Below are 144,179 nucleotides of genomic sequence, written 5' to 3'. Positions count from 1 at the left end.
CAATTTGAACTCTCTCCCCTGGAGATAATACCTCAATGTTTCCAGTGCCCATTTTACTGATAAACATTCACGTTCAACAATAGCGTAATTCTTCTCCGCAGGAGATAGTTTCCGGCTTAGATACAGTAACAGGATGTTCTTCCCCATTTATGGACTGGGACAACACTGCACCCAACCCTACACTAGAAGCATCCATCCGCACAATGAACTCTTTCAAGACGTCGGCCGTTATCAATACTGGCTGTTGGCAAAGGGCGGATTTTAAATTTTGAAAGGCCTGCTCGGCCTGGGCTGTCCATGCCACCATTACTGACTTGCCCCCTTTCGTCAAGTCCGTAAGTGGTGCTGCAATGGAGGCAAAGTTAGGCACAAACCTACGATAGTACCCAGTCATTCCTAAAAAAGCTCTGACCTGTTTTTTTGTTAAAGGTCTAGGCCATGCTTGTATGGCCTCTACCCTGTTGGCCTGGGGTTTAATGATGCCATGGCCAATAACATAGCCAAGGTACTTAGCTTCCTCCAGGGCTAGTGCACATTTTCCAGGCATCCTTTTATGGCATCCATGACCGCCTGTACCTTCCCAAGATGACTCTTCCAATCAGTACTATAGACTACGACATTATCTAGGTACGCGGCAGTATAGTTACGGTGAGACCTCAAAATCCGATCCATTAAACTTTGAAAGGTAGCAGGCGCGCCATGTAGTCCAAACGGCATGTCTTTGTACCGAAACAAGCCCTCTGGGGTTGAGAAGACCGTTTTCTCTTGGGTCTTGTCAGTCAGAGGTATTTGCCAGTACCCTTTAGTAAGGTCAAGTGTGGTGATATATCTGCCATTACCTAGTCTCTCAATTAATTCATAAACCCTGGGCATGGGATATGCATCAAATTTGGAGATTTCGTTTAACTCCCTGAAATCATTGCAAAACCTCCAAGTACCGTCTGGTTTGGGAACTAACACAATGGGGCTTGACTACTCGCTTTTTGATTCCTCTATCACTCCTAATTCCAGCATGCGCTTAACCTCGGCAGAGACTGCTTCCCTACGGGCTTCTGGAATCCTATACGGTTTTAAGTTTACCTTCATCCCAGGTTCAGTTATGATGTTGTGTGTTATGACTTGTGTACAACCGGGCCGGTCACAGAATTTGTCTGTTTCTTTGCAGGAACTCTTTGGCCTCCTGCCGTTGGCACATCGAGAGGGCCTCACCTACTCTAACATCGGGCAGGGAGGGCTGCGGCCCACCCCTCCTGATGCTTGAGGTAGCCAAAGCTTCTCTATCCTTCCAATGTTTTTTTAAATTAACATGGTACACCTGATACGGCTTCCTTTTCCCCGGCTGGTGCACTCTATAATTTACGTCGCCAACCTTCTTAATGATTTCGTAGGGACCCTGCCATCTAGTGAGAAATTTACTCTCTACAGTGGGTACCAAGATGAGAACTTGGTCACCAGGAATAAAAGTTCTCACCCTGGCAGAACGATTGTACACTCTGCTTTGGGCCTCCTGTGCCCTCTACAAGTGTTCCCTGACAATGGGCATTACAGTATTAATGCGGTCCTGCATCTGAGCCATGTGCTCTATGACGCTCCTATAGGGAGTAGACTCAGTCTCCCAGGTTTCTCTGGCTACATCCAACAACCCTCTGGGGTGCCGACCATATAGCAACTCAGATAGTGAGAAGCCCGTGGTACTTCCCCGCAGGAGAACATGAGATAAGGTAACAGACGGTCCCAGTCCCGACCATTTTTCTCTACTACCCACTTTAGCATTTGCTTCAGGGTCGTATTGAACCTCTCCACCAACCCGTCCGTCTGAGGGTGGTATACCGAGATTCATAGGTGATCAATTTTAAAGAGGAGACACAATTCTTTTGTTACTTTGGACATGAAGGGGATCCCTTGGTCCGTGAGGATTTCCTTGGGAAGACCTATTCTGGAGATCATAAGGGATAACTCTCGTGCAATGTTTTTAGCAGTAGGGCTTTTTAAAGGGGTTGCCTCAGGGTACCGAGTGGCATAATCTAACACGACCAAAATGTATTGATGTCCTCTAGCTGACTTGACTAGGGGACCCACTAAATCCATCCCAATTCTTTCAAAGGGAACCTCTATAATCGGGAGAGGCACTAAGGGACTGTGAAGTGCAACACATGAGCGGTGCTCTGACAGGTGGGGCACGATTCACAGTACTCCTTTATGTCCTTGTACACCCCTGGCCAGAAGAACCTTTGAAGAATTCTATCCTGTGTTTTATCAGTTCCTACATGTCCCCCTAATACATGATTATGTGCTGAGTCTAGCACCTTATGCCTATACGGCTTCGGCACGACCAACTGTTCCACCACTTTCCCGCTTGTTTTTGTTTCTCTCTACAACAAGTTATTATTCATGGCAAAATGGGGGAACAGTTGGTCAGAACCTGGTGCCTGTAACACACCATTTATCACTACCACATTTTCTTTTGCATTGATAAGCGTGGGGTCCCTTAACTGGGCTGTCCCAAAGTTCCCAGGCGCACCCTCCAGATTGGACACATCCTGAACCGAGGGGTAGGCTTCCTCTTCAGCATTATCCCCAGCCAAGACCTGTAAAGGAAAAGTTACATCCTCTGGTTCAGCGTCCACATTTACCCCGCTATCCTGCGGAGGGGTAAGGTCAGCTGGGTCTGCGTTAGTCTCTTTAGAAGGGATTATCATCTTTCCCCACAAGTCCCAGAATACAGGGAAACCACGTCCCAATATCACGCTGTGCATTAACCCTTTGACAACACCTGCATCGTAGGTCACAGTTCCGACATGAATTTCAAAGTTACACTGTGCCATAGGATACACCCTTGTATCATGTATACACACCACACTTATGTGCGCACCCGGTATGAAGCCTTCTGCTATCAGGCTGGCATGCACTAAGGTGACCAGGCTCCCCGAGTCCAGTAGAGCCTCCACAGAATGGTGGTTTATACTTATGCGATACAATTGTGGCTCAGTCTCTAATCTCTGTAAGGCATTGCAAATAGGCCGTGCGAACCAGGACTGGTGCAAAGCACCGTCACACTCCATAGGCTCATTGGTCATAGGGCACTGAGCCAACACATGCCCGAGCTCCTGGCATCTCCAGCACCTCAAAGGCCCTGGTTTCTTTGGCTTAGGAAACTGGTTGGGGCTATCAGAGCTTTTCAACGCCAATGGTGCCCTTTCTGGTGGCCCGACCTCCTTCCCGCCATGCCACAGCTTTCCTCCGGCATCTAGTGGTCTCTTACCCCGTGTAGGTCTGGAACTTGTTTCGGGGGTCTGGATGGAATGGACGTCCCAGAGGTAGTTCTCAGTTATAGTGTAGCGGTCAACCAAATCTACCAGCTTGTTAGCATCCTTGGGTCCTGCATGGCCGACCCAGCGTTGCAGATCAGCCAGCAGGGCACAGATATAACGATCCACCACGACCTTATAGACAATCTGGGCGGGTGTGCAAACGTACGGTTCCAGCCATTTCTTTACCAGATGGTACAGGTCAAACATTTGTGACCTGGCTGATTGGTCGGAACTGCCGCCGTAACACCCAGACGAGCCAGGATCTCTGCTTTTAACCCTTTCCAATCTACTGTCTGACGACATTATGATTTAAGGCTGTACAGCTCCAATGTTGGAAGACGTCCGTCGGGGGTTCTCTTACTGTTTATTGCCAGCCTCTCTGCTGTCATCTCATGCAATACTGGCTTTAGACAGCATATAGGGTTGTTGTAAGCCTCCTAGGAAAACCAAGATACAAATTGGATTGGAAACGGTTAACCTGGCGTAGTTGGTTGCCTTGTGAGCACGGAGGTCGTGGTACGCCTTCTGTGGTTCCGCCGTGAGGAACGGTGCTAGAAACTCGACCCACTCAGCCTTGGGGAGTTTCTCCCGTTCGGCGGTTTTCTCAAACACCGTCATAGGCCTCAATATCGTCAGAGATCATTTTTTGTAGAAATTTTTGCCCAGCCTCTCAGGGCCTGGCTGTGGTCGGAGCCCCTTCCTTCTGTAAGGCGGGATGCTTTAGGAGGACCAACTGTAACAATGTTCACCGGGGGGGGCACCAACGCGCTGGACGGGTACACGTCTAAAACTGCCGTCTGTTTTATGTCAGGCAAAGTAACAGAAGCAAAGTCCATTCAACTTCACATGAAAAGATGCCCCACGCAGGGTGCTCAGGGGGTCTTCACAGGTCCGCGCTGCAAGGTGGTATCTCCTCCTCAGCTGATCAGACACTGACTCCCTGGAGCTGCAGTATTTATATCCCAGTAACGGGATCAGTGCCTACAGCTGAGGTTCCTGAGAACCAGGGTGAAGTTGTAGACTGGAGCGCCACCCTGTCCAGACTAAGGCCTCATGTCCACGGGGAAAAAATCAGGCCCGCTACGGATTCTCCATGGAGAATCCGTAGCGGGTCCCTCCTGCCCCGCGGACATGAGGCATAAAAATAAGAATTAACTCACCTCTCACCCGCTCCGGATCTTCCCTTCGCCGCGGCTGGATCTTCTTTCTACGGCCCGGCGGATGCGCAGGGCACGTCGGTTGCGTGCCCCGCGCATGCGCCGGCCTGAAGAAAAAAGATCCGTCCGCGACGGAGAGAAGATGAAGCCGCGCCGAAGGGAAGATCCGGAGCAGGTGAGTAAATTCCGATTTTGGTCTCACGTGGATCCGGACGGCTTCCATAGGCTTCAATAAAAGCCCGCGGGAGCCGTCCCCGCGGGAGACCCGCACGAAAATGGAGCATGGTCCAGATTTTTTCATGCTCCGTTTTTTTAAAAATCGCTTTTATTGACCATCCGCGGGTATTTATCAACCCGCGGGTGGTCAATGCATCCCTATGGGGTGCGGATCCGCATGCGGGAGAAGAGGTAAAATCTGCTGCGGATTTTAATTCTTCTTTTGCCCATGGACATGAGGCCTAAGAGCCGGGGAGGGAGATTTACTCCATCCACAACTTCCCTCTATACTGCCTACAATATATATGTTCCTCAAATGTAGAGGTTGTCTATAACATAGGAACTGTGCTACACACGACACACTCGGCTCCGCTATACACACACAGGTCCGCTACACACACACACGACACACTCGGCTCCGCTATACACACACAGGTCCGCTACACACACATGACACACTCGCTCCGCTATACACACACGACACACTCGGCTCCGCTATACACACACAGGTCCGCTACACACACATGACACACTCGGCTCCGCTATACACACACAGGTCCGCTACACACACATGACACACTCGCTCCGCTATACACACACGACACACTCGGCTCCGCTATACACACACAGGTCCGCTACACACACACACGACACACTCGGCTCCGCTATACACACACAGGTCCGCTACACACACATGACACACTCGCTCCGCTATACACACACAGGTCCGCTACACACACACGACACACTCGGCTCCGCTATACACACACAGGTCCGCTACACACACACGACACACTCGGCTCCGCTATACACACAGGTCCGCTACACACACATGACACACTCGCTCCGCTATACACACACGACACACTCGGCTCCGCTATACACACACAGGTCCGCTACACACACACACGACACACTCGGCTCCGCTATACACACACAGGTCCGCTACACACACATGACACACTCGCTCCGCTATACACACACAGGTCCGCTACACACACACGACACACTCGGCTCCGCTATACACACACAGGTCCGCTACACACACACACGACACACTCGGCTCCGCTATACACACACAGGTCCGCTACACACACATGACACACTCGGCTCCGCTATACACACACGACACACTCGGCTCCGCTATACACACACAGGTCCGCTACACACACACACGACACACTCGGCTCCGCTATACACACACAGGTCCGCTACACACACACACGACACACTCGGCTCCGCTATACACACACAGGTCCGCTACACACACATGACACACTCGGCTCCGCTATACACACACAGGTCCGCTACACACACGACACACTCGGCTCCGCTATACACACAGGTCCGCTACACACACACACGACACACTCGGCTCCGCTATACACACACGACACACTCGGCTCCGCTATACACACACAGGTCCGCTACACACACATGACACACTCGGCTCCGCTATACACACACAGGTCCGCTACACACACACACACGACACACTCGGCTCCGCTATACACACAGGTCCGCTACACACACACACGACACACTCGGCTCCGCTATACACACACAGGTCCGCTACACACACATGGCACACTCGGCTCCGCTATACACACTCAGGTCCGCTACACTCACACGACACACTCGGCTCCGCTATACACACACAGGTCCGCTACACACACATGACACACTCGGCTCCGCTATACACACACAGGTCCGCTACACACACGACACACTCGGCTCCGCTATACACACAGGTCCGCTACACACACACGACACACTCGGCTCCGCTATACACACACGACACACTCGGCTCCGCTATACACACACAGGTCCGCTACACACACACACGACACACTCGGCTCCGCTATACACACAGGTCCGCTACACACACACACGACACACTCGGCTCCGCTATACACACACAGGTCCGCTACACACACATGGCACACTCGGCTCCGCTATACACACTCAGGTCCGCTACACACACGACACACTCGGCTCCGCTATACACACTCAGGTCCGCTACACACACGACACACTCGGCTCCTCTATACACACACAGGTCCGCTACACACACATGACACACTCGCCTCCGCTATACACACAGGTCCGCTACACACACATGACACACTCGGCTCCGCTATACACACAGGTCCGCTACACACACACGACACACTCGGCTCCGCTATACACACACAGGTCCGCTACACACACATGACACACTCGGCTCCGCTATACACACACGACACACTCGGCTCCGCTATACACACACAGGTCCGCTACACACACACACGACACACTCGGCTCAGCTATACACACACAGGTCCGCTACACACACACACGACACACTCGGCTCAGCTATACACACACAGGTCCGCTACACATACACATGACACACTCGGCTCCGCTATACACACACAGGTCCGCTACACACACATGACACACTCGGCTCCGCTATACACAGAGGTCCGCTACACACACACGACACACTCGGCTCCGCTATACACACAGGTCCGCTACACACACACGACACACTCGGCTCCGCTATACACACAGGTCCACTACACACACGACACACTTGGCTCCGCTATACACACTCAGGTCCACTACACACACACGACACACTCGGCTCCGCTATACACACAGGTCCGCTACACACACACGACACACTCGGCTCCGCTATACACACAGGTCCACTACACACACGACACACTCGGCTCAGCTATACACACACAGGTCCGCTACACATACACATGACATACTCGGCTCCGCTATACACACACAGGTCCGCTACACACACATGAGACACTCGGCTCCGCTATACACACACGACACACTCGGCTCCGCTATACACACACAGGTCCGCTACACACACACGACACACTCGGCTCCGCTATACACACACACAGGTTCGCTACACACACACACGACACACTCGGCTCCGCTATACACACAGGTCCGCTACACACACATGACACACTCGGCTCCGCTATACACACACAGGTCCGCTATACACACACGACACACTCGGCTCCGCTATACACACACAGGTCCGCTACACACACACGACACACTCGGCTCCGCTATACACACACAGGTCCGCTACACACACACGACACACTCGACTCAGCTATACACACACAGGACACACTCGGCTCCGCTATACACACACAGGTCTGCTACACACATACACACGACACACTCGGCTCCGCTACACACACACAGGTCCGCTACACATACATGACACACTCGGCTCCGCTACACACACGACACACTCGGCTCCGCTATACACACAGGTCCACTACACACACATGACACACTCAGCTCCGCTATACACACAGGTCCGCTACACACACACGACACACTCGGCTCCGCTATACACACAGGTCCGCTACACACACACACGACACACTCGGCTCCGCTATACACACACAGGTCCGCTACACACACATGACACACTCGGCTCCGCTATACACACACAGGTCCGCTACACACACATGACACACTCGGCTCCGCTATACACACACAGGTCCGCTACACACACATGACACACTCGGCTCCGCTATACACACACAGGTCCGCTACACACACATGACACACTCGGCTCCGCTATACACACACAGGTCCGCTACACACACACACACGACACACTGGGCTCCGCTACACACACACACACGACACACTCGGCTCCGCTACACACACACACACTCGGCTCCGCTACACACACACACGACACACTCGGCTCCGCTACACACACACAGGTCCGCTACACACACACGACACACTCGGCTCAGCTATACACACTCAGGTCCACTACACACACATGACATACTCGGCTCCGCTATACACACTCAGGTCCACTACACACATGACATACTCGGCTCCGCTATACACACTCAGGTCCGCTACACACACATGAGACACTCGGCTCCGCTATACACACAGGACACACTCGGCTCCGCTATACACACACAGGTCCGCTACACACACACGACACACTCGGCTCCGCTATACACACACACAGGTTCGCTACACACACACGACACACTCGGCTCCGCTATACACACAGGTCCGCTACACACACATGACACACTCGGCTCCGCTATACACACACAGGTCCGCTATACACACACAGGTCAGCTACACACACACACGACACACTCGGCTCCGCTATACACACACACGACATACTCGGCTCCGCTATACACACACAGGTCCGCTACACACACACGACACACTCGGCTCAGCTATACACACACAGGTCCGCTACACACACATGACACACTCGGCTCCGCTATACACACAGGTCCGCTACACACATACACACGACACACTCGGCTCCGCTACACACACACAGGTCCGCTACACATACATGACACACTCGGCTCCGCTACACACACGACACACTCGGCTCCGCTATACACACAGGTCCGCTACACACACATGATACACTCGGCTCCGCTATACACACAGGTCCGCTACACACACACGACACACTCGGCTCCGCTATACACACACAGGTCCGCTACACACACACACGACACACTCGGCTCCGCTATACACACACAGGTCCGCTACACACACACACGACACACTCGGCTCCGCTATACACACACAGGTCCGCTACACACACATGACACACTCGGCTCCGCTATACACACACAGGTCCGCTACACACACATGACACACTCGGCTCCGCTATACACACACAGGTCCGCTACACACACATGACACACTCGGCTCCGCTATACACACACAGGTCCGCTACACACACACACACGACACACTGGGCTCCGCTACACACACACACGACACACTCGGCTCCGCTACACACACACACGACACACTCGGCTCCGCTACACACACACAGGTCCGCTACACACACACGACACACTCGGCTCAGCTATACACACACAGGTCCGCTACACACACATGACACACTCGGCTCCGCTATACACACAGGTCCGCTACACACACACACACGACACACTGGGCTCCGCTACACACACACACACGACACACTGGGCTCCGCTACACACACACACGACACACTCGGCTCCGCTACACACACACACGACACACTCGGCTCCGCTATACACACAGGTCCGCTACACACACACGACACACTCGGCTCCGCTATACACACATGACACACTCGGCTCCGCTATACACACACAGGTCCGCTACACACACACACACACGACACACTCGGTTCCGCTACACACACACCCGTCCGCTACACATACATGACACACTCGGCTCCGCTACACACACGACACACTCGGCTCCTCTGTACACATACACAGCTCCTTTATACATACGGCTCCGCTGTACGCACACAGCTCCTTTATACACGCGCACGGCACCTCTATGCGCGCACGCCTCTGCTATATACACAGCTCCTCTATACACGCACAGCTCTGCTATACACACAGCTCCTCTATACGCACACAGCTCTTCTATACACACAGCTCCTCTATACGCACACAGCTCTGCTATACACACAGCTCCGCTATACACACAGCTCCTCTATACGCACAGCTCCTCTATACGCACAGCTCCTCTATACGCACAGCTCCTCTATACGCACAGCTCCTCTATACGCACAGCTCCTCTATACGCACAGCTCCTCTATACGCACAGCTCCTCTATACGCACACAGCTCCTCTATACGCACACAGCTCCGCTATACGCACAGCTCCGCTATACGCACAGCTCCGCTATACGCACAGCTCCTCTATACACACACAGCTCCTCAATACACACACAGCTCCTCTATACACACAGCTCCTCTATACACACAGCTCCTCTATACACACAGCTCCTCTATACACACACAGCTCCTCTATACGCACACAGCTCCTCTATACGCACACAGCTCCTCTATATACACACACAGCTCCTCTATACACACACAGCTCCTCTATACGCACACGGCTCCTCTATACACACACGGCTCCTCTATACACACACGGCTCCTCTATACGCACACGGCTCCTCTATACACACACGGCTCCTCTATACACACACGGCTCCTCTATACACACACGGCTCCTCTATACACACAGCTCCTCTATACACACACAGCTCCTCTATACACACAGCTCCTCTATACACACAGCTCCTCTATACGCACACAGCTCCTCTATACGCACACAGCTCCTCTATACGCACACAGCTCCTCTATACGCACACAGCTCCTCTATACGCACACAGCTCCTCTATACGCACACAGCTCCTCTATACGCACACAGCTCCTCTATACGCACACAGCTCCTCTATACGCACACAGCTCCTCTATACGCACACAGCTCCTCTATACGCACACAGCTCCTCTATACGCACACAGCTCCTCTATACGCACACAGCTCCTCTATACACACAGCTCCTCTATATACACACAGCTCCTCTATATACACACAGCTCCTCTATACACACAGCTCCTCTATATACACACAGCTCCTCTATACACACAGCTCCTCTATACACACAGCTCCTCTATACACACAGCTCCTCTATACACACACAGCTCCTCTATATACACACAGCTCCTCTATACACACACACAGCTCCTCTATATACACACACAGCTCCTCTATATACACACACAGCTCCTCTATACACACAGCTCCTCTATATACACACAGCTCCTCTATATACACACAGCTCCTCTATACACACACAGCTCCTCTATACACACACGGCTCCTCTATACACACACGGCTCCTCTATACACACACAGCTCCTCTATACACACAGCTCCTCTATACACACACAGCTCCGCTATACACACACAGCTCCGCTATACACACACAGCTCCTCTATACACACACAGCTCCTCTATACACACACAGCTCCTCTATACACAGCTCCTCTATATACACAGCTCCTCTATACACGCACAGCTCCTCTATACACACAGCTCCTCTATATACACACAGCTCCTCTATACACACACAGCTCCTCTATACACACAGCTCCTCTATACACACACAGCTCCTCTATACACACACAGCTCCTCTATACACACACAGCTCCTCTATACACACACAGCTCCTCTATATACACACAGCTCCTCTATATACACACAGCTCCTCTATATACACACAGCTCCTCTATATACACACAGCTCCTCTATATACACACAGCTCCTCTATATACACACAGCTCCTCTATACACACACAGCTCCTCTATACACACACAGCTCCTCTATACACACAGCTCCTCTATACGCACACAGCTCCTCTATACGCACACAGCTCCTCTATACGCACACAGCTCCTCTATACGCACACAGCTCCTCTATACGCACACAGCTCCTCTATACGCACACAGCTCCTCTATACGCACACAGCTCCTCTATACGCACACAGCTCCTCTATACGCACAGCTCCTCTATACGCACAGCTCCTCTATACGCACAGCTCCTCTATACGCACAGCTCCTCTATACGCACAGCTCCTCTATACGCACAGCTCCTCTATACACACACAGCTCCTCTATACACACAGCTCCTCTATACACACAGCTCCTCTACACGCACAGCTCCTCTACACACACAGCTCCTCTACACACACAGCTCCTCTACACACACAGCTCCTCTATACACACACAGCTCCTCTATATACACACACAGCTCCTCTATACACACACAGCTCCTCTATATACACACACAGCTCCTCTATACACACACAGCTCCTCTATACACACACAGCTCCTCTATACACAGCTCCTCTATACACAGCTCCTCTATACACAGCTCCTCTATACACAGCTCCTCTATACACAGCTCCTCTATACGCACACAGCTCCTCTATACGCACACAGCTCCTCTATACACAGCTCCTCTATACGCACACAGCTCCTCTATACGCACACAGCTCCTCTATACGCACACAGCTCCTCTATACGCACACAGCTCCTCTATACGCACACAGCTCCTCTATACGCACACAGCTCCTCTATACGCACACAGCTCCTCTATACGCACACAGCTCCTCTATACGCACACACAGCTCCGCTATACACACACAGCTCCTCTATACACACACAGCTCCTCTATACACAGCTCCTCTATATACACAGCTCCTCTATACACGCACAGCTCCTCTATACACACAGCTCCTCTATATACACACAGCTCCTCTATACACACAGCTCCTCTATACACACACAGCTCCTCTATACACACACAGCTCCTCTATACACACACAGCTCCTCTATACACACAGCTCCTCTATACGCACACAGCTCCTCTATACACGCACAGCTCCTCTATACACGCACAGCTCCTCTATACACACACAGCTCCTCTATACACACACAGCTCCTCTATACACACACAGCTCCTCTATACACACACAGCTCCTCTATACACACACAGCTCCTCTATACACACACAGCTCCTCTATACACACACAGCTCCTCTATATACACACAGCTCCTCTATAAACACACAGCTCCTCTATACACACACAGCTCCTCTATACACACACAGCTCCTCTATACACACACAGCTCCTCTATACACACACAGCTCCTCTATACACACAGCTCCTCTATACACACAGCTCCTCTATACGCACACAGCTCCTCTATACGCACACAGCTCCTCTATACGCACACAGCTCCTCTATACGCACACAGCTCCTCTATACGCACACAGCTCCTCTATACGCACACAGCTCCTCTATACGCACACAGCTCCTCTATACGCACACAGCTCCTCTATACGCACACAGCTCCTCTATACGCACACAGCTCCTCTATACGCACACAGCTCCTCTATACGCACACAGCTCCTCTATACGCACACAGCTCCTCTATAACGCACACAGCTCCTCTATATACACACACGGCTCCTCTATACACACACGGCTCCTCTATACGCGCACGGCTCCTCTATACGCGCACGGCTCCTCTATACGCGCACGGCTCCTCTATACGCGCACGGCTCCTCTATACGCGCACGGCTCCTCTATACGCGCACGGCTCCTCTATACGCGCACGGCTCCTCTATACGCGCACGGCTCCTCTATACGCGCACGGCTCCTCTATACGCGCACGGCTCCTCTATACGCGCACGGCTCCTCTATACGCGCACGGCTCCTCTATACGCGCACGGCTCCTCTATACGCGCACGGCTCCTCTATACGCGCACGGCTCCTCTATACGCGCACGGCTCCTCTATACGCGCACGGCTCTGCTATACACACAGCTCCTCTATACACACAGCTCCTCTATACGCGCACGGCTCCTCTATACGCGCACGGCTCTGCTATACACACAGCTCCTCTATACGCGCACGGCTCCTCTATACGCGCACGGCTCCTCTATACGCGCACGGCTCCTCTATACGCGCACGGCTCCTCTATACGCGCACGGCTCCTCTATACGCGCACGGCTCCTCTATACGCGCACGGCTCCTCTATACGCGCACGGCTCCTCTATACGCGCACGGCTCCTCTATACGCGCACGGCTCCTCTATACGCGCACGGCTCCTCTATACGCGCACGGCTCCTCTATACGCGCACGGCTCCTCTATACGCGCACGGCTCCTCTATACACACACAGCTCCTCTATACACACAGCTCCTCTATACACACAGCTCCTCTATACACACAGCTCCTCTATACACACAGCTCCTCTATACGCACACGGCTCCTCTATACGCACACGGCTCCTCTATAACGCACACGGCTCCTCTATACGCACACGGCTCCTCTATACGCACACGGCTCCTCTATACGCACACGGCTCCTCTATACGCACACGGCTCCTCTATACGCACACGGCTCCTCTATACGCACACGGCTCCTCTATACGCACACGGCTCCTCTATACGCACACGGCTCCTCTATACGCACACGGCTCCTCTATACGCACACGGCTCCTCTATACGCACACGGCTCCTCTATACGCACACGGCTCCTCTATACACACACGGCTCCTCTATACACACACGGCTCCTCTATACACACACGGCTCCTCTATACACACACGGCTCCTCTATACACACACGGCTCCTCTATACACACACGGCTCCTCTCTAATACACACACGGCTCCTCTATACACACACGGCTCCTCTATACACACATTGCTCCTCTATATACACACGGCTCCTCTATACACACACAGGTCCGCTACACACACATGACACACTCGGCTCCGCTATACACACAGCTCCTCTATACACACACAGCTCCTCTATATACACACACAGCTCCTCTATATACACACACAGCTCCTCTATACGCGCACAGCTCCTCTATACGCGCACAGCTCCTCTACGCGCACAGCTCCTCTATACGCGCACAGCTCCTCTATACGCGCACAGCTCCTCTATACGCGCACAGCTCCTCTATACGCGCACAGCTCCTCTATACGCGCACAGCTCCTCTATACGCGCACAGCTCCTCTATACGCGCACAGCTCCTCTATACGCGCACAGCTCCTCTATACGCGCACAGCTCCTCTATACGCGCACAGCTCCTCTATACGCGCACAGCTCCTCTATACGCGCACAGCTCCTCTATACGCGCACAGCTCCTCTATACGCGCACAGCTCCTCTATACACCACGGCTCCTCTATACGCGCACAGCTCCTCTATACGCGCACAGGCTCCTCTATACGCGCACAGCTCCTCTATACGCGCACAGCTCCTCTATACGCGCACAGCTCCTCTATACGCGCACAGCTCCTCTATACGCGCACAGCTCCTCTATACGCGCACAGCTCCTCTATACGCGCACAGCTCCTCTATACGCGCACAGCTCCTCTATACGCGCACAGCTCCTCTATACGCGCACAGCTCCTCTATACGCGCACAGCTCCTCTATACGCGCACAGCTCCTCTATACGCGCACAGCTCCTCTATACGCGCACAGCTCCTCTATACGCGCACAGCTCCTCTATACGCGCACAGCTCCTCTATACGCGCACAGCTCTCCTCTATACGCGCACAGCTCCTCTATACACACACAGCTCCTCTATACACACAGCTCCTCTATACACACACAGCTCCTCTATACACACAGCTCCTCTATACACACACGGCTCCTCTATACACACAGCTCCTCTATACACACACACAGCTCCTCTATACACACAGCTCCTCTATACACACAGCTCCTCTATACACACAGCTCCTCTATACACACAGCTCCTCTATACACACAGCTCCTCTATACACACAGCTCCTCTATACACACAGCTCCTCTATACACACAGCTCCTCTATACACACAGCTCCTCTATACACACACAGCTCCTCTATACACACACAGCTCCTCTATACACACAGCTCCTCTATACACAACAGCTCCTCTATACACACACGGCTCCTCTATACACACACGGCTCCTCTATACACACACGGCTCCTCTATACACACACGAGCTCCTCTATACACACACGGCTCCTCTATACACACACGGCTCCTCTATACACACACGGCTCCTCTATACACACACGGCTCCTCTATACACACACGGCTCCTCTATACACACAGCTCTGCTATACACACAGCACCTCTATACACACACAGCACCTCTATACACACACAGCTCCTCTATACACACACAGCTCCTCTATACACACACAGCTCCTCTATACACACACAGCTCCTCTATACACACACAGCTCCTCTATACACACACAGCTCCTCTATACACACACAGCTCCTCTATACACACAGCTCCTCTATACACACAGCTCCTCTATACACACAGCTCCTCTATACACACACAGCTCCTCTATACACACAGCTCCTCTATACACACAGCTCCTCTATACACACAGCTCCTCTATACACACAGCTCCTCTATACACACACACAGCTCCTCTATACACACAGCTCCTCTATACACACAGCTCCTCTATACACACAGCTCCTCTATACACACAGCTCCTCTATACACACAGCTCCTCTATACACACAGCTCCTCTATACACACAGCTCCTCTATACACACACAGCTCCTCTATACACACACAGCTCCTCTATACACACAGCTCCTCTATACACACACAGCTCCTCTATACACACAGCTCCTCTATACGCACACAGCTCCTCTATACACACAGCTCCTCTATACACACAGCTCCTCTATACACACAGCTCCTCTATACACACAGCTCCTCTATACGCACACGGCTCCTCTATACACACACAGCTCCTCTATACACACACAGCTCCTCTATACACACAGCTCCTCTATACACACAGCTCCTCTATACACACACAGCTCCTCTATACACACACGGCTCCTCTATACACACACGGCTCCTCTATACACACACGGCTCCTCTATACACACACGGCTCCTCTATACACACACGGCTCCTCTATACACACACGGCTCCTCTATACACACAGCTCTGCTATACACACAGCACCTCTATACACACACAGCACCTCTATACACACACAGCTCCTCTATACACCACACAGCTCCTCTATACACACACAGCTCCTCTATACACACACAGCTCCTCTATACACACACAGCTCCTCTATACACACAGCTCCTCTATACACTATACACACAGCTCCTCTATACACACACAGCTCCTCTATACACACACAGCTCCTCTATACACACAGCTCCTCTATACACACAGCTCCTCTATACACACAGCTCCTCTATACACACACAGCTCCTCTATATACACACAGCTCCTCTATACACACAGCTCCTCTATACACACAGCTCCTCTATACACACAGCTCCTCTATACACACACAGCTCCTCTATACACACACGGCTCCTCTATACACACACGGCTCCTCTATACACACACGGCTCCTCTATACACACACGGCTCCTCTATACACACACGGCTCCTCTATACACACACGGCTCCTCTATACACACACGGCTCCTCTATACACACACGGCTCCTCTATACACACAGCACCTCTATACACACACAGCACCTCTATACACACACAGCTCCTCTATACACACACAGCTCCTCTATACACACACAGCTCCTCTATACACACACAGCTCCTCTATACACACACAGCTCCTCTATACACACAGCTCCTCTATACACACACAGCTCCTCTATACACACAGCTCCTCTATACACACAGCTCCTCTATACACACAGCTCCTCTATACACACACAGCTCCTCTATACACACACAGCTCCTCTATACACACACAGCTCCTCTATACACACACAGCTCCTCTATACACACAGCTCCTCTATACACACAGCTCCTCTATACACACACAGCTCCTCTATACACACAGCTCCTCTATACACACACAGCTCCTCTATACACACAGCTCCTCTATACACAGAGCTCCTCTATACACACACAGCTCCTCTATACACACACAGCTCCTCTATACACACACAGCTCCTCTATACACACAGCTCCTCTATATACACACAGCTCCTCTATACACACACAGCTCCTCTATACACACAGCTCCTCTATACACACAGCTCCTCTATACACACAGCTCCTCTATACACACAGCTCCTCTATACACACAGCTCCTCTATACACACAGCTCCTCTATACACACACAGCTCCTCTATACACACACAGCTCCTCTATACACACACAGCTCCTCTATACACACGGCTCCTCTATACACACGGCTCCTCTATACGCGCACAGCTCCTCTATACGCGCACAGCTCCTCTATACGCGCACAGCTCCTCTATACGCGCACAGCTCCTCTATACGCGCACAGCTCCTCTATACGCGCACAGCTCCTCTATACGCGCACAGCTCCTCTATACGCGCACAGCTCCTCTATACGCGCACAGCTCCTCTATACGCGCACAGCTCCTCTATACGCGCACAGCTCCTCTATACGCGCACAGCTCCTCTATACGCGCACAGCTCCTCTATACGCGCACAGCTCCTCTATACGCGCACAGCTCCTCTATACGCGCACAGCTCCTCTATACGCGCACAGCTCCTCTATACGCGCACAGCTCCTCTATACGCACACAGCTCCTCTATACGCACACAGCTCCTCTATATACACACACGGCTCCTCTATACGCACACGGCTCCTCTATACGCGCACGGCTCCTCTATACGCGCACGGCTCCTCTATACGCGCACGGCTCCTCTATACGCGCACGGCTCCTCTATACGCGCACGGCTCCTCTATACGCGCACGGCTCCTCTATACGCGCACGGCTCCTCTATACGCGCACGGCTCCTCTATACGCGCACGGCTCCTCTATACGCGCACGGCTCCTCTATACGCGCACGGCTCCTCTATACGCGCACGGCTCTGCTATACACACAGCTCCTCTATACACACAGCTCCTCTATACGCGCACGGCTCCTCTATACGCGCACGGCTCTGCTATACACACAGCTCCTCTATACGCGCACAGCTCCTCTATACGCGCACGGCTCCTCTATACGCGCACGGCTCCTCTATACGCGCACGGCTCCTCTATACGCGCACGGCTCCTCTATACGCGCACGGCTCCTCTATACGCGCACGGCTCCTCTATACGCGCACGGCTCCTCTATACGCGCACGGCTCCTCTATACGCGCACGGCTCCTCTATACGCGCACGGCTCCTCTATACGCGCACGGCTCCTCTATACGCGCACGGCTCCTCTATACGCGCACGGCTCCTCTATACGCGCACGGCTCCTCTATACGCGCACGGCTCCTCTATACGCGCACGGCTCCTCTATACGCGCACGGCTCCTCTATACGCGCACGGCTCCTCTATACGCGCACGGCTCCTCTATACGCGCACGGCTCCTCTATACGCGCACGGCTCCTCTATACGCGCACGGCTCCTCTATACGCGCACGGCTCCTCTATACACACACGGCTCCTCTATACACACACGGCTCCTCTATACACACACGGCTCCTCTATACACACACGGCTCCTCTATACACACAGCTCCTCTATACACACAGCTCCTCTATACACACAGCTCCTCTATACACACAGCTCTCTATACACACAGCTCTCTATACACACACAGCTCCTCTATACACACACAGCTCCTCTATACACACAGCTCCTCTATACACACACAGCTCCTCTATACACACACAGCTCCTCTATACACACACAGCTCCTCTATACACACACAGCTCCTCTATACACACAGCTCCTAAATACACACAGCTCCTCTATACACACAGCTCCTCTATACACACAGCTCCTCTATACACACAGCTCCTCTATACACACAGCTCCTCTATACGCACACAGCTCCTCTATACGCACACAGCTCCTCTATACGCACACAGCTCCTCTATACGCACACAGCTCCTCTATACGCACACAGCTCCTCTATACGCACACAGCTCCTCTATACGCACACAGCTCTGCTATACACACAGCTCCTCTATACACACACAGGTCCGCTATACACACACAGCTCCTCTATACACACACAGCTCCTCTATACACACAGCTCCTCTATACGCGCACAGCTCCTCTATACGCGCACAGCTCCTCTATACGCGCACAGCTCCTCTATACGCGCACAGCTCCTCTATACGCGCACAGCTCCTCTATACGCGCACAGCTCCTCTATACGCGCACAGCTCCTCTATACGCGCACAGCTCCTCTATACGCGCACAGCTCCTCTATACGCGCACAGCTCCTCTATACGCGCACAGCTCCTCTATACGCGCACAGCTCCTCTATACGCGCACAGCTCCTCTATACACACAGCTCCTCTATACACACAGCTCCTCTATACGCACACGGCTCCTCTATACGCACACGGCTCCTCTATACGCACACGGCTCCTCTATACGCACACGGCTCCTCTATACGCACACGGCTCCTCTATACGCACACGGCTCCTCTATACGCACACGGCTCCTCTATACACACAGCTCCTCTATACGCACACGGCTCCTCTATACGCACACGGCTCCTCTATACGCACACGGCTCCTCTATACGCACACGGCTCCTCTATACGCACACGGCTCCTCTATACGCACACGGCTCCTCTATACGCACACGGCTCCTCTATACGCACACGGCTCCTCTATACGCACACGGCTCCTCTATACGCACACGGCTCCTCTATACGCACACGGCTCCTCTATACACACAGCTCCTCTATACACACACGGCTCCTCTATACACACACGGCTCCTCTATACACACACGGCTCCTCTATACACACACGGCTCCTCTATACACACACGGCTCCTCTATACACACACGGCTCCTCTATACACACACGGCTCCTCTATACACACACGGCTCCTCTATACACACATTGCTCCTCTATATACACACGGCTCCTCTATACACACACAGGTCCGCTACACACACATGACACACTCGGCTCCGCTATACACACAGCTCCTCTATACACACACAGCTCCTCTATATACACACACAGCTCCTCTATATACACACACAGCTCCTCTATACGCACACAGCTCCTCTATACGCGCACAGCTCCTCTATACGCGCACAGCTCCTCTATACGCGCACAGCTCCTCTATACGCGCACAGCTCCTCTATACGCGCACAGCTCCTCTATACGCGCACAGCTCCTCTATACGCGCACAGCTCCTCTATACGCGCACAGCTCCTCTATACGCGCACGGCTCCTCTATACGCGCACGGCTCCTCTATACGCGCACGGCTCCTCTATACGCGCACGGCTCCTCTATACGCGCACGGCTCCTCTATACGCGCACGGCTCCTCTATACGCGCACGGCTCCTCTATACGCGCACGGCTCCTCTATACGCGCACGGCTCCTCTATACGCGCACGGCTCCTCTATACGCGCACAGCTCCTCTATACGCGCACAGCTCCTCTATACGCGCACAGCTCCTCTATACGCGCACAGCTCCTCTATACGCGCACAGCTCCTCTATACGCGCACAGCTCCTCTATACGCGCACAGCTCCTCTATACGCGCACAGCTCCTCTATACGCGCACAGCTCCTCTATACGCGCACAGCTCCTCTATACGCGCACAGCTCCTCTATACGCGCACAGCTCCTCTATACGCGCACAGCTCCTCTATACGCGCACAGCTCCTCTATACGCGCACAGCTCCTCTATACGCGCACAGCTCCTCTATACACGCACAGCTCCTCTATACACACAGCTCCTCTATACACACAGCTCCTCTATACACACACAGCTCCTCTATACACACAGCTCCTCTATACACACACGGCTCCTCTATACACACAGCTCCTCTATACACACACACAGCTCCTCTATACACACAGCTCCTCTATACACACAGCTCCTCTATACACACAGCTCCTCTATACACACAGCTCCTCTATACACACAGCTCCTCTATACACACAGCTCCTCTATACACACAGCTCCTCTATACACACAGCTCCTCTATACACACAGCTCCTCTATACACACAGCTCCTCTATACACACAGCTCCTCTATACACACACAGCTCCTCTATACACACACAGCTCCTCTATACACACACAGCTCCTCTATACACACAGCTCCTCTATACACACAGCTCCTCTATACACACACAGCTCCTCTATACACACACGGCTCCTCTATACACACACGGCTCCTCTATACACACACGGCTCCTCTATACACACACGGCTCCTCTATACACACACGGCTCCTCTATACACACACGGCTCCTCTATACACACACGGCTCCTCTATACACACACGGCTCCTCTATACACACAGCTCTGCTATACACACAGCACCTCTATACACACACAGCACCTCTATACACACACAGCTCCTCTATACACACACAGCTCCTCTATACACACACAGCTCCTCTATACACACACAGCTCCTCTATACACACACAGCTCCTCTATACACACACAGCTCCTCTATACACACACAGCTCCTCTATACACACACAGCTCCTCTATACACACACAGCTCCTCTATACACACAGCTCCTCTATACACACAGCTCCTCTATACACACACAGCTCCTCTATACACACAGCTCCTCTATACACACACGGCTCCTCTATACACACAGCTCCTCTATACACACACACAGCTCCTCTATACACACAGCTCCTCTATACACACAGCTCCTCTATACACACAGCTCCTCTATACACACAGCTCCTCTATACACACACACAGCTCCTCTATACACACAGCTCCTCTATACACACAGCTCCTCTATACACACAGCTCCTCTATACACACAGCTCCTCTATACACACAGCTCCTCTATACACACAGCTCCTCTATACACACAGCTCCTCTATACACACAGCTCCTCTATACACACAGCTCCTCTATACACACACAGCTCCTCTATACACACACAGCTCCTCTATACACACACAGCTCCTCTATACACACACAGCTCCTCTATACACACAGCTCCTATATACACACAGCTCCTCTATACACACACAGCTCCTCTATACACACACGGCTCCTCTATACACACACGGCTCCTCTATACACACACGGCTCCTCTATACACACACAGCTCCTCTATACACACACAGCTCCTCTATACACACAGCTCCTCTATACACACAGCTCCTCTATACACACAGCTCCTCTATACACACAGCTCCTCTATATACACACACAGCTCCTCTATACACACAGCTCCTCTATACACACACGGCTCCTCTATACACACACAGCACCTCTATACACACACAGCACCTCTATACACACACAGCTCCTCTATACACACACAGCTCCTCTATACACACACAGCTCCTCTATACACACACAGCTCCTCTATACACACACAGCTCCTCTATACACACAGCTCCTCTATACACACAGCTCCTCTATACACACACAGCTCCTCTATACACACAGCTCCTCTATACACACAGCTCCTCTATACACACAGCTCCTCTATACACACACAGCTCCTCTATATACACACAGCTCCTCTATACACACAGCTCCTCTATACACACAGCTCCTCTATACACACACAGCTCCTCTATACACACAGCTCCTCTATACACACACGGCTCCTCTATACACACACGGCTCCTCTATACACACACGGCTCCTCTATACACACACGGCTCCTCTATACACACACGGCTCCTCTATACACACACGGCTCCTCTATACACACACGGCTCCTCTATACACACACGGCTCCTCTATACACACACGGCTCCTCTATACACACACAGCTCCTCTATACACACACAGCTCCTCTATACACACACAGCTCCTCTATACACACACAGCTCCTCTATACACACACAGCTCCTCTATACACACACAGCTCCTCTATACACACAGCTCCTCTATACACACAGCTCCTCTATACACACACAGCTCCTCTATACACACAGCTCCTCTATACACACAGCTCCTCTATACACACAGCTCCTCTATACACACAGCTCCTCTATACACACACAGCTCCTCTATACACACACAGCTCCTCTATACACACACAGCTCCTCTATACACACACAGCTCCTCTATACACACACAGCTCCTCTATACACACAGCTCCTCTATACACACAGCTCCTCTATACACACACAGCTCCTCTATACACACAGCTCCTCTATACACACACAGCTCCTCTATACACACAGCTCCTCTATACACACACAGCTCCTCTATACACACAGCTCCTCTATACACACAGCTCCTCTATACACAGAGCTCCTCTATACACACACAGCTCCTCTATACACACACAGCTCCTCTATACACACACAGCTCCTCTATACACACAGAGCTCCTCTATACACACAGCTCCTCTATACACACAGCTCCTCTATACACACAGCTCCTCTATACACACAGCTCCTCTATACACACACAGCTCCTCTATACACACACAGCTCCTCTATACACACACAGCTCCTCTATACACACGGCTCCTCTATACACACGGCTCCTCTATACGCGCACAGCTCCTCTATACGCGCACAGCTCCTCTATACGCGCACAGCTCCTCTATACGCGCACAGCTCCTCTATACGCGCACAGCTCCTCTATACGCGCACAGCTCCTCTATACGCGCACAGCTCCTCTATACGCGCACAGCTCCTCTATACGCGCACAGCTCCTCTATACGCGCACAGCTCCTCTATACGCGCACAGCTCCTCTATACGCGCACAGCTCCTCTATACGCGCACAGCTCCTCTATACGCGCACAGCTCCTCTATACGCGCACAGCTCCTCTATACGCGCACAGCTCCTCTATACGCGCACAGCTCCTCTATACGCGCACAGCTCCTCTATACGCGCACAGCTCCTCTATACGCGCACAGCTCCTCTATACGCGCACAGCTCCTCTATACGCGCACAGCTCCTCTATACGCGCACAGCTCCTCTATACGCGCACAGCTCCTCTATACGCGCACAGCTCCTCTATACGCGCACAGCTCCTCTATACGCGCACAGCTCCTCTATACGCGCACAGCTCCTCTATACGCGCACAGCTCCTCTATACGCACAGCTCCTCTATACGCACAGCTCCTCTATACACACAGCTCCTCTATACGCACACAGCTCCTCTATACGCACACAGCTCCTCTATACGCACACAGTTCCTCTATACGCACAGCTCCTCTATACGCACAGCTCCTCTATACGCACAGCTCCTCTATACACACACGGCTCCTCTATACACACACGGCTCCTCTATACACACACGGCTCCTCTATACACACACGGCTCCTCTATACACACACGGCTCCTCTATACACACACGGCTCCTCTATACACACACACGGCTCCTCTATACACATACGGCTCCTCTATACACACACACGGCTCCTCTATACACACACGGCTCCTCTATACACACACGGCTCCTCTATACACACACGGCTCCTCTATACACACACGGCTCCTCTATACACACACGGCTCCTCTATACACACACGGCTCCTCTATACACACACGGCTCCTCTATATACACACACGGCTCCTCTATATACACACACGGCTCCTCTATATACACACACGGCTCCTCTATATACACACACGGCTCCTCTATATACACACACGGCTCCTCTATATACACACACGGCTCCTCTATATACACACACGGCTCCTCTATACACACACAGGTCCGCTACACACACATGACACACTCGGCTCCGCTATACACACAGCTCCTCTATACACATAGCTCCTCTATACGCACACAGCTCCTCTATACGCACACAGCTCCTCTATACGCACACAGCTCCTCTATACGCACACAGCTCCTCTATACGCACACAGCTCCTCTATACGCACACAGCTCCTCTATACGCACACAGCTCCTCTATACGCACACAGCTCCTCTATACGCACACAGCTCCTCTATACGCACACAGCTCCTCTATACGCACACAGCTCCTCTATACGCACACGGCTCCTCTATACGCACACGGCTCCTCTATACGCACACGGCTCCTCTATACGCACACGGCTCCTCTATACGCACACGGCTCCTCTATACGCACACGGCTCCTCTATACGCACACGGCTCCTCTATACGCACACGGCTCCTCTATACGCACACGGCTCCTCTATACGCACACGGCTCCTCTATACGCACACGGCTCCTCTATACGCACACGGCTCCTCTATACGCACACGGCTCCTCTATACACACACGGCTCCTCTATACACACACGGCTCCTCTATACACACAGCTCCTCTATACACACACGGCTCCTCTATACACACACGGCTCCTCTATACACACACACGGCTCCTCTATACACACACGGCTCCTCTATACACACACGGCTCCTCTATACACACACGGCTCCTCTATACACACACGGCTCCTCTATATACACACACGGCTCCTCTATATACACACACGGCTCCTCTATATACACACACGGCTCCTCTATATACACACACGGCTCCTCTATATACACACACGGCTCCTCTATATACACACACGGCTCCTCTATATACACACACGGCTCCTCTATACACACACAGGTCCGCTACACACACATGACACACTCGGCTCCGCTATACACACAGCTCCTCTATACACACAGCTCCTCTATACACACAGCTCCTCTATACACACAGCTCCTCTATACACACAGCTCCTCTATACACACAGCTCCTCTATACACACAGCTCCTCTATACACACAGCTCCTCTATACACACAGCTCCTCTATACGCACACAGCTCCTCTATACGCACACAGCTCCTCTATACGCACACAGCTCCTCTATACGCACACAGCTCCTCTATACGCACACAGCTCCTCTATACGCACACAGCTCCTCTATACGCACACAGCTCCTCTATACGCACACAGCTCCTCTATACGCACACAGCTCCTCTATACGCACACAGCTCCTCTATACGCACACAGCTCCTCTATACGCACACACGGCTCCTCTATACGCACACACGGCTCCTCTATACACACACGGCTCCTCTATACACACACGGCTCCTCTATACACACACGGCTCCTCTATACACACACGGCTCCTCTATACACACACGGCTCCTCTATACACACACGGCTCCTCTATACACACACGGCTCCTCTATACACACACGGCTCCTCTATACACACACGGCTCCTCTATACACACAGCTCCTCTATACACACACGGCTCCTCTATACACACACGGCTCCTCTATACACACACGGCTCCTCTATACACACAGCTCCTCTATACACACACGGCTCCTCTATACACACACGGCTCCTCTATACACACAGCTCCTCTATACACACACAGCTCCTCTATACACACACAGATCCTCTATACACACAGCTCCTCTATATACACACACAGCTCCTCTATACACACAGCTCCTCTATACGCACACAGCTCCTCTATACGCACACAGCTCCTCTATACGCACACAGCTCCTCTATACGCACACAGCTCCTCTATACGCACACAGCTCCTCTATACGCACACAGCTCCTCTACACGCACACAGCTCCTCTACACGCACACAGCTCCTCTATACGCACAGCTCCTCTATACGCACACAGCTCCTCTATACGCACACAGCTCCTCTATACGCACACAGCTCCTCTATACACACAGCTCCTCTATACGCACACAGCTCCTCTATACGCACACAGCTCCTCTATACGCACACAGCTCCTCTATACACACAGCTCCTCTATACGCACACAGCTCCTCTATACGCACACAGCTCCTCTATACGCACACAGCTCCTCTATACGCACACAGCTCCTCTATACGCGCACAGCTCCTCTATACGCGCACAGCTCCTCTATACGCGCACAGCTCCTCTATACGCGCACAGCTCCTCTATACGCGCACAGCTCCTCTATACGCGCACAGCTCCTCTATACGCGCACAGCTCCTCTATACGCGCACAGCTCCTCTATACGCGCACAGCTCCTCTATACGCGCACAGCTCCTCTATACGCGCACAGTTCCTCTATACGCGCACAGCTCCTCTATACGCGCACAGCTCCTCTATACGCGCACAGCTCCTCTATACGCGCACAGCTCCTCTATACGCGCACGGCTCCTCTATACGCGCACGGCTCCTCTATACGCGCACGGCTCCTCTATACGCGCACGGCTCCTCTATACGCGCACGGCTCCTCTATACGCACACGGCTCCTCTATACGCACACGGCTCCTCTATACGCACACGGCTCCTCTATACGCACACGGCTCCTCTATACGCACACGGCTCCTCTATACGCACACGGCTCCTCTATACGCACACGGCTCCTCTATACGCACACGGCTCCTCTATACGCACACGGCTCCTCTATACGCACACGGCTCCTCTATACGCACACGGCTCCTCTATACGCACACGGCTCCTCTATACGCACACGGCTCCTCTATACGCACACGGCTCCTCTATACGCACACGGCTCCTCTATACGCACACGGCTCCTCTATACGCACACGGCTCCTCTATACGCACACGGCTCCTCTATACGCACACGGCTCCTCTATACGCACACGGCTCCTCTATACGCACACGGCTCCTCTATACGCACACGGCTCCTCTATACGCACACGGCTCCTCTATACGCACACGGCTCCTCTATACGCACACGGCTCCTCTATACGCACACGGCTCCTCTATACGCACACGGCTCCTCTATACGCACACGGCTCCTCTATACGCACACGGCTCCTCTATACGCACACGGCTCCTCTATACGCACACGGCTCCTCTATACGCACACGGCTCCTCTATACGCACACGGCTCCTCTATACGCACACGGCTCCTCTATACGCACACGGCTCCTCTATACGCACACGGCTCCTCTATACGCACACGGCTCCTCTATACGCACACGGCTCCTCTATACACACACAGGTCCGCTACACACACATGACACACTCGGCTCCGCTATACACACAGCTCCTCTATACACACACAGCTCCTCTATATACACACACAGCTCCTCTATACGCGCACAGCTCCTCTATACGCGCACAGCTCCTCTATACGCGCACAGCTCCTCTATACGCGCACAGCTCCTCTATACGCGCACAGCTCCTCTATACGCGCACAGCTCCTCTATACGCGCACAGCTCCTCTATACGCGCACAGCTCCTCTATACGCGCACAGCTCCTCTATACGCGCACAGCTCCTCTATACGCGCACAGCTCCTCTATACGCGCACAGCTCCTCTATACGCGCACAGCTCCTCTATACGCGCACAGCTCCTCTATACGCGCACAGCTCCTCTATACGCGCACAGCTCCTCTATACGCGCACAGCTCCTCTATACGCGCACAGCTCCTCTATACGCGCACAGCTCCTCTATACGCGCACAGCTCCTCTATACGCGCACAGCTCCTCTATACGCGCACAGCTCCTCTATACGCGCACAGCTCCTCTATACACACGGCTCCTCTATACGCGCACAGCTCCTCTATACGCGCACAGCTCCTCTATACGCGCACAGCTCCTCTATACGCGCACAGCTCCTCTATACGCGCACAGCTCCTCTATACGCGCACAGCTCCTCTATACGCGCACAGCTCCTCTATACGCGCACAGCTCCTCTATACGCGCACAGCTCCTCTATACGCGCACAGCTCCTCTATACGCGCACAGCTCCTCTATACGCGCACAGCTCCTCTATACGCGCACAGCTCCTCTATACGCGCACAGCTCCTCTATACGCGCACAGCTCCTCTATACGCGCACAGCTCCTCTATACGCACACAGCTCCTCTATACGCACACAGCTCCTCTATACGCACACAGCTCCTCTATACACACAGCTCCTCTATACACACACAGCTCCTCTATACACACAGCTCCTCTATACACACACGGCTCCTCTATACACACAGCTCCTCTATACACACACACAGCTCCTCTATACACACAGCTCCTCTATACACACAGCTCCTCTATACACACAGCTCCTCTATACACACAGCTCCTCTATACACACAGCTCCTCTATACACACAGCTCCTCTATACACACACAGCTCCTCTATACACACAGCTCCTCTATATACACACACAGCTCCTCTATACACACAGCTCCTCTATACGCACACAGCTCCTCTATACACACAGCTCCTCTATACACACAGCTCCTCTATACACACAGCTCCTCTATACACACAGCTCCTCTATACACACACAGCTCCTCTATACACACACAGCTCCTCTATACGCACAGCTCCTCTATACACACAGCTCCTCTATACGCACACAGCTCCTCTATACACACAGCTCCTCTATACACACACAGCTCCTCTATACACACACAGCTCCTCTATACACACACAGCTCCTCTATACACACAGCTCCTCTATACACACAGCTCCTCTATACACACACGGCTCCTCTATACACACACGGCTCCTCTATACACACACGGCTCCTCTATACACACACGGCTCCTCTATACACACACGGCTCCTCTATACACACACGGCTCCTCTATACACACACGGCTCCTCTATACACACAGCTCTGCTATACACACAGCACCTCTATACACACACAGCACCTCTATACACACACAGCTCCTCTATACACACACAGCTCCTCTATACACACACAGCTCCTCTATACACACACAGCTCCTCTATACACACACAGCTCCTCTATACACACACAGCTCCTCTATACACACACAGCTCCTCTATACACACAGCTCCTCTATACACACAGCTCCTCTATACACACAGCTCCTCTATACACACACAGCTCCTCTATACACACACAGCTCCTCTATATACACACAGCTCCTCTATACACACAGCTCCTCTATACACACAGCTCCTCTATACACACACAGCTCCTCTATACACACAGCTCCTCTATACACACACGGCTCCTCTATACACACACGGCTCCTCTATACACACACGGCTCCTCTATACACACACGGCTCCTCTATACACACACGGCTCCTCTATACACACAGCTCTGCTATACACACAGCACCTCTATACACACACAGCACCTCTATACACACACAGCACCTCTATACACACACAGCTCCTCTATACACACACAGCTCCTCTATACACACACAGCTCCTCTATACACACACAGCTCCTCTATACACACACAGCTCCTCTATACACACACAGCTCCTCTATACACACAGCTCCTCTATACACACAGCTCCTCTATACACACACAGCTCCTCTATACACACAGCTCCTCTATACACACAGCTCCTCTATACACACAGCTCCTCTATACACACAGCTCCTCTATACACACAGCTCCTCTATACACACACAGCTCCTCTATATACACACAGCTCCTCTATACACACACAGCTCCTCTATACACACAGCTCCTCTATACACACAGCTCCTCTATACACACACAGCTCCTCTATACACACAGCTCCTCTATACACACAGCTCCTCTATACACACACAGCTCCTCTATACACACACAGCTCCTCTATACACACAGCTCCTCTATACACACAGCTCCTCTATACACACAGCTCCTCTATACACACAGCTCCTCTATACGCACACGGCTCCTCTATACGCACACGGCTCCTCTATACGCACACGGCTCCTCTATACGCACACGGCTCCTCTATACGCACACGGCTCCTCTATACGCACACGGCTCCTCTATACGCACACGGCTCCTCTATACGCACACGGCTCCTCTATACGCACACGGCTCCTCTATACGCACACGGCTCCTCTATACGCACACGGCTCCTCTATACGCACACGGCTCCTCTATACGCACACGGCTCCTCTATACGCACACGGCTCCTCTATACGCACACGGCTCCTCTATACGCACACGGCTCCTCTATACGCACACGGCTCCTCTATACGCACACGGCTCCTCTATACGCACACGGCTCCTCTATACGCACACGGCTCCTCTATACGCACACGGCTCCTCTATACACACACGGCTCCTCTATACACACACGGCTCCTCTATACACACACGGCTCCTCTATACACACACACGGCTCCTCTATACACACACGGCTCCTCTATACACACACGGCTCCTCTATACACACACGGCTCCTCTATACACACACGGCTCCTCTATACACACACGGCTCCTCTATATACACACACGGCTCCTCTATATACACACACGGCTCCTCTATATACACACACGGCTCCTCTATATACACACACGGCTCCTCTATATACACACACGGCTCCTCTATATACACACACGGCTCCTCTATATACACACACGGCTCCTCTATACACACACAGGTCCGCTACACACACATGACACACTCGGCTCCGCTATACACACAGCTCCTCTATACACACAGCTCCTCTATACACACAGCTCCTCTATACACACAGCTCCTCTATACACACAGCTCCTCTATACGCACACAGCTCCTCTATACGCACACAGCTCCTCTATACGCACACAGCTCCTCTATACGCACACAGCTCCTCTATACGCACACAGCTCCTCTATACGCACACAGCTCCTCTATACGCACACAGCTCCTCTATACGCACACAGCTCCTCTATACGCACACAGCTCCTCTATACGCACACAGCTCCTCTATACGCACACAGCTCCTCTATACGCACACAGCTCCTCTATACGCACACACGGCTCCTCTATACACACACGGCTCCTCTATACACACACGGCTCCTCTATACACACACGGCTCCTCTATACACACACGGCTCCTCTATACACACACGGCTCCTCTATACACACACGGCTCCTCTATACACACACGGCTCCTCTATACACACACGGCTCCTCTATACACACACGGCTCCTCTATACACACACGGCTCCTCTATACACACACGGCTCCTCTATACACACACGGCTCCTCTATACACACACGGCTCCTCTATACACACACGGCTCCTCTATACACACAGCTCCTCTATACACACAGCTCCTCTATACACACACGGCTCCTCTATACACACACGGCTCCTCTATACACACACGGCTCCTCTATACACACAGCTCCTCTATACACACACGGCTCCTCTATACACACACGGCTCCTCTATACACACACGGCTCCTCTATACACACAGCTCCTCTATACACACACGGCTCCTCTATACACACACGGCTCCTCTATACACACACGGCTCCTCTATACACACACGGCTCCTCTATACACACACAGCTCCTCTATACACACACAGCTCCTCTATACACACACAGATCCTCTATACACACAGCTCCTCTATATACACACACAGCTCCTCTATACACACAGCTCCTCTATACACACACAGCTCCTCTATACGCACACAGCTCCTCTATACGCACACAGCTCCTCTATACGCACACAGCTCCTCTATACGCACACAGCTCCTCTATACGCACACAGCTCCTCTACACACACACAGCTCCTCTACACACACACAGCTCCTCTACACACACACAGCTCCTCTATAAACACAGCTCCTCTATACGCACACAGCTCCTCTATACGCACACAGCTCCTCTATACACACAGCTCCTCTATACGCACACAGCTCCTCTATACGCACACAGCTCCTCTATACGCACACAGCTCCTCTATACGCACACAGCTCCTCTATACGCACACAGCTCCTCTATACGCACACAGCTCCTCTATACGCACACAGCTCCTCTATACGCACACAGCTCCTCTATACGCACACAGCTCCTCTATACGCACACAGCTCCTCTATACGCACACAGCTCCTCTATACGCACACAGCTCCTCTATACGCACACAGCTCCTCTATACGCACACAGCTCCTCTATACGCACACAGCTCCTCTATACGCACACAGCTCCTCTATACGCACACAGCTCCTCTATACGCACACAGCTCCTCTATACGCACACAGCTCCTCTATACGCACACAGCTCCTCTATACGCACACAGCTCCTCTATACGCACACAGCTCCTCTATACGCACACAGCTCCTCTATACGCACACAGCTCCTCTACACTCACACAGCTCCTCTACACACACACAGCTCCTCTATACACACACAGCTCCTCTATACACACACACAGCTCCTCTATACACACACACAGCTCCTCTATACACACACAGCTCCTCTATACACACAGCTCCTCTATACACACACAGCTCCTCTATACACACACAGCTCCTCTATACACACACAGCTCCTCTATACACACAGCTCCTCTATACACACAGCTCCTCTATACACACAGCTCCTCTATACACACACAGCTCCTCTATACACACACAGCTCCTCTATACACACACAGCTCCTCTATACACACACAGCTCCTCTATACACACACAGCTCCTCTATACACACACAGCTCCTCTATACACACAGCTCCTCTATACACACAGCTCCTCTATACACACAGCTCCTCTATACACACACAGCTCCTCTATACGCACAGCTCCTCTATACGCACAGCTCCTCTATACGCACAGCTCCTCTATACACACACAGCTCCTCTATACACACACAGCTCCTCTATACACACACGGCTCCTCTATACACACACGGCTCCTCTATACGCACAGCTCCTCTATACACACACAGCTCCTCTATACGCACACAGCTCCTCTATACGCACACAGCTCCTCTATACGCACACAGCTCCTCTATACGCACACAGCTCCTCTATACGCACACGGCTCCTCTACACACACAGCTCCTCTATACACACACAGCTCCTCTATACACACAGCTCCTCTATACACACACAGCTCCTCTATACACACAGCTCCTCTATACACACACGGCTCCTCTATACACACACGGCTCCTCTATACACACACGGCTCCTCTATACACACACGGCTCCTCTATACACACACGGCTCCTCTATACACACAGCTCCTCTATACACACAGCTCCTCTATACACACACAGCTCCTCTATACACACAGCTCCTCTATACACACACAGCTCCTCTATACGCACAGCTCCTCTATACGCACAGCTCCTCTATACACACACAGCTCCTCTATACACACACAGCTCCTCTATACACACACAGCTCCTCTATACACACACAGCTCCTCTATACACACACAGCTCCTCTATACGCACAGCTCCTCTATACACACACAGCTCCTCTATACGCACACAGCTCCTCTATACGCACACGGCTCCTCTACACACACAGCTCCTCTATACACACACAGCTCCTCTATACGCACACAGCTCCTCTATACGCACACAGCTCCTCTATACGCACACAGCTCCTCTATACGCACACAGCTCCTCTATACGCACACAGCTCCTCTATACGCACACAGCTCCTCTATACGCACACAGCTCCTCTATACGCACACAGCTCCTCTATACGCACACAGCTCCTCTATACGCACACAGCTCCTCTATACGCACACAGCTCCTCTATACGCACACAGCTCCTCTATACGCACACAGCTCCTCTATACGCACACAGCTCCTCTATACGCACACAGCTCCTCTATACGCACACAGCTCCTCTATACGCACACAGCTCCTCTATACGCACACAGCTCCTCTATACGCACACAGCTCCTCTATACGCACACAGCTCCTCTATACGCACACAGCTCCTCTATACGCACACAGCTCCTCTATACGCACACAGCTCCTCTATACGCACACAGCTCCTCTATACGCACACAGCTCCTCTATACGCACACAGCTCCTCTATACGCACACAGCTCCTCTATACGCACACAGCTCCTCTATACGCACACAGCTCCTCTATACGCACACAGCTCCTCTATACGCACACAGCTCCTCTATACGCACACAGCTCCTCTATACGCACACAGCTCCTCTATACGCACACAGCTCCTCTATACGCACACAGCTCCTCTATACGCACACAGCTCCTCTATACGCACACAGCTCCTCTATACGCACACAGCTCCTCTACACTCACACAGCTCCTCTACACACACACAGCTCCTCTATACACACACAGCTCCTCTATACACACACACAGCTCCTCTATACACACACAGCTCCTCTATACACACACAGCTCCTCTATACACACAGCTCCTCTATACACACAGCTCCTCTATACACACACAGCTCCTCTATACACACACAGCTCCTCTATACACACACAGCTTCTCTATACACACACAGCTCCTCTATACACACAGCTCCTCTATACACACACAGCTCCTCTATACGCACAGCTCCTCTATACGCACAGCTCCTCTATACGCACAGCTCCTCTATACGCACAGCTCCTCTATACACACACAGCTCCTCTATACACACACGGCTCCTCTATACACACACGGCTCCTCTATACACACACAGCTCCTCTATACGCACAGCTCCTCTATACACACACAGCTCCTCTATACGCACACAGCTCCTCTATACGCACACAGCTCCTCTATACGCACACGGCTCCTCTACACACACAGCTCCTCTATACACAGCTCCTCTATACACACAGCTCCTCTATACACACAGCTCCTCTATACACACACAGCTCCTCTATACACACAGCTCCTCTATACACACACAGCTCCTCTATACACACACAGCTCCTCTATACACACAGCTCCTCTATACACACAGCTCCTCTATACGCACACAGCTCCTCTATACACACACACGGCTCCTCTATACACACACACAGCTCCTCTATACACACACGGCTCCTCTATACACACACGGCTCCTCTATACACACACAGCTCCTCTATACGCACACGGCTCCTCTATACGCACACGGCTCCTCTATACGCACACGGCTCCTCTATACGCACACGGCTCCTCTATACACACACGGCTCCTCTATACACACACGGCTCCTCTATACACACACGGCTCCTCTATACACACACGCCTCCTCTATACACACACGGCTCCTCTATACACACACGGCTCCTCTATACACACACGGCTCCTCTATACACACACGGCTCCTCTATACACACACGGCTCCTCTATACACACACGGCTCCTCTATACACACACGGCTCCTCTATACACACACGGCTCCTCTATACGCACACGGCTCCTCTATACGCGCACGGCTCCTCTATACACGCACAGCTCCTCTATACACACAGCTCCTCTATATACACACACAGCTCCTCTATACACACACAGCTCCTCTATACACACAGCTCCTCTATACACACACAGCTCCTCTATACACACAGCTCCTCTATACACACAGCTCCTCTATACACACACACGGCTCCTCTATACACACACACGGCTCCTCTATACACACACACAGCTCCTCTATACACACACAGCTCCTCTATACACACACAGCTCCTCTATACACACACGGCTCCTCTATACACACACGGCTCCTCTATACGCACACGGCTCCTCTATACGCGCACAGCTCCTCTATACGCGCACAGCTCCTCTATACACACACAGCTCCTCTATACACACAGCTCCTCTATACACACAGCTCCTCTATACACACACACGGCTCCTCTATACACACACACGGCTCCTCTATACACACACACAGCTCCTCTATACACACACAGCTCCTCTATACACACACAGCTCCTCTATACACACACAGCTCCTCTATACACACAGCTCCTCTATACACACACAGCTCCTCTATACACACAGCTCCTCTATACACACACAGCTCCTCTATACACACAGCTCCTCTATACACACAGCTCCTCTATACACACAGCTCCTCTATACACACAGCTCCTCTATACACACAGCTCCTCTATACACACACAGCTCCTCTATACACACAGCTCCTCTATACGCACACAGCTCCTCTATACACACACACGGCTCCTCTATACACACACACGGCTCCTCTATACACACACACGGCTCCTCTATACACACACGGCTCCTCTATACACACACGGCTCCTCTATACACACACGGCTCCTCTATACGCACACGGCTCCTCTATACGCACACGGCTCCTCTATACGCACACGGCTCCTCTATACGCACACGGCTCCTCTATACGCACACGGCTCCTCTATACGCACACGGCTCCTCTATACGCACACGGCTCCTCTATACGCACACGGCTCCTCTATACGCACACGGCTCCTCTATACGCACACGGCTCCTCTATACGCACACGGCTCCTCTATACGCACACGGCTCCTCTATACGCACACGGCTCCTCTATACACACACGGCTCCTCTATATACACACACGGCTCCTCTATACACACAGCTCCTCTATACACACACGGCTCCTCTATACGCGCACAGCTCCTCTATACACACACAGCTCCTCTATATACACACACAGCTCCTCTATATACACACACAGCTCCTCTATACACACACAGCTCCTCTATACACGCACAGCTCCTCTATACGCACAGCTCCTCTATACACACAGCTCCTCTATACACACAGCTCCTCTATACACACAGCTCCTCTATACACACACGGCTCCTCTATACGCGCACAGCTCCTCTATACGCGCACAGCTCCTCTATACACACACAGCTCCTCTATATACACACACAGCTCCTCTATATACACACACAGCTCCTCTATACACACACAGCTCCTCTATATACACACACAGCTCCTCTATATACACACACAGCTCCTCTATACACGCACAGCTCCTCTATACACGCACAGCTCCTCTATACACGCACAGCTCCTCTATACACACACAGCTCCTCTATATACACACACGGCTCCTCTATATACACACACAGCTCCTCTATACACTCAGGTCCGCTACACACGACATACTCCGCTCTGCTGCACACATGATGCCACTGACGACTTACCAAGAATGCGGCACCTAACACTGGCCCCTCCCACCCACGTGACCTGTCACATGATCATGACATCATCACAGGTCCTTGCGCGCACTAGGATGTAGCGTCCGCCGTGATGATCGTCCGGCTGCAGCTTGCGGGGATTGTGAGGCGGCTGCTCGGCCCCCGGCGGCCCAACTGAGCGTCTGGCGGCAGCAGCTCCACGCCAGCCCGACTCTTCAGGCTGCTCTGCACGGCCGGGACCTCCAGCCTAAGCCCGCTGTCCGCCGCGAGCCTCCCGTGAGGGTCAGCCTTGTGCCCCCCAGAATGGACGAGGAGGAGTCTGCGGACGGCGGCGGCTTCTTGCCCGACCTGTCGGTGGGGATGGACACCTTCATCCACCGCATAGACTCCACCGAGGTGATCTACCAGCCGCGCCGGAAGCGGGCCAAGTTGGTGGGGAAGTACCTGATGGGGGACCTGCTGGGCGAGGGCTCCTACGGGAAGGTGAAGGAGATGCTGGACTCGGAGACGCTGTGCCGCCGCGCTGTCAAGATCCTCAAGAAGAAGAAGCTGCGCAGAATCCCCAACGGGGAGGCCAACGTCAAGAAGTGAGTGGGGCGGCCCGGGCCCGGGGGTTGGGAGAGCCCAAGTGTGTGGGGGCCCGGGGGTTGGGAGAGCCCAAGTATGTGTGGGGGCCCGGGGGTTGGGAGAGCCCAAGTGTGTGTGGGGGCCCAGGGGGTGGGGGAGCCCAAGTGTGTGTGGGGGCCCAGGGGGTGGGGGAGCCCAAGTGTGTGTGGGGGGCCCAGGGGGTGGGGGAGCCCAAGTGTGTGTGGGGGGCCCAGGGGGTGGGGGAGCCCAAGTGTGTGTGGGGGGCCCAGGGGGTGGGGGAGCCCAAGTGTGTGTGGGGGGCCCAGGGGGTGGGGGAGCCCAAGTGTGTGTGGGGGGCCCAGGGGGTGGGGGAGCCCAAGTGTGTGTGGGGGGCCCAGGGGGTGGGAGAGCCCAAGTGTGTGTGGGGGCCCAGGGGGTGGGGGAGCCCAAGTGTGTGTGGGGGGGCCCAGGGGGTGGGGGAGCCCAAGTGTGTGTGGGGGGCCCAGGGGGTGGGAGAGCCCAAGTGTGTGGGAACCCAAGGGGTGGGGGAGCCCAAGTGTGTGTGGGGGGCCCAGGGGGTGGGGGAGCCCAAGTGTGTGTGGGGGGCCCAGGGGGTGGGGGAGCCCAAGTGTGTGTGGGGGGCCCAGGGGGTGGGGGAGCCCAAGTGTGTGTGGGGGGGCCCAGGGGGTGGGGGAGCCCAAGTGTGTGTGGGGGGCCCAGGGGGTGGGAGAGCCCAAGTGTGTGGGAACCCAAGGGGTGGGGGAGCCCAAGTGTGTGTGGGGGGCCCAGGGGGTGGGAGAGCCCAAGTGTGTGGGAACCCAAGGGGTGGGGGAGCCCAAGTGTGTGTGGGGGGCCCAGGGGGTGGGGGAGCCCAAGTGTGTGTGGGGGGCCCAGGGGGTGGGGGAGCCCAAGTGTGTGTGGGGGGGCCCAGGGGGTGGGGGAGCCCAAGTGTGTGTGGGGGGGCCCAGGGGGTGGGGGAGCCCAAGTGTGTGTGGGGGGCCCAGGGGGTGGGGGAGCCCAAGTGTGTGGGAACCCAAGGGGTGGGGGAGCCCAAGTGTGTGTGGGGGGCCCAGGGGGTGGGGGAGCCCAAGTGTGTGTGGGGGGGGCCAGGGGGTGGGGGAGCCCAAGTGTGTGTGGGGGAGCCCAAGTGTGTGTGGGGGGGCCCAAGTGTGTGTGGGGGGGCCCAAGTGTGTGTGGGGGGGCCCAAGTGTGTGTGGGGGGGCCCAAGTGTGTGTGGGGGGGCCCAAGTGTGTGTGGGGGGGCCCAAGTGTGTGTGGGGGGGCCCAAGTGTGTGCGGGGGGGCCCAAGTGTGTGCGGGGGGGCCCAAGTGTGTGCGGGGGGGCCCAAGTGTGTGCGGGGGGGCCCAAGTGTGTGCGGGGGGGCCCAGGGGGTGGGGGAGCCCAAGTGTGTGCGGGGGGGCCCAGGGGGTGGGGGAGCCCAAGTGTGTGTGGGGGGCCCAGGGGGTGGGAGAGCCCAAGTGTGTGTGGGGGCCCGGGGGTTGGGAGAGCCCAAGTATGTGTGGGGGCCCGGGGGTTGGGAGAGCCCAAGTATGTGTGGGGGCCCAGGCAGGGGGTGGGGGAGCCCAAGTGTGTGTGTGTGGGGGCCCAGGCAGGGGGTGGGGGAGCCCAAGTGTGTGTGTGTGGGGGGCCCAGGCAGGGGGTGGGGGAGCCCAAGTGTGTGTGTGTGGGGGGCCCAGGCAGGGGGTGGGGGAGCCCAAGTGTGTGTGTGTGGGGGGCCCAGGCAGGGGGTGGGGGAGCCCAAGTGTGTGTGTGTGGGGGGCCCAGGCAGGGGGTGGGGGAGCCCAAGTGTGTGTGTGTGGGGGGCCCAGGCAGGGGGTGGGGAGCCCAAGTGTGTGCGTGTGTGTGGGGGGCCCAGGCAGGGGGTGGGGGAGCCCAAGTGTGTGCGTGTGTGTGGGGGGCCCAGGCAGGGGGTGGGGGAGCCCAAGTGTGTGCGTGTGTGTGGGGGGCCCAGGCAGGGGGTGGGGGAGCCCAAGTGTGTGTGTGTGTGGGGGGCCCAGGCAGGGGGTGGGGGAGCCCAAGTGTGTGTGTGTGTGGGGGGCCCAGGCAGGGGGTGGGGGAGCCCAAGTGTGTGTGTGTGTGTGGGGGGCCCAGGCAGGGGGTGGGGGAGCCCAAGTGTGTGTGTGTGTGGGGGGCCCAGGCAGGGGGTGGGGGAGCCCAAGTGTGTGTGTGTGTGGGGGGCCCAGGCAGGGGGTGGGGGAGCCCAAGTGTGTGTGTGTGTGGGGGGCCCAGGCAGGGGGTGGGGGAGCCCAAGTATGGGTGGGGGAGCCCAAGTATGTGTGGGGGGGGAGGCAGGGGGTGGGGGAGCCCAAGTATATGGGGGAGTGGTAGAGCCCAAGTATATGGGGGTGCCTGGGGGTGGTGTGGGGGGTGGGGGAGCCCAAGTATATAAGGGGGTGGGAGAGCCCAAGTATATGGGGGCGCCCGGGGGGGGGGGGGGAGAGCCCAAGTATATGGGGGCGCCCGGGGGGGGGGGGGGAGAGCCCAAGTATATGGGGGCGCCCGGGGGGGGGGGGGAGAGCCCAAGTATATGGGGGCGCCCGGGGGGGGGAGAGCCCAAGTATATGGGGGCGCCCGAGGGGGGGGGGGGGAGAGCCCAAGTATATGGGGGCGCCCGGGGGGGGGGGAGAGCCCAAGTATATGGGGGCGCCCGAGGGGGGGGGGAGAGCCCAAGTATATGGGGGCGCCCGAGGGGGGGGGGAGAGCCCAAGTATATGGGGGCGCCCGGGGGGGGGGGGGGAGAGCCCAAGTATATGGGGGCGCCCGGGGGGGGGGGAGAGCTAAGTATATGGGGGCGCCCGGGGGGGGGGGCGCAGAGCCCAAGTATATGGGGGCGCCCGGGGGGGTGGGGGTGGGAGAGCCCAAGTATATGGGGGCGCCCGTGGGGGGGGAGCCCAAGTATATGGGGGGGGGGAGAGCCCAAGTATATGGGGGTGCCCGGGGGGTGGGGGGGTGGGAGAGCCCAAGTATATGGGGGCGCCCGGGGGGGGGGGGGAGAGCCCAAGTATATGGGGGCGCCCGGGTGGGGTGGGGTGGGAGAGCCCAAGTATATGGGGGCGCCCGGGGGGGGGGGCGGGGTGGGAGAGCCCAAGTATATGGGGGCGCCCGGGGGGGGCGGGGTGGGAGAGCCCAAGTATATGGGGGCGCCCGGGGGGGGGGGGTGGGAGAGCCCAAGTATATGGGGGCGCCCGGGGGGGGTGCGGTGGGAGAGTCCAAGTATATGGGGGTGCCCGGGGGGTGGGGGGTGGGAGAGCCCAAGTATATGGGGGTGCCCGGGTGGGGTGGGAGAGCCCAAGTATATGGGGGCGCCCGGGGGGGGGGGGGGCAGGGTGGGAGAGCCGAAGTATATGGGGGCGCCCGGGGGGGGGGGGCTTGGAAGAGCTCAAGTATAAGTATATGGGGGTTAAATTCTTCTCACGCCAACAAGAGCAAAACGGAAATGATAGACGGCCGACGCCATAGAAACACGTGGGAAACCCAAACAAGGATCTTGGCACCGTGGTTCTAACCAAGTGTATCTGTAGCGGTACAATAGTGTCGGCCGTCCTGGGATGAACGCGCCCACGCTGCCCGTCTGCTGCCCTTCTGCTGCCCGCCTGCTTTATATTATATAGTTGCTGCAGAGCTTGATAACCCCGGCCATCTGCAGAAATGCAACAGAAACTGCGCAGCTTATACGTGTCGGCAGCCATAGTGTGGTTTAGATACGGATCCACTGCAGACTTCACACCTTCAATGGATTGGGTGAAATAGTCTGCAGAACTGCATCAAACCCACTGTGTGACGTCTGCGGGAGCCGTAGCGGCCGCCATATTGGTTGTGTCCAGGTTTCCTAGAAAGAGAAGTCACTGAAAAGGCTTAACAGGTGAAGGCGACCACTTGGGGTTCATCTTCGGTCTCCTTTCTCGTTACTTCTGAAGCGCTGCAGCAGAGTTGTCTTGTCTTCCTCCGTTTTGTAGTGGAAATGGTTGTGAGGTTACCGATCTCTCTGTAGATCATCAGCGTCGGTTCCGTAAGTTGTGACGGCCTCGGACTGTCCGGGTCATACAGTCTTCACCCCAAACCCCATTTAATAGAGAATAACCCTGGTCTGTAATAACAATACTGTGACTATAACACACAGCTGTAAGCCGGGGTTCACACGGGGCGGATGTGATGCGGTTCTGCTGCGTTTGCAGTGCAAATGTGTTTACGCAAAAAGCTGTTCTCACAGGACAGATTTTTTTCTGCAGTGCCGCAGTGTGGAAATGCAGCTGCGGTGCGTTTTTTCAAGACGCAGCATGTCATTTCTTTTGACTTTTCCGCAGCGCTTTTTTGTTCATAGACCTCTATGGACGCAGCAAAATCCGCTGCAAAAGTAAAAAAGCGCTGCGGAAAACGCAAGAAAATACACAAGACAAAAATAACCTTTGAAGCGGATTTGCTGCACAAGCAGTTCTTTTGTGGCAAAACCGCGACAAATCTGCCCTGTGTCAATCCCGCCTAAAGAATAAATTTACATTTAACAGGTTTTTGGACATTTAGCATACAGTAGTACTGTACATTATTATAGCAGTAGGTATAACTATTATCTGTGGTTTGACATAGGACTGCAGGGACATCATTATAGCAGTACGTATCACTGTGTTATCTGTGCTATGACATAGGACTGCAGGGACATCATTATAGCAGTACGTATCACTGTGTTAACTGTAGTTTGACATAGGACTGCAGGGACATCATTATAGCAGTACGTATCACTGTGTTATCTGTGCTATGACATAGGACTGCAGGGACATCATTATAGCAGTACGTATCACTGTGTTAACTGTGGTTTGACATAGGACTGCAGGGACATCATTATAGCAGTACGTATCACTGTGTTAACTGTGGGTTGACATAGGACTGCAGGGACATCATTATAGCAGTACGTATCACTGTTATCTGTCCTTTGACATAGGACTGCAGGGACATCATTATAGCAGTACGTATCACTGTGTTATCTGTGCTATGACATAGGACTGCAGGGACATCATTATAGCAGTACGTATCACTGTGTTATCTGTGCCATGACATAGGACTGCAGGGACATCATTATAGCAGTACGTATCACTGTGTTATCTGTGCCATGACATAGGACTGCAGGGACATCATTATAGCAGTACGTATCACTGTGTTATCTGTGCCATGACATAGGACTGCAGGGACATCATTATAGCAGTACGTATCACTGTGTTATCTGTGCCATGACATAGGACTGCAGGGACATCATTATAGCAGTACGTATCACTGTGTTATCTGTGCCATGACATAGGACTGCATTTGCTAACGGTTTTTACTGTTCTGCACTCATCTGTACAGTACTTACATTTTGCAGTATAGTGGGGATTCAGGAGGCAGGCAGCGTTCAGCCGGCACTTTGGGGATTCAGCTGCTGTTCTGTCAGAAGGCAGGCAGACACAGCAACGTTCAGCCGGCACTGTGGGGAGGGGCGGAGTAGGCGCACGCTGATGCAGGAGAAGCAGGAAGTGACCGGCATCAGCTGTGCCCCAGCTCACTGAGCGGTGCCCGGGGTCCCGGAGCGGTCGGCGCCTTTAACTGCAGAATGCAATTTTTTTTTTTTTGAGGGACCGCCACTGCCCTGACACATCGACTGTAGTTGAAAACAGCTTTACTTAAAGGGGTTGTCCCGCGCCGAAACGCTTACCTTAATCCCCGCGCTCCGGTGACTTCAATACTTACCGCTGAAGATGGCCGCCGGGATCCTCTGTCTCCGTGGACCGCAGCTCTTCTGTGCGGTCCATTGCCGATTCCAGCCTCCTGATTGGCTGGAATCGGCACGTGACGGGGCGGAGCTACACGGAGCCTGCATTCTGCACGAGCGGCTCCATAGAAGACAGGAGAAGACCCGGACTGCGCAAGCGCGGCTAATTTGGCCATCGGAGGGCGAAAATTAGTCGGCTCCATGGAAACGAGGACGCCAGCAACGGAGCAGGTAAGTAAAAAACTTTTGATAACTTCTGTATGGCTCATAATTAATGCACAATGTACATTACAAAGTGCATTAATATGGCCATACAGAAGTGTATAGACCCACTTGCTGCCGCGGGACAACCCCTTTAAGGATTTACTGTATAGCAAAAGGGGGGGGGGGGGGGGTAAACTTTTATTACACTTTTTTATTTATTTATTTTAAATAGTAAAACTTGATTCTTATTGTTTACTTTTTTTTTAGCCCCCCCCCCCCCCCCGGGGGAACACAACTTGCGATGCTTTGATCGCTCCTGCAGTATGATGTAATACCATAGCATTACATCATACTGCAATCTGACAGGCAGTGTATCAGGCCACCCCACGGGGATGCTTGATACGCATACTGTCAAGACAGCCCTGGGGTCTTTTAGAAGGCCCCCAGATGCCATGCGACCTGCGATCTCATCGGTTGGGGGATTTAAATGCCACTGTCAGAATTGACAGCGGCATTTAAAGGGTTAGCAGCCCTGATCAACCACTGATGCCTGTGATGTATGGAGGGAGATTTCGGCACAATCTTCCTCCATGCACATCCTGCAACGGCAAGACGTAAAAACACTATAGGGTGGTCACTAAGGGGTTGGCCCACTCCTAGCTGTTGGTTGACAGCTCTGTACATTGCACAGTGGTCTAGATTGGTATTGCTGTCTGAGTCCCGTACTCTTTAATAGGATTTAGCCTGCAGTACCAACCTCTGCCACTGTGCAATGTACGGTGCTGTCTGCTAATCACCAGAAGTGGGACAACTCCTCAAAGCAAGAAACTGTGATGTTTGTTGGATGAACACAGTTAAGGTTCTCAGATCGGTGGTCTGTGTCAGCTGCAGGAGACGGAGCCTCGCGGTGCTTCCACTTGTTTCTGGTGATATGTTAGTCAGACTACTGATCTCAGCAGTCCCAGGAAGCTACCATCCATAACAATGACTTCCTACAGCGGGGCAGGAGACGTTCCCGCTCAGCGGTGATGGGTAGTGCTACAAGAACTGATCATCACTCATCAGATGGACCAATTAGATTACAATAAGCAGCTTGCATTTCCGTCCAGATGATTGTAACGAGTAGTTCTGCTACACCGGGCCGCCGGTGTCTTGGAGGGCCGCCGGTGTCTTGGAGGGCCGCCGGTGTCTTGGAGGGCCGCCGGTGTCTTGGAGGGCCGCCGGTGTCTTGGAGGGCCGCCTTGTGTTTGGCAAGAAGTCTGCAAATAAATCAGAGTCCCAGAGCGGCTGCCATGGGGGGAAGCCACACGTTTAGAGGGGGGTCCCATCAAGGATACTGTTTGTAGTTGGAGCGGCGCTCCGGTTTCTGGATGCACTTCCGTCCCGGCAGCAGAGTATCGCCTCTTCTCTGCCAATGTCCTCTGATCTGCGGGGGTCCAAGATGGCAGCTGGTATTTTCCAGCTATCTAATGCGCACACTGCACTGCGCTCTGATTGGCCAGTACTAATCACCTGAGTAGTTCTGCCCAATCAGAGAGCAGGCGCAGCGCATTGGTAATCTAACACAATGTACTGCGGTGAGTAGGTCGTCTGAAGACTGCATCCGCCATCTTGGATGGCTGAAAATGGATCCCAGACCCAGCGGGGCCCAGTCTTGTCCTGAGCCCGGAGGATCGCCATAAATCAGCTCACAATTTAGAAATCGATTTTGTATTTACACTTAGTGAAAAAAAAGCCAATCAGAGAATCGGAACGTGACACTGCTGCCTCTGATTGGCTGCATCGGTCACCTGACTAACAGTGACATTGGCTGTCATTACAAACGCTGGGACCACCCTCATACCGGCCGTCCTATTGAAGAGATGCTGTCCGGTAGCTGGACGCCCCCTTTTAACCAATTAAGGACCAGGCATGGTAAATATACGGCGCCTGGTGCTGGGCTTAAAGCCCCGCTGATAGTAAAATTACAGTGAGGACTTAAGCCCCCCGCCTCTGCAATCAATCAGAGAGGCAGGACTGATTGTCAGCTGTTAGTGACAGCTGATAACCCAGAGGAGAAGGCAGGAAGGGTTATAGCTGTGATGCAAGCTGAGCCCCAGTTCCTGATCCTATGATTGCTCATGCAGTACACTGCAATAACTGTGTATTACAATGCATTCTCTAGTCTTACATTTGCAGCTATGGCAGGCCTGAAAACCATTCTTGGGTCTCCAGTTGCCATGGCAAGCCATTGGCCCTCCCATGGTCGTGTTGTGGGTAGCACAGAAAGAGACTGCTGACCCTAGTATATCTAAAGGGTTAAACTGCTGACTGACTGAAGGGGGTCTGGCAGTGGATGCATGTTTTCCCGGTCTCGGCTTACTGGTGGTTTGCTGCCGTTGCTCTTCTCCTTGTTTCTCGCCTTCCTTCTGATTAATTTTTGCCCTTTTATTTCCTCTTCCTTCTGATTAGAGAGATCCAGCTGCTGCGGCGCCTCCGGCATCGGAACGTCATCCAGCTGGTGGATGTCCTGTACAACGAGGAGAAGCAGAAGATATATCCTTTCAGAGGAGAGCGGCGCAACGTGTGCTAACTGCGTTCAGATCTGGAATAAAGCCGGCGACTACTTCAGGTAACCCCTCTGTGAAGGCAGCACCCCAAGATAATTGGATGCCCCCCCAAGGAGTTCGTGAGTTACCTATTAATTTTAAAAATGGTTCTAGCGAATTAAGCAAAAAATCTACAAATGTATCTCGGGGTGCGAACTTCAAAAAATGATATCACTAATTCAGCGAGAGTTTTGTAAATATGGGTTCTAGAGCTTCGAGCAACAAGAGTTATCGTCAGAACTGTTATAAAATCGCCGGATTTCCCCAAAAATTATTTACACACAACTTTTTGGGGAAATCCTGTGATTTTATGAGTTCTGGGTAGCACCTCAAGATACATTTGTTATTTTTTTTTTTTTTGCTTAATTGGCTAGAACCATTTTTAAAATGAAGAGGGAACGCACGAACTCTTTGGGGGGCATCCAGAACTTTTGAAGAAAGATTAACTTCTTTGAAAGATGGGGTGCTGACTTCACAGAGGTCGATTTACGCCAGTTGCTGATTGGTTGCTGTGGTTTTAGTTCAGATGTCAGTATGTGCTCTCCATCGTCAAATGGCGCAAGCTACTGGAGGCGCCACACATCCTAAACCTCATATGACCAGCCGCACTGCACATTGTGACGGCGGCTGCTGGCATATTTGTGTCTAAAGGGACCTTTTCCCGGGTCGATGGCTGCCTAAATGATCGATCAAACTGGCGGCTGTCAGCCGTGGGGACACGGCCCCTGATGGCGCCGAGCGAGAAGTCACCCAGTGGTCGCTAGTTGTTCGATTCCCTCACTGAGACGGTACAACTGCTGAGCGGCTTCTCGCTCGGTGTGAAGAGGAGCCGCCTGGTCTTTGGTAGACTCCTGGTCACCATGAGGTGGCCAGATGCCCTCAGCAGCCGATCCTTGACACACAGGACTATTTTTATATATTTTTTTTTTTTACACACCCATGATCCCGATGACATCCTATAAGACCTGCATCCATAGGAGCCCCAGTTAGAGGGAGAACATCCCCTGTAGTGATATCAGTCACTAATAGAGCTGATCGGGGTCTGCTGGGACCCTGCAGCTCTGCTGTGCCAGAGGATCCCGGCAGTCACATGATCACTAGGCCAAATAGTGGATGTAATACTTCTCACTGAGCGCTATATCCCCATGAAAGGAGAAGGCAGAAAGGGTTAAAAACCATGTCTCCCTTCCCCTCTGGGTTCTTGCCTGTGACTAACAGCCAAGGACCCGACCTGCTCCTGCTTGATTGCAGGTACAGAGGCTTTAATCCCACGTTGTATTTCTATCGGCTGGAATTAAGGCGCAGGACCAAGAGCTGTAAATTTTCTGTGCTTGGTCCTTAAGGGGTTAATATTTACCTAAAATGTTTTTGGGCTGAAAAATCCCTTTCAAAATGCTGATCCGCAGCGGTCTCCCTGCTGATTGGCCGTCGACCCTTAAGTAACGCCTGTCTCTAGTAATGGAGATGGAACGCAGGGAGGACTCGTGCTTCCCGTAGAAGTGTATGGAGAGGAGGGAGAAGCTCCCACCTGCTGCTGGAGCTAACGGTGAGTGACTTACTGCCCCTCTAGTGATAACTTCAGGATACAAGGCCTAGATTGGCCACAGACGGTGTGATTCCTCGCACATGCCGCAGCTTATTCTGTGAAGCTAGACGTGCTTTCACTGCAGACTTCACTACGCGGAAAACAAGAGTGCGGACCCGGCAAAAATCGGTATACGCCATCTTGCCCACTTCAAGGGCTCATTCACACGGGCGTGTATACGCTGCGTATTGTACACACATAATCCCCACCCATTTGAATGGGGTGTTCAGACCTGCGGTTTCCACAGACGTGAAGAAAATGGCAGCGTGTCCTGTTTTGGCCCGTATTACATGCGGTAATGAAAGTCAATGGCAGCGTGTAAAGACACATGATGAAGCGTGTGCGCTGGTACTTGTGTATGAAATCAATGGGCCGCTTGTGGCGTGTCTTCTAGGTCTTTGTCTGAGACCTCGCACATGTTGTAGACCGTACAGACCTGAACAGGCGCACTTTTTGACTAGATCCATAGGGAAAGCATTTGCTGTTGAAGTCATCGTGCCCAAGTTATGTGCCAACTGCAATGAGTGGCATCATCCGGTGTTGGCTTCAACGCCTGTTACCTGCGGGCACACTATCTAAACAGACCCACTTGCTGGCAGGGTTGGCAAGCTCCAGCTCTCTGCCAAGGCTTCGGGTTGGCTGCCCGGGTGACATCCTGGACACTCGGGATGATGGACTCTATATGTGTTTCATGACTAAGTGCAGTAGCTATGAAGCAGTTGGTCCTGAGCGGTGGAGCTGGTGGGACGTGTGCAGAGGGGGCACCAACAAGCCGTTCCGTCATGACCGCGGCATTTACCTTACAAATCCCCATCACTCAGCCGATTAAATGGGTGATTCTCAATCGCATTCCGATTCTGGATCCGTCATTCCTCTTACTGCCTGTCGATGAGCTGGACCCTCTTACCGAGATACTCCCCCGGACCCTCCTGGCCATCAGTCCAGAAGTTTAACGCGTTGGACAGCACGTTCTTCTAGGATTTCTTCCCCTGCTTCCTCCTTAAATACAAGTAACGACTGTCCATCGTTTGTCGTTGGCTCATCAGACAACGTTGGTTTCCAGTCTTCAGAATTCCGTTTCTTAAACTGCTTCGCCAAAAGTAAGGAGTTTAACCGTCACTTATGGGGTCAAAAGCTGCATCCGGGGTGGTAAGCCTAATAACTCGCATCGCAGCCTCCTCGCGGCTCCTGCAGCTTCACTTGACACCACTTTTTTCCATTAGCGTGACTTCCAACTCTTCTCTTTCCACGGCGCAGTTTTAACAGTAATTGCTCGTTCTTGGGGTGCTTTGACATCGGCGCCGAACGGCTCAGTCTCTGGATGACCCGGGTAGCGTCAGGCAGACCCCATTGCCTATAGGTAGGTCCGCGCAGGTGAAGCATTGCATGCAGCACTCTTTCAGCCGGATCTGTGGTGGAACCTTCTCTGTGAAACCAGCTTGATTGCTGGTGATTCGTTTCCTTCCACAGCGCTGATTGCTATTCGGCGACAAGTACTAACCCAAAACCAGTCCCGTTTTATCCGAGACCCCACTGATCGACACGCAAGGATTTTCTTATTCCAAATTGGATCATTGACGAATTCTGAAGCGGCACTTTCTTCAATGTACCCCTCTTATGAGGTGAAGTCCTAACTTCTGCCCAAGCCTCACTGTCGCCAGCAATGTTGTTCAGTGATCACCAGACGAGCCACGAAGGCGCGGATCCTGTGCCAGCGGTCTTACCACCAAGATGCAGTAACCGTGCTGGCCGTCGCACCCGTACAATTCCCACCAATAACATGTTAGCATCTGCGCCAAGATCCTGGCACAATCTACCAACATTGTGCGGGTATCTTATACTCTTGTTCTCTCTGCAGATCTCCAAGTTGTCTTCATGGAGAAGCCCCGGTTTACACTATGGAATGACGATGGGGCTGATCACCTGCCGATCTGCTGGCACAACATGGCCGACCTCGGCGTTTCAATATTGAATCTCTGCTGTGGATTCTTTGAAACAATTCCTAGGATTTGCCGTAGTCCGTACCTGAACGCGGCCGTAGTGGTAGTTGGGTAAAACTTGGTGGAAAGTTGTGGGGATTTGCTTGGCAGGGTCCTCCTTCCGTGCGGCGGGTGGCTGTGGAGTACTGCAGCATTTATAATGAAGGGGGTATATCGCGCACAAATATCGCTTACCATCAGCAGCAGTTCTGACCCTCCAATGTAGGCCGGTACTAATGGGGGATGTATATAAATGCACCCGACAAGCCCATTACTGTCCTGAAGACGTGCGAAGACCTTAGATCATCGCTGATGACCAGAATGAAGGGGCTCTACGGAGTCGGGAAAATCGTGACGCTTGTTTATTAGAACGTGTTGAACAGGTTTGTGGGGGTCGCGCCTCTGGGCTTTACAATAGCGGAGACTGTTGTAGTGACTTGGTGACACTACCGGCTAACGACCAGTGCGGTCATAGCTGCGGTAACCCAGTATGTTGCCTTACCGGGGTCAGTAGGGTGTAGAGAAGATGCAGGAGAACTGGTCCATGACTTCCTCTTGGAGGTTACAGGCGGGATTGTTCTGCAGCCCCAGCTGTGGACTGAAATGCTGTAACAAAGTTCAGAACGAAGTGACAGAGCAAACTCCACCCACAACAGAATAGATCCACAGCCATTGTCCTGCCTCTTCTCTGCACCCTACTGACCCCGCATGGCAACTGTCCATTTTAAAATCGGTAATGGAAAAGTGACATTTATTTTCATTGTGCTTTAAATTCTTTGCAACGCAACTAATAATATTGGCCAGAGGGGTGCAGCTTACATGCAGGTACGTTCCTCCGCACTCGCCCTTATTCAGGATAAGCAGAACATGGGAGCCTGGTGACAGATTAGAGCCCATGTCACATCTCTCTGGTGTTGCTGCTCAATGCATGGGGCTAAGCTGTAGTACCACACACAACCTGTGGACAGCTGTGGTGCTGTTTCTGAAAGTAATGTAATCCTGGATAATCCCTTTAAGTGGCGTGCTTGTAGACGTCCGGCTCAGTCCGTGTTCCATGCCCTCCTGTATTGCAGTTTGTCACATGGCTCAGATGTAATGAATAAAACGCCCGCTCACATTCACTTTTGTATTCTCTTGTGTCCTTTTTTGGTGTGATCTTCCTTAACCGGCCGTGTACGTATATGGTGATGGAGTACTGCGTCTGCGGGATGCAGGAGATGCTGGACAGCGTACCCGAGAAACGATTTCCTATCTTTCAGGCACATGGGTAGGTACAGGACCTCATATGTAGGTGTCAGCACCCTGGTGGGGTCTGGCTTCTCCATCTAAGGCCATCCTCACATCTGTGTTGGGGTATGTAGGTGTCAGCACCCTGGTGGGGTCTGGCTTCTCCATCTAAGGCCATGTTCACATCTGTGTTGGGGTATGTAGGTGTCAGCACCCTGGTGGGGTCTGGCTTCTCCATCTAAGGCCATGTTCACATCTGTGTTGGGGTATGTAGGTGTTCGCACCCTGGTGGGGTCTGGCTTCTCCATCTAAGGCCATGTTCACATCTGTGTTGGGGTATGTAGGTGTTCGCACCCTGGTGGGGTCTGGCTTCTCCATCTAAGGCCATGTTCACATCTGCGTTGCGGTATGTAGGTGTTCACACCCTGGTGGGGTCGGTCCCCTCCATCTAAGGCCATGTTAACATCTGCGTTGGGGTATGTAGGTGTCAGTACCCTGGTGGGGTCTGGCTTCTCCATGTAAGGCCATGTTCACATCTGCATTGCGGTATGTAGGTGTTCGCACCCTGGTGGGGTCTGGCTTCTCCATCTAAGGCCATGTTCACATCTGCGTTGCGGTATGTAGGTGTTCGCACCCTGGTGGGGTCTGGCTTCTCCATCTAAAGCCATGTTCACGTCTGCGTTGGGGTATGTAGGTGTTCGCGCCCTGGTGGTGTCGGCCTTCTCCATCTAAGGCCATGTTAACATCTGCTTTGGGGTATGTAGGTGTCGGCACCCTGGTGGGGTCTGGCTTCTCCATCTAAGGCCATGTTCACATCTGCGTTGGGGTATGTAGGTGTTCGCACCCTGGTGGGGTCTGGCTTCTCCATCTAAGGCCATCTTCACATCTGCTTTGGGGTATGTAGGTGTTCGCACCCTGGTGGGGTCTGGCTTCTCCATCTAAAGCGATGTTCACATCTGCTTTGGGGTATGTAGGTGTTCGCGCCCTGGTGGTGTCGGCCTTCTCCATCTAAGGCCATGTTAACATCTGCTTTGGGGTATGTAGGTGTCGGCACCCTGGTGGGGTCTGGCTTCTCCATCTAAGGCCATGTTCACATCTGCTTTGGGGTATGTAGGTATTCGCACCCTGGTGGGGTCTGGCTTCTCCATCTAAGGCCATCTTCACATCTGCTTTGGGGTATGTAGGTGTTCGCACCCTGGTGGGGTCTGGCTTCTCCATCTAAGGCCATCTTCACATCTGCGTTGGGGTATGTAGGTGTTCGCACCCTGGTGGGGTCTGGCTTCTCCATCTAAGGCCATGTTCACATCTGTGTTGGGGTATGTAGGTGTTCGCACCCTGGTGGGGTCTGGCTTCTCCATCTAAGGCCATGTTCACATCTGCTTTGGGGTATGTAGGTGTTCACACCCTGGTGGGGTCTGGCTTCTCCATCTAAGGCCATCTTCACATCTGCTTTGGGGTATGTAGGTGTTCGCACCCTGGTGGGGTCTGGCTTCTCCATCTAAGGCCATGTTCACGTCTGCGTTGGGGTATGTAGGTGTTCGCACCCTGGTGGGGTCTGGCTTCTCCATCTAAGGCCATCTTCACATCTGCTTTGGGGTATGTAGGTGTTCGCACCCTGGTGGGGTCTGGCTTCTCCATCTAAGGCCATGTTCACATCTGCTTTGGGGTATGTAGGTGTTCGCACCCTGGTGGGGTCTGGCTTCTCCATCTAAGGCCATCTTCACATCTGCTTTGGGGTATGTAGGTGTTCGCACCCTGGTGGGGTCTGGCTTCTCCATCTAAGGCCATCTTCACGTCTGCTTTGGGGTATGTAGGTGTTCGCACCCTGGTGGGGTCTGGCTTCTCCATCTAAGGCCATGTTCACATCTGCTTTGGGGTATGTAGGTGTTCGCACCCTGGTGGGGTCTGGCTTCTCCATCTAAGGCCATCTTCACATCTGCTTTGGGGTATGTAGGTGTTCGCACCCTGGTGGGGTCTGGCTTCTCCATCTAAGGCCATCTTCACATCTGCTTTGGGGTATTCCTTCTTCTGCTCCTTCATGGCAACAAATTTTAAAACATCTGCAGTAAATGGATCTGTTGCGCGACCGGCCCGCACGGATCCTGGCGACTACAATGCCCAGCGCCTGCTATGCTGCTGCTGTATTTCCAGGTGAGATGGGGCAGCATTGTGCTTTGATCTGATGTTTTTGGATACGTCTCCCCGGAGCCTCTGATGCAGATGTGAGCGGAGCCTTAAACTTGCATGGACTTCCATGATTTGTGTGGGACTTTAACCCTTATTTTTCCATCTCTGTCCATAAGGTATTTTTGCCAGCTTGTAGATGGTCTCGAGTATCTCCACAGTCAGGGCATTGTACATAAAGACATCAAACCTGGTAACTTGCTGCTCACAACGGACGGGACGCTCAAAATCTCAGATCTGGGTGTTGCGGAGGTAAGTTTCAGGGGTATAGGGTGTCGCTTGTACTTGGGCAGTTGGACAGTATGGAGTAACGCGCTCTCTCCCTACAGGCCTTACATCCATTTGCAGAGGGTGATACTTGCAGGACCAGTCAGGGGTCCCCAGCCTTTCAGCCTCCAGAAATTGCAAATGGCCTCGACACCTTCTCAGGGTTCAAAGTGGACATCTGGTCGGCAGGAGTTACCTTGTAAGTTTATGCTTTACCCTTAAACACTACGCACTCTTATGGCCCCCCTTTCACCAAAAGAGGACCTCACCATTCTTGTTTGCCTGCGCGACCGAGCATGTGACATCATCGCCAGCTCATTCGCGCTCGTGCAGCCTGTTTAGCCAGGCAAATCATCGTTGGGAATCGGGAGCATCTCGTTGGGTGTGCCACATTCCCACTGGCTGTCGACTCGTTGGAGAGCCGCGCCTGAACACCGCTATTGTTTCTCCACACTCCTATGTGACACGGGGATTAAATGCAACTGAGGCGCGCAATTCTCGGTTGTCGTTGAATCACGTTTACACTGAACAATAACGCTGTGCAACAAGTTTAAAAAAAAAACTAATATGTTTATGGAAAATTAAAACCTGCTGATCCCACTGGTAATGTTGAATACTACCCTGTTTCCCTGAAAATAAGACCTACCTTGACTTTTGGTGAGGCTTGAAATAGAAGCCCTACCCAGAAAACAAACCCTAGCTTTACTACGTGTTAAAATACATTGCCTAGCAGAGCTCTAGCGCACTTGCTGCAGTCCTCGGTCGCCCACAGGAGATTGCTTCCTGCTTACGGAATTCATAAATCCCGCCTCCAGGAAGTGATGGTTGTGATTGGTTCTCGAGCGCTGCTAGGGAAGTATAATCAGACCAGCTTAGCAGTGCTCAAGACCAACGGGAGGGCCCAGACCGAGCCTGCAAGGTAAGTAGAAGACATCCCACAAAAAGAAGACCTAGTGCCTTATTTGGGGCAAAAATTAATATAAGACAGAGGCTTATTTTCAGGGAGACACGGTAGCAGCACCTTGTCTCACTTTCAAGTTACAAACCATCCTTGACTTAAAATGATCAGTTTGGACGAGCTGTAATGTTACTGCTCAACTGTTCTTGGTGGAAGATGAGTATTGGATCCGGACTTCCTCGCCCATCATATTCGGATTGCACTTCCCTCTAACGGTCTTCAGTGACTGAGATGTCTTCTGTGCGGAACATGCAGTGAATAGAACTCGAATTGATTTCAGTGGGTTGTTCACATTAGTGTGTTTTGTCGCACAATGTACAATCGTGTGTTACACACTGCAGTAAGACATACATACATACATACGCATGCACACACATACACACATACACACATACACACATACACACACATACACACACATACACACACACACATACACACACACACATACACACACACACACGCATGATGAGGTATTGCAGCAGGTATATCTGGATACAGAATGGTATCTTCCGGTTTCTTGCAGAAGCCTTTGGTATTTCAGTATGGTGGTCTCTTGGTTCTCGCCATACCATGGGAATGGCGCTCTTGCCTTGCAGCCTCCGTGTGAGATGGGTGTTACATGACACACAGTTGTTGTGCAGTGCCACTTCTTATCTTGGTCACCAAGCTGTATTCCGAGATGCTTGTGATAGGCCCACGTTACCAAGGCTGTCCCCCGCTGTGTCCTTGTTGGGAACTGTCCGCAGACATAGCAGTGATTATCTGGGTTATTCACACATCTGCGCCGCTCAGCCATATTGTTGCTAAATTTTGCAAAATGGTCTGATGTTCGCTGGTTAAGCCCAGTTCATTAATGACCACTTACTGGTGGATGATCCGCCCCTGTATGTGACCTACAGTGCTCAGTCAGCGCGGTGTAGCAGTGATCGCCGTCACTTTGTTTTTATTCACCAAGGCTAATAACGAGCCGACTGGATTAATTATAGATTTCCAACAGCGGCGATTGGATGACCTTATTCCCCATAATTGGTAAACCTCACGTGGCAGAAAAAAGCGGCCCTCATATCTGCGTTCAGCGCTGCAGTCACCGAGCCGCCGGCTGCTTATCCCTTACAGATATCGTGCTGCGCAGTGTAATCGTTCAGCACTGCAGTCACTGCGCCGCCGGCTGCTTATCCCTTACAGCTATCGTGCTGCGCAGTGTAATCGTTCAGTTTGGCTCGTTTGAACCGTTTTTTAATGATGGTCCTCTTTAGTGTTTCTGTTATTATAACATGTGCTGACTCGTCTCTCTGCAGGTATAATATCACTACTGGGCTGTACCCCTTCGAGGGGGATAATATATACAAACTGTTTGAGAACATTGGAAAGGGAGACTACTCGATTCCAGAAGAATGTGGGCCGCTGCTATCTGACCTGCTGAGGGGTAAGTACACGGGTGCTGCGCATGAGAAGGGGGGTCCCGAGCGCCTCATTGGACTATAACCGCAGTCCTACTGTCCAGCCTGTGCCGCGCTCCAGGTCCGGCCGCCGCCTCATGGCCATCACAGCTGATGACCCATAAACTTGAATGTGATTGCTTAACGAATGGCCTTGAATGTGTATGATAAACGTCCAGAGCTGAATCCAGTCCCTCGGGGGCCACTCACACGGGACGATTACCGCACAAAAATGCACGATCGTTGTTACGTCCGAATGCGAAGCCGCCATTTACTTCGTTTGTCGCTCACTTTCAGCCAGCGTAAAAATCCTTGCTGGTCCGCTGACCCCTCGCTGCGTCTAAACGCTCCCCGCGTCATCTAGAGTGTGAAGAGCTGAGCGAGAAGTGAGCGATGCTTCGTCCGTGATCGGCTGGTCTACGTGTCTTGCGCGAACAACTATCAGTGAGGTCGCTCGCTCGTTTACCGGACAGTCGGGTAAAGGAAGCATTAGGCTCCTTTAGCGTGGGGCGAGAAATCCATTTTTCGGGCAAACAAAGCGTTTACTGCAGAAGTTATTCAGTTTCGTTCAGAATTGCGCCTGCGAATATTCTGTCCTTCGCGTTTGCTGTATAAAATGTTCAAATTTACACCATCCCATTTTTTTCTCAAACTATGATGGTTCCGTGTAGGATGGCGCTATCTGAACATTGTGAGAACTAGCGAGGGCGCAAATCCGCTTTATTTACTAACATTACTTTGTTTTTGTGCTGAAAGCTGCACTAAAGTGCCGGGCGCTGCGAGTCTAACTTCTGATTCGCTGGCCAATACCTGTTGTTTGCAGTGCCCATCTAGTGACAGATGGGGTGTGTGTCTGTGTGTGTCTGTGTCTGTGTGTGTCTTGCTTTTGGCTTGCTGTAGTCTCATAGTAAAGCCATGCTGCCCATAGAAGTCTATGGTGGAGGGAGAAGGATGGAGACAGACGTGGCTCCAGCTTCTGGTATGTATGCTTCCCTCGGCCCCAGTAGGACTACTCTGTACTGCTGCAGAATGTCCTCCGTACTCCCATGTGACGCTGATCTCTCGCAGACTTTTATATGCATTTATGTTCAAGCCTTGCTCATTTGGTATTTGCATAGGAGAGAATGGGCTGATCTAGTCTAACCACCCGTGGCAAGCGGTCTGCAAGCTGATGACCATGAGAGTTCCTGTCGCGTTCGGATATAGTAAACGTGTGATAAAGGGACCTGCCTGGAGGACTTGTCCTTCCTAAAGGTTCATTTAGACACGATTATTACTCTAAAGCCGTCTGAGCAATAATCGTTGTGTAGCTGCGCTGACATCCTGCAGTTTTCGTTATCCGTCGCTCATCGTTGTCTGTCAGCGTGCTAACGTGGAGCCTCATCAGGGATATACAGCGGATACTATTGTCTCATCCCGCACCCTGATAACAGGCGGGGTATGAAGGACAGAGCGGTCCAGTTGTGTTCTTCATCCCCCGGTCAGAGCAGTCGGCTGTATAACACCCGGGCGCTCCGAACAGAGAACGGCTGGATGCAGAAGACAAGGGCGGACACCCTGCTTGTCTTCTGCCTCCTCTGCTCCGAGCGCTTGGCTGTATGACAACCGGGCGCTCCTAGCGGGGAACAGCTGGATGCAGAGAACAAGCGCCCCCCCCCCCCCCCTCCTGTTCTCTGCATCCTGTGGGGCGCAAGGTGATCACAACATTTGAGCGATCATCTTGCGCTGTAAATGATACAATGATTATTGCTCTAAAGCCGTCTTTTGAGCGATAATCGTTGTCTAAATGGGGCTTAAATGTATAATTAGTGTTCCTGCTGTTCCATGTGACTCTTCAGCGTACGCTGCGGCCTCGATGAGGAATAACACTATTTCTGACCTCACATAACTTGTTTCCTGTATTTTTCACCAGTTTTCCCCTCTGCCCTCCATAACTTCCCTCTCACCCAGATGGGGAAAGGGAAGTCCATTTCCTAGTTACGGCTTCCTGTCCATGGGACAGGTTGGGAAGAGTCCTCCAGATCCATACGGTAGGGGATTTCCAGGCCCCTCTCCCCCAAACTCTATGGGCACAGAGGTTACCACTGGGTAAGCCTGGCATAATCTGCTCTCTGTCTTGGGGGTCCAGAAGAGAAATTCTGTCCTGGTGGGATCCCACCTGCAGACATGTGAGCGCCCCTTAGTGGTGCAGTGCCCTCTGGGTTACTGAACCTGAGCAGTATGTCACCTCCTGTTTATCTAGTGGTGCTTCCATTAGCAGATGGACTTTCAGGTGTGTTGTAAGATAGGTGCTGCCCAGTATAACCGCTGATTAAAGTTAGGGGAAGAAATGGGTGCCGCCTTGTATCTGCGGCCAGTCCTGTGTGCGATCACCTGGGATGACCTGTTAGATTCCAACCTTGCTTTAACCCTGCGAGAATGCAAAACTAAGGCTGCCTGTTCACAAGAGTTGCGGTATCCTGCGACGGGATACCACCGCCCGGGAGCAGGAGCCGGCTGACAGGCTGACCGGGGAGAATCGCAGCATGCTGTGACCAGAGAAGCACTGATAGCAACGCTATAGAGAACGTTCACTGTGTTCCCCGCAGCCAGATTATGGCCGCGGGAAACCCAATTCAAACCCGCCCGTGGACAGGCAGCGTAATGGTGATTGCTCTTTCCAAACCCAGGAGCTGATGACCACACTCTGGTCCGGAGGGGTGAAGAGGGCTTTTTTTTTTTTCTCTGCCCCAATTCACTCCTGAGCTTGGGCACTATAGCTTCTGGGCTTTGGCGTGTGGCCCACCAACTCTTCCCTCCATGGAGCTACAGGGGCTGATTTGTTGCTACTGATTGCGAGTTGCCAGCCCCAAAGTAGGACAAGCGGGAGCAGAGTCTAAACTCCTGGCTTGGAGTTATGAGATGGGCGGTGAAGACGGGGAGAGCCCAGTCATGTGTAGCTGTAATATGGGCCATCCACGTGGGTCGGTGGGCTTGGTTTATATTCTTTGGTTCTACAACTTCCAGTCTTCAGTGGAGAAGTCAGTAGATGGACTAAAGCCTGTGCCCTCATTATATGCCTTCAGTAAGGGGTCTCCACTATCAAATACCTTCTGGAAGTCGGAGATAAAACTGTTCTGATGACATAAGAACAAGGTGAGGAGAACCTGAGCTTCAAGTTTAGGAGTATAATGTTCACCTGGTCTTATCCAAGGTAGCCTTCAACCTCCTGTTTGTAAGTTTGTATAAGACGCTTTCTCCCTGAAGTGACATCCTTATGTAGAGTAGTAGTTCTGGGATGCCTTTACACACTTGGCTGTCTAGTCAGACAATATCATTTTGAGTTGCTTTGGTTAGGATGTGTCCCTCTGTTCTTGTCATGCAATAAGCGTTGACTATCATATGCCACGCTTGTAGTATGTGTAAGATTGATTCTTTAATCCCCTTAACGCTCCCTGATGTACAGTTGCGTCACGGAGGTTTGGTGTTTGAATGGATCTGGGGTTGATCCTGACGCCCTTGCTCATGGCTGTTGAAGAAAATAAAAATAAATCTTATTCGTATAGCGCCAACTTATTCCGCAGCGCTTTCCAGTAATAAAATAAGATTGGACTTCTCTGGTCGCAGCGAAGCAATATTTATCCCTCATGATGAACCCGGCCGAAAAAAATACACAGCAGAATTGTGTTGTTTTTTTTTTGGGTGCTCAATGTACAAGAAAAGGAATTTAAGGGATCAAAAAGTCACACGTCCACCAAAACGGGACCAATAGGAACTACGAGATGTCCTGCCGAACCAGCCCTCAACTAATAGTCATGGCGGCAGAAGATAATTTACATTAATATCCCCCCCCTCTAAGATGGCGGTAGCATGTGGTGGTGGGGGGTCCCCCTGTTTTCACACCTCTTAGGCCTCCCTCACACGGGGCGTTTTATATGCCTTTTCAGCCCAGCGCTAAACGCTGTACAACATTCCCATTCATTTCAATGGGGCTGCTCACACAGGGCTGAAAACACAGCGCCTCCCAACGCTGCGCTTTGACAGCGATACATGTTCTATTTTGGGGCGTTTTCAGCCCTGCGTCGCCCATTGAAATAAATGGGCAGCGGTTTTAGCTCTGCTTAAAACGCGGCAACACTTGGTGCCGCGCTTTTGGCAGCGTTAACCACTCGCCGATTTTCGGGGGGAGGGCTTGCAATAGAAGCCCTACCCCGAAAATAAGTCCCAGCTAGGTAGAGAAAAAAAAGAAAATCACTCATTTAGCCGCTGCAGTCCAGGTCGCGGCCGCTGGTCTCTGCCGCTGATCCGGGCTTCCCTTGCATTCACAAGTCTATTGCTGGAGGCCAGGTTTGAGAACCCCGCCTCCGGCAATAGAGTGCTGTGATTGGTTGTCGGCACGCTCTATGCCCAATCACAGCCCTTCATTGACTGTCTCAGCCAATCAGCGCCGGCAAGCTCTGATTGGCTGAGACAGTCAATGAAGGGCTGTGATTGGTTGTTGGTGCTTGCTCGATGCCAAATCACAGCACTCTATTGCCGGAGGCGGGGTTCTCAAACCTGGCCTCCGGCAATAGACTTGGGAGTGCCGAGGAAGCCCGGATCAGCAGCAGAGACCAGCGGCCGCGACCCGGACTGCAGCGGCTAGGTGAGTATTGCTTTTTTTTTTTTTCTTCTTTTCAGCATTCTTGGCTGCGTTTTCAGCCGAGCTGCTGAAACGGGGCGGAATCTGCAGTAACGCAGCGTTGACAAACGCTGCGTCTCTGCAAACGCCGTGTGAGGGAGGCCTTACGTTTTTTTTTTAAAGCTTTCTTTAGTACATTAAATGGTACCATTTGAAAATACAAGTTGTCCTGCATGACTCGGTGGGCGGGGACGCATATTCACGCAACACTTGCGCTGTGCTGACTGCGGAAGTATAGCATGACGGCTGGCTTCCATTGACTCCAACGGTGTGAACATTGAGCTATTAGGTTCAATAGAACCTAATTGCTGCAGCATAACGAGGCGTAAGGGAGGACTGTTTGTACCTTAAGGACCAGACGCTTTTTAGGGATTTTAACAATGTGGTCGTTTTCCTATGGCAGCGTTTGGTTGGCGCCTGCTTTCGGTTATTTTCTTCTTTTTTTTATGTATATATTTTTATTTTATTCTGTAATGTGTTACATTTATTTCTTTTTTACTCTCTGATCCCCGTGTCTCGTAACACCTCTGGGGGTCATTCACATGGGATTTTTTATCTGACACTTTCCCGCTGTAGCTGGGGCATCCATAGGAGACCCAATTACAGAGAAAACATCCCCTGTAGTGACAATGGTTACTGGCAGAGCTGATCGGGGTCTCCTAGGACCCTGCAGCTCTGCTGTGCTAGGGGCACCCAGCGGTCACACGATTGCCGGCTCACGTAGTGGAAGAAACACTTACATTTCTTAGTACATAGCATTCATTGAGTGCTGTGTACCCGGGAAAGGAAGGCAGAAGGGGTTAAAACCTGTTCTCCCTTCTCCTCTGGGTTCTCAGCTGTGACGAACAGCCCAGAACTCGACTTGCTTCTGCTTGATTGCAGGTACAGTGGCTTTAATCCCACACCATATTTCTGTTATCAGGCGGGATTAAAGCCCAGGACCAAGCGCTGTAAATTTACAGCGCTTCGCTCTTAAGGGGTTACGGCTCAGTCCAGTTTTTCTGAGCAAAGTCGTGTTTTTGTTTTTGTTTCCTCTAGAATCCTGATCATTAAGGTCCATTTTTGTTACTGACTTCCGTCCGTTGTTGATCTAAACGAATCGTCCTAATTGTACTCTTGGAGCTCCTGGCTTGTCCCGCGGATCCTGCCACATACAACGTCTTGGCATTATGTCGTGTCTCTTAATTGATCTTATAATTTTTGGAGGAAGATTCTGCATAAGTGTCTCCTGTTGAAGTTGCTTCCTCTACCTCCCTGCCCCCTGCTCCCATAGACTTCTATTGGAAGTATCAGACAACACTGTTGCTATCCATATTATCTCTATTAGAGCTGGGTAGTACTTGCAAGAAGTGGGTATATAAATAGAAGGGAGCCCCCTAGTGGCCGGCATGTTAGACTGCACAAGTGTCACTGTCGGTAAAGTGATTTGCCCATCCTATTAATACAAGTTGGCCCAAAGTGCGCTGACTTCTTAAACAGATGTGCGCTATATATATTTTTCTGTTGTTCAGCCCTTTATTATAAGAAGGGCAGTTGCCTAGCAACCGTCACCACCCCAGTGGCACAATGCCAGCTCGGCAGCGGCCCCGACTCGTGGTCATGCTGTAGGGAGTCGCCTGCTTCTGTGGGCTGACTGGTTTCTTGGTTCACAAATGTCCTAGACCTTTGTCAGACAAAACTCCACCGCGTAGGCATTGTCTGCAAGCTTGGCTTTGGAGAAGATGGAGCCCTGGCAGAGATTCCAGGCGGCAGCCAATGCCATCTATCTGTACATGGCTTGCCCCATGGTCAGCCGTCCTGTCTGTGGTGGTGGATACATTATTGCAAAATGTAACGCGGTGGCTCCGATCTGTATGGGACGTGTTACTAGTAATGGGAGATACTGTAGAAGAAAGACCAGTACCTGGCGATGGAGAACATAGTAACATAGTTCGTACGGCTGAATGAAGACAATGTCCATCTAGTCCAGCCTGTCTAGCCTACTTGGTTGTTGATCCAGAGGAAGGCAAAAAAACCCCAAGGCCAGAAGTCAATTAGCCCTTTTGGGGAAAAGATTCCTTCCCGACTCCCTAATGGCAATCAGACTGTTCCCTGGATCAACCTCTAATAGTTCCTACCTGCCTGTATACCCGGATTAACAATTAACCTAATATTTATATCCTGTAATATCCTTCTCCAGAAAGACATCAAGTCCCTCTTAAACTCCTCTATGGATTTTGCCATCACCACATCCTCAGGCAGAGAGTTCCACAGTCTAACTGCTCTTACAGTAAAGAACCCCTCTACTGTGTTGGTGATGAAACCTGCTTTCCTGTAGACGTAGCGGATGTCCTCTTGTTACCGTCGCGGTCCTGGGTGTAAACAGATCCTGGGAGAGATCCTTGTATTGTCCCCTCATGTACTTATACATGGTTATTTGGTCGCCCCTTAGCCGTCTTTTTTCCAGGGTGAATAATCCCAGTTTTGGGGCCTCTCTGGGTATTCCAGTCCCTCATTCCATGTATTAGTTTAGTTGCCCTTCTTTGAACCCCCTCCAGCACTGTGACCTCTTTCCTGAGCCCCGGTGACCAGAACTGTGCGCAGTATTCCATGTGAGGCCTGACTAGTGCCTTATATAGTGGGAGGATAATGTTCTCGTCCCTCGCCCCTATACATCTTTTAATGCATCCCAAAACTTTATTTGCTTTTGCAGCAGCTGACTGGCATTGGTTACTCCAGTTTAGTCTATAATCCACTAGTACCCCCAGGTCTTTTTCCATATCACTTTTCCCTAGCAGTACCCCAATTAGTGTATATTGGTGACATCCGTTTCTCCTGCCCATGTGCAGAACCTTACATTTATCCACATTGACCTCCATTCACCATCCCCCCCCCCCCCCCCCCCCCCCCGGCTTATCTTGGTCCGTTTGTAGCCGCACATTGTCCTCCGCTGCATTGATTATATTGTATAATTTTGTATCATCTGCAAATATTGATATTTTGCTGTGCAGCCCCTCTATCAGGTCGTTGATAAATATATTGAACAGAATGGGGCCTAATACTGAGCCCTGTGGCCCCCACTAGTGACGGGGGCCCAATCAGAGTACAAACCATTTATGTGGGCTAGTGTGGAGGAAGCCGCCTGCTCCAGGTCTTGGCATTACCTCTGCCGGCCCACTTAGTAGCCACACCAAACTTGCTGTCATCGGACATGACTCTCTTCTCGAAGACCTTCTCCGTTGAGGAGCCATTCTCTTATACATTGGCGCTCATTCAGAAGTCTCATTGCAGATCCAGGCCCGCCGAATAGTGCCGCCGCAACGTGCCGTAAATACTGACGCTTGGATTGTAGCCCCGACGGTTCCACTTTTTAAGGATTTATTTTCCCACTTTTCAAACAAACCAGAGATCCACGGATACGGTCGGCTGGATCATGTGATACCCCGCCAGGACCTTCCCCCCCGGTGGGCCGGAGCAGTTGGGTGTGTTGTGTAGGGAGACGGGAATACGGCTCCTCTTAGACGGCACCCTTTAGTTTGATGACGTCACCCGCTGGTTCGCTCAAGCAATCAGTGTTTCACGTTCGCTCAGCGGTTCAGACATGAGGACAAGCGAACGCACCGACGATCCGTTATATGCCTGCAGAAACTGAATGACGAAGGAGCTGCGAATGATTCCCATTCAGTTCAAACGCAAACCAACATCCGAGCGGCGGCGGAGCCGGTCACTGCTGTTTGCTTAAACAATCCTTCCGTATAGAAGCGCCCTACACCGTCGCCGGAGAAAAGTGTAAATGAGTGTTTTTTGTTTTCTTGGTGTCTAACGGGTGTCTTCCACGCCCACTAAAAGCTACGCTGAGCCTCCATTTATCTCACTGGGGCCTCTCAGACAAGTGTGTTGGCGCAGCGGTTTGAGCACGCACGTTCTATTTCCAGCGCTGCCGTGCGTTTTTCACGTTCTACGCTCCCCATTGAATGCGTTAGTGTTGTGCGCGGGGTTTTACATGCTGCTTACGCCCCCGGGAGGGGACAGAATGGTGACGTCATCGGCTGACGATAACGCGGCGTTTTCCGAACACTTCTGGGAGTGGCCCTGGGGACCATTTAGAGCCAGTTGATCGCTTGAGCGACCGCCGTCTGTCCTCCTGCAGACTGTTTATACCGGCAGATAAATCGTTCGCTCGTTCTGACACGAAATCCTTCACATTCGCCATATAAGGGAGAAGGACTGAACGAGCGCCATGTAAGGGGGGAGAAGGACTGAACGAGCGCCATGTAAGGGGGGAGAAGGACTGAACGAGCGCCATGTAAGGGGGGAGAAGGACTGAACGAGCGCCATGTAAGGGGGGAGAAGGACTGAACGAGCGCCATGTAAGGGGGGAGAAGGACTGAACGAGCGCCATGTAAGGGGGGAGAAGGACTGAACGAGCGCCATGTAAGGGGGGAGAAGGACTGAACGAGCGCCATGTAAGGGGGGAGAAGGACTGAACGAGCGCCATGTAAGGGGGGAGAAGGACTGAACGAGCGCCATGTAAGGGGGGGAGAAGGACTGAACGAGCGCCATGTAAGGGGGGGAGAAGGACTGAACGAGCGCCATGTAAGGGGGGGAGAAGGACTGAACGAGCGCCATGTAAGGGGGGGAGAAGGACTGAACGAGCGCCATGTAAGGGGGGGAGAAGGACTGAACGAGCGCCATGTAAGGGGGGGAGAAGGACTGAACGAGCGCCATGTAAGGGGGGGAGAAGGACTGAACGAGCGCCATGTAAGGGGGGGAGAAGGACTGAACGAGCGCCATGTAAGGGGGGGAGAAGGACTGAACGAGCGCCATGTAAGGGGGGGAGAAGGACTGAACGAGCGCCATGTAAGGGGGGGAGAAGGACTGAACGAGCGCCATGTAAGGGGGGGAGAAGGACTGAACAAGCGCCATGTAAGGGGGGGAGAAGGACTGAACGAGCGCCATGTAAGGGGGGGAGAAGGACTGAACGAGCGCCGTGTAAGGGGGGGAGAAGGACTGAACGAGCGCCGTGTAAGGGGGGGAGAAGGACTGAACGAGCGCCGTGTAAGGGGGGGAGAAGGACTGAACGAGCGCCGTGTAAGGGGGGGAGAAGGACTGAACGAGCGCCGTGTAAGGGGGGGAGAAGGACTGAACGAGCGCCGTGTAAGGGGGGGAGAAGGACTGAACGAGCGCCGTGTAAGGGGGGGAGAAGGACTGAACGAGCGCCGTGTAAGGGGGGAGAAGGACTGAACGAGCGCCGTGTAAGGGGGGGGAGAAGGACTGAACGAGCGCCGTGTAAGGGGGGGAGAAGGACTGAACGAGCGCCATGTAAGGGAGAAGGACTGAACGAGCGCCATGTAAGCGGAGTGACAAGTGAAGGAGCCAACTTTATGCCAGCTGAAAACATGCCGAGCGAGAAGTGACCAATTCCCGTTTGTCGCCCAGCCACTGGCCGGTTCACACAGAACGTTAGCCTTCATTTTTGTTCTTTTTTACCGATAATTGGTCTAATTTGTGTATTTTCCGTAGCGCGGGGGCGGCGGAGTAGAACTGCCTTGGAATGGTGTAAGTGATAAAATGGTGGGGATAGTGGGGGGTCTGTGGCGGGGGCATATGGGAGGTGCAGAATAACTTGGGGCCAAACTGCTTCTGCAGCTCTGTTCTAAGAAGAAGTGACTCTCCTTAAGAGCCGAGTGGTTGAGTCTGGAGGCGACACGAGGGCTCGTGGTGAATGGTGGTCCCTAAACTGGTCCTAGTATGAGCCCTCCATAACTGCCGTTACAAGGACTTGTCTGCCTGGACAACAGGGACCGCAGAGCATCGCTTCATGGCTGGATAGAGCAGTGATGCCGCGGAGACTCCGCATTACCGTTGCTGTGCAGTAAGGGGCGCTGCTGCACCAGAGCAGCCTTCACCTGCAGGCTAATCTGTGATCTGGCCCCCTCCACCGGCGCTCCAGAAGCGGCTCTGACGTATTTTCATTCATGGCAAACTCCGGCGAGGTTATTAATGTAAAGCTCTCATTCAGTGGTGCAGAGCTGCGTGTCTGTGTGGGCGGCGGGATGGCAGCGGCTGCAGAGAAGCCCTCACGCCGGCGGAATCCAAATAGCTTTCCTGAATAATCTCCTAAGATAAAAGCTGCATCCTCTCACTGCTGGGAATAAGACGGCTACAAATAGCCCCCTCTGAGGCCTACGATTGGTCGGCCCGCCGCTCCCCGTCATCCTGCGCTCTTGGAGCGGCTATTATTTACCAAGCAGCTCGTTGTCAAAGGAAACTAATTTTTCCAGTTAATCTAAAAGACTTTGTAGTGTCGGGCCGTCGGCGCCTCCATGTAGTAGTTGGTACAAATACACTGGTCTACAGGAAGTAGTCGGACCCACCGACAGTGCAGGACCTGCAGGCACACTCCCTGCAGGTCCTCCACCCTATCGGACTCCGTAGAGTATAGAAGCCGGGTAACAGAGCGGACCTCCCCGCGCGGCGCGGCGCCTGGTGGAGAACGAGTGTTCAGCGTTGTACGCAGACACTATATAGGGGTACAATGTGGACCCTATACATGGAGCCTAAGGACTCCATCACATGACCGTGTTGATACAGCATATTCCACATATGGGTTTTGAATACGCTGTACCAATCTGCCATAGATGCCCGTGCTGCCAATCACATTTCGTGAAATATGCGCACAATAAAGATCGCAGCAAGCTCTGTTTTGGCACGTATTAGATGCACATACATGCTAAGATGGTGCATGGCAAATATGTAATGTCATTGTGTACGTGAGGCGTGCGACCGGACATGCAGGCGGCACGCAGTGAATCATGTCTGTGTGCAGCATCCCTCCTACCGTCAGAGGATGGGACGCAACCAGCGGCGACGTAGCGGCGGTAGATCCTTCGCTTGTCTGCATCTACACGCAATGTAATTCAATATTTTTGGTGGTTCGTTGGATCACAACTGCCTCTGGTCAGCCTTCCACCGCTGCTGTGATGCCGGTTTATACTAAAGGGTTTGCAGTGGGTGAGCGATGACCTTTAGGTCCACCTGAAAATGGTCAGCAATAATCTGCAGCTTTCTCACTGATCGCTCGCTGCGCTGCACACTGGATCTGATGATGGTTCACACAATTGTGCCGTGTAAAAGGGCCCAGTGATGTGGAGCCTCATCTGTGCCTTTAAGGCTGGAGGCGACATACTTGAAGTTCTCTGCCCTCCATGTCCGGATCCTGAGTGTCACGACTAGCGATGGCAAAACCCGTGTAGGGAAGGAACGCCAACAATCCCTGCGGCAAGAACGCTGCGTGCGGTGGTTGGGGCACAGCTTTATGGAGCTCATTTTAGGTATATACAGCAGATACCAGAATTGGTGAGCTTGCAGCTAGGATCTTGTCCTACAAGCACACCAGCGTCCGGTAATGATGCCGCACTATCAAGGTTATTGATGTGGAAGAAGTCTGCATCCCGACAAAGTTGTTCTGGTGAACAGAAGTATGAAGCCGGTGCATGCAACCTGTGGGCTAGGGGGCAACATGCGTCCCGCGATGCCATCCTGTGTGGTGCCAACCATCTAGATGCAGAAATGTCTGTGTGGCTGCTCACATGCAGTTTCCAGGCTAGACTGTAGTGGTACACTGCTCAGGGGCACAGATGGGTAAGTACTAGAGATGAGCGAGTATATTCGCTAAGGCACATTACTCCATCGAGTAGTGCCTTAGCAAAGTATCTTCCCGCTCGTCTCTAAAGATTCGGGGGCCGGCGGGGGATAGCATGGAGGAACGGAGGGGAGATCTCCCTCTCCCGCTCCCCGCCGCAACTCGCCTGTCACCCGCGGCGGCCCCGAATCTTTAGAGACGAGCGGGGAGATACTCGGCTAAGGCTCTACTCGCTCAAGTAATGTGCCTTAGCGAGTATACTCGCTTATCTCTAGTAAGCACTAATGGTGCAATATGTAGCCACCTCTGGGTCCCTAAAGTGGAACTACACTTTCAGCTAACATTTGACATATGAAAAGTATTGATCAATGGGGTCCTCCTGCTAAGACCCCCACTGATCACTAGAATGAGGGGCTGCAGTGCTCACCTGACCTTTGGCTGTCTTTGCTGCTCTTCCGGCCCCTTCCGGCAGCTGAAGACGGCCCGCATAGAGGTGCACAGCACTTTATATAGACCTTCATGAGGGCCGTCTGCAGCTGCCGGAAGGGGCCACAAAGCAGCAAATTTGGTGGAGGGAAGGGGGGTGTGGGGCACAGTGCTCAGGTGAAAGCTGCAGCCCCCTCATTCTAGCAGTCAGTGGTGATCTCGGCAGTGGGATCGCCACCGATCGATACTTTTTATATTTCTATGACGTCAAAATTTAGGTGAAAGTATAGTAAATGTACCTTTCTTTTCTGGGAATCTACAACGGTGAGGGCGGCACATGTACAGACTCCCCCTCTGGAGGGCTGGTTGCATCTACCAGACAATATGCCATAAATGTCTCAGGCGGTGATACCTCCAAGCTCATGTATATATTGTGGCCCTTGGACTTTCACAGTGAAACAGACAGTTTACAAAATAACAAAAACATCTTGAGCTCCTTGTGAGGTCTCCTTAGTCATTGTGCCGGTACACCATGTATCACCAAACGGAAGACAAAACCCCGACACAAGGGTAACCCATCAAAGATCTGTAGCCAAGAGGCTGCCATAAGAATAATACTGACAAACTGATGTTTAAGAGCTATTACCAAGAAGAAGAGATACGAAGCTCTTGCGCACACTCGGAAACCGGGAAAGGTAAGTATGTTGCCCTTTATTTCATGGGGCAAACGAGAATACCGTCCTGGAAACCTGTTTCTTCATCAGGCCGTCCCGAAGGAGCGAAACGTGTTGCCTGAATTGTGTTGCAGATGTTTTCTTTGCATCCATTCCTGACGCGGGTTGGAGCTGCGGCCGCCAGTCTTCAGAGCCGCCTCACAGCTGGGTGGTACACTGGGGTCCTTGTGAGGGTTTCCGCTCGTTTCTATACAGTTTCTGTGTCCGGGGTTACTCGGGGGACTCTTCTGAAAACCAATGCAAAAACTATCAAACAAGTCCACCTCTACTGGAATGGTTGGCACTGATGGACCTTCTGTGTGTCGGCCCTCGACCGGCCATCGATCTTAATGGTAAATTACTGGTTTTCTAGAACAAATAAGCCACCGCTGTAGCTGTCTGACGGACGCTTATTCCCTCTCCGGACTGAAATAAACTTGCATGTTCAGATGACGTTGGGAGACCAAGTGAAGCTCGAGTTGGAGGACTGGAGAAATGTACCTATGACATCTGGAAGATGCTGCTGCTGCTGATGCCCCTTCAGATGCCTTAGGCCGCCTGCAGACGGCCAAGTCGGATCCGGCTGCGAGAATTCTCGCAGCGGGACCCGACCCAAGCGTCTGCAGAGAACAGCCCGGGCACTCGCCTCTCCCGCGCCCCCCAGCTCTTTCATGTGCCGGGCAGCCGGCGCATGTGCAGAGTGCAGCCAACCAGTAGGCAGTCTTCCATCTCCTGAGCTGAAATTGGCAAATCAAAACTGGGACCAGTAGGTCTTGATGTTGGGCCACCAGGCTGTTTAAGCCGACTAGTAGATTGTAGTCTACCGTTCGGCCGCCGCTGCCTGCGGGCCCTTTAACACAGAACAATTTTAAGTGTAAACATGGCCAATGAATGAACGGCAAACAGTTCGCTTATCGCTGGTTCATTTTATGCAGGCATGACAGTCCTCGTCCCCATTCACTGGTGCGGTCCCTGAACGACCGACGATCGAGCACATGATGACAAATATGAAATATTACCTGCTTGTGTAAGCGACTGCATGTTAAGGCAAACGACTTCTCACAGAAGTATACATTTTTAGAGTTGTTTATGAAGAAATCCAAGAGCCTCGTGTGGTGCAGGGTGTTAAGGCAGCAGAATGCGGTCCTAAGCTCTCGCTCACCACCTGAAGGTTGCAGGTTCAATCCCCGCTTGGTTCAGGTAGCCGACTCAAGGTGGACTCTTCCTACCATCCTTCCGAGGTTGGTAAAAGGAGTACCCAACTGGCTTGGGGGTAAAGATGACTAAAGAAGGCAATAGCAAAAACAGTCTGCCAAGAAATGTCACAATGTGACCTCTAGCAGTCAGTCACGACTCACTAGGACTTCACCCCACCGTTAAGAAATCCAGAGAACTCAAAGTTTCCCAAACATTTTCTTGACTTATACACTTCAAATAAATGCTACAAAGTAAGGGCTGTATTTCTACTATTTTGGTTTGAGGCTGCTGGACCTCGTTAATTCGTAGTACTTGCACTCGTGGTTCCTGCAGAGTATTCATCCATCTGTTGATCATTGGAGACCTTTTGAGATCTCCTGGTCTGTTTGATAACTAAGCCGCATTGCTGCTATAGCTCCGTTATAAAGGGAGGCCATGATGTTAGTGTGAACCCCACGTCAAGGAATGATTGTCTGTCGCCCGTGTATCCGGTCACCAAGTGTTAAACTACATAGATGCAGTTTAAAAGTAAACCATGTCCACCAAATTGGCCGGCCCCCCCCTGCACCCGGCTGGCTCTCAGGAAGCTCCCCTGTACACTTGCAAACAATTTTTCTTCATGGGGGGAAACAAAATTCTTTCGATGTCCCTCAGCAGTTTGGTAACTTCTCTAGATTCATTATTTATTAAAGGGCCACGCCTGTGAAAATATTTTTCCATCCCTGCACTCTTCACTTCATTGCATGTTGCACCCTGGAAGGGTTTGTGTATTGCAGCCACTTCCATGCAGTGCAGCCCCGTGTCTAGTACTGTCGGGCTCAACCATGATGTGAAACTGAAAGTAAAAAATCTCAGCCTCAAAATGGTGTCTGATGAGCATCAGACAGGAGGCTGCACTGCATGGAAGTGGCTGCAATACACAGAAGAAACCTCCAGAGTGCAGCAGGATGGAAAAATGTGTTTTTGAGGAAGCCCTTTAAACTCCACCCCTATCCCCCAGCAGGCACTGATGGTTTAGACTCTAGCTAATGCATCATGGGATTGATTTTTAAGGTGAAAGTAAAATTCTCATCTATCCCATGATGCATAAGCGGAGGCTATACCCTTTTTGCCCTGTCGGGGGGGGAACAATCTCAAAGGAGGAGTTGCTCCTGTGTAAACTCCCATTTCCCAATGCGATAACGTAGGCTTATACCCCCCACCCCACCCCCCACCCCACGCTCCCTCGGTCTCCTTCTGACGTCACATTTACGGGCTGCCCCAGCCTGTTTGCAGGCGCTGCAGCCAAGAATGGCGCTCAGCAATCGTTCCCTGAGCTCTGTTGGCGACAGCGCCTGTGTCATCCCATTAACCAGGTGGGACTGCAGACTGTAAACAAGGAGTGGAGGGCCGAGCAGTGCAGGACACAATGGGGAGAGGTGGGTATATGTCTGTTACTGCATGGGGAATGGGTTTTATACAGGGGCTGCAGCTCTGACAACCCCTCTTACTATTGGCTCCTATAGTTTTTTTAAGTGAGCTGCAGAACTTAAATGTACAGTCAGCAGGATGAATTGTGATCTCCTCTATTATACTTGTGTGACATGAGTTCTGCGATCCTAATCAGTTGTGATCCTCTAATGCGTGTGAACCGTATACATGAAGATCACAATTTCACATAAGTGATGTGAGATGTTTTTGAATTAAACTCTTTGCATCTGTGTGAAAAACCAATGTGGGCTATCGGGCGGACTTTCTTGGCACTCAACCTTGTGAATATAGCCTGTGATGGGAGGGTCGGTGCCCCCTCTAGGCTCATGTAACAGCTTCACACAAACCGAGCATTTGACTAAAAACTGAGCACATCAACCCAAGTAGATCTGCGTGGGTCAAAATTGAAATCACATGCCTATCTGAGGAGGAAGAGGCCGGGAGTTTCAGATAGAGAGGAATAACTAACGACAGTAACACGAGCGCACTTGTATATACTGGTGAGATTAAACCCCGGACTCCAGTGCTAACCCCTGAGCCATCATGTTGCCTGATGTTCAATTTCATTCAAGCAGAACGGACACTGCATTATCCCAGTGCCGGGGTGGAGGGTCGTCCTCTGTAAAGCCCTGCATCCTACACAAAGCGTAATGGGGTACCAGTTTTGCCTGGAGCGTCCCGTCTGAAAGGAGTTATCCAGGTTGTAGAACCTGATGACTTATCCTCGAAATAGGCCATCAATACCTGATCACCCGGGGGCCGACTCTCTGCTCTCGTGTGTGACGGGGCCGCAGCTCTGTGGGGTCTCCCAATATTCTACATCCGTTTGTACTGGAACGCCGTGTTCTTGTAGCCGCCGTGTCCCCTTCACCGCGGTGACACAACGTTGCAATATGGTGTTTGGAGTAGGAAGTAAAATGAGCTCATAGGAGCGGCACGATGCAGATCTAAGACCAGCCTTCAGCGTTACTTCAGGGGGCTTTGTCAGGTGAGCGGACGGCGTGCAAAGAGTGGGGAACCTTCTTGTTCTACGCCACCTCCAGGTCTTCACATCTGAAATCCTTCCTTTTCCTTCTAGGAATGCTGGAATATGACCCAACCAAGAGGTTTTCAATACAGCAGATTCGTCGACACAAGTAAGTCGTTTCCTTCTGTTTCATGTTCGTTATGTCAGACCTGTTTAATAGTAGTTGGTTGGACAGACGTTGGACGCTGCTGTCAGATGAGATGTGTAACAAGTGGTTTCAGCAGAGGATTACAGGAGTTCAGGCAGTACAGCTGGGATGTATAGACCCTGCAGCACCAGTATCTTTATCGGACCCCTCCACCGGAGAAGAATGTAGCCTGCGGGTGGTGACCACTAGCCCATCACGGGCCGGCCGGCAGGAGTCTGACACTTCGGTATTGTTAAACATAACGTGAAATCCCTGCAATGGTCCGTGTGACTCAAGTCGTCCCTAAAGGGGGGCTCATCAGACTCTGGTGGTAGATCCGTGGGGTATGCCATGAAGCCCACATGGATGTAGGCCCAACCATGAGACTAAACTGCACAGGAGGACCAGCTGTCCTAACCAAGAGCTCTATAGTGTCAGGTCGGCTTTATAATCAGTCAGTCGCTGGACATCGGCTTTGTAGTTTGGCACGTACTCCGCCTCAAAGAGTCTCCATCATTTAGTAGTTTATTAAGTGCACGGGTCTCAAACGCTTCATCATGACTCGCTGTCTGTGTGCAGCCGGGCCCCCAAACCAGCCGGCTTTTTATCCCTATCCCCTGGTGTATCTGTGCAGTGATTTTGGAGAAACTTACATTTTACTAGTGGCAGCACATGCATAGAGGACTACTTTTAAAGTAGTCCTGGATATTCATGCAGGATAGTTACACCCCCCTGCCCTTCAGCCATTGACTGCTGTCTGTAGATTACTGTGTGTACAGAGAGCTGCCACTCATTGGCTGGAGGGTGGGGTGGGTGTGGCTAGCCTGCAGCTCATGAATATGCAGGTCTGTCTGTGTCTGGGAGCTACTAATGAAATGTAAGTTTCTCCCAAACTACTGCACAGATTCACATGGCAGACCTATCACTGTGATTGGTGTGACAAGCTCTACCTGATGGTGCTCAGGGGCTGCCAAAATATGGTCAGCGTCCCTTTAACTAGAGAACTTTAACCCCTTAGTGACCGCCAATATGCTTTTTTACAATGGTCACTTAGAGGAAATATTCGGATATGCCGTACAACATGCATATGAATCAGCATAAGGTGGGCACACACCAGGCGAGGACTCCGGGCTCCAACAGCTGGGAAAGGAAAAACCCAGAGAAAAATGTCAACGCGTTATTTATTCTGCGTGCTGAATGGCATCCAAACAAATGTAATAAATTGTTATACTTGCATTAAGTGTATCCCAAAATGATGTATCCCAAAAGTTGCTGTGTGAGTCGCGGGGGGCGGGGGCATACGGCCTTGTAGATGGGAAAATTAAGGCGTTTTGGCTCTAGAATAGAGATGGACCGAACTGAAAAATTGGTCATTGGGGCCTATGTGGGCCCACGGTTAATGGTTGAAGCCCCCCTACATTAGGCCTTTGCCTTGTCTTAGGTCTCTGTGGACAACACACGTCCCCATGTATGGCTCACTAGTGAATTCTTCCGGCCGCTCTCCTCCACACTTTCTCTATACTTGCAGCACGTTTCCTATTGCGTTCCTCCAGTTTCGTCCGCCCTCCCTCCTCTCCTCCGTATATCCTACATTTACTTCTGCCTTGCTTTACCTCCCTCTATCTGCGTCATAGTTATTCCTATGGGGACTGTGCCGAGCAGCAGCGTGCCTGAGAGCAGATCTTCTATGCATGTATATCTGAGAGCGGCGCGCCACGAGGGGGTTAGCAGTAGCGGCTGGAGGGTTTTCTGATTTAACCACTTTACCTCTCCGTCCTCCAACCTGCATTTATCAATGGGCTGAAGATTCCGTGAAGGAAATGACTGAAGTTTCAGAACACAAAGTGCTCCGTTGAACACGTCCGTGGAACTTTGTAAATGCATTAGTTCCCAAATCTTTGTAATAGTAAGACCTTGTGTTGTCGGGCCCGTGACGCTGCCCCTCTCCGCCTGCAGTTCATGACCACTTTCTTCCGCACACAGAGGTCACTTAGATTCTCCTCTGCATATAAATTCTTTCCCTAGGCTCTGTAGTTTCAGAGTAGAGCTCTCTCTCGTATCGCAGATTTTTTCACGCTTTGTTTTGAATATTTAAGTTGTGCCCCTTTACTTTTCCTATTTAAGACCTAAAGAATGCTCCTGCCAAATTTCATGTTTGTACAACACTGGGGAGTTGGAGAATTAGATTAGGTTCCTCATTGCAAAAGTATTGGCACCCCTGTGTAATGTACCTGAAGAATAGTTGCGTACCTAGAATTGAATAATCGAGTTGTGACCCCTTTACTTTTCCTATTTAGGTTCTAAGGAATGGTGGTGCCAAACTTCAAGCTTGTACAACATTGGGAAGTTAGAGAGTTAGTGGTCCGTGACGCCTCTCACCTTGTATATAGTGTAGATGGATGGCCGCCCGTTGCGTTGCGTGGGATGTTGGCTTTATGCTCTTTGGGCCCCTTTTATGCTCCGCTGACTTGCTGCTTTCATTAAAAGGAGCTGTCGTGGGGAGGTCGCTCCACTTTTCCTTCTCAGTAGTCCCCACCGCATTTTCGAAAAGCGCAGCGTGCAGAGACGCTGCGGCTGGTCCGTCTTAGTTCCTTAAGGTTACATTAACGCACGTTCTTGGGTACACAGACTGGTTTTATTAAGACTGAAGCGCCTGCTCTCTGGTATCATGTTGGGAAATGGGGCATGCCAAACACAAACATTAGAGGACTGGATGCAGATAAATGTAAATAATGGGACCGTTTTCTGTGTTACACTGGTTGTTCAAGGGTTAATATATGGTCCTCCTTTTCTGGGGCAGCGTAGTCTATGCAGAATTTAGGAAGCCCTTCACAGTATAGACAAAGTGGTAAAATCGATTCTTTAATTAATTTTCTTAAAACGCAGGGCACAAAAGAAATCGTGCAGCTCGACTCCTATAGGGGGGAAGCTGGCATCAAACGTAGAGCTTCACCAAAAGCAGTCTAGCACCTGTAAGAGATGAGCGAGCGTATAGCTGATGTATGTACAGGCGCTCAAATTGGTTCCTCTCTAATGGGTTTTAATCGATAGTTCACTTGTTCATAAGTTATTAGTCTTATAGCCCAAAGCTCATGGAAGCCACATGTCCTTGATGCTCGGGCGGGGGGGGGGGGGGGGGGGGGCGCTTCTTACGGAACATATTTAGTTATAGATTTGTGCTGCGGGGGGCTGTCCATGGGAGGTGTGCCGCGGGGGGCTGTCCATGGGAGGTGTGCCGCGGGGGGGCTGTCCATGGGAGGTGTGCCGCGGGGGGGGCTGTCCATGGGAGGTGTGCCGCGGGGGGGGCTGTCCATGGGAGGTGTGCCGCGGGGGGGGCTGTCCATGGGAGGTGTGCCGCGGGGGGGGCTGTCCATGGGAGGTGTGCCGCGGGGGGGGCTGTCCATGGGAGGTGTGCCGCGGGGGGGGCTGTCCATGGGAGGTGTGCCGCGGGGGGGGCTGTCCATGGGAGGTGTGCCGCGGGGGGGGCTGTCCATGGGAGGTGTGCCGCGGGGGGGGCTGTCCATGGGAGGTGTGCCGCGGGGGGGGCTGTCCATGGGAGGTGTGCCGCGGGGGGGCTGTCCATGGGAGGTGTGCCGCGGGGGGGGGGGGGGGGCTGTCCATGGGAGGTGTGCCGCGGGGGGGGGGGGGGCTGTCCATGGGAGGTGTGCCGCGGGGGGGGGGGGGCTGTCCATGGGAGGTGTGCCGCGCGGGGGGGGGGGGGCTGTCCATGGGAGGTGTGCCGCGGGGGGGGGGGCTGTCCATGGGAGGTGTGCCGCGGGGGGGGGGGCTGTCCATGGGAGGTGTGCCGGGGGGGGGGCTGTCCATGGGAGGTGTGCCGCGGGGGGGGCTGTCCATGGGAGGTGTGCCGCGGGGGGGCTGTCCATGGGAGGTGTGCCGCGGGGGGGGCTGTCCATGGGAGGTGTGCCGCGGGGGGGGGCTGTCCATGGGAGGTGTGCCGCGGGGGGGGCTGTCCATGGGAGGTGTGCCGCGGGGGGGGGGGGGGCTGTCCATGGGAGGTGTGCCGCGGGGGGGGGGGCTGTCCATGGGAGGTGTGCCGCGGGGGGGGGGGCTGTCCATGGGAGGTGTGCCGGGGGGGGGGGCTGTCCATGGGAGGTGTGCCGCGGGGGGGGCTGTCCATGGGAGGTGTGCCGCGGGGGGGCTGTCCATGGGAGGTGTGCCGCGGGGGGGGCTGTCCATGGGAGGTGTGCCGCGGGGGGGGGCTGTCCATGGGAGGTGTGCCGCGGGGGGGGCTGTCCATGGGAGGTGTGCCGCGGGGGGGGCTGTCCCCAAGGATTGGTCTAGAATAGATTTCTTCTACTTTTTTGTAATAAAACTCTTGTGAGCTCCTTCCTTCAGAAGGCCTTTGGAACAAGTCCCAATGGCTCTATGTTGTTCTTCTCCAGTGCACCAGGCAGATCATTGGGCAGACCGGGTTGATGAAAATCCTTGAGTGTCTAAATTAAGGGATTATTCCAAGAAGATAAAAGAAATGTTAAGTGTTTTGGCCTTCTAGAAGTATGGCTCTTGTAAAGTCTTGGGTAGTGTGTACATCTTGGTACAGGGAACTCTTCCCATCTGTGGGGGTCAGTGTGAACTTCTCCTATCCTGAATAAATTCGAGAGAAGATGGGACAAACCCCTTCTCTTAACGAACGTGATTATGGCGAAGAACTAAGTGACAGCAATAATGAAGATTTTGAAGTTAAGGATGACTTAGTTTGTAAGGGATTTGGTCAGCATGAGCTGAATGACTTGGCATGAGATGTGGGACTATCAAAATAAGACTTCAGAAGTCAAGACTGCGTGAGAACACTCGCTTGAAAAAGGAGCGAAGGTCCTACTTTCCATCCAGAGAAGTTGTATTCTGCAACACTTTAGAAGTGACAGGGGTTTGTGTTTTGCCAGAACATAGATGGTTTAATGGAGGAATTGGCAGCTGTTCATCGATGGCTCAAAGCTCTGTCCTCCTCCACAATGGCACGGTGTCGGAACTCCAAGAATGCTTGGTTATCCTTCAGACATTTGTCAAGGACTTTCTTGGAAATAAGCGAGCAGAGTATTTCTTGGCCCAATATGGCGCTCGGCATTGAGCGTTGTAACCGTGAATGCGAGGGGCTCTTCAGGCAGAACCACCTCCCATCGCGTCTGTGAAATGACCATCCACTCGGCCGATAGAGGATCGGAAGGGTTTCCCATCGATTTCTTTGCATCGCGAGAGCCTTGTCTGTATTTAAGGACCCGTTGAAATTATTTGGCAATGCGTTCCAAGGAATGTGGGGAAAAAAACATGCATTGCTACGAGGGGCAACGTCGGTCATGTGCGACTCCCTCCATCCAAAAGAATGGCGTTCATATCCGTGCATCTAGCAACATACAAAACCCGAGCGACCTTCTCGCTGATGTGAACCGGCCAAAGATTGAACAATTATGAGAAAAGCCAATGCTGATGGTTCAGTGTAAACGCGAGCCAACAACGGGCGAGAATTGTTGGCTGGTCGTTTTAGGCGTCATTGGCTCGTTCGGTCGCGCTCCGCCACTTATACAGTGAATGTGAAGGACTGAAGCAGCCAACGATGTATAAACAGGCGGCCCGCGTGAACCATCTACCCGTGACGTCACTCGCTCGTTTAACAAGGACCCGGATTGGCCCCTCGTTAAAGCTTCGTTTTCCAGCACCGATAACCTATAGATACGCCCTGTAGAATGTAGAATCTCGTCTCTGGTCATTAGATCGTTTGTGGATTGTCATACGCAGCTGATTGCCCAGTGGTGAAAAATCCTCCATCTTTTGTTTCCTCTTCCTTTTGCGTCTAAGCTGGGATGATGGCGACCGAGGGCTGTGCGCCCGTATTCTGGCACAAGGAGTGTCGCGGGCACTGTTGGTCAGCAGTCCTATTCACGGAGGTTGGGCTGTGGTACGGATCAGTGATGCTTATTAGTTTCTAGCTAACGCTCTGCCCGGCTGTCTCCTCGGCACGTTCCCCGTCCGCTGCCGCCTCTCTCACCACATCCCTCCCCGGCTCCTCTCCACCTTTCCGTCGAGCCCTCACCCTCACCCTCCCACTATCTCTGGTTTTCTCCCCCCTCGGTGACAGAGTGTGACTCATCCACGGAGTGCGGAGAGATGTGCAGAGTAACCGCGCGCCCCCCTCATCCTCAGCTGGTTGCCACGGCAACTGGGTCACCTCGCTGTATGTGCTGCACTCCATCAGAGATGAGCAGCAGCAAGAAATGGGAATTTCTAGAGCGGCTCTCCGGCGCAGGATATTCCACACCTACTGGTTTTGTTAACATCCATTTTGTACTACGCTGCTTAGATATAAATGACCATGTGAATGAGGTCAGGGACCGCGGCGTTAGAACTGTGCCGAGCATACGTATTAACCGGGGCTGCTGATTGCTGAAGGCAGGGTGTGAGACGTAGAAGGGGTTAAAGTGGAGAACAAAGGATGGAAGGTTAAAAGAAAATAAGGGTCACAAACATGGAAAAACGAGAGGAAACCGTACTGTAAAACGGGCGCCCGTATTCCAGGGGTGTCACTGATTGACCCGGGACCTCCATGGCCACCGGCTCTGATGGCACATATTTGTCATCAGGGTAGACGGCTTGGAGGTCCTGCCAAGACACCTTTCTGTGGTTTGAAAAGTTGGAGAAGGAGCGTATTCGAACTGGTATTGTGAAGTGATGGGATTGTTCTTCTCACTTATAAAATCCCTGGTTTTTACCATTTTTCATCTTTCTGCAGCTGGTTTCGTAAGAAGCACCCACAGATGGACCCTCTTATACCCATTCCCCCGAGCTCAGAAACCAAGGACCGCTGGAGAAGCTTGACAGTTGTGCCTTACCTGGAGGATCTACACGGGTATAGTGAGGATGAAGATCTCTGTGACTTGGAGGACGAAATAATCTATACTCAAGACTTTACAGTTCCAGGTAAAGCGCGTCGTCTCGCTCTGCCGGATTAGCGGAGGAGCTCTGCAGGCTGCCATGCAAGCTTGTGCTTCCACTAGGACAGTAGTTTTACAACTATGTGAAGACCACCCATTTATCATGTTACTATAACGTAGTTGGAGAGGGTGTGCAGGTAACTCCGTAGGGCCCCCCAAACCTTAAAGGGGTTGTCCCGCGAAGCAAAGTGGGGGTATACACTTCTGTATGGCCATATTAATGCACTTTGTAATGTACATTGTGCATTAATTATGAGCCATACAGAAGTTATTCACTTACCTGTTCCGTTGCTAGCGTCCTCGTCTCCATGGTGCCGTCTAATTTCAGCGTCTAATCGCCCGATTAGACGCGCTTGCGCAGTCCGCTCTTCTCCCTTCTGAATGGGGCCGCTCTTGCCAGAGAGCGGCTCCTCGTAGCTCCGCCCCGTCTCGTGTGCCGATTCCAGCCAATCAGGAGGCTGGAATCGGCAATGGACCACACAGAAGACCTGCGGTCCACCGAGGGTGAAGATCCCGGCGGCCATCTTCGCAAGGTAAGTAAGAAGTCACCGGAGCGTGGGAATTCAGGTAAGTACTATCCGTTTTTTGTTTTTTTTTAAACGCCTGCATCGGGTTTGTCTCGCGCCGAACGGGACGGGCTATTGAAAAAAAAAAACCCCGTTTCGGCGGGGGACAACCCCTTTAACCGTAGGCTAGGTGTCCCGGTGTGACCACAAGTCTCCAGAGCCAAACGCAGAGCGTCATGGGTTACAATGTTGTACTTTGGATCAGGATACCCGCTGTTGGGACGGAAACCCCTCTATGTTCCAGATGCATAAATCCGCTGGTCTCTTACTGGTGAGCTTCTAGTAGAGCCTCCATCAGCCACGTGTTAGTATTTTCCAGAAGAACTGGATTCAAGGAGTAGAAGGTCCATCACTATAAGGAACCGAGCCCTGAACAAGCCTGCGAGGATCCCGGCTGTTCAGCTGCTCACCTGTGACGTCTGCATGCAGGTTTATGTTGTTACATTGTTGCAAGTGATATCAGTTCTGTGATGCGTCTTTATTGCTGTTCGGGCGTCCAGGCTTTATATTGTGCTCTGCCCTATAGATCCCACTATTTGGCAAACGTCCTTTATCGGACGAGGAGAGCATAAATGGGCAAGTAGCTCTGAAGCCAGCGTTAGTAATCCTCATGCAGCAAGCGGGAAAAGCAATGCAAAGAAAGTCGACATTCTTAAAGTGAAGCGGATCTGAAAAAGCTCCTATGCAGAATTACCTGGCATATGGAAGGAGCCGCTATTGTCTAATACTCCGGTGCTGGAGGTAGAACACCTTTAGAGTGAATAGAAGAGGAAAGACCTTTTTTTTTTTTTCTCATTTATGTAATTAGTCGCTCAATAAAAATATACAGATATGAGATAGATCTCCATTTTCTATACGTCTATCAGCTAGTATTGCCTTGTTTAGTCAATCTCTGAATTCTTAGTTCTTCTCTTCAGGTAGGTGGGTCATGTGATCTCAGCACTGGAATATTGTCTATTTCAGTCACCAGGGCTTCTCGTATAATGAAGCTACACAGACTGTACCAAGCAGGCTTTTCACAGGGGAAACCAACTCCAATAGTATTGCTTATGATTAGTGGCTCCTGTCAGTTATAAACACATGACAGCTCATCCTTCTTACTGTATAACTTTGGGCTGTAGCTTGTTTAGGAGAATCTAGAAGATATTGATATTGACACTGCCCTCCCAGCAGGCAGAGATGGTACTGTTGCTGTTCTGATGCATCACAGAGTAGCTAGCACAGCATAGAGGAAGAGAAGGCCTTAAAATCTAACAATCAAGATGATGTCTATGTATCAGGGTGCAGTATACACCGGAGATATTCAGAGTGTGACAGACAATCCTTAATGGGACGTGGGGATGAAAAATGTGTGTTTTTGGCATGGCCCTTTTTATCTGGAATGGGGTAAAAGAATGATGGCTTCACTTTGCCAGCCTCTTCCTCATGCCGTGTTTTCCTTCTGCATTAGGGCAGGTACCTGAAGAGGACATGTTTGCACAGATGCAGGGCACTGGACCTACCAAACAGCTATGTATGAACGGCACAGAGAACCAAGTCAAGTCAGAAAGGAGGGTGAGCTCCGCATCTCAGCGCAAGACTAGCACGTCGGGGGGCAAAGTACGGAAGCTGTCAGCCTGCAAGCAGCAGTGACGAGGGGTCCGCTCTGCAAGGTATGGTATGAATGCCTTACTGGGGTCAGTACTGCTTGGGTGGGCAATGAGAACAGGAAAAGATGTTGTTGCAGAAAATCTATTAGTTCCTGTAGCGGCGTGTTCGGACGGTTACTTTGTATCCCCTTGCTGATCGCCCCCCTTATATAACCCCTCTACACGCTGCTGGTTAATGTGCACTTGGTGTCATTGTGCTGTTCTGATTCACGGTGTGGGGGAGGGTCGGATTGTGTGCCCCTACAGGAGACGGCGAGGGGGCGGCGGGAGGACTGAGGCATTGGCAGAGATAATGAAGGCTGAATAAAGAGGTGTCTTCATTCATGTCCTGCAGTGAATGAGTCATAGGCTTTGCCAATGACAGCAGGTCTCCTCTGACGTTGTTCCTTCGCCATCCTCTCCCGTTTTGCACCCAGCGCCGCTTCATGCGATGCCGCTTTCCATCCTCCGTCTGATGTATCTCGCTAGATGCGATCTGACGTCTGCAGTCTCTTATCTGCAGTCTGTCCGTCTCTGACTTGACTTTGCGTTACGCAAGCTGCACTTCAGCTAAATTCTGCGGTTGCTCGTCTGTCTGGCTGCGGTTTAGGGCAGGTCAATATATATTCTGCACTACTCGCACCGCGCCAATTCTCATGTTTTGTTTCAACCTTTTCCTGTGTTGCTCCATCGGAAAACAAATGTCGTTCTATGGGCTGTTGTATTCCTTAAAGGAGAGCTTTACCCGGGGGTGCAGCGCTAGTATGTACCCGCGATGCCCGCTGTCTGATGAGCCGACTGCAACCACTAATGGAACGAACAAAAAACATTCTACAAATATCCAGCACTCCTATTACTTCTCTCCATCCATTGTGTGAATCATGTAAGGACATCTGAGTCCCGGGCCAGGCCTCGTCTCTCCTCCTCTCAATCCTGTGCCTCGCTTTAGGACAACTGCCCGGAGTAGGATCCCCTCCCCTCTGCAGTAGGACACATTAAGCCCCACCCCTTGTGTAAGCCCCACCCCTTAAGCTAAATAGGGGTCAGAGATTAACCCCGGTTCTATGTGGGATATCTACAGGATTGATTTTAGGAATATTCAGAAAACCCTGTAGGCTGACGAACAGTGTGGGCGAGAGTATCTCCTGTTTATCATTCATTACTAGGTTTGGTGTCCCTTTTTAGTGGGTGGTGCCAACTTCACAATTACTTTGGGACTGCTTTGCTCTTTAGGACTATAACTCGATGGAAAATTAGTAATTTATTTCCCACCCCCCAAAAAAAACAAGAAAAGATGAAGATTTAAAAATAAAAAAAGTAATATAACCAATAAAGATAAAGCAATTCCTTTCTATGTAAGCGCCAGGACCGGCTGCTGGAAGCCAGGGGGGGGAGGACAGAGGCTTCTACAGGGCCCTATAAGGACTATGCCCACCTGATGGCCAAAGGCTCAGTTCTTCCTGGCACTCAGAGGCATTACTAGAAGACCAATCAGAACACGTATCACAGCATCCGCCGATCAGCTCTACCCGTCCCCAATGTGACGCTCTGATGCTAAAGTATCTTCACACGCAGAACTGAGGCCACGTATGTTAGGATGGACCAGGGATGGCCACGGTCTGCTCAAAATATTGTAACCAGAGGGCAATGTAATTTTGATTCCCTGTATGGTAGATGTTGACCATTCCTTAAGTTGTAGAAGGTCCCAAGCGCCCAACAGCTGCCCCAGTGATAATCACACAGTCTAGTCTATAGCGAGCACTTATTGAAGCACGAGAAGACCGTTGTATACGCTGTATGCACTGCTGCTCCAACCATTCTTGGCCCACGTTCACACGAGCGGTTTTTCAACTGATAGTTTTTTTTTTTCGAAATTGAAAAACTGAAGTGAAATGGAAGCATCTGTAAAGCTTTCTGGTTCAAACCGTTTAAAAGGTTGTGTTGCCTCTTCAATGAAGGTTGGAGTCCTGGGTTCAAATCTCATCAAGGGCAACATCAGCCTATCAGCTTTGAAAAGCTACATCTAGCTATCCTGCACTGCGAGGCAACAGTGCTAACCACTGAGCCACCATGATGCTGCCTGCTTTGTAGAGGAATAGAAAACCAAGAAGAATAAACACAAAGAAAACCTAAAAAGCCCACATAGCCATCACCCTTGGTCAGGAGTGAATCTACAATTCCAGCAAGGCAGCAGCGCTAATACCTACAATGAGAACATACAACCTCAATGCAGCGGTCTATAGTCAGTGTTACAAGGTGTGGTGGCTTGGTCATTAGGGTCTGACCAAGGGTGATGGCTGTACTGTATTCTTCTATATTTCTGGCTCGGTTGTTGGCATTGCTTTCTTGCAGAGTTTTTCAAAGTTGATGTTGCCCTTGATGAGATTTGAACCTCTGACCCTAGCACTGCAGGGCAACTGTGCTAACTACTGAGCCACCACCACACAGAAAACAGGAAATGAAACATTATTGCGGACCGTGCTCCATCTGTGTTCAGCTTCCACAAGTGTCGCCGTCTGCTCCTTGGTCCAGTGTAAAAACGGCAATGGAGATGGAAAATCCAGAGCGGGCTGAAGCCACAGCCCTTCCGCCTCCGCGCATTTCTATGGGCTTGAAAACCGAATCATTTCCTTTCCGTTCTGCTGTTCTCAACAAAAAGTAAAACGCCAGCGTGCCGAGGTGCCTACGTTCTGCCACCTCTGTGTCCAGGTAGATTAATATACCTACAGATTACATATTAAAGCGGTTTTATCAATGCCATCTAGCTGACCGTCTGTATAACCCCCCCCACCCCCTGGCCCGTCCTACCAGAGGCATAACTACGCGCTGTTGGGCCCCAGTGTGAAATCTGGCACAGGGGCCCCAACCATGATCCGTTTATACTACTGGACTCCTAAATGAGGAAGACTGAAAGCTCCTCGGCCCGGGTTCAGCCGCACCCCCTGTATGATGGTTCCACCCGTGGCTATACGGACCGCTGCTGGGTGTCTCTCCATTTTCTGCCCAGCTTCTGGGTTTTGGGATGGAAGAAAGTGCTGCATGCAGTGGTTTTTTCTTCCGGTATTTGCAGCTGCTTCTGTGCTGGAACCTCCGGCAGTCCCGATGCAGATGTGAGACCACCCTAATAAGGCCCAATGCCCGCACCTCTAGCCGCCCATAGGGATGCATTAGCATCCTCGAGGCAATTTAAAGCATGCAGTAGATGATAAGCAGACTGATGACTGTGAAGGCAGCGGTGTCCTACAGACATTCCATGTAAGAGGTGGCGGTCTGTTTAGTAAGTATCTGCTCCAGCATGTGCGGGCGAGCCGGGCGGAACGCGCATGTGCCTGCTTTAAAAATGTCGAAATGACGGTAAGACCAACAAAAAGAACAATTGCATCTTTTGGGGTTGTTTTCCTTCTTGTCATTTTATTTAACAATTGTCATTACCTTTTATTAAAACAGTGCAAATAATTGGCTAATTATAAATATATCGCTCACGCTTACCACTTTTCTCTTTCTTAATACAGTGATTGGTTCCTGCAGACTCCTCCAAACTTCACTGAGAGATTGTACCCAACAGACGCTACAGTAAAGGGAAATGCCCTTTCATTGTTCTCCTCTCCCCTCTCCCTTCTGGACCTCTAGGACTTGCACAGTGTCCAGCATCTGCTGCACTTTATGACTTGAACTTACTTCTCGCTCCACTTTGTTTGTCTGGCTGCATACCATATGTATTATACATAGAGGAGGTGGAGATCCATCATCAGCCCTATCTGAGCCCTCATACACAATGAAATGCAAAAGTGGGGAAGGAAAGGGAGCACCATACTCCTTTAGCCAAACCCGCCGGTTGTGCGCGCGTTTGGAGGAAAGGAGCCGTGTGTGAACTACCGCAGGTTGTTTATTTTCTCCTTAGTGATTAAACGTTTATTTGGTTTCCACTAGTTTCTGGTTCCTGAGCGTGGGTTTGGACCATACATGACGACTGGTGGCACGTGCGCTGGTCGTTCGGTAACAACACTCCTAGATGTTGCTTGCTTCAACTTTAAACTTTGCAAAGGTCTAACAGGATCAGCGTGACAGATCACAAGAGACTGCGACTCGCAGGAACTCCGAAGGGTCCTTAATGCTGGGTGCAGCCCCTCTAGAATACACACGGTGTACACTCAGTCATTGTCAGTGAGGATGTGCCGTCTCATTATAATAAGGGGGAAGAGCATGAGAAATTCCTGCACCCTAGTGCTACATTGACATACAAAGGCAAGATTGCACCATCTCCCCGGAACAAAGCAGCTTTAGGAAAGAAATAAATTAATGAATAAATAAATCTAGAACGTTCCACGCACGCGTTTCATAGACAGACCCTCCATCAACCTCATTCTTTGTGCCTGTAGGTTCAGTTTTTGGGTGGGGAGTAATGGATCTGCAGCAACCGCACTGAAAGCCACTGGATCCATCCTGTGCCCCCTTCCCTAACGCAGGGTCCCTGAGGGCTTTCAGGAAGAAACTTCATATTGCTTGGAAGATAACTGTACATGTTACTGTGAATAATGTGGAGTGTATGCCCATGCTGTTGGTGACGTATGTTCTACATGTGCTGCCTGTATTTACAGTCATGCTTGTGTTGTATGGCACAAAATGGAGCAGTGGATAAATGAGTGACGGGGTTGGTATCATTTGGCACTGCGCTATACAGGAAGTGTTCTGCTTTTCAGCTCAGTCACTTAATCCCATTTTTCTGATCCATGTCCCATCTGAAGACAGACATTGCTCCTTCTACACGGGACTGTGATCAGGTGAGATTTGTGCCACTGTGCAAAGCCTCTCAGGACTACATGCTGTCCTCTGCACTATTGGGTACAATCGTTCCTCCAGTCCTGCCCCAATCTTGTCTAGCAGCTCTGTTGTTTGAGGGCCATAACCGTAATCTTGATCAGGGTCTTCTGCCGGAGGTCGAGGTTCCTCAGGGGCGGGCCCATGCTCGTATGGCTCCTCCTCAATAGCCTGTATTTTGTCTTCAGGCGTAAGTGAGGCTGGGCTCAATGGGCAGCCATCCGGTCCTTCCTCATCTGTAGTACTTGCAATGCGTGGCAGCGTACTGTGGTATCGTGTGTCGGGAAGGTAGCTAGTGCTGTCTCCTCGACGTAAGGGGGAAGCTCTGTGTCTCTCCAAGGCTGGAGGGAATCTGATACCTGGATCACTGTACTGCTTTGTCCTCTGCCATTGTTTGCGCAGATGAGCACGAGAGCGATGTTTGAGGCGCAGGGGAGAGTCGTCGTACTGCGGATCATGCCGGAGGAACTCGTTAAACAAGGCATCAGTTTTTTCATCTATGCTAAAATCTCGTCTAGAAAGTGTCTCGCGTGGACTGAGAGCTGGAGGCTGGTGGGGAAACAATTTGTCTTCCTCGCCACCGGAGGCACCCTGTTCATATAAACGCCCTTCTAGACTCTCAAATACCGTCCCTTTCCGTCCAGCGTGCGTGAAAAAAAGTCGTTTTTCTGATGCAGTCTTGTCTCGATGGGGGCTGCCTGACTCCTCCGGTGGTCGACAAGGAGCTTCAATCGAGGCGTAGCCACTGTCCATCTGTAAAAGCTTTCGAGATCCAGTCTCTGGCTCTTGCCCCTTTCCTGACCTAACATCAGGCAGATCTTGGGAAGGAAGGCTAGGGAGTCCACTCAGGGAGCTAACGCTTTCGGCATCACTGCGAACAGAATCACGATCATTGTTGCTACTACTTTGATCAGAGGCACAAAGTTCCAGTGATGCACGTAGGCTCCAGATGTCACACTGAGGAGGAAGCTGACCCTGTTCTGTGCTTCCTACATCAGCCAGTGACCCATCGTCCCCCTGGTCTAGCCTGGTAAAACAAAAAGATGGTAAGGAGCACTGCAATGAAAGGGGAGATATTTTCCTAAACGTCTGAGGCAAGACGGAATCTGCAAAGGATTGAAAAGTTTTATTTGTTGAGTTATATGGATGCGGGGATACCTATTTAGTGGAGAGGGTAATAGAAGAATACCTGCCGAGAGAATGGGGTGGAGTGCCGTGCTGTGGGATGAACGCTCCTTGGTTGGAGGTGAAGGCGGTCTCTTGGGTGTGGGCTATGTATTGTATGATGTCATCGCGTTCTGCACTTTCACTTGCTGCTCTCTGTCGCTGGAACTGATGCCGCTTTGGAGAACCTGTAAAGTAAATAAACTATCAGTACTCGCACAGATTTCTGAACAGCCAGTCTTGCTCTTTCTGCTGTTTGATTAAAAAGGGCTGCCCACTCTTTCTCTAGAAGACATCTCGTTTTCTTTATACTGCCCACTCACTCCTCGTAGTACTACATCATTTACATCTGCTACAGCAACACTTTATTAGCCTTTTTTTTTTTATCTTTGTGTAACTGCATTTTGCCCCCCTGCCTGATGTCCCCCTTCCTGTAGTCGCCCTAGGCTGCTTGTATGCCCGACCATCTCCCTCACCTCTTGTGTCTAAGCTGCTCGCTCTCTGAACGCTTCCCAGTTTCCAGGTCTTGATTTTTAGATAGGGACTTGCGCCTTCTAAGCTTGCATGACGCCGAAGACGGCTGAAGAAGTGAAGCACCGCACCGTGACTTCTTGTGGCACTGCCCTCTGCCCCCGCGCCACCCTGAGGAAGGTGACTGCTGAGGTCAAACTGGGAAAGGGAAAGAATGCGTAAAACGGCAGGTCCAATTACACCTCGTTATCTTCTGCTTCCGTTCTGCCGCTGCTTGTGGTTAAACTTACCCTGGTTTTGGTAGGACTTTGCCTAGGGGATGATGGACGATGGGTCGGCGTCTCCATAAAACTTGTATCTGCAACAGAGTTGTACACATCTCCAGGAAGAGCGGATGTTAAACTGAGTGACAGTCTAGTAAGCGGTGCGGCTGGACTCCGAGGAGGCTAATAACGAGTTAAAGGGAAAGGAAAGTGAAACTTTCAACAGTGCAACAACGTGCGGGTGAAGCTGGATGGGGATTGGCGCCCACTAACCTGGTATATGGAAATATTGGATTTGCTTGGCGAGGCGGGATGTGTGTCCGAGGCTGCGCCACTGCTACTGCTTTCACCACCTTCACTTTCATGTATGGTTAGGATGTGGAGAGCAGTTGGCGGTAGTGAAGGAAGAGGGGGCAGGGTCAGCCGGGCGTTCTTCAGGTAGTGGAAGTCTCCCTCTGTCAAAGTGTACCTGGAAGAAAGGTATTGCACAATCGCTGTCACTCACGTCGCTGATGGCATTAGCCATAGTCCTTTGGTCACAGTGTAGGTAGGCGTTCCTGTTTAGGCTGGTTTTTACCTCCTTCCTCTTTCGTGCTCCCTCTTTTCTTGCCCACATAAGGCTCCCTCATTAAACGAGACCCGTCTCCCGCTGGAGGCCGTGCCCAGGAATCTCTCTGACTCCACATCCCTGGTCCCAGAAGCTGAAAGGGATTCTGCATCCTCGATCCTGATGGTGATATCTTTAGAAGAAAGAGAAGTTGTCTGAAGGGCTAGTTGATACCCCAGGAGCCGTTCTACCCATTCAGCATCCAAGAATATGGAAAGTGAAAAAAACAAAAAGAACACTCAACTGTCACAAGACTATTTCCCTCCTCCTATGGTAACTAGTCTGAGGGCTGAGACTCTGCACCGCTGAACCACCTCATGCTGCATGGTCTGCGGTGGGAATTTTGGAAATGGGTGGACTGGCTCTGGAAGCATGCTTGATCACAAATGTTCCTACCATGTGTGGGTTGGGATTCGTCCACATAGGAAGTGTTTGTTTTTTCTGCTTCATCACTGGGTCTGTAACGGAATCGTATAATAAACATGAACTGCCACAGCAAACGCCGACAGAAACTTACCTCCAAATACAAATTGCCTACCTGGATAGTCTCAGACGGGAGTCATAACAGCGCCTGCAAAGGATCAAGACCCCAATAATGAGGAGGAGTGTTCCTCCAATGAAGATGGACAACAGAACCAGGAGCAAGACGTACCCATCCTGAGTAGGCGCCCCTGGTGCAGCCTGCGGGGATACAGGAAAGCGGCACTCTTGAAAGTCACTTTAGCATTTCTAGCTCAGTGGTAGTTGGCCTTTCTACAAGATAACAGGCGGCTCGGCTCTGACCAATTAGAACAAACCTCTAATAACTCATCTTTCTTAGTTATTTAGTAGATTACTTTACAATCAGGTATCCTGGGACACAGCTGGCCGGAGAGGGGACAGGGATCTGATGGTTCTCCACTACATTGTGAGACTCTTCATTCGCTATGTCACACTTCACAAAGACCATGAAATCCTCTTAAGGTGGATTCACATCTGCATCAAAGCCGCCGGACGGAGGTTGTGTCCAGCTACGGCTGCAAATACCCGAACACAAAGCATTGCATGCAGCTAGGCGGCTGAGCAGAAACCAAACCGGACTCCATTATAGTCAATGTGGTCCGTTCCATCATAAGAAGGAGATGGTTGGCCATTGGAATTCTGCTTTTCTGCTCCCTGAATGGAATCCCCGGGTGCAGGTGTGAAACCACACGCCGAAGCGCTGCACCAGAAATGTGTGAAAATGTGCTACTTATTATCAACATCGATATAACCGTCATTGGGAAACGCTCGAATGTCTCACGAAAACAACCGGCAGATTCGTAATGCAGGAGTTATTTGGGGGATGGAGGGGGTTGGGTTCACTGTGCTGTAGGGGCCCCTCAAAACTAGATCATGGGCGTTTGCCTTCTTGTAGAACACTAGTCTCACTTCTTGTCACTTCCTTCCTCTCAACACCTTCAGACCATTAAAGGGAATCTGTTGGCTACTGTGAGCCATATAAGCTAAGCTTATGGACCCAAAGTAGCTGACCCACTGCCTGTGGGATCAAGGTTTTAGACTTACCTTTCCCCTGTTGTCAGCACTCAAGTGCATTGAGGTACACAAGAAGTAGTCCTCCCATTTTACAGCTAGAATGAGAGGACTACTTGGCACGCACCTAAATGCTTTCAGAGGCAAGTTTGAGCGCTGATAACGAAGCAATGGCAGCGAGTATAAAGATGGCCCTGGGCTCAGGGGGGCAGCTACTTTGAGCAAATGAGACAGGGGTGCCATACTCCAGTCCACAAGGACCCCAAGTCATGTTTTCAGGATTTCTCCTGTATCACACAGGTGATATTATTGTCAGTGCCGCAGACATTGCCACAGGGGTTCTTACTATAGAATATCCTGAAAACATGACCTGTTGGGGGGTCCCTGAGGACCGCAGCTGGGGACCATTGCAATAAATGATCATATACAGCTCAAAGCAGATGACAGAGTATTTTAAAGGGGTTTTAGCAGAATAAGTTCTCCTCTCTCCAGGATATCCCAGAATAGGGAATAACTTGCTGATCGGTGGGGGTCTCACTGCTGAGACCCCTCTCCTGGATCTCAAGAATGGGGGTCCCGTGCCCTGGTCTTCTGTTAGTGCAGGGGTTGTCACTCTGACTGGAGGGCGGGCGAGCTGCGTGCTCAGTGACCCCTTCACTATCAGTGGGACTGGTGAAATACCTGAGTAGCACCCACTCTGGGATTTCCGTCACTCCCATTGCAATGATGGAATGGGGGTCCTGTTCTTGAGATCAGCGAGGGTCTCAACGGTGAGATTCCCACCGATCAGCTTGTTCTCGCCAATGCTGGGGATAGGGGATATCTTGTTAGGTCGCTCTCACACCAGCGCTTGTTTCAGCGTTTAGCACGGCACGAGGCTTCTCAGACGAGGAGCGTTCAAATGCTGCCTGTTCTATTTAAGTGCGTTTCAGCAATTTTTACACCCTTTGCAATGATGGGGTGCGTTTGGGGTGCCTGTGTGATAGCAACCTTATTCTGGTAAAACCCCTCAAAGATTATCTGCCATCAGATCAGAACCCCTTAACTTGGGACAGCGGCCAGATGCACTAGAGAAAAAACTAGCGGGCAGGGGGTACCTGCACCTACGGCGTGCGCCCTGAATGTCCTGCGCAGAGCAGACTACACTCCAGTTGATGAGGCCACGTAGGATGCGCAGTGAGGTGCTCTGAGGACCCCAAGTGGAAGGTGTACGGACCGATGACTAGAGTCCCTTTAAAGTGCACCGGATCTCCACATGCAGCTACTTCTCCCTCAGTCACTGGCCCCCAGAATACAGCTAAGGCCCCTGCTCATTGGGGTCTCCACTTGGTGACAGCACTGCGGTAAGACTGCAGGGTCTAGGACCGTATCACTAATGACCAGAGCTCCAATATTAGCTAAGAGATCCGATAGTGGCCGTGCACGGATCACGCCGGGGGCCCTCGTTTCAGCACTTAGAGGGAGTTTTATCTCAGAAACCCAAACCAAGGAAACCTCCTGAAAGCTGTTCTACAAACTGTTGGGCGGTTTACAAGCGGGAAGCTTGGACTTTAAAATCTTTGTGCTGTTATACATTTACAGTTGCAACCACTTTTTAATAAGCCTCATGGACCATGGATTTAGGATGAGTAAAGTGGACCTAAGTTTTCAGCTAACTTCTGCTCATCTAACAGCCTGTGTGTCCCATCAATCTCACTTTCATTATTTTGCCCCTACCAATCTAGGATGAAGTGCAGCCCTCTTTCTGCAATCCACTGCTTGTCGTTAGGCATTCAGCTTCCCTAGCAGCGGGGAGGTTAGGAGGTTTTCTTAGCTGTGGGGAAGGCTCAGCGCTCAGATCTGCAGTCCGTGTGTACAATCTCTGCCTCTCGGGGTGGTCTATCTAACCTGCTATGTGCACTTATCTTTATGTTGTAGGCAAAGCAGCATCAGTAAGGTTGCACATCTGTGGTGAAGCCTCCGGTCAGAGGTTGTGTCGCAGATCCAGCTCAAAATATTGTAAGAAAATAGCTACATGCAGCACTTTTCCTTCAATCCAAAAGCTGAAGGGAAACCGAATGGACCCCATTAAAGTCAATGAGGTTCATTCAGCGCTGTTTGGTTCCATTCCCGTTTGGCTGCGGGGATTCCTCTTTCCTGCTCCCCGAACTGAGCAAGAAACAGGAACCCCCGATCCAAGGGGGAAACCATCCTAATTCTTCTGCTTTGCCCACAGCAAACTGGAGAGACATAGATTGCCTAAATGAGGCATTAGCCCATAAATGCACAAAATCAGTGAAAACCAGAACTGCAATAGTGATTTCTAGCATAAACACCCCATAACTAGAAGGGCATCGCCCAATGCCCAGACGGCGCTGGCTGATAGTAAAGCAACAGTTCTTTACATCTAATGCTTGGAAATGACAAGTCCACTTTATTACAGGTCCAACACAAGTAAGAGTTGAGTGCGGCTGCGTTCACATCTGTGAGGGGGGGATTCCATTTTCCTGCTCTGTTATGGGAGCAGAAAAGGGGAATCCCCTGACCGAATGCATCCGTCTTCTGACGTAGCCGAACAGACCCGGTTGACTACAATGGGGGCTGCTTGCTTTCTGCTCAGCTTTTCGGCATTTTACTGGATGACAAACTCCTGCCTGCTGCACCATTTCATGCCGGATCTGCGAGGAAACCTCTGAGGTTCCAGATGTGAAAGCAGCCAAAATGTATCCATTCTAAACTATGTAGCCATCATTAACATCATCCTCAATCTAAACATTACATCATAAAGTAGCCTGCGGGTCAACGAGCGGACGGTTACATAACGCCAAGACCTATGCAATGGATGACGTGCGAGCGTTCGGCGGCACGGCTCATTCCTGCGCTAAATCAAGAGTACGACGCTAGAAGGTGCAGCAGGCTCACCGTGGAACTGTCAGTTATATTCTCCCATGCAGGTGACTCATTGCTCATGGTCTGACACCTGCAGAAAGAAAGAACAGGGAGGGTTGGAGAGTGGAGGAAACAGGGACACTGTGCCATCCCTACCAGCGCCGGGCACTGCCCCCACTGCTGGGCACGAGCCCTCCTCTCTACTAGGCTTCCCATAACAACATGTCACAAAACTGCAAGTACCTGGCAGAGGAGGGGATGGAGCTGCAGGCCGGCATCCAACTTGGTGTCTGGATGGCACCTGGGCAGTGCCCAGTGAGACAACCCCCCAATGCATACACCCCACAAGTGGCAGAATAATACCGCCCCACCTACCTCCTGACACACATGTATGACCCAGCACATGTATGACACACAGACGGATGGCCTTGGCTCACTGTGGCACCCGATCATGGAGGGTCCCAGCAAGTCGCCCCCCACCAGGCAGCTGCACATCACATTATGGCCCCGACTGCATCAGCTGGAGCGATGGCAACCTACAGCCGGTACCCACAAGATGCCCAGGGAGTGCCCAGATGATGCTGAGCAACCAGGCTGCAAACTGATGCAAAACGACTGATGCTCCGGCAGGCGGCCGCTGCCACCTCCCGGCACTGCCAGCGGGCGCCGCTCCCTCACTTGGCCCGGTTCTCACCTCCGGCTCCGGCTTCCAGCTACAGCTCCGTCACCGGCCTCAGGATTTATGAATGAAGCCCGAAGAAGAAGCTCCGCCCACCCGCGACACACGTGACGAGCTGGGGCGGGGACGCTCCGTGTGTGCTAATGTGGAAGGGGGCGTGTGCATGACTACAGTGAGGTCAGTGCAGCCGTGCCAGGAGCAGAGGAGGGCAGAGTGAGGGGTCTGCGGAGAGGAGGGGGAGCTGCTCCCCCTACAGCCATCTGCACTGATATCTCTGTTTGCACTATCCACCTGTAAGGTTACGATGGGTGGTCCTCTGACCGCTGAGACCCCCACCAATCCCGAGGATGCCACATGTATCCCAGTGGGACCCTGGAGGCGCTGTCATCCCAGCACTCACCGCCACTCCATTCAGGCAGAGACCCCTCTTCTCGGGATCGGTGTGGATACTAGGGATTGGATCCTTGCCAGTCTGAGAGTTGCCCCTAAGCTATGGCCAGGGGGTTGCTTTACAGGAAGCCTGCCATCAATGCCATGCTGCTTGAACCGCAGACGGTGTGACCCCCGGACCGGGATAGCCTGCGCTTGTAGATTTGGTATTATGAAATGCTGCAGCGTTGGAAGGGTTCTACGAGTCCCAGGGGCGGCGCAGCGGCCCCACCGGCATCATCTAGAAAATACATGTCCAACTTACAGCCCAGGGGCCGAGTCCAGCCCACCACTTCATGTTATGGGGCCATGCAGCAACCTAACAGTCATTCCACTCACCCCGCTGCGGCTCTGGTCCGGTGGCACATAACAGTCTCTAATCCACGACCTCTCCCCAGCATCTACATGCGCTGTCCTATACACAGGCCAGATGCCCAGGGGAGAGGTCAGTGGTCAGAGACTCTGATCTGCCAACGCCACTGGACCAGAGCTGCAGACAAGGTGAGTGGAATGCCTGTAGGGATACTGCCTGGCCAGAGGCCAATACGGGGGTGGGGAGGGGCTCGGTCACTATTAGGACTGAATATTATGGGGTTCACATATTACTAGTACTACAGAGGTCGCTTGTATTACCAGAGTCACTATGGGGGGGGGGCAGTATTACTGCTGGAGCCAATATAGGGGACGTCAATGCCTGGGTGTTCTTAAGGACAGAAAAGTCCAAGAAGGTTGGGAAATATTGTGGAATGAGATTCTCAAAGCACAATTGTTACCAATCGCTAAAAGAAGGAAGAATGGGAAGCATTTAAAGAGACCCGGATGGATGAACACAGAACTTGTACACATGTTAAAGAGGAAGAAAAATATGTTTATCAAATGGGAAGAGGGGGGAATATCTAAAGAAGAATATAATGGGGTCTGCAGAAACTGTAGGGCAAGTTTCAGAAAAGATAAAGCTAATAATGAATTGAGGCAACAGAGGACAAAAGCAATAGAAAAGGGATTTGGGGTCAAAAGCAAAAGAAAAGTGAAAGATGCTATTGGATGCTTACAGGATGAAAATGGTGAATTGGTTAAGAATGATGTTTAGAAGGCCGAACTTTTAAATTCCTATTTTGTATCTGTTTTCTCTCAGAAAGTAGATGGAACATCAACTGATCTTCCCTGTGCTATTGGGGGAATAAGAGAATGCAGGCTATCTGTAAGCAGAGAGATGGTGAGGGAATACTTAGATAACTTACATGAATTCAAGTCTCAAGGTCCAGATGAATTACATCCTAGGATACTACAGGAAGCAGCAGAGGTAATTGCTGAACCACTCGCCATAATCTATGAAAATTCCTGGAGAACAGGAGAGGTCCCAGAAGATTGGAGAAAGGGAAATGTCCCTATCTTCAAAAAAGGTAAGCAGGTGGATCCAAGAAACTACCGGCCTGTGAGCCTGAATTCTATACTGGGAAAGATCTCTGAACAAATTATTAAACAGCATGTATGCAAGTACTTGGATGAGAATGGAGTAATTAACCAGAGCCAGCATGGGTTTGTAACAAACAAGTCATGCCAGATGAATCTAATTTCCTTATATGGCAGATTCACCGACTGGGTTGATCAGGGAAAAGCAGTGGATATAGTATATCTTGACCTCAGTAAAGCATTTGACAAAGTATCTCATACCAGACTTATTGAAAGAATGACCAAATCTGGGATTGACAAGGCAACTGTTAGGGGGATTCACAACTGGCTGAGTGATCGTACTCGAAGAGTGGTCATAAATGGCTGCACATCAAAGTGGAAGAATGTATCAAGTGGGAACCACAAGGCTCTGTCCTAGGCCCAGTGTTGGCCATCATTTTTATAAATGATCTGGAGGAGGGACTTGAGAGGAAAATGATCAAATTTGCCAACGACACAAAGGTTGGAGGGATGGCTAACATTGGAGAAAAGAGAGAGGATTCAAAAAGACTTAGAACAGTGGGTGCAACTAACAGAATGATATTAAACAAAAAGAAATGCAAAGACCTACATCTGTATGAAAAAAAAACTCATACAGATCGGGAGGAATTGAGCTAAGCAGCAGCACATGTGAAAAAGACTTGGGTACATATTAGTAGATCACAGACTGAACATGAGTCAACAATGTGATGCAGCAGCCAAAAAGGCAAACACAATTCTGGGCTGTATTAAGAGAAGCATAGAGTCTAGATCATGTGAGGTCATTATCCCCCTCTACTCTTCCTTAGTCAGACCTCATCTGGAATACTGGGTCCAGTTCTGGGCACCCCACTTTAAAAAACACATAGACAAACTGGAGCAAGTTCAGAGAAGAGTTACCAAGATGGTGAGCGGTCTGCAAATCATGTCCTATGAGGAACAGTTAAAGGATCTGAGAATGTTTAGCAGAAGAGAAGGCTGAGAGGAGACTTAATAGCTGTCTACAAATATCTGAAGGGCTGTCACAGTGCAGAGGGATCAGTCCTATTCTCATCTGCACAAGGAAAGACTAGAAGCGATGGGATAAAACTGAGAGGGAAGATTATTTAGTGAAATACGGCATTGAGCAGGAGGTTGGACCAGATGACCCTGGAGGTCTCCTTTAACTCTACCATTCTTTTACTACTGGGACCACAATTGGAGTCACTATTACTACTAGGACTGCTATGAGGGTCACTATTGGGGTCCCTATTACTACTGGAAGTTTTATGTGGGTCACTATTACTACTGGGACTTCTATTGGAGGGTCACTATTACTCCTGGGGCCAATATAAGGGACAGTATTACTACTTGAGCCACTATGAGGGTCACTATTACTACTGAGTCCACTACGGGGGGCATTGTTACTACTGAGGTCACTACAGGGGCCACTATTACTACTGAACCATTGTGGCGGTCACTATTACTACTGGAGTCACTATGCGGGTCACTATTACTACTGGAGCCACTATGGTGAGGTCACTATTACTACTTGTACTACAATGGGGGTCACTTACTGCTGGGGTCACTATGGGGAATCCTATTACTACTGGGATCACTATTATTACTAGGATCACTATTATTACTAGGGTCACTATTACTACTGGAGTCACTATTACTACTTGTGCTACAATAGGGGTCACTATGAGGAATCCTATTACTACTGGGGTCACTATTATTGCTAGGGTCACTATGGGGTCACTATTACTACTGAGGGGCACTATTACTACTGGGGTCACTATTATTACTAGGGTCACTATGGGGTCACTATTACTACTGAGGGGCACTATTACTACTGGAGCCACTATGGTGGAGTCACTATTACTACTTGCGCTACAATTGGGATCACTATGAGGAATCCTATTACAACTGGGGTCACTATTATTACTAGGGTCACTATGGGGTCACTATTACTACTGAGGGGCACTATTATTATTGTGGTCACTAAGTTGGTCACTATTACTACTGGGGTTACTGTTACTGTCAGGTTGTGCTGTTGGACTCTGTATTTCAGGGTTCCAGGAGTACACCTTCACAGGTTAATTGATTTGGCTGGGTGTGGTTGTTCTGGTCAGCCAATCCCTTGGGTCTGGGTGTAGATCTATACTCCAGCCCCTCTGCAAGAGGAAGCTGTATTTCCTCAGTCTTGTCTGCCTGTGTTTGTGTCATGTCAGCTTACAGCTTGCTGTATCTGTAGTGTCTGGTTAGCTTACAGCTTGCTAGGTGTTTTGTGTCTTGCTAGAGTAGGGACTGCAAGACACAAGGAGCCTTGATCACGGCCTTGTGGCTTAAGTTCCTTGGGCAATGTACGAACTAATCCCTTGTTTTATATTCAGCTTTTCCATTTGCTTTAGTGTTCGAGGGTGAGTGGTGTGTTTATGTTATTTGTCAGTTACCAGTTTGTGCATTGGGTTTGTCTGTACTTGTCCTTGTTCCGTGTACTACCTATTCTGGGAGAGCCAGGGCGAATGCACCCGTTTAACTACAATGGGGACAATGGGGTCCTGCAGCTGTCTGGCATTTTCACCAGATGAAAAACTCCTGCATGCATTACTTTTTCATCTGTCACTTCATGCCGCATCCGTGCTGGAGGCACGCAGACGTGAATAGAACCGTACAGAATATTTAGTGTTTCCCACTAACACAACCTCCTCTCGCATTCACTCTTTCTTCAACTTTAAACCAACTAAAATGCTTGTACATGTCCTCATCATATCCCACCTAGACGTCAGCGACCTCCTCCTCCTCCATGGCCTTCCCTTTACCATTCGTCCTGCTTTCCAATCCCCCCTTGACTCCACTGCCTGATTAATCATCTCTCTTCCCCTTCCTCTACCACCTTCACTTCCTACCATTAACCCAGTCAGTACATTACAGAATACTGACAACATACAAGGCCGGCTACAACTGTCTACTCTCATCATCCCACAAATACAATCTACATGAGCCGTAGTACCATTCAGTTAAGACCAAAATAAACTGAAAATTATGTTTGAAATAAACTTGAAAAACTTTTGTAAATAAGGATTTCGCGGGTCTGTTCTTCCATTAATTTCAACAGTAAAAAAAAAAGAAAAAAAAGAAAGGAATAAAAGTTATCTAGTAGTTGTAATGCCATCTGGGTTGGTGTGTCCTTATAAAGAGACAGAAGGATGTAGTATTAGTACTGTCATCAAGAGATACATAGTCATTATCTTCATTTTATGATCAAGAGTTTTCATAACGAGACTTACATCCTTTAAAGGAATCCTCTAGTAAGTAGAAGACATATCCTTCGTCTTAGAGCCCATTCACACTGGCACACAGACCTGTTAAATGAAGTTGGTGTATTCAGACGGGCGTTTTTTTAAACTCTGGGTCCGTGTAAAAAACATTGCAACAAGTCCTATTTTGGTCCATATGCATGAACCAAAATTGCCCATGAATGTCTATGGGAGCATTAAAAAGAGGCAGCTTACACACATCATTTCTGTCTTAATGCGATTTTTCTTGCATACCCGCTGACTTGCATAGGCGATTCAGGTCTGTGAGAAATGAACCTGAATCGCCCATTCAAGTAAGGTATAGGTAAAGTCCCCTGGTGGAAGCACCGAGTCATGTGTGACTCCTAGGGTGATGCCACATCGAGACGTTTTCTTGGCAGACTGTTTTTGTGGGGGAAGGGGGGTGTTTGCCATTGCCTTACCCAGTTATCTCTTACCGCTCTTACTCAGAAGGATTGGAGGCTGAGTCAACCTTGAGCCGGCTACCTGAACCAAGCGGGGTTGAATCTGCAACCTTCAGGTCATGAGCGAGAGCTTTTCAAGTAAATAGATGCGTAAAAAAAACACAGTGAACATGGCGCAATCCAACTGCACAGCACGGGAATGTGATCACTAAATCCCGTGAGATAACAATCAAAAACGTCATCTAGATGCGCCAAGGAGCGTATAATAGAACATTTTTAGAATTGTTTGCCCAAGCAATAAGTATGGCCATATGTGACCGAATCCCAATAGAATATGAGATGATTAGATTAAACGAACATTTAACCCTTTCCAGTCCACTGTCTGACCCCTGAAGACATTATGATTTAAGGCTGTACAGCTCCGATGTTGGTAGACGTCCGTCGCGGTTCTCTTACTGTATATTGCCAGCCTCTCTGCTGTCGGAGCCTATCCTACGTGTCAGCTCATGCAGTACTGGCTTTAGCCAGCAGATAGCGCCGTTTTATAACGACAGAAAAAGAGTAATCCCCCTAGGAATACAAGGATACAAATAGGATTGGAAAGGGTTAATGAGGAGGGATAATATCCGTAAGAGTCCATTTATCATTACTGGTCAGATAAAACAGAAAGAGAGGGAAATAAGTAGAGTAGACAAGTACGGCTTCACTACAGACGGATATAGTCCATACCAGAATGATTGGTTTTGTGGATAGCTTAGGCTTCAGACTATTCACTCCATTCAGCAAGTGAAGCATTCTGTATTGACTCGTACTGAAAATAGATGGAATCTGGCTGAATTAACTATCTTTGAAAGCCTTTGTAACACAAATGCCACGGGCCCAGGAATAATTGCCAAATTATACCCCTGCTTTATAACACCCAAGGACAACCTCCCCTACATGAGGAGATGGGAAGGGGAACGAGGCGAGGAACGGCCAATGTCTGAGTGGCATAAAATTGTAACATCAACTGCAAAACTTTCTATTAACGTATCAATTATAAAAGCGGGTTATAAACTTCTCATGGGTTGGTATCTTGTTCCTAAAAGAATCTCCAGCATGTTTTCAGGGACGTCAGGCCTATGTTTTAGAGCAGTGTTCCCCAATTCCAGTCCTCAGGGACCGCCAACAGGTCAGGTGTTCAGGATTTCCTGAGTGTTACACAGGTGATGTAATTATTGTCGGTGCCTCAGACATCACAGGTGTTCCTACCATAGGATATCCTGAAAACATGACCTGTTGGTGGTCCCTGAGGACTGGAGTTGGGGACCCCTGTTTCAGGGGATGCGGAGGGGAGGGAACGTTCCTACATATCTGGTAGACCTGCCCTCGGCTCCGCAGATTCTGGGTTCAGGAATACACCCTTATATATTCCATTACTAACAAAAATCATCCTGGGAAGCTTTACTGGGCAAACGTATCCCAACATCCCCAAACACACTCATAAATGGGTATCTTATTGTTTCCTAGCTGCATGTACGGCAATCGCTGCTCCTGGAGGAAAACACCAGTTAGTGTTGATTTAGTTAACACAGAATTGTCATGGATTCTGGTTAATGAGAAGCTGGCGGCTCTTCTTGCAGACCGTGAAGCGGTATATGAAAGAATCTGGGCACTTTGGTACCAATACTGGCTTACTATTCGTCTGTGGACCCCAAGAGCTAGATCTGTGACCCTACCAGGGGTCTCTAGCTCACCTTCATGTATATCCTCTACCCCCAATAAATATATGAGGTATATAGTTACAGAGATAAATCAGCAGAAGTGTTTTTTGTACCCTTTCTACTCTGGTGCGCTGATATGACAAGCTACAAGCATAGTCCCACCACCCCACCCCTTGATCTGCTCCTTACGTGTTTTCCACACTGTCTTTATACTTGTCTCTCCCTAAATGTTACTCTTGGTTCAGGTCATTTCAGGCCTGTATATTTTGTTTCATTAGGGGTTTATCTAATAAAGGGATAAAACTTTGAATTATACCTTCTTTAGGGTGCCCACCCACTAGTGTTTTTTTACTGCGAAATTCGAAGCATTTTTTTTTTTCCTGCAGGGGTCTTTGGGCTATGGGACATGCAAAGCTAAAATCGCGCAAAATTACAAGTCCCATAGACCCCCTGCAGAAAGAAAAAACCTGCGAATTTCGCAGTGAAAAAAAATGCCAGTGGGTGGGCGCCCTTACTCTGTAAGAAGTAATACCTGAGATGGAATTCTGGGCATTTTTTCCAACTCTGTAACCCACTGACTATTTAAATGAATGTAATATTGTAAGTCATGTTTAATAAGTTTTGACCTTTCTAAAAAAAACTAATAAAAACTTTGTTAACTCAAATGTATATATTCCTCTAGATTACCTCTTAACCCTTTCAGTGACGGGTTTCTTACCCCCCTGTCAGACCCACCAGGGCAGGTTCTTTAGCCCTTCAGTGACGGGTTTCTTACCCCCCTGTCAGACCCATCAGGTTAGGTTCTTTAACCCCTTCAGTACGATTATGCCAATACCAAATTGTAATAGTTTTTTTTCTTTTTCACGATTTTTCCACACTTTAAAAAAAAATAAAATAATAAAAGTTTAAATCATCCTCCTTTTGCCATATATATAATAAAAAAAATCTAAATCATAAAAAAAATACATATTTGGTATCACCGCGTTCGTAAAAGTCTGATGTATCAAAGTAGCACATTATTTACTGCGCAGGGGGAACGTAGTCCGAAAAAAAAAGAAGAAAGAACGCCACAAATTCACTTTTTCAGTTACCCTGTTTCCCAGAAAAAATGCAATAAAAAGCGATCAAAAAGTCGTAGATATTCCAAATTAGTGCTAACAAAAACTACAGGACATGCCGCAAAAAATGAGACCTCGCACAACTACGTCAACGGAAAAACAAAAGGTTATTGCGCGCAGCAGAAAATAATTTTGAAAAATTAAATGTCTTTGAAAAAAAATACAAGTACAGTGAAAAAAACCTCTACAAGTTTGGTATCGCAGTAATCGTACTGACCCATAGAATAAAGTTATGCATTTTTGTTGCAGTTTGTGCGCCGTAGAAACAAGATGCTCTGAAAGATGGCGGAATGTCATTTTTTTTCCATTTTACTCCACTTCGAATTTAGTAAAAGTTTTTCAGCACATCATATGGTACATTAAACAGCACCAATGAAAAATACAACTCGTCCTGCAAAAAACAACAAGCCCTCATACAGCGAAGGCGATGGGTAAATAAAGGAGTTATGATTTTTAAAAACGGAGGGAGGAAAAAAAGAAATGGGGAAAAAAGAAGGGGGTTAAATACGGTGCAGGGATACCACATGTGTAATTTTGTTTTTAATTTTTTACAAAGTAAAGAGAGAAAAGTGTTTTTATTTTATTAATAATTTTTAAACTTTTTTTTTTATTTTTGTCTTGTTAGGGGCTTCCAAAGAGACACATCAGGACCCCCTGATCACATTCCGGGAGTCCGATGCTGACAGCCCTTTACATGCTGCAGTCGCATAAACCGCAGCATTTAAAGAGTTAACACAGCAGAGATCGGAGGTTTTCTCCATTCTCTGCTGTGTAAGAGCTGGTGCCCAGCTATCCTCTGACGGAGGGAGCTCCCTTCCTCTGTCAGCCCTTTACATGCTGCAGTGGCATAAACCGCGGCATGTAAAGGGTTAACACAACAGAGATCGGAGGTTTTCTCCATTCTCTGCTGTGTAGAGCTGGTGCCTAGCTATCCTCTGACAGCCAGGCGCCAGCTCTCCCTGCCACAGAGACCATCAGCTGGCTTCTGACATGCCGATGATCTCCATGGCTACCTGAAAACAAAGCAGTGCAGGAGTTTGAAAATAGAAGCGCGAGATTGCTGGCAGATTGGCAATTTCTTCCTGCTTCTGTTTTTCAAAGTCCTGCACTGCTCTGTGTGGGACTGTGCAGGCAGAGCACACTGTGATAGCTTATGGCAGTGTGCTCTGCAGCTCCCATAGTGAAACATAGCCCGGAAATCTTCCGGGCTATATCACTATCGGCAGTGGAGCTCGTCCCGGAAAATTACTGGGCGTGCCACTCAAGGGGTTAAATCAAAGGGTAATGAAGCTTGACACCCCAACGACAATGCAATCAATCTAAAATAGTGTTAAACTTCATTCGCGATAATATGGGAAAAATCAACCACACATGGGACTGATCCCGAAAATGTGTAAAACACCCAAGTGTGCATTCAAACTAGTGCCGGAAAACCCAAATGAATATCATAAGAAATCGAACAATGTATTCAGACCTTAAAGGGGTTGTCCCGCGCCGAAACGGGTTTTTGTTTTTTTTTCAACCCCCCCCCCCCCCCCCCCCCCGTTCGGCGCGAGACAACCCTGATGCAGGGGTTAAAAAAGAACACCGGACAGTGCTTACCTGAATCCCCGCGCTCCGGTGACTTCTTACTTACCTGCTGAAGATGGCCGCCGGGATCCTCTCCCTCGGTGGACCGCAGGGCTTCTGTGCGGTCCATTGCCGATTCCGATTCCAGCCTCCTGATTGGCTGGAATCGGCACGTGACGGGGCGGAGCTACACGGAGCCCCATTGAGAAAAGAAGAAGACCCGGACTGCGCAAGCGCGGCTAATTTGGCCATTAGACGGCGAAAATTAGTCGGCTCCATGGAAACGAGGACGCTAGCAACGGAGCAGGTAAGTGAAAAACTTCTTATAACTTCTGTATGGCTCATAATTAATGCACAATGTACATTACAAAGTGCATTAATATGGCCATACAGAAGTGTATAGACCCACTTGCTGCCGCGGGACAACCCCTTTAAGTCAAGAAACATACCACATTTATTATGCAGTTGCCTGTGATTAATTAATCACACATGGAGACACCGCCACAATAAGTGATTACATCCAAATGTATGCCTGCGCCTCCACAAGGACTCTAGCAATCCTGTGGAAAAACCTCAAAGACGAAGGGTGCCAATGATCACCCAAGATTATAATACTCATCGGGAAGATATATAAACATCCCTGATGGTGCTTGAATATGAATGAATGAACTGCTATGAATATAAGACCCTCTACCAAAAAGGGGACACAGATCTGAATTATTAGCTCCATCACACATCATTCAAAGTCATCAATAATCAAGAACAAATCCTGGAAGATCTGGAACAGTTTAAACGACATCTTAAAGGGCACCTTGCCCAGTATTGCCCACAGACCACCGGCTGATCATCACAAAAGACGGAAAGATGAAAAATAAAGCTGTATCACTATTTATATAGACACTTGTATCTGTTCCATCATTGGAGAGATGAAGACGTTTTTCTACTTTGTATCTTGAATGCTGTCATGTCTCCTTCTATTGCCTTAGATTGGATCCATGGATTGTGGCTCCAGATGACTGTGTATCAATTGCCCCACTCTTTGAAAGTACTCAGGACAGCTCTGTTGGCACCGCGTTTACTTCTCTGAAAGCGTATATGTCTGTCCATTACCTTTATACAGTCTTTATCCCTAAATAGAGATGAGCGAGCAGACTCGTTAAGGGAAATTTATCGAGCGAATATGGGCATTTTCGATTACATGCCTGCTTGCCTGAAAAGATTCAGGGGCCGGGGGGAAGAGCGGGGGGAAGATCTCTTTCTCCCCCATGCTCACCCCCGCCGGCCCGCGAATCTTTTCGGATGAGCAGGCATGTACTCGAAAATGCCCATACTCGCTCGAGTAATTTGCCTAAACAAGTACGCTCACTCATCTCTATCCCTAACACCACTTTTCTTCTATATACATAGCTTTTATTCAGCCTAGCCCTGACCTTTGCCTAATTCAAATCTAACCTTTGCCTATGCTAACCATTTTCAAACCCTTACCTAACCCTTGCCAAGTCCTAACCCTAGCTTTACTACCAGGAAGAAATGCTCTGTCGGCATTCTGGAGAACATGGCAGCCTGCAGCAGCAACAGAGTCCAGCGTGACGACCCGAACGCTGGCTGCTAGGTGAGTATTGCTTTTTTTTTCTTTTTCATGTAGTCTAGGTAAGGCTTATTTTTGGGAGAGGCCTTATATTTCAAGCGCCCCTCCCCCTGAAAATCGAGGTAGGCCTTATCGGGGAAACACAGTACTTCTTACCATGGCTCTGGAGATTTTTTTTTTTTTAAAGTAATAAGGTATTTAGTTAATGTTTTGGCTAACGTATACAAAATCTAAATACCTCATGTAAGGTATTTTATTTGGGTTAAAAAAATTTACATTTTTGGATATTTTTGCCAAGGTAAGCACACTTGCCCACATCATAGAACGGTAGAATTGGAAGGGACCACCAGGGTCATCAAGTCCTACGGGGTCATCAGCTCCAACCCCCTGCTTAGTGCAGAATCACTAAATCATCCCAGACAGATGTTTGTCCGGCCTCTGAAGACTTCCATTGAAGGAGAACTCCCCACCTCCTGTGGAAACCTGTTCCACTCATTGATCACCCTCACTGTCTAATATCTAATCTGTGTCTCCTCCCTTTCAGTTTCATCCCATTGCTTCTAGTCTTTCCTTGTGCAGATGAGAATAGGGCTGATCCCTCTGCACTGTGACGGCCCTTCAGATATTTGTAGACAGCTATTAAGTCTCCTCTCAGCCTTCTCTTCTGTTAAACATTCCCAGATCCTTTAACCGTTTCTCATAGGACATGATTTGCAGACCGCTCACCATCTTGGTAACTCTTCTCTGAACTTGCTCCAGTTTCTCTATGTCTTTTTTGTCAAGGGTGCTTATTGTCTTGCAAGTTCCTGACTTAAAAAAACTGACTAGAACAATTAGGAAAATTGGTCAGCAGACAAAACAGTATAACCAGCAAATGATCTGCCTCCTTGAACAAAGTCCATCGGAGATTGAACGGCTCCAGTGTGTGATAGTTTGGTGTCACTCTAAACCACTCAACATTCACCAGGTATGAGATCTCGGTGGGTGGGATTCACCATCCTTCACTTGCATTATTTTAACTTTGTGTAGCAACAACGAACATGGGAACCAATGAGGTACGCAATGGTATGTCCCACTCATCCATTGCTTCATTCCATCTGAATTTGATTGCTCCACATTCCTTCTACTGAATCTGCTGTGAAATCTTTCATTTATGTCATAATCAGTGCGGTGGTATGTTCCATTGCTTCATATACACTGAATTGACTCTATTTGTTACTATATGTATTTTCCTCAGCTTTCTCCCTCTGTCTCATGTTAGTGTTGCTGGGCACAGTTTGTTTATGTAAGAGGGTAATAACCCCCCCCCCCCCCATCTTGTTCATTAGCCATCCAAAGATGGGTTAACTGGTTGACTAGTGAAATGTAACAAGCCGCTCCCAGCTGAAGTCCTCTAGCCAGAACTTTAAAGCCAGTTATATCCTCCACGCCTCGCCTGACGTGTCCAGAAACAAGTGTCTTATGCTGTCGAATGATGCAGTTTTAGAGCGCAGTTCGACAGAGCACGAGACAGGGAACATCCAAAACTGTTCAAAGCCTGGAGGAAAATACTCTCCTCTTTGCACTGATCTCCATCATTATCCTCTTTTCAAGCCTTAACACTTTCTTCCAACGCCCAGCCCCAACTCACTCCATCCACATCAGCCCTTCCCTCCTCTCCTCACCCATGCACGGCTCCCATGCACTTTTCAACTTCTTTAGACGCCTTCCACCCCCCCCCATACCGCCAAGAAACACCTCAGTCACCCACACAAATCCCCTAACCACCTGCTCACCCTTGCTACACTGCTACTTCTAGCCGTAGGGAACGTATCCCCCAACCCAGGCCCACCCCGAACTGCTCTATACCAAAATGCTCCCCCCTGCCCCATTCAAATGTGCCCTATGGAACTTCCAATCCCCATGCAACAAACTCCCAACTGTCCATGACCTCTTTATCACCAAACACCTCAACCTGCTCGCCCTCACCGAAACCTGGATACAGCGGTACGATTCTACCGCCCGTGCTGCATTGTCCTATGATGGCCTGTAGTTCTCCCACACCCCCAGATCAGACGACAGGCACAGCAGAGGAGTAGGCGTCATCCTCTCGCCTAACTGTACCTTCCAGGTCATTCCCCCAGTTCCCTTGCTTACCTTCCAGTCTTTCGAAGTCCACACCCTGCGACCCTTCAACCCGCTGCCCCTGCGTGTCGCAGTTATTTACTGGCCCCCAGGTCCCACCTGCCTCTTCCTAGACCATTTCGCCACCTGGCTCCCCCACTTCCTAACCTGTGAAATCCCTAACCTCGTCCTTGGTGATTTCAACATCCCATCTAATGACCCCAGCTCCTCATCTGCCTCCCAGCTTTTAACACTTACCTCCTCCCTCAGCTTATCACTATTCTCTGACTCCCCCACTTACAGAGATGGCAACACTCTTGATTTAGTTTTACTCCGTCTCTGATCTGCCTCTCACTTTACTAACTCCCCCCTTCCACTCTCAGATCACAACCTCCTCTCTTTCTCTATCCAGCACCCTAGCATCTCCCCTGATCCTTCTATCTATCGCACCTCTAGGAAACTCCAGTCCATCCGCACCAAACAGTTCACGGAGACCATTCAGTCCTCCCTGTCCCCTCTCTCTCCCCTCCCCTGCCCTAACCTGGAAGCCGAACACTACCACACCACCCTCAGCCGTGCCCTGGATGAAACAGCACCACCCGTGACCCATGCCATCAATCGCAGACCACGGCAACCTTGGCTCACGTCCCAAACGCGCTTCATCCAGTGGTGCTCTAGGTCTGCCGAGTGGCTGTGGAGAAAATCAAGGCTGCCCGCAAACTTCCTCCACTTCAAATTCATGCTTAAAACGTATAACCATCCCTTCACCATGCCAAACAAGTTTATTTCACCTCCCTTGTCTCCTCACTATCCCACAACCCAAAACAACTCTTTGAGACCTTCCACTCCCTCCCCTGCCCCTAAGAACAGGCCCCTGCGACAGACCTGACTGCTGAAGAACTAGCTGCCTATTTCAAAGAAAAAAATCGACAACATCCGAAAAGAAATCTCTGAAAACTGCACGGCTAGCCCTGATCCCAGTCTCCTCAGCACTGCATCCAGCACTTACTCAGTTTCTATGTTAGAACCAACGGCAGAGGAAGAAGTCTCCAGGCTGCTTTCCGCTGCCCACCCCACCACATGCGCTAGCGACCCTCTCCCCTCTCATCTCCTCCGGTCCCTTTCCCCAGCTCTCATTACTCACCTCACCACAATCTGCAACCTCTCCCTAACCTCTGGCACCTTCCCCTCCTCATTTAAACACTCCATATCCCCTCTGCTTAAAAAACCAACCCTGGACCCGACTGATGCCACCAACTACCGACCTGTCTCAAACCTCCCCTTCATCTCCAAATTACTAGAATGCCTGGTCTTCTCACGCCTTACATGCTTTCTCTCCAACAACTCACTCCTCGACCCCCTCCAGTCTGGTTTCCGCTCTCTACACTCGACTGAAACTGCCCTCACAAAAGTAGCACATGAGCTGATGACAGCAAAGTCGAGAGGTGACTACTCCCTACTAATCCTCCTTGACCTGTCTGCTGCATTTGGCACTGTCGACCATAACCTCCTTCTCACCATGCTCCACTGTATTGGTCTAAAGGACACTGCTCTCTCCTGGTTCTCTTCCTACCTCTCTGACCGCTCTTTCAGTGTCTCCTTTGCTGGCTCTATCTCCTCTCCACTTCCTCTCACTGTTGGGGTACCCCAGGGCTCGGTCCTTGGTCCCCTTCTCTTCTCTATCTATACTGCCCCAATTGGATAAGCCATCCACAAATTCGGCCTCCAATACCATCTCTATGCTGATGACACCCAACTATACACCTCTTCCCATGAGATCTCTGAACCATTCCTCCAAAATATCACTGACTGTCTGTCCGGTGTCTCTAACACTATGTCCTCCCTTTTTCTCAAACTTAACCTCTCTAAAACTGACCTCCTTGTCTTTCCACCTTCCAACCGACCTCCCCCCAACATCTCCATTCCAGTGTCTAGCACTATCATAACCCCCAGATGGCATGCCAGCTGCCTTGGGGGTCACACTGAACTCTAACCTCTCCTTTACCCCCTATATCCAATCTCTGGCCCAAACATGCCACATGCACCTCAGAAATATTGCTAAAATACGTCCGTTCCTCACCACGGACACGCTAAAGACAGTCGTCGCCCTCATCCATTCCCGACTTGACTACTGCAACTCACTACTCATCAGCCTCCCCCGCACCAGAGTCGCTCCACTCCAATCCATATTAAATGCGGTAGCTAGGCTCATTTTTCTATCCAGCTATTACTCATATGCCTCTGCACTATGCCAATCGCTGCATTGGCTGCCCATCCACTGCAGAACTAAATTTAAACTCCTCAACCTCACCCACAAAGCTCTGCATGGTGCCGCGGCACCATACATCGCCTCCCTCCTGTCCGTACACCACCCAGCCCGCTCACTCCGATCTGCTAACACACTCAGATTAAACACGCCTCTAATACGAACCTCACATGCTTGCCTACAGGACTTCACCAGAGCAGCACCCATCCTCTTGAACGCTCTACCCCAAGGCATCCAGACAATTCCCAATGCATGAAATTTCAGACGTGCCTTAAAAACGCACCTCTTCAGAGAGGCATACCAAATCCCCTGACCTAGTCCCCCACCCCTCCCTATGGCTCCCCACAACTTCCACCCTGCCTATCACATATGACCTCTACCCCTGCACCTCCTTACCGCCCCCCACCCCGTTTGCTTTCCAATAACTGAAGTATGGAGGGGGAATTGATTTTCCATAGCATGCTATGGGCGCTATTTGCTGTGGATCCGCGTTGCGGACGCCTGCCGCGTATTCCACAGCAGATATCCGGCCGTGGGCAGTATTCTTATTACCCATTAAAATGGACCTTTCTTGTGACAAATGTGAATTTGGGCTCCTCCTTGGACTGCTGATACTGGCTCTTCATGTCATTTGACTACAGGGGTGTGTCTTTTTGGATTGTTCCCTTTCCCCCCGCCTACAAAGTAAGTGATCTTTCTGCGGTGCACCACATTCCTGAATGGTGTCTTAGTACTTCGGGTTAGACATGTAAGCACTGGGGATTTTTTACACGTATTCTGGTTTCTTTGAATCAGAGTCCGCACGATGTAGGTCTTCCTGGCAATGTCTGGTTCACTCAAACGGGTATATTTGTGTGGATTTGCTCCTCTTCCACATCTTGTCCAGGAGAAATGATGGCGAACCACGCAGGCTGGGATAATAGCATTCCCACCATCCATATGGATAATTGTGCGCACACTCCACAACGGCCTTGGACAGTCTGTAACTGAAAGCGCACCAAGCCTTATCTTAGAAATGGTGGCATGGCGGGCCCTCGTCTGCAACAATGACAGGCGCAGCAGGGCCACAAGAATTACGTTGACTGAAAAAACAAGTTTTTGAAAGCAACATTTCTTATAGGAAGTATTCAGGTCATCGCTAAATCTCATTGCTTGTTGAAATGTCCGGTGACTTCTTACTTACCTTGTGAAGATGGCCGCCGGGATCTTCACCCTCGGTGGACCGCAGGTCTTCTGTGCGGTCCATTGCCGATTCCAGCCTCCTGATTGGCTGGAATCGGCACACTGACGGGGCGGAGCTACGAGGAGCCGCTCTCCGGCACGAGCGGCCCCATTCAGAAGGGAGAAGACCGGACTGCGCAAGCGCGTCTAATCGGGCGATTAGACACTGAAGATTAGACGGCACCATGGAGACGAGGACGCCAGCAACGGAACAGGTAAGTGAATAACTTCTGTATGGCTCATAATTAATGCACAATGTATATTACAAAGTGCATTAATATGGCCATACAGAAGTGTATAACCCCACTTTGTTTCGCGGGACAACCCCTTTAAAGACAATGATGAGCCTTATGAGGGATTCACAGCGGGATACAGCTGATACTATTGTTTCAGCAGTATCCGGCTCCCTGAACACAGCTGGGGTATGAAGAACAGAGCTGTCCAGCTGCGTTCTGCATACCCCACTTGGAACGCTCGTCTGTATAACAGCCTGGCGCTCCGAGCAGAGAACAGCTGGATGCAGAAGACAAGCGGGGGCACCTAGCTTGTCTTCTGTATCCTCCGCTCGGAGCACAAAGTGATCGCTCAACGTTTGAGGGATCACCTTGTACTGTAAAATCACACAACGATTATTGCTCAATAATCGCTCCCACGAGTTTTTGAGCGATAATCGTTGTGTCTAAACCAGGCTTTAGGTCAGCTGGAGGTAGAGGTGAGATGAAAGGGTGACTGCAGGTAGACTACACCGCGCTCATTTCAGCTCCCATGTAACAATATAGAGGCTCCTTCACACAAGCAGACGGACAATTCCACGTGGCTCAGCACAACGTATTTGCACTATGAACAGGTTTTTGGTGCGCGTGTTGGCATATTTTACAGTCCTCTTTGCGCCCACAGGGCATGTTCATTTGTGTGTAGCAGACAAACATGCCCGGTTTACAAGGACCTTTAGTGGGCACAAGAGTAGCGCTTGCTGTGGGGTTTTGCATGACCAAAATGCAATGGCATTCCTCTACGGTGAGGGCGTTTCTCTACTGCTGGAGCGTTTCTCTACCGCTGGGGCGTTCCTCTACAGTGGGGGTGTTCCTCTACGGCAGGGCCTTCTTCTATAGCCGAGCCTTCCTCTACGGTGGGGGCATTCCTCTACGACGGGGGCGTTCCTCTACGGTGGGGGGGTTCCTCTACGGTGGGGGCGTTCCTCTATGGCGGTGCCTTCTTCTACAGCCGGGTCTTCCTCTACGGCAGGGTCGTTTCTCTACTGCGGGGGCGTTCCTCTAGGGTGGGGGCGTTCCTTTACGGTGGGGGCTTTCCTCTATGGCGGTGGTGTTCCTCTACTGCAAGCCTTCCACTATGGCGGGGCTTCCTCTACGGTGGGGGCGTTCCTCTACGGCCGGGCCTTCTTCTACAGCCGGGCCTTCCTCTACGGTGGGGGCGTTCCTCTACGGCGGTGGCGTTCTTCTACCGCGGGGGCTTTACTCTACGGTGGGGGCGTTCCTTTACGGCGGGGCCTTCTTTTACAGCCGGGCCTTCCTCTACGGTGGAGGCGTTCCTCTATGGCGGGGGCATTCCTTTACGGTGGGGGCCTTCCTCTACGGCGGGGCCTTCATCTACAGTCAGGCCTTCCTCTACGGCGGGGGCGTTCCTCTACGGCGGGGGCGTTCCTCTACGGTGGGGGCGTTCCTCTACCGCAGGGGCTTTACTCTACGGTGGGTGTGTTCCTCTACGGCGGGGACTTCTTCTGCAGCCGAGCCTTCCTCTATGGTGGGGGTGTTCCTCTACCGCGGGGGCATTCCTCTATGGTGGGGGTGTTCCTTTACAGTGGGGGCGTTCCTTTACGGTGGGAGCGTTCCTCTACCACGGTGGCGTTCCTCTACCGCGGGGGCTTTACTCTACGTGGGGGTGTTCCTCTACCGCGGGGCCTTCTTTTACAGCCAGGTCTTCCTCTATGGCGGGGGCGTTCCTCTACTGCGGGGGCGTTCCTCTACGGCGGGGACGTTCCTCTACCGCGGCGCCGTCCTCTACAGTGGGGGCGTTCCTCTACTGTGGGGGCTTTACTCTACGGTGGGGGCGTTCCTTTACGGCGGGGCCTTCTTCTATGGTGGGGGCGTTCCTCTACGGTGGGGGTGTTTCTCTACGGCGGGGCCTTCTTCTATGGTGGGGGCGTTCCTCTACGGCGGGGCCTTCTTCTATGGTGGGGACGTTCCTCTATGGTGGGGGCGTTCCTCTACGGTGGGGCCTTCTTCTACGGTGGGGGCGTTCCTCTACCGCAGGGGCTTTACTCTACGGTGGGTGTGTTCCTCTACGGCGGGGACTTCTTCTGCAGCCGAGCCTTCCTCTATGGTGGGGGTGTTCCTCTACCGCGGGGGCATTCCTCTATGGTGGGGGTGTTCCTTTACAGTGGGGGCGTTCCTTTACGGTGGGGGCGTTCCTTTACGGTGGGAGCGTTCCTCTACCACGGTGGCGTTCCTCTACTGCGGGGCGTTCCTCTACTGCGGGGGCTTTACTCTACGTGGGGGTGTTCCTCTACCGCGGGGCCTTCTTTTACAGCCAGGTCTTCCTCTATGGCGGGGGCGTTCCTCTACTGCGGGGGCGTTCCTCTACGGCGGGGACGTTCCTCTACCGCGGCGCCGTCCTCTACAGTGGGGGCGTTCCTCTACTGTGGGGGCTTTACTCTACGGTGGGGGCGTTCCTTTACGGCGGGGCCTTCTTCTATGGTGGGGGCGTTCCTCTACGGTGGGGGTGTTCCTCTACGGCGGGGCCTTCTTCTATGGTGGGGACGTTCCTCTATGGTGGGGGTGTTCCTCTACGGTGGGGCCTTCTTCTATGGCGGGGCCTAGACTCCCCATCAGAGCCACTTTGGGAAACCCTGCAATAGACATAACTAAGGCCCAGTGTTCCTGGGTGGATCTGATGCGCAATTGATGATACGGGCATCCGCACATGAAGTAAAGCACGCAGATTAGTTTTGCGGATCCCAGACTTCAAACCCGCCCGTGGACATGAGCCCCATATATCTGTAAGCCCCCCGCGGTGACAGATGCCGCCTCTCTACAACACAACACTTCTGCTCGATTCAACCTAAACAACCAATCACCGTGAAGCAGCCAACCTAAACAACCAATCACCGTGAAGCAACCAACCCAAACATCCAATCAGTTTGTGAATCGAGCAGAAGTGTTGTGGAATTTACATATATGCTGTCCGCTGAGGTGATCTCCAAGACGACTCACTGCAGAGCAGATTACTCCGCCCTGCGCGAGGGATGACGGGACATGTAGTTCCTGGGAGCTTGTGGGCGGCGCACTGCTGTCAGGGTCACACTACAAGTCCCGTCATCCCTCGCGCGGCGGCCTATCTGGTTATCCGGTGTCCTTGCCGTCGGTCACGGTCTGCCCGGCTTCACCATGCTGTTTGCCCGCGGTCTTCTGGGTCTCCGCCGGGTGGCACTGAGTCACGTGAGGTGTTATGCCGAGGCCGCCCCGGCCGGCTCCCCAGCCATGAGCTTCACGTTCGCCTCCCCTAGTCAGGTAGTATGCTGCCCTGTGTGTCGGGGGGCTGGGGATTAGGTAGTAATTCTTCCTACTTGTAGCTCTGAGGACCCGCAGACCTGAAGGAGAACTACATGACGTGCCGGGGGGCCCCTGGGACCCCACTGATGCTCCCAGCAGCCGTCCGTCCGCTGCACGTATTCGTAGGTTTTCTATGGCGCACATACGGCGCTCGCAATGGGGGCCGACGGAGTGCAGCAGTGGTCTAGTGATTGGGGGTCTCGGCCCGGTGCCACGTCCGACCCCTCGTCTGATAGGTCAACAGTTGCGGTTCGTCGTGCTTTACCGTCCCTCTATTACGTTACAGGGATGGGAAAATGGGCGGCTGGTCGGTCCCCACGGACGGATGTGTGCGACCTCCACCGTGCCCTCCTGGACATCGATGGATCAGCTGTGGGCGGCCCCAGCGAGGGGTGGTGCGCGGGCCGGCGAGGGGTGGTGCGAGGGGCGGTGCGCGGGCCGGCGAGGGGCGGTGCGCACCCGGCTACTTGTAGGACTGATTCCACCACCAACACGGCCGATCAGGGATGTAAGTCGGGCGAGCGCGGGATGACGCAGTGATCGGCCGCCGCACGCAGCACATTCCCGCAGCGTCCGGCGCAACCTTTGTCTGAAGGACAATATTCCGCCGTCACGGACAACCATTGAAGTAGTTTCAGAGTGACGGGCGCCCGAAACGAAAATGTGCTTCTTAGGGCCAATTCACGCGGCGTTGTTCCCGCCTGCGCGCTCGCCTTGGATTTCACGGGCGCACATCCGCTATGGCCAGACTGACGGTCCCTGGGAAATCCCATCCGCTCCTGCAAAGTCTGACGTACATGTGGGTCTGCGGTTGTGTGACCGGACCCTCAGGTGATTGTGGGGGGCCCCCATGATCCCAAGTACAGGGGTCCTGCTTGCCCATTGTCCTCACTGCTTGGCTACTACAACCCCCTCCGCAGGGAGGAGGAGACTGAATATAGCGTTGGTCATGTAACGCTCCTGCTTTTCCCGTGAGTCTGCCCAGAGACCGGAGAGCACCCACTTGGGTATTTCCGTCTGGAGTGTGCGGCCAGCGCTCCATTGCCAGAGAACTCACCGCGGGGAGAGAAGTGACCCCTACAGTGACCGGGGAGTCTGTGGGGGTCTCAGCGGTGAAACTCCCACCAATCAGCAGATTATTCCCCATCCTGTCGCTGTCCAGTCACGTTGTGGACCCTTATCAAACCGTTGGGCCGTGTAACGTGTTGGGAAGCCGCAACGACAGAAGGATTTGTGAACGGCTCGGATGAGTTCTGAGATCCTCCGACTGGTGCCTTGTCCGTGGTTCCCGGGGGCAGGTTCAGCCGACCACGTGTGGCTTGTTGTATAGTCCTCGGCTCCTATTTCTCCGTGTCTCTTCCGTCCTGTACGGTCGCGGTGACCGCTGTCTGTCTCCCGCACAGGTCTTCTACAGTGATGCCATCGTGAAGCAGGTAGATGTTCCCACAACAACAGGAATGTTCGGAATCCTTGCCAATCATGTCCCCACGCTCCAAGTCCTCCGGCCCGGCCTGGTCTCGGTGCTCAGTGAAGATGGGACCATAACCAAGTACTTTGGTGCGTATATGCCGTGTGCCTGCTCTGTGGGGGGTTCAGAGACGTTCTCCATAATGTATAAGAAGCCTTACATGGGGGGAGCCTGTGGTATCTGCACCCTATGGAGGGGTAAGGATGTTAGTCCAGACTTGAGGCGGTCGGCAGTCTAGCTGCGGGGTCCAGACTCCGGTCATGTTCTTTGTCTTCTCCAGCGGTCTGTTCTTGGGCTCCCTTCTTCCCCCTGCTGTGCTGTATACAGTGTACGGCGTTCGTATTGCCGCGGGCACGGTTAATGGAGTACGTGAACAGCCACTAACACTTGACATGTAGCGCCCCATGCACCGGCCCTCAGCCACCATTGATTTGTAGATTAATAATTGAATACCTCCAAGCACTTTCCCCGCTGACCGTATTGGCGCTATACAGCTTTAGGGGGTGTGTCCAAGCCTATAACGTGATGGCGTATCGCACGGCTCTGCCGACGCTTCTTGATCAGTTGAGTTCTGTTCTCTGGGATGTCATCAGTCCTTATGAGACGATCGCTTGAGTCCTGTAAGACAGACGGCTTCCTGCAAAGACGCAGCCTGATAATGACCACCACGTCAAATATACTCCATGCCAGAGCCTCGGTTATTGCATTGTATCATAAGCATGTACATACGGGTTCAGAGTGTCCGACTGACCCCTGAGAACCCAACTTTTTGGGATGGAGTCCCCATTTCTCAAGCATTTCTGCGTTAACTTCTTTCCAATATTGTCTCAATTTTTTGATTGCCCTCTATTCATCTTACAATACATTATCTTCTTAAAGGGGAATTCCGGTTAGTGGCTTCCACTCGGACCTCTGTTACTGCAGCGCTGACAGCTTGCCCCTGGTTGGGGGCCCGAGCGATCAACTATTGATGGCCTATCCTGAAGATAGATTATCAATGGTATTTTTGGCTGGAAACCCCCTTAAATAGTACATTTGTAGGGGTCAGTTGTTCGCCGTCCCATTGCACTTGTTTGCTGAACTGAACTGTGCAGGAAGCAGACAGCTCCATTCTTATTGTAGTGGCCAGGCTTTATATTGCAGGCCAAATTCTAATAACTTTGCCTAGAATTTCAAGTCCAGCTTAAACAGTAAAACTGGAGCTGTCTGCTCCCTGCAGTGATCGGCTCCGTGCACAAGTATACTGGCCTTGGCCCAGACAACAGAACCCCACCAATCTACTGCTGATGACTTAGTGAGGATAGGTCATCAGTAGATTACAACCAGACAACCCCTTTAAGGGTGTGGATTAGTTTGGTACATAAAGGGGTTGGCCACATATGCCTAATGTGTATAAAGGGTGTTGTGTTGCCAACCTCCACATGGTTGCTCATGGAGGGGCTAGCCACGACCCCTCCATGAGATGCTTCCATTGCACTGCGTGGTCAGTGAGGCTCGGCAGTGACAACTGACTGCATATCTCTACATTTATTTAGAGATACGAGTGATTTATTATCCACGGGCGCCGCGCTGATACACTGGCCACAAATAACAGCAATGTATCTCCGGGGCGACTGGCTTTACAAAGTACCCTCCTAATAAATCCCCCCAGTTGGTGGTTCTTCACATAAATAACATGGCATCCACATAAATGGACTACCGGGGTTATCGCACTGGTCCGTCGCATCCAGCCTGTCGGATTATCTCCTCTGCACGGTGCTTCGTTGAGTACACGGAGATCTTGCAGGGTCTTATTGGTACTCCTAGTATCCATAAAGTATCATTCCTATAATGCATTGTTCCAGCAGTGCCATGCGGTATACCACAGATACATCCCATATAGTACATGCACGTTGGTGTACTGGATGACTGCAGACGTCACGTGTCATAGTAAGAAGCTCGATAACACCAACACGTTATCTATTAACTAGAAGGCTGGCGGACGGCATTCTCTTATATCACTTGTATTTGTGTGCAAAATCTGTGGAATCAGTCCATTTCAATGGGTTTGTTGACTTTTCCAAATTTTGTGCGTGTTCTATTTTTCTGCATGTTTGCGCACCAGAGGTCCCCATAGCAACCGATGGGGGGCGCACAAATGCCCGTGCAATATGCAAGTCTGTGCGTGAAACACTGCACAGGAAAAAGAACACATCTGGAACTCATTAAGACTAATTGGCCATTTCAGTTGGTGTCTCTGCTTGTAAATAAACATGCCTTGCAGGCGCAAAGCGTACCGTAAGGCCTGATATCCACGGGCGGATTTTATTTATGGACTCCGCACGGGAGATGAGCAGCTCTAACCGCCCATAGAGAAGCATTGGGCACCCGCACTTCATTTAACCTTTTGCAATCCAATTTTGGATTCAGGGTTTCCTAGGGGGCTTTCTCTTTCTGCCATTATACATTGGCGCCATCTGCTGGCTAGAGTCAGTACTGTGGTATTTGCTGGAGAGGCCCCCCGACAACAGAGCGACCAGTAATCTACAGTAAGAATACCCTGCCGGATGTCTTCTGACATCGGAGCTGTACAGGCTTCAATCAGAATGTCTTAAGACATCAGACAGTGGATTGGAAAGGGTTAAGCCCTGCGGATTTGATTTTAAATGACTTTCGGATGCCACGTGCGGATAATAAATCGCAGCATGCTCCATTCATCTCTGTGGGATGTTAGGATCCATGCATTAGCGGTTCCACTACGGATTTGAAGGTTAGAAGCAATTAAGGAGGCGGGGTTGCAGATTTTTTGCACGCAGATGATCTGCAATGCATCCGCGTACGTCCGAGCGGAAAAGATCTGCCATCTCCCGCCAGGAGGAAAAATAATGTAAGTTTACCCTCAAAGTGAATGGGAATGAAGCAAATCCTGTCCACATGTAGTGGAGAAGAACGCTGCAGAGCGTCTGCGGTCTCCGTACTGCGGTCTGCGACGCTTGGATGCACCGTTAGAAGCGTTTCCTCCTTACATGAGTGTTGTTGTATTGTCCTAAACTAGAAGACTAATTCTGAGTAACCTGTTCTCTGCTCGCGTGCCGCCGGCGTGGTGCCGCTGCCTGTTTTCTTTGATGCATGATGACGTGCGGCTCATAATGACAGCGCAGAGCATGCACACATTATCCAATCATTGCCTACTGCAATGACCTGGGGGAACATGCTATCATGCACTTAGTAAAACAGTGGCTGGCGACGGCCGCCGGAGGCTGGCTGTGCGGGCACAATAGCGGATTACTCCAGTGAGGGGAGGGTAGTGGGAGATTTTAGGCACACATTAAAATAGAAAACTGATTTAATTAGATTTTTGCAATTACACCTTTTAAGTAGGGAATGGTCAGAGATAAAACGTTCCTTGCGTTTCCTAATCGACCCGCTCAGCGTCAGCAGGCTGGCATAACCCACAGAATGCAGATGTGCTGCCAGCATTGTAGGCATCGGCTTGCCTTGAACTATCACGGCTTCTGGAAGGACCTGTCTTATCACTTAGATGCCAGGCTTATGTAGGCACGGTCCTCTCAGCAGACTGGGCATAAATGAATACTACAGGTAACTGGAAAGGCCGGCTTCCCATTCATCAGTAGCCGAACAAATCATGGGGTTCCGTGTTCTTGCAGTTTTTGCAGTAGTCCGGCGCAGGGAGGCGTCTGACATCACATTGATGGACGATATGAACTGTCCCATTAACAACTGTCAGATCAGTTCCAGCATTAGTGTTGCCAGAGGGGAAAAATGCCAAATGGAAAGCAGGCCTAAAATTTTTTCCATGTATTGACAGAGGGGGAAAGGTTTTTGTGTTTTTGCTTTTGTCAGGGCGGGTCCGTCACAACAAAAATGAGAGGGGACCAACTAACTCGATTTCCTACAATGGTGTCCAGTTGGCGTCTGTCATGCTGCCCGGCATTCTTCTCTGTATTGTCTGATCTTTGCGTGCCAGTCTCCGCTGCAGGTACCGAACAGATCAGCCAACAGTCGTATCAGGCGCCCTTCCTTTTCTACTTCCTAAAGTGTTCAATCACTCTGAAAAACTGCTAAAACCCATGTGGGTAAATAAGATGGACTAACAGTTCACTGACCAGATTACCAGCTGCCAATAGAAGTCAATACAGGGGAAAGAAGGGAGGAGGAGCAGAGAGATGCACAGATGCTGCAGCAGCTGATAGTAAGTGCTTTATTGTCTCTCAGCTACTGGAATCGCATCCACACTTCTCTATAATGTCTTCCATGCTGCTGCTGGTTCCCTCTATAGGAGATAGAAGGTAGAGGAGATTCTGCCCCTGTATCACTATGTATAGTATATGGTGAACATGAAAGCAGATAGTCTCCACCTACCAGTTCAGGGAAGACTGACAATTGGAGATGGTGTCTGCAGGGGACAATGATGAGCTTTACATGATATTTATCTTGTATCATGGTGCTATTCCTTATGTACACCAACACCTGAAGAGTACGCATGGTCATTCACAAATGGCTGTTTTCATGAGCCGTACCCGCCTGTGCCCATGTAACACACAGTAACTTCGCAGCCCATCAGGGATATTGGGGCTTTGCTTCTTTATAAGGAGGGAAGGAATAATGCCAGTAGTTGGGACTGGATGTGTTTCCATTGACTTCTGTATTATACTGTTACTACTAAACACCTGTATTAGTGCTGCAGAGTTACCACCGTGTCGTCCTGTCTGTAGTGAGCAGCGGATCCGTGACTGTGAATGCAGATTCCTCCGTGCAACTGTTGGCTGAGGAAGCGGTGACTCTGGATATGCTGGATGCAAGTGTAAGTATATACGCAGCAGTCGCCACAGCGAGGATACAGAACAGGACACCTACTTGTACTGTAAAAAAAATCCATGGCAAAATTCACCTTATATGTGGATCTTCTATGATTTTTACCCTTTTTGCTTAAAGGTAACTTGTCAGCTGGAACATGATGTCCAAACTGCAGGCATGATCTAGAGCCGGAGGAGCCGAGCGGACGGATACGAGGCTTTATGGCGAGAGATTCGGTAGAACTTGTTTCATTTATTTACATCTCTGTTGAGCTGAAGAGTCCAGTGGGCGGAGCTATTTGGTCACATGATTGCACATAACGGGGAGCTGTCAATCACTGATGGCTCCGCCCACTGGACTCTTCAGCTCAGAATGTGCAGAGATATAAATTAAACAAACATGAGTTCTACTGAATCTTCCCCCATAAACTATATATCCGTCCGCTCGGCTCCATAACAGGATGCCTGCAGATTGGACAGCAGGTTCCAGCTGACAGACGCCATTTCAGACTGAACTCTGCTTTGGAAATCCACAGTATACATTGAGATGCTCTGCACGTCGATATACACAGATTTGAGTTTTTGTTTCTTCAGCATGTGGATAAGATTGTAAAAAATCTGCTTGCAGGAAATGCTTTGTGTGTATGCTACATGTGAACATATTCTGTATGGTGTTTGGTTGTAAACTATTGATGGTGTCTTTTGGATAGGCCACCAAGAGTTGATTGGCAAGGGTTCACAGCCAGGGACTCCTGCGGACCAGCCGTTCACTGGACCGGCAAACTCGTGCACAGAGTAGATTTCTGCAGGAAGCAGGCAGCAGTGTTCTCACTCCAATGGCCAGACTTGGTATTGCAGGCAGAGTTACAATTCACTCCAATGCCTGCAATACCAAACCTGTGGGAATGGAGTGTGTGTGTGAATGTGAGGGGGGGGCAGACTATGATCTACTATTGATGACCTTTCCTGCAGATAGGCTATCGATAGTTTGAACTGGACAACCCCTTTAATATGTCCATTTTTTCATCTTGGCATAAGGTAGAGGGGAAACGAGTGTTTTCACATCTGCGCTCTTGATTCCCCTTTCCTGCTCCATTAAGGGAGATCCCCTGGCTGAACGGCTCCGTCTCTGGACAGAACCACACAACCTTGGACGGTCCCCATTGACAATAGGGGGTCCGTCTGCTATCCTTCCAGCTGCCTGGCTTTTTCTTCTGGTATTTTGTGCGGGATCTCTGGCGCCACCTCTGACCGGAGGTTCTGCCGCAGATGTGAAACCGGCCTAAGCTCAAAAACTAAATGTAAGCGATGAAAACTGTGACTGAAGTCTTGTTTTAGGAGTTTGCAATGTTAGTTTTTGGTGCCTAAGAGGCCGCTCTAGAGATTCCCTCCAGCTCTTGTAGGTTGCAGCTTAAGGCTCGGGGCTTGTGCATAGGAGATGGGAGGCTTTATAACCGCTGTCATAGCAGCATGATGACATGTATACTGGGGTATATTTTTGTAAAATGCCCCTGTTAGGAAAGTACGTTTTGTTATACAATGACCAAAAAAGGTATGCCAATGCATAAGGGCACAACCTGGAAAAGGGATCATATCCATACAAAACCCACTGGGCGGGGGGGCAGCATCGGCTGATGAACAGCCTCACACCTTCCATGTATTGGGGTGCTTAGCTTTATACTTCCACATGGTTGAGGCTTGTATACGGTGCCGGCACCACAAGTACGGGTAGTGCAGCCTTACATCCATACTATTGGGTCAGACCGCGTCCTGTAAATGTACCACGCCAATCATGGACGCCTCCAGCATCTCAGGACCACGCTGCTGCTGCCAATAAATGAGGGATTAGTTAGTGTCGGCCCAAATAACCTACGTCAAGGGTCCTCGTGTCCCACAAGTCCCTACAACGTGTCTCCGTTCTTGTCATTACACATGGCACGGGGTGAAGCTGCTGGGCGGCTGTGAGGTGCAGCTACTACACAGAAGGTAATGTTTTGCGCTGATTGTGTCTTTTTCTATATAAGCATGAAACTTAGTGTTCTATAAGGAAAGGTAGAAAGCAGCGAAATGACACGACGTCCAACTCCTCGTTCTCATGTAAAGCTGACAGATGAAGTAGCAGGAGTCTTAGAAGTTGTATTGTGATCCTCCAGACCCTGGAGGAAGTATTTGTCAGAGCTGCACTCTCATCACACCCCCCTCACCGCGGCCGTCACTTAGAGGGTCATTTGTAGTGGTGGTTAAGAACTTACAGCTTGTTGCTGCAGCTCCCAGCAAGGGAGGAGTCCAGCGTATTCATGAGGTGCTGCTAGCCCCGCCCATCAGCCCTGATTGGCAGCTTTACAAAATGCAGTGTAATAGGAGGAAGACAGGTGGGCGGGGCTACCAGGTCCTCATGAATAAAGATCTTGTGCGGGAAGCTACAGGGATACAGCTGATACTATTTTCATCCCGCTCCCTGAAGACAGGCGGGGTATGAAGAACACAGCGGCCCTGCTTGTCTTCTGCATCCCCCGCTCGGAGCGCAAAGCAATCACCTTGCTGTAAAGGCACAAGACGTCTAATCCAGGCTGAAGTCAGAAGACTCTGCCTCCTGGAAGCAAGGCTAGCATTACAAGATGTCCCCGTTTTTGTCAATAGGCTTAATAAAGCTGTCTAAAAGTTGATGGCGGCCCCCCAGTAACCCATAAACCACTGCTGCCAAACACTGCGCCCAATGGGAAATGTTTTAATCACCCTTGGCCCTCTTAGCGCCCGGCTTACACCAAAGCTGTGTGTCACTGTTACTGCTGTCCTGGCAAGATATGGGCAGAGTTCTCGCCATGGGGATGCCTCCGCGGCTCTTCGATTTTCTCGTTCTCGTCAAACATTTTAATTTTCTTAAAAATCTGAAGTCTATTTTCTCGGTTTACAAAATCTGATTTAAACAATCCTCAAGCAGCAGGCCGATGTCCAAGAGAGCTTTCCCAAAAAACGCCCCCCCCCCCCCCCCCCCCCATGCATTAAAATAGTCATACACTGTCGTCCCCCGACTCCCCGCAGCTCCATCCTCTGTGGCCAGTCTGTTTACAGGCGGTGTGCGGGCGTCACCTGCTGCTGCAGCCTGTAAGCCTGTCACAGGTGAGACGGTGTTGCGAGGACCTGGGAGGGGGGGGGGGGGGGGGGTTATGGCTTCTTATTATTTTACTGCATCGGCAAACTGGTTCTAAGAACTTGTATCCGGGACGACCGCTGTAACGAGGAATTGCTTTTTTGTTGGTGACAATTGGCCCTTATGACACGTACGGTTTTTATGTTCTTTCCCCACTTGACATTTGTCTCTGTGAGGACCGGACTATTATGGGTCCGTGTGTTGTCGGGCTATGAACCGCTCCTGTCTGAGGCACAGCACTAACAGTTGGGTTTCTTGTATCTTCTGCTCTTTCATAGATTGCCAAGTCAAACCTTGAAAAAGCCGTATCGGCGCTGCAGAGTGCGGGAGACGAAGTGGCGAAGGCAGAGGCACAGATTAATGTGGAGGCTTGTGAGACCATTGTTAAAGCTTTGGAATAAGGGCAGGTATGGATCGCTGCAAGGGTTTCTTTTACTTTCCCCCCTACGTGTTTTACACTTGGCATTACATTATTATATACTGTCAAAAAAAATGCGTCCCCAAGAAGTTATTTTGCTGCAAAACCCGGCATTCAGTTCCATCTAAGGCAGATCTGTAAATGATGAGTTGTGGGGATTAGATGGACGGTCTTGTTACCTGAGGCTCTTGGCTGTTTCCCCCTTGGCCTATAAGTCTCTCGGAGGCTCCTTGTGTGTAGTGACCTCTTCTTCTGCTTGTAGAGCTTGTTGACCACTAGATGCCTCTACGACAGAGAGGAGATTTCACCCCGTTACCAGAGGGGGGCGCATTATTGGGATGTGAAGGATGGTCGTAGCGATGAATTGTCCCCCACCGAGCCGTTCTAACCAGACTGTTAGGAGGTGTTGGGAGCAGTGGATGTGGGCACACAAGGTGACCGGGCTCAGGATGTCCGACAGACCACCAGTAGAGAGGAGCGTCTGACCAAACTGTTGGGAGGTGTTGGGACCAGTGGATGTGGGCACACAAGGTGACCGGGCTCAGGACCCCCCTACAGACTACCAGTAGAGAGGAGCGTCTGACCAGACTGTTGGGAGGTGTTGACACCAGTGGATGGGGGCACACAAGGCGTCCGGGTTCAGGATACCCCTACAGACCACCAGTAGAGAAGAGCATCTGACCAGACTGTTAGGAGGTGTTGGGACCATTGGATGTGGGCACACAAGGTGACCGGGCTCAGGACCCCCCTACAGACTACCAGTAGAGAAGAGCATCTGACCAGACTGTTAGGAGGTGTTGGGACCAGTGGATGTGGGCACACAAGGTGACCGGGCTCAGGACGCCCCCTACAGACTACCAGTAGAGAAGAGCATCTGACCAGACTGTTAAGAGGCGTTGGGACCAGTGGATGGGGGCACACAAGGTGACCAGGCTCAGAATGTCCCCTACAGACCACCAATAGAGAGGAGTGTCTGACCAGACTGTTTGGAGGTTTTGGACCAGTGGATGGGGGCACACAAGGTGACCGGGCTCAGGGCGCCCCCTACAAACCACCAGTAGAGAGGAGCGTCTGACCAGACTGTTCAGAGGTTTTGGACCAGTGGATGTGTGAGGGCACACAAGGTGACCGGGCTCAGGACGCCCCTACAGACCACCAGTAGAGTGGAGCATCTGACCAGACTGTTAGGAGGTGTTGGGACCAGTAGATGGGTGAGGGCACACAAGGTGACCGGGCTCAGGACCCCCCTACAGACCACCAGTAGAGTGGAGCATCTGACCAGACTGTTAGGGGGTGTTGGGACCAGTGGATGTGTGAGGGCACACATGGTGACCGCGCTCAGGACGCCCCCTACAGACCACCAGTAGAGTGGAGCATCTGACCAGACTGTTAGGAGGTGTTGGGACTAGTGGATGTGGGCACACAAGGTGACCGGGCTCAGGACGCCCCCTACAGACCACCAGTAGAGAGGAGCGTCTGACCAGACTGTTAGGGGGTGTTGGGACCAGTGGATGTGTGAGGGCACACATGGTGACCGCGCTCAGGACGCCCCCTACAGACCACCAGTAGAGTGGAGCATCTGACCAGACTGTTAGGAGGTGTTGGGACTAGTGGATGTGGGCACACAAGGTGACCGGGCTCAGGACGCCCCCTACAGACCACCAGTAGAGAGGAGCGTCTGACCAGACTGTTAGGAGGTGTTGGGACTAGTGGATGTGGGCACACAAGGTGACCGGGCTCAGGATGCCCCCTACAGACCACAAGTAGAGAGGACCGTCTGATCATCCGACAAGCACCAGCAGATCTAACTTTCATTGTCTGCCATCCAGAGACGGGGGCGCCATCGTTGCACCCCTGTGACTGTTGGAACCATTTCCAGGCACTTGGGTGAAGAACATTTGGTCTCACGGCGCCCATTACATGTACGGCCTCTTACAACCACCGTCCTCTCTGTTTGTAGCAGTAGTAATTCACTGCACCACTGCAGAGTGGAACTAATCCAGGTTTAGTTTGAGCAACCGACGGCCGTGTTCCTGTCTGGGGACCTAGAGGTGAGCGCCTCAATCTTGCCTTTGCTGTGGATCAGCACACTGCCCCCTGCTGGTGTGATGGTCTGGGGGGTCTATTGTATATGACAATCGGTCCCCCCTAGTGGTGGTACAAGGGACAATGACCGCTCAGCGATATGTTCAGGACATCCTGCAGCCACATGTGTTCCTCTCATGGGGCTTCCAGCAGGATAATGCTCGGCCGTACACACAAGGGGGTCACAGGAAGCCCCCACAACATTGTCACACTACCATGGTGCCCGGTCGCCAGATTTCTCACCAATAGAACATGTATGGGAGCATCTGGGATGCCAACTTCAACAGGCGACGGGTTTACATGATCTAGAGGCTCAGTTACAGCAAATGTGGAGGGATATGCCGCAGGATAACATACAGAACCTCCATGCTCCCCGTATCACATCTGGTATCCAAGCTAGGGCAGGTACAACAGGGTACTAGAGCCTCCATGCCCACCTGTACCACATCTTGTATCCAAGCTAGAGGTGGTACAACAGGGTACTAGAGCCTCCATGCCCCACGTACCACATCTTGTATCCAAGCTAGAGGCGGTACAACAGGGTACTAGAGCCTCCATGCCTGCCTGTATCACATCTTGTATCTAAGCTAGAGGTGGTACAGCAGGGTACTAGAGCCTCCATGCCCGGCTATGTATGTGTATAGATACATACTCCTAGGTGGGGATGTTACTGGCAATGAGTAATATATATATGTGTATACACTGATTGTCCGTCTCATCCCTCCCCTTGGGATGATTGTGTATATATATATCCTCCTAGTGGGGGATGTTACTGCCAGTGTATGTTCTCGCAGCACATCTTACGGGTTGCCCGGTCTTGTAGACGTTGCTTCCTCCTCGTTGTAATCTAGCACTATGACCGTGTTTTCTTTCCCGCTCGGCTTTAACCTCTTTGTGTGCATTCTCTTCTGCGCTCTTCCACCCACTTGTGACACGTCCCTCTCCCACCTTACAACTGCTATCCCCTTGCTCCTCTCCTTCTGTGCGTGTATGTCTTCATCCCATGCCTTTATTGCACCATCTTCTCGCATCTCTCGGTTGGGCGTCGGACCTCCTGTAGGCCATCGTGCAGCAGGAGAGCCTATGGATGGCTGTATGTGCTGCACGATCCACTACACCTCTGTACATCCTATGGCTGCTGGCCAGTGTTTGCATTCTATCCCTCTGACTCTCCCATAGTTGTAGTTGGCTTTCTGCCGAGCTCTGTCTTGCCACAAGGTGGCGATAATGTGATATTTCTCGCAGCGGACGTGTATTGGATACTGTGATCTCTAAACCCTTTTTTTTGTTCTTTTACAGGGTTTTGTGTATAGCGCTGTTTCTGGCCACCATCCCAAATAATAAAAATGTCAAAAACCTGCAGTCTTGTGTGTTTCTAGTGCTCTTTTACACCCCGTAACCTTGGAGATTCCTATTGCCCAGTTGGTGTAGCAGCTCTGTCAGTGACCTGCATGCAGCCTGCAAACACCCGGAGAGGCTGTGGACATTTGTGGGAGTACTTTTGTTTTAATTTAAATTCTGCCAAGCTCATTTTTGCTCTCTTTATCCGCACATTCGGGCGTCTCGGACACTTTGCGGATCACCGCTCCCCACGCTGCTTTGTATGACTTCTTTCAGTTTGTGATCACTTCCATGTTGTTGGCTGTTATCGTATATCCGGCGTGTTCTTTGGCGACTCGGTCGTCCTCTGCCGCTGACCTGCGAGCTACTTCATTAGCAACGTCCTGCTGCCAAAGTACGACGAAGAGTCTCTTTCGGAATTTTGCCGTCCAATGAAAACTTTGGTTTGCCGACTAGGACGGTCTTGTGTTTTTGCTTTGAACTGGTTTCCTCCAGCACCAAAGTTCAAAGGCATCAATCTTTCTCCATCCGTTTTCTTCATCGTCCAGCTCTCACAGCCTTAGGGCTCCTTCACACGGACGGGTGTGAGATCGGGCTGGCATGCGGGGCCTGATAACGCAGATGCCCCCATGTGAAAGCCCTGTGGATGTGTGTTACATCACGTTGGGGGATGAAGGGAATCCCCACTGGGGCTCTGACAGCCGCGGCAGAGGGTCGCAGAGTTCTCCCATGGCTTTGAATAGGGCCGACATTGCTGCCGCCGGTCGCAGTGAGAACAATGGGTGATCTCGTGGAAACAGGACACGCTGGGATATGTCACCCGTAGCGGAAAACATCGCTCATATGTATGAACCCAGTAAAACGAATGGGGGTCATATATGTGCGTCTCGCACAAATCTCACCTGATTTTCCCGCCAGTGTGAACGCAGCCCTGAGCTGTGATTGTGGTGACTGTCCAGCACTTCGTTGCACTGCTCAGTGAAACACCCCATGCACCCTCCAAGAACCCGGTAAATCCAACTCAGAGGCAAGAGGATTAAAGGGGTTGTCCCGCGAAAGCAAGTGGGGTTATACACTTCTGTATGGCCATATTAATGCACTTTGTAATGTACATTGTGCATTAATTATGAGCCATACAGAAGTTATTCACTTACCTGCTCCGTTGCTGGCGTCCTCGTCTCCATGGTGCCGTCTAATTTTCAGCGTCTAATCGCCCGATTAGACGCGCTTGCGCAGTCCGGTCTTCTTCTTTTCTGAATGGGGCCGCTCGTGCCGGAGAGCGGCTCCTTGTAGCTCCGCCCCGTCACGTGCCGATTCCAGCCAATCAGGAGGCTGGAATCGGCAATGGACCGCACAGAAGACCTGCGGTCCACCGAGGGTGAAGATCCCGGCGGCCATCTTCACCAGGTAAGTAAGAAGTCACCGGAGCGCGGGGATTCAGGTAAGCACTACCCGGTTTTTTTTTTTAACCCCTGCATCGGGTTTGTCTCGTGCCGAACGGGGGGGGGGGGGGGGGGGGCTATTGAGAAGAAAAAAAAAACTGTTTCGGCGCGGGACAACCCCTTTAAGGACTCGCATTATGGCAAAGGGACCCATAAAACGCGGCGCAGGCTTTACCGAGGGCAGCTTCAGTTTTAAGTTCTGAGTGTTTATTTTTCCTCCTTTTTGCTAATTTATGATTTCAATAAAGTTTTGTTGGGGTTATAAATTTGCTTATAAAAAAAATTCACGAGATGGGAGACGAGCCTAAAAGGGCGCTGTCCGTCCTACTACCCTCCCCTAGTGAGGTTCATCCCGCAGCTTCTACATCCAACAGGAAGAGACTAGAGAAAACAAATGCTGCAGACTTTTTACCAAAGCGACCCTGAAGGAATGACAGGCAGCCCAAAGTGTTCACAAGTAAGAGGAGAAAATGTATTTCCCACCCCTCCCCAAAGCTGGCCGTAACCATATGAGAGCTGCCGTCCTAATAATGGAACAATACCTCTGCAGCGCCACCTATTGGATGGCAGCATTCCTGCAAATCAATATACAACTCTTTAACAAGTCTGTGAAGCAATGATCAGGAATAGGAAACCAAGCCAGTAAACCCTATGGCAACATTCCTTCAAATCCATGTACCCCCTAGGTGTCTCCACACACTTTTTGGGTGCTCTCCTTAAGGAGAGACGCAACCCTCTTGACCCACATCATGATCCAGAAACCTCCTGCACACTGATGAGGGGCAAAAACCCAGAAACAGCTATCTGTCTATGGTTTTCTGGCTTGGTTTCCTATTCCTGATCATTGTTTTAAAGGCTTGTTTAAAGAGTCACACATTGATTTGCAGGAATGCTGCCATCCAATAGGTGGCGCTGCAGAGGTATTGTTCCATCTTCCTTATTTGCATAAATTACCCAGCGGAGCGTGCATGGCCTTATAAGTCTCCTCACTCGCTTTTCATGTGTCTTTTCACACCCCATCTTGATGCCCTCCTTGGGGAGAGACGATGCTATCCCCCAACCCATGCACCCCCTAGGTGTTTCCACACACTTTTTGGGTGGTCTTTAGTAGATGGGGATGTTCCTGGCAGACACCGCTGGCTGAAGAAGCTTCTACGCCGAACGTTTATCGTCCAAAACAATTGCTGGATCGTTCAAATTAGAAAAAGGTTGTTGTTCATTGGAAGCCCGGCCCGAGAGGAAAGGTGATCTGTTCACTAATTGCTCTTTTCCTGCAATTATGAAAATCATCATTGACTCGTCTGGTTTAAGCACTTCATTCAGTTGCTTTCAGCAGTGAACGAATAAGCGGTGTCATCGGTCGCTCGATGTATGAGTATCGCTAATAGAGATGAGCGAGCATACTTGAGCGAGTAGTGCCTTATTCGAGTACCTGCCCGCTCGTCTCTAGAGATTCGGCTGCCGGTGCGGGTGACAGGTGAGCTGCGGGGGGAGGGGGGGAGAGAGATCTCCCCTCCATTCCTCCCCGCTCCCCACCGTCCCCAGCCGGCACCCGAATCTTTAGAGATGAGCGGGAAGGTACTCGAATAAGGCACTACTCGATCGAGTAGCTTGCCTTATTGAGTATGCTCACTCATCTCTAATCGCTATGTGTAAAAGCACCCTTATCTCCTGCGAGAACCAAAGATGAGACGTGAAGACCAACAGTCTCATTTGGGAAGCCACAAATCACAGTTTTGTACACAGCATCTTATGGAGGAGCTGTTGGCTGTCCTGATGGGACGGTACCTGTCCTGGAGGCGTCGGCTGTCCTGATGGGCCAGTGGCTGTCCTAATGGGCCCGTACCTGTCCTGGAGGCGTCGGCTGTCCTGATGGGCCAGTGGCTGTCCTGATGGGCCGGTACCTGTCCTGGAGGCGTCGGCTGTTACGGTGGTCCGCTACCTGTCCTGGAGGCGTCGGATGTTTTGATGGGCCGGTGGCTGTCCTGATGGGCCAGTACCTGTCCTGGAGGCGACGGCTGTCCTGATGGGCTGGTACCTGTCCTGGAGGCGACGGCTGTCCTGATGGGCCGCTACCTGTCCTAGAGCCGTCGGCTGTCCTGATGGGCCGCTACCTGTCCTGGAGCCGCTCCTACCATGGCATTGTGCGCTCCTCTACTCTTCCTACTGGACACGTATGACTACACTTACAACTGGGTAGGGTTCCTCTCTGGGAAGGGCACTTTATCTACAGGGTGGTGGTGGCGGCGGTCCTCCATGTCAGCAAGTCCAGTCAAAAACAAAAAAAACACTAGGTCTGCGTCCACCGTGTGAACACAACCTACATCAGTGGCCAGGATTACAGATACATGGCTGCTTCCTTCCACTAACAGTGCCCCCCCCCTGTCCGTTGGTTTTGGATTGCCGCCGGCCTCACTGAAGAGATGGGGCTGCACTACACCCAACTTTTGGACAGCCATGATTTATAAGGTCGCCTGTAGACACTTTAAAATGCGTCTGTCATTCTAGTCCGTAATACAAACGGTATCTAAAGACGTCACATCCAGATGGCGTCGGGTTTATTTCATCCTCATTCGCCTCCATATTTTTTTTATTTTCTATTGGGCAAAAACTGAAATGTATTTGCCGTATAGAAAAGAATACAAATATGGAGGCGAAGATGCAAAAAAAGAGAGAATTCTGTGTCCTCAAACCCCTGCTGTAAATAACGCAGCCCTGTAGATCTACATTACCTCGGGATTGGGGTCCTGTGAAGTGGTCTTGGGAAACCTGTCACCGCCCCCCATAAACTACCTTATGGCGCTGCTGATCTAGTTTTCATACCAGTTTTCTCGTTCGTGCCACTGAAGCCCACGTGCCGGACGAAAACTTGCGTCTTGTCAGAGTCCCGTGTGCTCTGTCCTGCAGACGTGTATGGGGAGAGAGTGCACACAGGACTCTGACAAGACTCACGTTTCTGGCTGGCATGTGGGCTTCAGTGGCATGAACTAGGAAGCGGGTATTAAAAAAACAGCGGCTCCCTGCCACCTCCTCTGGCACCACAGTAGGTTAGTTTATGCGTTGGGCATCTGCCAGGTTCCCTTTTCTACGCTTGTGGCTTCGGCCTATCACCCATACCCCTGGCAGAGCACAGCTGTAGGATTACATGTGGCACACAATCTCGTGACATCGGGTGCTTCTGCTCACCCGCCGGACCCGTGTATTCCTGTACGCCGGCTAATTTCTTGTCCAGTTGCCATATTGGGCTGAAATATTGCCACATCTATGGCCGCCTTGGGGCGTTCGAGTCCTTACTCTATGAAATGGGGCGTGCTGTAACAGGAGTGGGAGCTCCCGGCGTGGCTGCTGCACCACCTTTATACATTTGGGCGCAGGTGAGACTCTTCCCGTCTCCTGAGGTCAGATCACGTCCCGCCACCAAGTTCTCCTAAACGCATCACTTGTGTGACTCAGCTAGGCCGTGGCCGTGACGAGCCCTGCTGTGATTAACTCCTTCCTCATTAGGGATATCATTAAATACTACAATGCATCCTCAATTAACCACTTCCTAGTGTAAAAACATTCGATTTTTTTTACATCTGTCGGATGCAGTTGACGCTCCTAACAGCTCTGCGTAAGCTTGTTCTTGAGATCGTAGGTTCCTCGTGAGACAAGAACGGATTCATCCTCCGCGTCTTCGTGTAATCCTCCAGTATGGAATGACTAGTTTCCACAGTGAGGAATTACCTTCATGCTAATAATTGCTGCAGGCAGGCAACAGGTTAACTGCTGCTCCCCCAGCGCTCCTACTTTGTCCTAGCTCCCTTACAGGCTGTTCTGCTTTTTCTTGGAAGTCCTCTCCTCCCAGCTTCCCCTCCTCCTTCGCCTCTTCACCCTCCCCTCCAGCTCAGACCTCTTTCTCATCGCCTCCCCTCCACGTCACACTCCAATAGCTTGGCAGTGATGGGGAGTTTGACGCACGGCTTTAACCGTTGAGTTGGTGGTCTCTGTAGATGGAATGTACCTTGGCCATGAAGTGTGTTCTCCTTCTAAGCCGAGCCTCTGGCAGCATTACTCAGGAATTACAGGAATATCTACAGTGTGACCCACAGGAAAGTGACAGGCATGTGACACACGAGCCGAGGCGCTCCTCCTGGTTTTAGGAGTTCCAAATTTCAGGAATTCATTGCTTCCTTCTGTGTCATTGTATGGAATGTGTGCATCCTGTGTGTCACTGCGCCCCACTCCTCCCACACACCTGGGCAGGTGACAGGGTTTACTGATGACTCATACGCCACCCTTGCCAAGCAGGAAAATTATACTTGTAGAAATAGGGCAAATGGTAAGGACTTCCCGCGTGTCCCAGCTCCTGCACTAGCGTCACCTATATGTCTTGGTTTAATATATGCAGAGTCACTAATTGGGCTCTGGTCAGAACTTGTTTATGTTTCCCTTCCATCGGAGGTGTATATTGGGAGTATCCCCGAATGTAAAGTCTGTGACGCATGCCGTAGTATATGTTCTTATGGACGTTCTGTAAGGCGGAGTCCATACTGCATTTCAGGGCGTCCCGGCCTTTCCATCTCGGGGATCCATCTGAATCCCAAAAGTAGCATTCAGTTTGAGCACCGAACTGGACCCTCGGCTTTCATTAGTTAAATGGAGGCCAGAAAGATCGCAGTATGACAAGTGCGAGATTCTGCCCTCCAAAATACACGAAAAACAATGGAAAACCATGTCGTAGCGGGACCTTATTGGTCCAATGAAAGCCTGGGGTTCAGTTCGGAGTTCCATCTGAATGCTGTTTTCATGATTCGGAAGGTACGCTGGGCCAGAAAGGTCGGCCACGCACTGAAGTGTAGCCCAAATGCCACAAACGATGCCTTCCTAGAAGTAGAAAAAGTATACTGGCCCAGTATATAGTGCGCATGGGGCCCTATGGATACACTCAGCATATAGGTGACCTGGAATGACGTTCAGTCTGGCTTCATGTGTGGAATAAACATATCCATACATAGTTTAATAGCGGGGTAATAGACTGATCTAAGCGTGTTCGGAGGGGTCACGGCTGCAATACCTATAAAGTACTTTAGTCTTATACTGTGTCATGGCAGAACAAGGAGTGCCCATCGGCCCGAAGGGCAGACCCATAGCGCTCCATATGGCACCAGTCATAGAAATGATGAAAGGAGGTTTAAGGTGGACTTGTCATGGGAGAAAATCAGTGGGCCGGCTGCGTGGCTGAACTCGCCGACGGGCTTCTCTTAGGGCGGCTTCACACAGGGGTTTGCGCTATAAACAAGTGCTTTCTGTGCGCGTATCGCTGTATTTTACCGTATCCTTTGTGCCCGCAGGGACACTACCACGCCACAATTTAAATGGCCATTTAGCCTAATGAGTTCTTTTCCCCCCACATTGTACATTGTGTACCCCATAGACTTCTACGGGGTGTTTTGGTGTGTGCGCATCAAAAAAGGAAGTGAGAGCAAAACCATTAAAATCATTGGGTTCTATTCTCTGCATATTGTGCGTGTAAATGAAGCTCAGACAAATCTGCCACGGTGTAGCCGCCCTCAGGCCCGACTCCTGGTGCTGTTAGTGCACCAAGTTGTGTCCGCACGGCCGACACTCAGTAGGTGAAACTGAACTGTCAATGAAGTCCGATGAGACCCGCTGAGAGAGCAGTGACAGCCACCAACTGACACTGACAGCATTGGGAACCAAAGAGGCAGTCCGGGCAAAGGCGGGCGAGTATGGAAACCGTCAGCGGCTGCAGAGCGATGCAACCATCCACAGTGACAGGTCCTCTGTGTTGGTGGACGGCAGTGTGACCCGGCCACTCTACATTCATAGTTGGATGTATTTGCAGTACGTTTTGCTGTGAAATAGTCCAATCTAATAGTTTTTTCCTTCCTGTAAAGTGTCATGGGTTTCCTGGCCTGCTGATGGTGTGACGGCCCTACGAGCGCAGCGCTGCTGCAAATATCAGCCCTCTGTCGTACAGGATGTTGTAATTCCAACCTTCCTGAAAATATCCCGTCTGACGCGCAGGGAAAGCCCTTGACGTCGGGGAAAAGGCAGCGGGAAGGGAGAGCTGCAGACTCCGGAGCAGCGCGATTCTGGTGCTGCAGACACTCACAGTGGTAGACGGCAGCCCGTACACGTCTGCACCGTAAAGAGGTCCGCTCCTCGCTCCCGGCTTTATAGGGGAAGTCCGGCCGTAAGAAAGGAGCCACAAAGGTTATAGAATAAAGACAAACCCCAAAACGCTGTTCCCTCCTCCATCTGCCGGCAGCGCCGGAGCTCTGAGACTGCTGCAAGCAGTTACTGGCCAGAGCAGACACGGGCCGTACTTACCGGCGTCAACGTCCCGGCTGCCTTCACATTTGCTGCGGATTTTATCAGATTTTAGTGCAGATCTGCAGATTCTAATTCAAGGGATGAAATTTGCAGGAAATCAGCTACCTGTGAAGGTATCCCAAGGCCACCACATTGGTGCTGGGCTGTAAACGGGCAGCGCAGGGGGTCTAAGAGGGGATGTAGGTGGCTTGTCATGTGTGCTTTTTATTTGCTAACATTTGCACTTTTCCACATTTCCCGAAGCACAACTGTCAGAACTGTTCTGTATCACGGGGGATGCTCTTTACCAAGAACAGGTCTGCAACGGCTGCAAGCGAAGCCCGCGTTCACACCTCGCTATTCCATCAGGAGAAAGGCCTCCGCTGTCGTCCTTCGGGGTTTAGGATCCTCATTGTGGCTTTGATAAATACTACTGAAATATTCTGCGTGTGGCCGGACCCCGCCGTCTGATTATGGTGCAGAATTCAAGCCCCACAGGGATCACATTGTGACGCAGTAATGTCGGCGCCGACTAATCCCGCGGGGCCTTTCACACGGGGCGTAAGATGCCGCACCGCAAGCTGCTGTAAACTCCGCACTGAAATCCAGAGGCGACCTGCAGATTTTGATGCGAAATTGAAAATGGCTTAAAACCTGCCTGCGATTCCACATCAGGATCCCGTCAGACACGCAGCCCCGGGCCTCATTCGCACAAGCAGTTTTTACACGGATATTTTTACATCGACCGACAGTCGTGACCGTGTGAGGCACTCGACTCCACGGCATTCACATGAAAAAACTGCACCATCAAAGCGTAAGATCGGCAAACATTTTCAGTTGCTGATTTTTCTCGCAGCGTCACGAGATAAGTCTTGACCTATGTTTTGACGAGAAACGCTGGAAGCTCCCATGGACTACTATGGGAGCTGAAAAAGAGGGAGGGTGGAGTTTAGAAGACAGAATAGAAGACGGCTGCCGCTGTTTAAGCTATTAGAAGTCATTCCGAGGATTGTTGCTGACCAAAGAATTTCCACGCTGCTGCGTATTTACCCCGCGATACGAGTGAATGGGCGAGAAAACACTAATTAAGCTTGGAACTCGATCGCAGCTATTCTTCATCAATGCGATTTTCGTAAAATCATGCCCGCTGTAAAAGCACATCGCTCGTGTAAATGAGGCTTTGGGAGTGGATTTAGCTGCGTGCTGAGGCGTAATCCCCTCCCGTGTAAAAGGGCCTTTAGGTGCTCTTCACACCTGTAGAATATTTCTGTAAGACGCACCTGAAGACGCAGCCTAACCTGCTGCTGCGGATCTCTGCTACGTAACCCACATGGATACAAGCGGACTTTAGGGCGTCTTGCAGAATATTCTGCACGTATGAAAGGGCCTTGAGGTTCAGGCTTTGCATCGCGGCTCAAATCTGCTGCACGCCAACAAGATGAAAATGTGTTTCTTTGTTAGAAGCGATGGGAGGAAAACACAAAAGAAATGTGAGCAATAGAAGAGGGGCGCAGGTGGAGATTTTGGGGTGGCTGTGGCTTTTTACAATGTACAGCTCTCCATCACGTTCCGGAACATTCAGATGCAGCCGGTTTCCACATTAAAATGCAAAGTCTGGATATGGCAAACACCCAGTGACCGTCCGGGACGGAGATCGGTGACATAGATCCCGGCTCAGGTCTTCTTGCTGGTTTTAGGATAGAGATTCGCCTTGAACAAGGGTAGCGGATCGGTTTAGAGAAGGATACAACTAATTCCTCCTGCAGCAGTGCGGACCATCTCCGTATCTGAGAAGCAGGCGTGGTGCGGACCATCTCCGTATCTGAGAAGCAGGCGTGACTCATGAAGCTACACTGTAACTTCTATGGAATGTGCCGGTAGTTCCAGCCACTCGGGGTGTGACCGGCGGACACCTCGCTCGTCATCACCTGGCAGCGGCTACCTGTGCACAAGGGAACTGGGTACTGGAATAGCAGCCGTGATTCATGCTTTGTTGTGAAGAGATCCAGGTTACCAAGACGAGATAAATACATCGATCAGCGAGTACCAACCGCAACGCAGCCGGTCTCCATCTTGGAATCGCCATTCCCATGTGTGCGTCTACAGCTTCTCTCGCGCTGCCGTTATTGGGGCTCCAGCTGTTGGGTTGTTACATCCGTCTGACCTATTCCTCCGCTTCCTTCCGTCACGCTGAAGTGTCGGTCTGTCAAGTTTCCGTCAGGCTCCCTTTTGATTACTAACGAGAGGGTCTTATGTTTCTGTCCTGTTGGAAGATCTGACGGATGTAACACTTATCTTTAGTCCATGGCAGCCGTCTGGTTTTTGCGTTAAAACAGGATGTGAAGCTCACGGCCGCAACGCCGGATCTCCTGTGGTCAGAAGTAACTGAAATCAGATCAGCAGAGACAACTATGGTGGATCTGAGTTAAAGGGGATTACTGAGACTTTCAGGATGAGAGCAATGTGGGGGTCTGCCCCTCGGGACCCCACCAATCAGCTGCTTCAGGCACAGCGCCATAGGTAGTAGAGCAGCTGCTCCTGGCATAGCAGCTCAATCCTGTGAATGACTTGTCACATGACTCAGAGGCAGCGGCGGCGGCCCTCACAAGAGCGCCGTGATCTCTTCAAACAGCTGATCAGTGATGGTCCTGAATAACCTCCTAAGGTCGGGCTCACACGGGCGTAAGCATAAAACACAGTGGGGCTCTCGCAGCGGCCGTGACCCTGCGCATGGCGGCGGAATTGAGCTGCATATGATCATGTACTCGCGTATTACGCAATTCTGGCTCGCTAGTGAGCAGAACTGTATTAGGCGATGTAATTGCCTGCGAGTTACCGCATATCACGCGAGTGCAGCATAGAGTTGGGATGAAGGTTTGTGTGACTGCAGTTTTCTATGCCGTCAGCGGGACGCGAGCGCCCGCGGAGCCAGAAATGTCAGATCACTGGTTGTTAATGCAAGGGGAAAAGATCTGAGAGACCCCTGAAGAGGAGCCGCTGCGTCGTGTCCGCGACAATGCTCCCACGTAGAACGTTTGTAGCTTAGGGGGGCTTTACGCAGGACGACTGTCAGCACTTAAACGCCCAAAATGACTGCTGCTGTGCTGCCATGCAGGAGGGGTAATAACTGAGTGAATGGATGTGGAGTGCGCCAAAAATCCCTTCCAGTTGCCGCCTCCATTCAGAGTAAACGCATAGATGAATGGCTGCCGCAAACCTCATCCCTTCAACTGAAAGGGTAAAACTTGCTGCGGATGGCAAAGACATGTCAGCAGTGCCAATATTGACACTTTTGTTTTAGACTTACCTGCTGTACTAACAGGCACGCTCGGGCTGCATCAGTTATATTTTGGTTTCTATAAAACATTAAGACCTCTTTGACACGATGCGACAGCACTACAAATCGCATGTATGTGAAGCCCCTGCTTTCCAACAGGTTCCTTCACACGACCATGTCTTGTAGGCGGCTACATTGCAAGAATACAAAATCGGGGTATGCTCTATACAGCCGCGATTTGCAATGTTTTGTAGCCCATGGTTCCCTATGGAGCCTTCCTATGTGTTGCGTCACATTGCACGAAAACACGGTTTTCATGTGATGCAATGCAACGTTTACAGTAGGAAATCCTACAGTTTGAGGGTATTATTGTACCTTGTCGCCACCGGAAGCTAGTGGTTTCACAGCAGGAACGCCCCTCTCACACGCCCAGCTCCCGATAGGGTCAGCGTAGTAAGGTCTTAGCAGCACAGTGCAGCCACACACAAATCAATACACAGTGTGCTGCTGCCTGTGTGTGCTGTGGGCCAGCCATCATTTCAGCCATGCTTACCCCCCTGGGCGGCAGCTGAAGTCTCCCTGGCGTCCGTCCCCTGACTCCTCCATACGGGCCGCCGCCTGCGTGCTCCCTGCCGGGGGCCAATTGAGTGGTGTGTCTTGCGGCGGGCAGCTCTCTGCTGGCTGACGGAAGCTCCCCCGGTGACAGCTCACAATATGGCGGATGCCTCTCTAGTGGATGAGGGCGGCCGCATCTGTGACCCCGGAAGCTGATCCACCGAAGAAACATCAAAAGATGCCAGCCACAGGTTACATTGCCCTCCCTGCTGGGGTTTGGCGTTGTGGGCCCGGCACTGCTCCATTAAGGACACTCCCCTGCTGACAGCTGTGAAGCTAAGTGCTATCCCTTAAGTGGGCCAACCAGGGAACGCACTTGCACCAGGGGCAGTGTGGGAGGTGTATGCCTTCTGTAATTAATTTTAGTGCCCTTGCAGGACCTGAGGAATAACAACCACTGCAGCCAATCACGTTGAGGGGGCGACACCCCCCTGTCAATCTTGACTCCACCAGGAATTCCTGGTGGAGTCAAGATACACTAATACCAAGTTTGAGCCCTAAAATAAGCCCTAGCTGCAGGGGGAAAAAAACAATTCAATACATCACCTAACAGGCGCTGTCTGCTCAGCCACACTTCTCCTCGCAGGACCCCGGAAGACTTGCTTGTAGTTTTACCCTAGCACTTCCTGGTCAAGAGTTCAAAAACCCCGCCTCCAGGAAGCATTTACTCTGACTGGTTCTCCAGCGCCGCAGCTCAGCCAATCACTGCAGCGCTCAATGAACCAATCACAGGCCATGTTAAAGAGGCCTAAAAGTATGTGTTCCTTTCATAGCAGCCTTGTATTATGTGTCAGCCGACGGCAGTTAAAGTGCTGTTATGCTGCTGCAGTGACGTGACTTTGTGTATTCGCAGTATTCCAAGGTCTGTTTGCTGCATGAGGACAGTTTGCACCCTTTCCTGTAACATGATATCATCTAGCTGGTCGAGGGAGCGCCCCATGTTGGCCAAACCCCGGAGCCGGGAGACGGCTGATGATTATTGAACTCCGGTTAGTGATGGAACTCCTGCAGGGAAGATGAGTAATCGTATGATCAGAAGCATCTTCCCCCAGAACCAGCCTCGTCAGCAGCAGGCTTTCCTTAGCTTTGACCGATTTGTCATATATTGCAGATTTTGACAGGCTGCTTTCGAGGTCCTGTTTTATTGTATTTCACAATCAAATGCCATTTTATTCACTAATTGTGTCATTGTTCCCATTTTTACCTACTGACCTTAAAAGTGGCTTCAGTAAACTATTTAGTGGCCGTATCTTGGATAACGAGACCTTCACGATTTTGTCCTCCTGATGATGTCACCCGCTCATTCGCTCGGGCAAACGAGAATCGTGAGATTCTCATTAAGTGTAAAAGGGCCATTACCTTAGTTAGTTAATTTTATTTTAGCTGAACCTCCCGGCCTCTTTCTCCTCAGCTGGTCATGTGATTTCCATTCTGACCAGCTCAGATTTACTTAGGGTTATACTGTCTGAAACTAGTCAATTTTTCAGTCTGTATGACGCTGTTACATGGAAACTACCACTGAAACTGCTAAGCGTGGAACACGGGCGCTCCTGTCACCACAGTTACTGATAATGATCACACAGCTCCTGTCACACAGGTATAATAGAGGAGATCACAGCTCATCCTCTTGACTGTATGCTTACGGTCTGTACATTATTTACGTGAATGTAGAAAGTAATGATAAACTGCCCCCCCAGCAGGCAGAAATGGTATAACATCTCGCTAATGCTGTGCGGATGTATCATGGAATAGAAGTAAAACAAAAAAATCTCACCATCAAGATGGCGCCTGATAAGTGTCAGACAGGGAGCTGCACTGCATGGAAATGGCTGCAAGACAAAGAGGAGACCTCTGGAATGTGACAGGAAAAATGTGCTTTTGCTGGAGTCGCCCTTTAAACATTTTCCTGATCCACGACCTACATCACTTGTCATTGGGCTCTGTGATTTACATATCAGAAAATAGTTCTGATTACAATATTTCTGCATCCCAAGACCATTAATAGCCAAACTTATACCAACAGTGTTAGCAAACCTTTCTATCTACTGCTGACCATCCCCAGCTCCATCTTTGTCCTGGCTTCACGTCCAGTGTTGTTATAGATCTTTCGTCTGGTCCTTGGACCTTCTGTGGGTAAGTAAAATCATCCTTACATGCCCCAAAGATGCCGGTGAGGATGGCCTAATGGATTGTCATCTCTATTATCTGGCTGCTATGCATGCTGGACCTTTTC

General features: G+C 51.2%; 3 protein-coding genes across 4 annotated transcripts; 2 read left to right on the top strand and 1 right to left on the bottom strand.

The window, feature by feature from the left end:
* Positions 1–38,872: 38,872 nt before the first annotated feature.
* On the top strand, positions 38,873–87,879 carry STK11 (serine/threonine kinase 11). The gene is made up of 10 exons (XM_066604740.1): positions 38,873–39,391; positions 47,787–47,870; positions 52,665–52,754; positions 55,018–55,150; positions 55,228–55,364; positions 57,425–57,552; positions 74,734–74,791; positions 81,555–81,742; positions 83,773–83,974; positions 87,463–87,879. The coding sequence occupies exons 1-9, from the start codon at positions 39,108–39,110 to the stop codon at positions 83,952–83,954; spliced, it is 1,284 nt and encodes a 427-aa protein (XP_066460837.1). The 5' UTR covers positions 38,873–39,107; the 3' UTR covers positions 83,955–83,974; positions 87,463–87,879.
* A 149-nt stretch (positions 87,880–88,028) lies between these two features.
* Positions 88,029–96,400, bottom strand: CBARP (CACN subunit beta associated regulatory protein). Of its 2 annotated transcripts, none has more exons than XM_066604739.1 (10): positions 96,348–96,400; positions 95,687–95,744; positions 91,812–91,954; positions 91,670–91,731; positions 91,244–91,406; positions 90,940–91,135; positions 90,694–90,849; positions 90,409–90,601; positions 89,958–90,120; positions 88,029–89,795 (listed from the first exon to the last, which is right to left on the bottom strand). In XM_066604739.1, the coding sequence occupies exons 2-10, from the start codon at positions 95,732–95,734 to the stop codon at positions 88,712–88,714; spliced, it is 2,208 nt and encodes a 735-aa protein (XP_066460836.1). In that variant the 5' UTR covers positions 95,735–95,744; positions 96,348–96,400; the 3' UTR covers positions 88,029–88,711. The 2 variants fall into 2 exon arrangements, with proteins under 2 accessions (XP_066460836.1, XP_066460835.1); XM_066604738.1 differs by lacking the exon at positions 96,348–96,400 and adding an exon at positions 96,029–96,070.
* Positions 96,401–116,793: 20,393 nt separating this feature from the next.
* On the top strand, positions 116,794–130,315 carry ATP5F1D (ATP synthase F1 subunit delta). The gene is made up of 5 exons (XM_066604737.1): positions 116,794–116,993; positions 118,439–118,592; positions 123,219–123,307; positions 126,729–126,857; positions 130,253–130,315. Exons 1-4 carry the CDS (start codon positions 116,871–116,873, stop codon positions 126,849–126,851), a joined length of 489 nt encoding a protein of 162 aa, XP_066460834.1. The 5' UTR covers positions 116,794–116,870; the 3' UTR covers positions 126,852–126,857; positions 130,253–130,315.
* Positions 130,316–144,179: the final 13,864 nt, after the last annotated feature.

This window comes from Eleutherodactylus coqui, chromosome 5, assembly GCF_035609145.1.
Source record: "Eleutherodactylus coqui strain aEleCoq1 chromosome 5, aEleCoq1.hap1, whole genome shotgun sequence".
Lineage (NCBI taxonomy): Eukaryota > Metazoa > Chordata > Amphibia > Anura > Eleutherodactylidae > Eleutherodactylus > Eleutherodactylus coqui.
The sequence above is the reverse complement of the archived record's forward strand: the minus strand, read 5'-3'. Positions and strand labels throughout refer to the sequence as shown.

Excerpts from the sequence above, each read along its gene's own strand:
- CBARP (XM_066604738.1), bottom strand. Across the intron at positions 91,407-91,669 it reads CGAATCCCAACCCACACATG|ATATCACCATCAGGATCGAG; the intron begins GTAGGAACATTT and ends TTTCTTCTAAAG. Across the intron at positions 90,602-90,693 it reads AAAGTCCTACCAAAACCAGG|TTTGACCTCAGCAGTCACCT; the intron begins GTAAGTTTAACC and ends TCCCTTTCCCAG.
- STK11 (XM_066604740.1), top strand. The coding sequence starts at position 39,108 with ATGGACGAGGAGGAGTCTGCGGACGGCGGCGGCTTCTTGCCCGACCTG. Across the intron at positions 39,392-47,786 it reads GGGGAGGCCAACGTCAAGAA|AGAGATCCAGCTGCTGCGGC; the intron begins GTGAGTGGGGCG and ends CCTTCTGATTAG. Across the intron at positions 57,553-74,733 it reads GCTATCTGACCTGCTGAGGG|GAATGCTGGAATATGACCCA; the intron begins GTAAGTACACGG and ends TTTTCCTTCTAG.
- ATP5F1D (XM_066604737.1), top strand. The coding sequence starts at position 116,871 with ATGCTGTTTGCCCGCGGTCTTCTGGGTCTCCGCCGGGTGGCACTGAGT. Across the intron at positions 118,593-123,218 it reads GACCATAACCAAGTACTTTG|TGAGCAGCGGATCCGTGACT; the intron begins GTGCGTATATGC and ends TCCTGTCTGTAG. Across the intron at positions 123,308-126,728 it reads TGGATATGCTGGATGCAAGT|ATTGCCAAGTCAAACCTTGA; the intron begins GTAAGTATATAC and ends GCTCTTTCATAG.